Source organism: Anas acuta, chromosome 15, assembly GCF_963932015.1.
Source record: "Anas acuta chromosome 15, bAnaAcu1.1, whole genome shotgun sequence".
In the NCBI taxonomy this organism is placed as follows: domain Eukaryota; kingdom Metazoa; phylum Chordata; class Aves; order Anseriformes; family Anatidae; genus Anas; species Anas acuta.
Window position 1 is genome coordinate 18,287,909 of NC_088993.1, and position 103,874 is coordinate 18,391,782.

The 103,874-nt window shown below is 41.4% G+C and overlaps 6 protein-coding genes across 23 annotated transcripts in view; 5 read left to right on the forward strand and 1 right to left on the reverse strand.

The window, feature by feature from the left end:
* The first annotated feature begins 2,029 nt into the window (after positions 1-2,029).
* Positions 2,030-8,109, forward strand: KDM8 (lysine demethylase 8). 3 transcript variants are annotated; one of them, XM_068699800.1, is made up of 7 exons: positions 2,033-2,572; positions 2,666-2,832; positions 4,323-4,455; positions 4,890-4,931; positions 5,727-5,876; positions 7,496-7,588; positions 7,676-8,109. In XM_068699800.1, exons 1-7 carry the CDS (start codon positions 2,102-2,104, stop codon positions 7,838-7,840), a joined length of 1,221 nt encoding a protein of 406 aa, XP_068555901.1. In that variant the 5' UTR covers positions 2,033-2,101; the 3' UTR covers positions 7,841-8,109. The 3 variants fall into 3 exon arrangements, with proteins under 3 accessions (XP_068555903.1, XP_068555902.1, XP_068555901.1); XM_068699802.1 differs by lacking the exon at positions 7,496-7,588 and having other exon boundaries at positions 2,030-2,572; XM_068699801.1 differs by lacking the exon at positions 4,890-4,931 and having other exon boundaries at positions 2,030-2,572.
* Positions 8,110-9,015: 906 nt separating this feature from the next.
* Positions 9,016-17,097, reverse strand: NSMCE1 (NSE1 homolog, SMC5-SMC6 complex component). 2 transcript variants are annotated; one of them, XM_068699803.1, is made up of 8 exons: positions 16,960-17,097; positions 16,199-16,342; positions 14,563-14,684; positions 13,193-13,270; positions 11,688-11,834; positions 10,632-10,748; positions 9,690-9,810; positions 9,016-9,243 (listed from the first exon to the last, which is right to left on the reverse strand). In XM_068699803.1, the coding sequence occupies exons 1-8, from the start codon at positions 17,027-17,029 to the stop codon at positions 9,179-9,181; spliced, it is 864 nt and encodes a 287-aa protein (XP_068555904.1). In that variant the 5' UTR covers positions 17,030-17,097; the 3' UTR covers positions 9,016-9,178. The 2 variants fall into 2 exon arrangements, with proteins under 2 accessions (XP_068555904.1, XP_068555905.1); XM_068699804.1 differs by lacking the exon at positions 16,960-17,097 and adding an exon at positions 16,438-16,759.
* A 137-nt stretch (positions 17,098-17,234) lies between these two features.
* Positions 17,235-32,800, forward strand: IL4R (interleukin 4 receptor). 2 transcript variants are annotated; one of them, XM_068699785.1, is made up of 10 exons: positions 17,235-17,480; positions 21,132-21,245; positions 24,386-24,521; positions 25,410-25,561; positions 26,603-26,757; positions 27,154-27,310; positions 28,968-29,067; positions 29,673-29,742; positions 29,880-29,956; positions 30,073-32,800. In XM_068699785.1, the coding sequence occupies exons 2-10, from the start codon at positions 21,173-21,175 to the stop codon at positions 32,213-32,215; spliced, it is 3,063 nt and encodes a 1,020-aa protein (XP_068555886.1). In that variant the 5' UTR covers positions 17,235-17,480; positions 21,132-21,172; the 3' UTR covers positions 32,216-32,800. The 2 variants fall into 2 exon arrangements, with proteins under 2 accessions (XP_068555886.1, XP_068555887.1); XM_068699786.1 differs by lacking the exon at positions 17,235-17,480 and adding an exon at positions 17,714-17,997.
* Positions 32,801-39,214: 6,414 nt separating this feature from the next.
* Positions 39,215-59,442, forward strand: IL21R (interleukin 21 receptor). 9 transcript variants are annotated; one of them, XM_068699789.1, is made up of 12 exons: positions 39,216-39,328; positions 39,890-39,980; positions 41,124-41,196; positions 43,513-43,612; positions 46,389-46,463; positions 49,593-49,698; positions 50,347-50,543; positions 51,101-51,249; positions 51,675-51,852; positions 53,464-53,560; positions 54,358-54,439; positions 57,430-59,442. In XM_068699789.1, exons 5-12 carry the CDS (start codon positions 46,409-46,411, stop codon positions 58,330-58,332), a joined length of 1,767 nt encoding a protein of 588 aa, XP_068555890.1. In that variant the 5' UTR covers positions 39,216-39,328; positions 39,890-39,980; positions 41,124-41,196; positions 43,513-43,612; positions 46,389-46,408; the 3' UTR covers positions 58,333-59,442. The 9 variants fall into 9 exon arrangements, with proteins under 9 accessions (XP_068555893.1, XP_068555895.1, XP_068555890.1 ...); XM_068699792.1 differs by lacking the exon at positions 43,513-43,612 and having other exon boundaries at positions 39,215-39,328; positions 41,124-41,223; XM_068699787.1 differs by lacking the exon at positions 43,513-43,612.
* Positions 59,443-60,020: 578 nt separating this feature from the next.
* LOC137865065 (interleukin-9 receptor-like) lies at positions 60,021-79,400 on the forward strand. Of its 3 annotated transcripts, none has more exons than XM_068699798.1 (9): positions 60,021-61,106; positions 71,911-72,001; positions 72,370-72,478; positions 73,702-73,895; positions 74,592-74,728; positions 75,052-75,226; positions 75,504-75,609; positions 77,274-77,358; positions 78,312-79,400. In XM_068699798.1, exons 1-9 carry the CDS (start codon positions 61,026-61,028, stop codon positions 78,855-78,857), a joined length of 1,524 nt encoding a protein of 507 aa, XP_068555899.1. In that variant the 5' UTR covers positions 60,021-61,025; the 3' UTR covers positions 78,858-79,400. The 3 variants fall into 3 exon arrangements, with proteins under 3 accessions (XP_068555899.1, XP_068555900.1, XP_068555898.1); XM_068699799.1 differs by lacking the exon at positions 60,021-61,106 and adding an exon at positions 61,128-62,700; XM_068699797.1 differs by lacking the exon at positions 60,021-61,106 and adding an exon at positions 62,708-63,958.
* A 5,531-nt stretch (positions 79,401-84,931) lies between these two features.
* The window catches only part of PDPK1 (3-phosphoinositide dependent protein kinase 1), a 24,245-nt gene continuing 5,302 nt past the window's right edge, over positions 84,932-103,874 (forward strand). Inside the window, exons 1-8 of one of the 4 annotated variants that reach the window (XM_068699735.1) lie at positions 84,932-85,079; positions 95,330-95,599; positions 98,503-98,545; positions 98,748-98,885; positions 100,047-100,191; positions 101,358-101,455; positions 102,239-102,314; positions 103,754-103,822. In XM_068699735.1, coding sequence (XP_068555836.1) covers positions 95,387-95,599; positions 98,503-98,545; positions 98,748-98,885; positions 100,047-100,191; positions 101,358-101,455; positions 102,239-102,314; positions 103,754-103,822 — 782 coding nt within the window. In that variant the 5' untranslated portion in view covers positions 84,932-85,079; positions 95,330-95,386. Of the gene's footprint in view, positions 85,080-85,123; positions 85,298-85,503; positions 85,754-85,801; positions 85,939-95,329; positions 95,600-98,502; positions 98,546-98,747; positions 98,886-100,046; positions 100,192-101,357; positions 101,456-102,238; positions 102,315-103,753; positions 103,823-103,874 lie in introns of those variants that run through there. The other 3 variants (XM_068699733.1, XM_068699737.1, XM_068699736.1) reach the window with 3 other exon arrangements.

The window sequence follows — 103,874 nt, forward strand, 5'->3', positions numbered from 1 at the left end:
CTCTCCCATTACTCAAGAGAGCCTAGAAGAACAGCTTAGACTGGACACCTCATGGAATAAAATTATCCCCCTCCCCCATCACACACACACACACCTAGGGTCCCCTAGGGTCCAGCTGAGACAACAGGAGGAGTACCTACTGCCATAAAGAATTTTGTAAAAATTTCTTGTAAAGATTTTTTGTTTCATTTAACATTGAAGAAGCTGTCAGAATATGTTTGCAAATATGAAGGAGATTCAAACTGATATAAGCAAAAAGAGAAATAATTGAATTTTAAAAATAGTCTAACTTACAAAATTTCCATTCAGCAAAGGTAATTAAGGCTACATATGTAAGCAATACTAATAGTGAATATGTCTCATTTGCTTCTTAGCACTGCCACGTATGTCCCAGATGGATGTTACATAAGATTTTTGGAAAAAGAAGCATTTTCCAATAATTTCTGAAAGTAGAACTTGGTGTGCTTTTATAGCCTGCTCCAGAAAGAACATTGTGTGTCCTACACATACTGCAATGAAATGCACTCCAAAGTGCCAAGCAAAATGCCACCTTATCTCACTTAAAGCAATTTCATCTAGTAATATCAGAGAAATTATGACAATATGTTGTTCTACATGAAAGTACATGACAGCGCTATTTGTGAGACCTGGCAGCTGCCACTCTGAGCAGAGCAGATGGCAGTGATAAAAACACAATGCAGGGAACAGGTTGATAAAGACATATCCATCATTACACTTTTGCTTTACAGTTATGCTTGACTCCAAGATACAATCAAAATGCGTGGCTTTGTCACTCTTGAGCAGGAAGAATTTGCTTATCTGTGGAAAATAATTCTTGTGCAACAATTAATTCTCTATGTATTATTAATCAATATTATTCATCTCCTATCCAAAGGAGCAGGTAGAGGCAGCCAGGAAGACATCCAAAATCTGTAAGTCTTATTATTATTTTGTTCTTTCAGAGGAAGAGACAACCATTCATCCTCTGTAATGGAAAATCAGAGTCAGTCATGATAACAAACAGTGCCATGGCAATTATCAGTTTACACTCTCACCAGAGGACCACAGGGCACATTTATTTATTTATTTATTTATTTTGGGGGAGGGGAGGGGGGCAGGGCAGCTGGGGGGAGGCTAGGAAGAGCATTAAGCGAATGTAGTTCTCATGGAAGGTACGCCAACAGTCCTAGTCACAATCTATTTATCCTAAAACACACATGGCAGAGCAGCAGCAGCACCAGCCTTTCCTCCACTTCATCCCTGCGCCCACTGCTAACACTGACAGGCATCCTCTGCTGGGATGGGCAATGAAGGCTTACACCACTCAGGCCCTTCATGAGTGCATCTTCCCCGCTTAGACTCTTGCAGGGGATTACATATCCACCATCTCACACAAGCATCAAAATCACAGACATCAGTCACCATGGGCACAGCGCTAGTAGCCCTGACATGGCAGGTTGTGGTGCCTGCAGCAGCCCAGCAGTTTGTACCCCTGTGCCTGCCACCGGCCACAAACCCACCTGAACACCCTTCTCTCATGCTGCAGAATGAACGAGCTCCAGGAGCCAGCTCTGCCTAGATCAACTGCTGGAAACAGATTCAGAGAAAAATGGCTCTGAGCAATGTTCACTAATGTTAATGAATAAACATTGTTAGCTGCTGTTAACTCCATTAGAACATTTGTACATATAAGGATTTCTTTTTAAATGGGCAAACTAATAAAACCAACTAGAATTTTAAGACACTCCACGAAGAAAACTAGATTGGATGTGTATATTAATACAAATAGCTGCACCAATCAATCACACGGTTACTGAACTCCAGCAGGTTTGCAGGTGAAGGGGCCAAGTGACACCTACATTGCGTGTTGGCGATTATTACAGCGTGCACAGAGACCTGGGCCGCAGGGGACACCTGGGCCATAGGGGACAGCTGGGCTACAAGGACACCCGGAGCGGGGACGCACCCGCTCGCGGCTCCTGGGGCCGGCCCCGCCCGGGCCCAGCCGGCTCTGCCCGCCCCGCCCGCGGTCGCCGGGCCGCGGCTCCGCCCGCTCCGCAGCGCCGGGACGCGCCCGCGCTCCCCCGGCGGCGGCGCGGCCATGGCGGCGGCGGCGGGCGCGCTGTGGGCGGAGGCGCGGGCGCTGCTGCCCGGTGCCGAGGAGGAGCTGTCCCTGGCGCTGAGCGGCGAGGTGGACGACTGCGTCCCGCCCCTGCTGCGGCGGGCCCGCGGGCTGCTCTACGGGGCGCCGGGCCCGCCGTGCGGGGCGGCGGCGGCGGAGCTGCGGCGCCTGGGCGACGTCCTGCGCGACTACGCCTGGGAGAAGCTGAACGCGGGGCCGTGGCGGGAGGTCGGCAAGGCCTGGCGGCAGGTCTACGCCTACGGCTGCCTCTTCGGCGCGCTGGCCGAGGTCGCCGCCTGCCGCCCGCTCGCGCCCGCCGTTCGCCTGTGCGACATGGGGCTGCTGATGGGCGCCTCCGTGCTGGACAACGCCCTCGCCCGCCTCGTCCGCCTCCTGCAGGCGCGGCTGCCCCGCGGGAAGCGGCGCGCCGCGGCCGGGGGCAGCGCCAAGGTACGGCCCGGGGCTCCCCAAGGCCCCGCTCCGGGCGCGGTGGGCGGCGGAGGGAGCCGCGGGGACGGCCTGATGAGGGCGTTTCTGTTGCAGAGGGCCCGGGTTGAGCCCCCTCCGGCGCCCGTGGTGCAGCCAGGAGAAGCGCTTCCACACGTTCGCTGCCCTTCGCTAGAGCACTTCAGAGACAACTACCTAATTCCGCAAAAGCCTGTTGTCTTGGAGGGAATTATTGACCACTGGCCGGGTATGAAGAAGTGGAGGTGAGAAATGAGTGTTTGTTCCCCGTGCTTAAGGACGAGGATCATTTTGTGCATCAGATGTCTTGGCGCGCCTTGTAGCTGTAGACGCCTCTACAGAAGAAAGCACCGAGAGGACTGGTTTTTGTTGGGCGTATCTTCCTGCTGCAGTTCTCTTTGCTCAGTAAATGTTTTTCTATAGATGCTAGAAGTAAAGTGAATCAAATCAGTTTAGAACATCCTGTTGTAAGTGCTCCCGTGTGCCAGGGAAATCAGGTGCTGGCAGAGACTGCATTGGAACCCAGCTCTTCCTTTCAGGGTCTGGTGCAGGAGAGAACCCTGGCAAATTCCCTGCACGTTGTTGTACATAACTGGAAACTAGAGGTGAGTATGAACCGCTAACTATATCAGTGAATTTACTCTCATTTTAAGATCAGATGCTGGTGATACTTAACATCCCAGAGTTTGCTGATAAATAGTGCAACAGGAATTTAATTTCAGAGAGGCATGAATAAAGCATGACTGTCTCTTTCATTCACAAGTACGAGTAGTGATGTTTGCTCAGTAGCTCTTTTGAGTGTTTAGTTTCAGACAGCTGAATTTAGGAGCAAGTAATAAGATTGTGCCATTAGTTTAATGTAGGCAATGGTGCCAACATTTCCAGTCATGAGAACCAAATATTTGTGAGCTAAAGCTTGTGATTCCGTTTAAAGGAAAAAAAAATAGTCAGGCTTAGTTTGAAGGACTGCTTATATCCTTCCGTTCCGCAGCCAAGGGTAAAATCTGTGTTAATTTAATGATTTAATGTAGATTGTTGTTACATATTTTATATATAACATTATGTGTGTGTATATATATATAATACAACTGGTTATCTATATTTTATATGCGTACTATTATGTATGTAACTTTGTTATTTCTTAGGGATTTTTGTCTTTTTTTTTTCAGCCAAGGTACTCTTTTGCCTATCTTCAGATACTTAAAATGATGAACTTCTTAATATAATTAATATCATGGTCAATGAAGAGATGTGTATCACCCTTCAAAGGAATTCCTCTGACTTTAGCCAGGGTGGATATTACTGGCATCTGTATACAGAATCTGGCACTGGTAGACAGTTGATCTAGCATTAATAGTAACAAGAAACAGTGTTTTATTTAGCAAACTTGGTTGCAGGCAACAAAAAGATTAGCCATCAGTAGCCAAGAGACTAACTGCTTAAATCTCCCTAACTGTTAAGGAAACAATAATAACTGAGGTAAACAAGGTTTTAAAAACAAGCAGGCAGTATATTATATCTGTGTATTACACAGATGATGTTAGCCACTTGGTTTCTTGCTGCTTGGGTTGTTTACTGCTAACCTTTGTCTCTCTCATTTGTTGGTTTAAGAGATGAAAAACTCATGGTAGTGTCTTTATTACCCTGAAAGATTTATTTCGACTGATTGTCCTCACATTCAAAAATGGTAACAAGAGAAATATAAAAGAGTGATGGAACTTTTTTTTCATTTCAGCGTGGACTATATTTGTCAAGTTGCTGGGTGTCGCACAGTCCCTGTAGAATTGGGTTCCCGATACACAGATGAGGAATGGTCTCAGAAGCTCATGACTGTCAATGACTTCATCAACCAGTATATTGTGAATGAGGTCTGTTACTCTAATTTTCTTTCATTTCCAAAAGCATCAGTGTGTACTGGTATAGAATATTTGCCTAGTTGGAGCTTATTAGAATAAACACGCTTGGAGGTGGTGCTGAAGGTGAGGTTAGGCGATAAGCATAGCACTGAATTAAAAGGTTTGACATTTGTGAGATCTGAAGCTACAAATAGTTACTGCAACGACCGTGGTTGTGGGGATGTGTCTACACTCTTATAATTTCAGTATAGATTTAAGTTGGTATTTCAGAAGACCCCTTATATTAGTGAACTGTTGAAGCAATTCTAGTACTATTACTCTGAAATAGTACATTGTAAATACATGTTCTTACTTACAAGTAAATTTTTACCTATAAGTACATTAATGACCAAGAAGTCTTACCCTGTATGTCACTATGCATTTTTCTTTCTCTGCTGTAATTTCAGAACAGTGTAGGATACCTTGCTCAGCACCAGCTTTTTGATCAGGTAAAACTGCATAAATGTTTTTCCTCTCTGCAGTCAAGTGTTCCCTTTGTGTGTCAAATCATCCCTGAGAATGTAATTTCTACTAGATGGAAGGGCGTATGAGGAATTGACAATAAGTCTGAAGTTTATATTCCAACTGTTTTGAAGGAAGGATTTTGTTCCAAAGGGAGGGTTTTGTTCCACCTGAATAAAAGGAGTGGAAACAAAAGCCTTTCAGAGGTGAAGGTGTTTGATTTTAGGGCTGTTTCGGTACAATGTAGCACTTATTTACAGGGATATTACCTGGAAAGCAGCATTTTCCCAAAGAATAGGCAAGTTAGGGAGGAGGTTTGGACAGGAAACCGACTTCAGTGGCAATATGTTCATCAAATCTGCGATGTCATTTTAGTTAAGCAGAGATTAGGTTGGTGGGAGATAGGAAAAGGAATCACACAGAGAATCAAGCTTAGTGTATAAAAGATAAGCTGCTCTTTTTCCTTGAATAGCAAACCTGCTTATTCTTGTAGTTCTGTCGTTCCCTGAGTTTCTCTGGCTTCTGCTGAAGCAAATGGGGTCTCTGAAGTATAAGAAACCCCTTTCCTTTTTTCTTCCACCTCCTTTCAACAGAATCTGCTAGGACAGAAAGCGTGAGGACAGGTCCTGCAGATTCCCAGCAGCCCAGCTATTTCTCTGCCGCCATTGCAGAACAAGCAGGTCATTTGTTTTCTTTGTGTCAAGCCCTGTTACTCTATGAATTGTACACCTTTTGCAAGTTAGTACATACCTTTTTTAATGTTCATTTCTTTATGGGAGTAGATCCCAGAACTGAAAGAGGATATCAGTATCCCTGACTACTGCTGCCTGGGGGAAGGAGAAGAAGATGACATCACCATTAATGCTTGGTTTGGCCCGGAAGGAACTGTCTCACCTCTTCATCAGGATCCCCAGCAAAATTTTTTAGCCCAGGTCTGTACTCTGCTTACTCTATGCAAGCCATCAATGCTATAGCTAGAAAAAATGTGTATGGTGTGTAAGTATTAGAGACAAGGACAGCAGACAAGTTGATGGATAACTGAAAGATAGTGAATAGGCAGATATTATTTCGCTATTCTCTTGCATTGATGCAGCAACACTGACGCAACTTAATGTCATCATTAACTACAACCAGTCATTGAGATTAACCATCACTTACCCTCATTCTACAGGTGAATGGAAATGACAATGCACAAATGCACCTTGAATATTGTTTTCGGTTTTGGGCCACTCACTACAAGAAGGAAATGGCCTCAAGTTGCACCAGGGGAGATTTAGGTTAGATACCAGGAAGAGTTTATTCACAGAAAGGGTGGTTAGGCATCGGAACAGGCTGCCCAGGGAAGCGGCAGACTCCCCATCCCTGGGGGTATTTGAGACATGTGGACGTGGCACTAAGGGACAGGGTTTATTGGTAGACATGGTAGTGTTAGGTTGATGGCTGGACTTGTTGATCTTAAGGGTCTTTTCCAGCCTAAATGATTGTATGATTCAATAACAAGAAGTGGCTTTTCCAAGGCCACACAAGGAATTTGGAACCAAATTGGGAAAAACCTTGATACTGTTACAGTGTCCAAAGGACTTTGGTTTTCCTGAACAGCAGGATGGTGGGTAGACTTAGGTGCATCCGCTTCATGTTACCCCATGAGATTATCTATTCGTGCATGCATTGAGAGTTAGGTGAAGTAGTATTTACAGTAACTAACATTTTACATAGTTCTATGCATTAGTAAAAATACCACCTAATGCTTGGTTCCTTAGAGAGCTAACTAATATCCATATTAATATAGAAAAATACCTTAAGGAAGGGTGCAAAGGAACTGGAGTTAAGCTCATTTCAGTGGTGCCCAGTGATGGGATGAAAACCAATGGGCACACACTGAAATGCAGGAGGTTCCATCAGAACATCAGGAAACGCTTCTTTACTGTGTGGGTAACTGAGCACTGTCAGAGGTTGCCAGAAAGGTGTGGAGTCTCTGTCCTTTGAGATATTCAGCTGCCTGCTCATGCCCCTGAGCAAGCTGCTCTAGCTGGCCCACTTGAACAGTGGGGTTAGACCAGATGACCTCCAGAGGTCCCTTCCCACCTCATCCAGCCTGTGAGTCCGTGAACTAATTTAATGATGATGCAGAAATAACAACTAAGGGAGTACATGGAAGCTTAACATTCACTGCCAGGCTGTATCTCTGCCTGCTGATGTATTCTTAGTTCTTCTGACAATTGCTTCCTGGCTGTAGGGCTCAAATAACATTGCATAAATTGGGTGCCTTGACCACTGAACTTAGAAGTAATTTGGTTATAGGTGTTATATATATATATATGGTATTTTGAATTTCGTCTGTTCCAATGGAGCAGGTACTTGGATTCCCATACTCCGATGTAACTTTTTATTATAATAGCATCTCTACTAATAACAAAAATAACATATATTTTTTTTAGTGTTAAATGCCAACTGTAGCCAACAGTATGGTATGCTAGTTAATCGAACATGTCACTTTCCAAAAATAGGTGGGTTCATGGCAGACAGAAAACATTCATTTTAATATGTGCAGGTATTTGGAAGAAAGTATGTCTGTCTTTATTCACCACAAGATTCAGAAAACCTTTACCCACATGAAGGACAAATTCTTCACAATACTAGCCAGGTAAATAGTTGCCTGAATTTTTAGTGTCAGTAATGTTACTTTATCAAATCATATTTAACACATTCTATTGTTGTTTGTTTTTAATAGGTTGATGTAGAAGATCCGGACTTAAATAAGTTTCCCAATTTTAGAAAGGCTGCATGTCAGTGCTGCATTCTGATGCCTGGACAGGTTCTGTTCATTCCAGTTAAATACTGGCACTACATACGATCTCTTGATACTAGCTTCTCTGTCAGTTTCTGGTGGTCATAACTTTGAAGCATGAATGAAGTTTGTTAGTATTGTAATAGCAATTAAAAGTCAGGAAAAGTAGCATCTAGCATGCTTCCCAAGTGAATTCTATTTAAACATGAGAATATTTTTTCACTATCCAGAGGCCAGAGCTGGATTAAAAAATAAATAAAAATCCTTGTTTCAGTATGGTGAAAGAAATCTGGATGGGTAAATGTGGGTAAACAGCAGTTGCTTCAATCACTTTATTTTTGTGGATGTTTTCAATATAACTTCCTTGTAAAGAGCAACTGTTGGTTCATCATTGTGTATGTGTGTGTGTATCTGAAACACATCTATATATCAACAGTGCCATGACTGCTTTTCAACTGTTTGGAACATCGGGTTAGTGTTATCTTCTACTTGGATTTAAAAATAGTAAAAAATGGAGTAAAAGTGATAGCCCAAAAGTTCAATATATCTGGAAAAAAAAGTAACATGAAGCAAGATACCAGTCTCCTAGGTGGAAGAAGGTAAGTGTGAGGGACTAGGAAGGTAACTAAGTGTAGTTAATCCTTAGTTTAATAGCAATTAAATAAACTGAAGCTTAATCATACTTTGATAGTCAGCTGAACTGCAGACATTCTGCAGTGGAAGTCTTTGAGTCCCTTTCATTTCTACCAAGGTAAGATGTATCAACACTCTGCTCTGGCACTTGGCAGTAACATTGTCTTTTCTTTAAGTCGCTTTTTAAAGAAAAATGAATCTTTACAGAAAACTGGAGAGAGTGAAGACATAGTTCTTAAATAAATAAACATTCAAGATTCTTTTAATACTTCACAGATAAAAGCTGAAATTTCCCCAAGTGTCCTGTACTACTCCTTCCCACTAGTTTTGACTGTGGGAATATTCCATCTCTTCTTGACCATAGCTGCCTGCAACCTGGTTCTGTAACATGAACTCCCTTCTGTCAAAAGAAAGGACAAAACCGAAGCCAACAGTGCCAGCTGAGAGTTCAGACTCTAGCCTTACATCAGACACAGGCATGGTAGCTGACACAGGTTTTAATAGTTCACAGGCATAGATCAGCTTTCAAGACTGAGCAAAAACATTTACAGTTTTTGTTCCCAAACATGCACTGAGAGTCCCAACCCAAGAATATGGAGACTTGTGTACACAACAACCACCCCCAAGAAAGTTGTCTGGGCATAACTGTGTAGGAGAAGAGATCAATGATTGTTTTATTGTAAGCCTTTTAAAACCTCAGAAAAAAAAGTATACTTAACAGTGTACTGTTACTAATGAATATAGTCTGGCTATTCTGCCACAGAATGGGGAAAAAAATTAATTGAAAGTAATTTTTATTAACATAGTCTAATGCTAAGAATGAAGTCCTTTTCTGCTATCTCTTTTTGATGATGACTGGGACTCTATCCGACTCATATCTGTAAAGAAAGAAAAAAAGCAAAGTTAATGACAGAGAAAGAAAAAGGAGTGATACAGTATGACTTACAGATTTTAAAAATGCTTTATATATTTCTGTGCTCCTGTTCAGAAATGCCCAATTTCCCTGGTTAAATGGAGAAATTCTTAAAGAGTTTCCCATCTTCTTAGAAACTCAGTATTTCCTAATGTTTTTGTGCTGTTCCTATTCATCCCTCAAAACTTTAATGTTACGATAAATGTATTCACAGGATCTGCTAGTGCCCATAAGATAGAATTTTTGCAGGTTCAGTGTTGCACAAGGATGGTTAATTCTCAAATATACAACTGAAGCCAGAAACAACTGATAATCAAGTACAATTGTAAATAATACTGGCAGTACCATTGAATACCACAATTCATTCTTAAGTATTATTACACTTTTTTTTTTAAATGTATTGCTTGGTACCTGGAATCTCATGAGGCCAGAAATCGTTACAATGAGGACATCGTGGTTCAGCTTGAGCTTTGAAGTACTTTGCAACACAAGGTAAATGCATTGCAATTCCACAGGTTTCACATACTTGGCTCTGAAATCAGAAGTGTTACTAGAAAACCTTTCTAATCTATCCTTCAGTTCAACATAAAGTTGTCCCAATACACATAGGCAATGCTTTATTCCTGAGAATGGTTCACACATTACAGTTAGAAGACATCGGAAATCAAGGCTGGTAAAGGATAAAGAGTTTTTCTCCTAGAAACTAAGAAATGCTGTTTTCCTATATGGATATAACTTAGCTTGCAAGCCCAACAACAAGCTGCAATAAAGGAGAGCAATTAGGATGGAAAAAGTAGTATTATGGAAGCATGTTAGCTGGAAGATGAGAAGATTCAGCGGTAAGGAGCAAGAAAATTTGGTAGTTTTGGAATAGGAGTTCAGGTTGTAACTTCTCACACAAGACCACACTGGAAACTTGCCACATATCAACACATAGTCCTTTAGTAGTGCTGTATATAAATACATGTTCACTCTGAGCCAAAATCCCCAAACCAAAGATGAATGGTTGTCATACAGAAGATTACCATTTGTAAGGTCCAAAGATAAGACAGCTAGCACTTAACTGTTATGCCTGTTTAAGGATAAGGGTTCATCTCAAGCCTGCTGGCTTTGGAAAGTAAGACAGCACAATAGTGTTGTTGGTTGGGCGAGTTCCCATCCTCCAAGTTTATACATTTTTTTCCAAAGACAGAAGATAAAAATATCTACATTGAAACATATATACATGTGCAATGTTTCCAGATTGCAACACCAGTATTTTCAGGGTCTGTCTAATACTTGAGAAAGTATCACAAACTTTTGCTGTGACACAAGCCCATCAAGAGATGCCTGCTGCGGTAATCAAACTCTTACCTGGATGGCAAGGCTATGACAAATGTTACACTTTCTTGCTGTATCTTGGTAGATGCTGAGAATGTATTGTTCCATCTCCATTATGCAGCGAGTATGCAGAGTATATTCCCCATTTCTCTAAGGAAACAAATGATGAAGTTAGCACTACCTTTTAGTTCCTTTTTCCTTTTCAGATCTTCCTCACCACCTGCGAGGAAGCATTTGATAGCCAAGTTTTTTCTGCCATCAGGAAACAAACATTCTTACATTGATAAAATGCAAAGCTGAAACACTTTTGATGAGGCAGAATTAATTTAAGAGAGTTGTAAGAAAAAATCTCACACCTTTAACGTAGTCCCTGAAAGGTACAGAGGAGCATACATGTTCTTCTTAAAGGCATATGGTTTGGGAAACTTTCATTTGAACATTAGCAGAACTTCTACTGTTTTTCTACACATCTAGACATTTACGACTTGAGGTGTCTGAAAAATCTCTCTAACCAAAGAAAACATGTGGCAGCAATTCGGAGATCTATGATGTGATAAATCCAGGAGAAAAGGGATTGAGGTCTTACTTTTCGTGGCAAGCAATTGTCACATCCACATGGTAAAACTAATCTCAATTTCTCCAATTTTTCCAAAAATGCGTTTCTGATACAGGAGATTTCAATGTGCTTGGCCTCACTGCTTTTCAAAGAATTCTAAATGTAACTGACAGTTCTGATCAACCTAAAAAGTTTTTCCCCAGCTTCTGTTCCAAATTTTAAGTATATCATGCTGCTGTGTACAAATGATGCCTTTTATGTTCTAAGGCAGGGCTGAGCACAGATACCCACACTAGCTCAGGTACAGGAAACTGAAACCTCATTGTCCTGTGTAGACCTACCGGAGGACTTTTTGCTTGTAAATGTACAAGCTTTTCTGCAAAAATCATTGACTAGAGTACCAATAAGCACAGGCTTAACAAAGCCATTTTTGCTATCATTTAACAAACAACTACAGTTTCAGCCATCAATCCATGAGAAAATAACAGCTGGACCTATTAAAATACAAACACTTTAAAAGAAAAAGCAGTTACCTCAGAGAGCCACTTATCCTCCACAAAAATTTTCAGCACTTGTTCTGCTTCCTTCTTCTTCATTTTCTTTGTCTTAAGTTGGTCAGCTAAGTTTAAAATATCTGTAGAACAGGCAAAGCCATTTTCTGATAAAATGATTAGGTCCATCTGTCAAAAGAAACATTTTCAATCATTAAAAAAGCATGCAATTAGATAGACACACCTTATAGTAACATGCAGCTTTTTCAGCACCCATACAAACCATCCATATGTATGGGTGCTGATAAATACTGCAGTATATGGCTGGAATGAGAACTGCAGAACGAGGGCCAAAGGCTAAAGCCATCATTGTTACCTTGACGATTTTAATCTTTGCCAAGAAAGCATTTCCACAGTAGAACTGTTCAGTGCTGCCTAAATGAAGCCGCAACCCTTCAGCATTCTCAGAAGTGACAGATCTGTTTCTTCTTATCTGACCTCTGCCAATGTTCTTTTGAAGAAAAGTCTTTCACTACTAAAGTGAGATGGTGCACTCTGGATTCATTTAACACTGCTGAACCTATCTGGCACACAGAGGTTATAGCAGTATTATCAATTTTCAGAGATTCTCTCAATGGGAATATTCCTGCTACACGTTATCACAGAGCAGAATGCAGAGATTATATGCTAGTAGTAACATGCACCATGACAACACCATCTCTGCATTGCTGACATGGCTGTATAGGTTCTACCCCAATAAAGAGGGTGGGAAGACTCTGCATACTACCAATTTAGATGACACTTCAGCAGCTGTCACAGAACAATCAATACACCTCTTTCTAGTTTGTACAAAACAGTGTTAGAGTGCAAAATCAAGGAAAGTCTAATGGCTGGAGAAATTATGTCTTCCAAGTGCTAGAAAATTCACTAAAACATGCAAGATACAAAGCTATGATCACAACTCATTAATGTTTGTTGATATGAAACTAGACATTGCATGTTCTGGCATCTCAGCCCAATAGATCTATTTGGAACTTTAGAAATTTCTCAAATATATGTTTTCTTATTTGACGATCAGCATTCTGAGTAGTTTAATAAACAGAATAAATTGGCAACAGCAGTAACGACACAATCATTTCCATTCAAATCAGCAAAGGAATAACGTTTTTGTAATAACATTAAAATGTACAGCGTATTACTAAACTACTGAAGACAGTGAAAAATTCAGCAATCACAACTGAAACATCTAGGAGAAAGTTGCTGAGGAAGGATGTTTGTCTAACTAAAAGAAGATATACCAAGTCATTAACTCCAAGGAGCACTCCCCCATTCACAACTACATTTTATCAATAAGTGATTTTCATTCAACAGGCAATCATTACTCCCATCTCTCACACCACACGTCCTATTTGATTTGAGATAAAATTCATTATTAAAGTTGTGCAGGATGGAAACTAATTCTTGAAAGACATCTCAAATTTTCATTCATTTTAACAGAGTACCTTCCCAGATAATGTGATTTACTAACGAGTAACTGACATACTTACAGTTTTTCTAAACAATTCTAATTCATTTTCTGCATAGTCAGATGCCATTTTAGTAATTTCAGTTTCTGCCAGATTCACCTACAAAAAAAATACACTGAATTCAAAGCGCCCATGTGTTCCTACACCATAAATTGTAAAAGATCTCCCAGGGTAAAGAATACATCATCCTGAAATTAAATGAATGTCATTTCTTAAGTGAAATAAATGTCATTTCTTTAAGTGGCACAAAGATGGTACCCGACTCCTTTCTTTAAAACCCCTGACCTTTCCAGCCACACGTTCTCCAAAGCTGCCTCTGCCTAGTCCAAATTCTTAAACAATCCTACTTCCCACCCTCCATAGCCTGTAACAAAGGGAGGTAGACAAGTGCAAAAAATTTAAGGCCAAATTTTAAGCTTGTATTAAGCTAACAGAAAAAAATGCCAAATTCTGACACAAGATGCAAAGGAATACAGTAGAACTATATTCCACCAGGATAACTGTGCTGCTGGACAGTAGCAGTAAATATTTTGTGATACACGCTTGTTTCATTATGAAGAACAATAACTTATACTTAATATTCCTATTGTACACCCTACTGCTATTTATTACTAGCTCAACTTAATTTGCAAAATGACACACAAAGGTTAAAAGCAGAATCTAGTATTAGAAGACCTTCTCTATGGTCTTTTGAAATCACTATATAACCATCCTTCTTTGGCATTTGCATTACAGAGCATCCAGTGAAATTTTTTAGCCTATTCTTTAGCACCCCTTTATACTATTTTTTTTTTGAGAAAAAAAAACACACTCATATTGGAGAGCTCCCCGCGTTTTCTAGTTTAAAAATTCCTCTCAAGAAAAAGTCTCCTGTGAAAAAGAAATCTTACTTCAGCACTTAAGTAATGTTTATGCTAAATAAATCAGACACTGCTATGGTCCTTTCTGCCATGTTCTGTTCCCACACACCTACACTCTTGGCAGTTTATCTTCACACTTCTACATTCTACAAGTAGCTTCTACAGCAGCTGTCAGCATAACAGTGGAATAGCCCCACAAAAACAAAACAAGACACTGCTAAGATTAAGTCTCATCGTGCTGGCAGATGCAGCCTTCAGTTCTAACTAACTGATTTTTCTAAATAGCACTTGTATTATATAGTGAAAGGATCCTAAGTAATTCAGTCTTCTTAACATCCAAAGATGGCACTTAGATTCAGTTAGTTTTTTTGCCCAGTTTACAATCAGAAGGCATGCATACCTTTTATTGGCACATTATTCAGAAGTTAATTTTAAAGCAGACACAGGAGACTGTACTGTTCCATGGGGTTATGTGTATGCACTCGTTATGAGAAGCCAAAAACACAAGATGGCAGCACATCACATACTTACTAAGGCATAATGGGCTCTCCCATCACCCTCAGACATTCCTTTCCGGATCTGCATAAACAAAGGCTGTAACCGGATATTAATTGTAGCGATAAAATCATCCAGTTTATCATGTGCATAGTAGACTGAAAACAAGTAAGAAAAAAACACAGAGGAAAAAAAAACACATCAGGCAGACCTTTTTATGTGTTACCTACTGAAACATTTTTCTTACGTGTAATTAATTGCTAAGTTATTGAGGCAGAATTCAAACATCTCTAGCATTTATGATAAATTCTTTTACAGAAGTACAGTGGCTTGGTTCTCACAAACACAGGAGTATACCTTCAAAGGCCAATCATGGTATCCTACTGTTCCATTTTTTCAGTTGAAAATTTGAACAAGTGCTGAAATAAGCTCTTTTGGCTTCAGAGTTTGAATACCTATGGACTCTGACTCATTTTAACTAAGGAAAATACATAAATTGTGCCATCACCCAAAAAGGACTCCACTTCTGGCAACCAGGCAAGATGGAGCTCACAACAGGTTGTGAACATCAGTCTCCTAACAGAGAAGAATCGATAGCACTTGTGCTGCTGAAGTTATTGTCGCTTAGACATCCTGAAATGACCAAAAGCCCCAAGTAACATTTCAGAAGACTTTTAAAATAAAAGTCTCAAATACTAGAGAGCTAGCAAATAACTTCAGAGCATATCAGATCTCAAAATGTGTAATGGAAACTACATTTGCTGGAGTTTTCTGCCTTTTAATAGTAATTGGTTAAAACCACTACTTTGAACTGCATTTTGATCTTTCCTTTTAAATGGCTCTTTTTGTTCTTACATTCTTTGTCCTTTTCAATTTTGTTCATAAACAATGATGAAAATACAGGAATTTTATTATTTTAATTATTTTCTGGGAAAATGTGATTGAGATATCTAAAACCAACTAATCAATTAGTGCTAAAAACATCACTCATTTCAGCTTTATTTCAGTTTGTGCCCACCACATTCTCAAAATTAGAGATGAAACAGATCTCTGATCTGTGAGCAGATATCTGAAAAAAATCATGAGCCGATTACACATTTCTGTACCACTGAAGTCTCAACATGAATTTCAAACAAATTAGACAGTACACAACAAAACTTTTGTTCCACATGCCATAAAATTGAGCTTGTTATTGCATGTATTAGAATTAACCAGCTTACAAAATAATTAGTCATGTGACAGATTTACTTGAGATGGATTAACAGCATACACTTCGTATTATATTCCAAAGCAAATCTTTCCAAACAAGTATGAAGGAGAACATTCTGGAAACTTCACAGCTACCAATGTCAAAATATATTTAAAAATATGTATTTACACAGTCTAAAAAAAAAAAACAACTTTGATAAAATAAAAAGTGTTCTTACACTTTTCATCAAAAGTGTGTATAAATCTGACGGGATTAAAACTTAGTTTGCATAGTGCTGTGTTGTTGGGTTTTGTTTTGTTCTTTTAACTTTAGGAAAAAAAGAGAATACGTTGTTGAAGTTTTTGTTGGTTTTGTTTTCTAACTTTTTTTAGGTGATGTATGGTATTCAGAAATCTAAATATTTGTAAATCGCAAATGAAGAAAAAAGATCTCCATCTCTCCACTTTTTCTCCAGAGACACACCTTTATGGATTTCACAGCAGCACCTGTGTAACTTCCTAGCCTCTGATCCTTCCATTATCCCATGTGACATCAGGACCTGCAAGAACCGTCGATGAGCATCAGACATCTGAGCTGCCATAGCAGCATTCCACCAGGCTTCGTATGCTGCAAGACACAGACACTGAAATTAATGCATATATTTACACAAATTACAAATAACACGCCCCAAGCATAAATAAGATTTCAGTTCAACTCTCTACCATTGTATCAGGGCTCAGCTGATGGCTCAGCTTGTTCTTCACACACAGACAGTGCCTAACTACCACAGCCTGTGAGCACGCTGCCAAAGTCCAACGAATTCTGCCTAACGCTTGGAGCTACCAAACAGAACGAGGCAGGCACTGCGCTGCCATCCCCAGGCCGACTCGGCCGCGTTATGCGCTACAGCCGGCAGCACACCTTGCACAGCTTTGTATCGGACGCGTCTGCTCGCGACTCATCCAAGCCCCTTGTCTAGATAGAGCGCAACCTGCTTAGGACAGGAGCCCCTCGTCTGCACGGGCCGAAAAACGCCACAAGTGAAATAATCTCGGGAAATTCCTCGACCGCGCAGCCAAAGAAAGACAAAAGCTTCCAGAAACCGCCAATCGCGAAGAGCAAATAACCGGCCAGCCCGGGGCACGCTGCTCCGGGCCGGGACTCGGGTCCCCCGCGTCGCCCCCGGGGGCGGCTCTGGGCTCCCCAACGGCCGCCCGAAGGCGCCGCCGCCGCCTGACACCGACCCGCTCGGCGGCGGCCGCCCCGGGCTGTGCGCGAGCGAGCGGAGGCGCACGGCGATGCGTGGTGACGCATGGTGACGTACGGTGACGTATGGTGACGCGTGGTGACGCGTGGTGACGCGTGGCGGGGGCGCGCTTCCCGCAGCTCCGGCGGAGGAGGGGCCGGGCGGCAGGGGGAGGGCGGGGCGGGGCGGGGCGGGGCCTCGCCGCCCGGCGCGGTGGGGCGCGGCCGCGGCCCCGCCCTCCCGAAGTCCCCGTCCGCGCCGCTCGGTGTCGCGGTTCGGTGTCGCGGCCGCCTGGAGGCCGGCCCGGCTCTGCCTGCTCGCGGGGCAGCCGCGTGTGCTCGCCGCCCGCGCCCGGCGGGGGCAGTGGGAGGCTGCGGAGGCGGGCGCAGCCAGCGGGACGGGACGGGACGGGACGGGACGGGACGGGACGGGACGCGGCCGCAGGGGAGGGCTCCGGGCCGGCAGAGTGACAGCCGGGCGCGGGGAGCGCCGCGCCGCCCCGGCCGTGCGCCGGACCAGGCAAGTACAGCGGCGGGCCCGGCCGCGGCGGGAGCTGGCCCCGTGCGGTTCGTCTCGAGCGGCCGCTCGGTCCGCGCTGCCGGGCTGCGACGGGCGCGGCAGGAAGCAGCGGGCGCGCCGCCGCCGGACGAGCCCTGGGCCCGCGGGAGCCTCGCGGGAGCCGGCCGGGCCCGCGGGGTGCGGCCCGGGGCGGGGGGGGGTGGGGGGGGGGCATCGGCCGCTTCCTCCCTGGGCCCGGCCGGAAAGCCGCTGCGGTTCGGGTGTCGTTTACACCGGCATTGGCAGGAACACTTCTTACTGAGACTGCTTAATTCAAACACTTTTGAAGCAACTGATTTTCAGGATAAAACCGGTAAAATTCCTAGAACACTCCTTTCTGCTGGAAGACCTGCTGCAGGAGGCACGAGGGCTCTGACTGTAGCAGAAACCTCAGTAGCTGGGACACGTTTACTTCGATCTGAGAACCTGTCCCAATAAGCTTGCTCTGAGCCGATGGTGAGCTGCTCCTGAATCTCAGGTTTCATTCTTTAAAATCTATTCCCGGCACATACGGATTCTCAGAGAGAACTTAATAGCAATTCACGATGAAGACTCGGAACCAGAGAGTCAGAGATGTAGGACTGGGAGCGAGCAATTCTCATTAGGCGCTTTTGTCTCTTTGGTGTTTTTGTCAAGGTGTCCGTTCTCAGTGATCCCTGTAGTTTCTGTCTGTTATAAATGGGAAAATATCTGAAGTTGCTTGCAAACTATGATTTGTAGCTCATCAAGTCATGAGAAAGTACTGCATTCGTTACAGGCCGAAATGACGTGTTGTTGTGCCCTTTGCTGTCCTTTGTCATCTCAAGCTTTCTAAAGAGAGCCTAGTCTAACTCTTCATCTGCACCTCCTCCTCAATGCAGCATACTGGACTCCAACTTCCAAGTTCTTTTGAAAATCCACGTTGAGGCACCTACTCTTTTTCAATACACATGTTCGTTGTGTGGTTGCCTCTAACAGTCTTATTGAGTGTCAAAGAGTAGGTATTGTGAGTTATGTTGCTGCAGGTCTTACATTTGGTATCATCACTTGGAGAAAGAAATAATTAAAAGCAGCAGTAATAAGAAATGATTCCCCAACTTCTTTTCAAATTTCAATACAAAATCAGTTGATGAACTTCTGCTTTGCTTTTTCTTTGTTTTTTAATGCTTATCTCATTTTAGTTTGCAGTTATAGCCAATGCTTTAAATCAGAAAGAACAAGTCGAGCTGGACTTCAATTTAATTTTTAAAAAGTCCAGTTCTAAAACAGGGAGTTGTCCTTTACCTCTACAATAGCAGCAAAGGTGAATTAAGCAGTCTGAGGTAGAAATGACTATCATCTATGTTCTGGGCATGAGTTACACTTTGACTGTTACACTTTAACTGTTTTGCAAATTATGCCTGTAGATGAAGTAGGACCCTAATTTATTTAGAAGTCCATTACAGGTGTTACAATTTTTCTTGATACTAAATGGAATCTTTTCAATCACATTATTTCTTCCCGATAGACAGGAATGAGCAACGATCTGAGCATGTAACTTGGGCCAATAAACAGGGCTGCTTCCAGCACTGATAAAGATTTCTTTCATAGTTTTTAGGAAAGTCACTTCTGTCATTTACACTTTATTTCCTCGTACATATTGAGATTACTAGGTTTGCTGTGAACTTAGTATTCTCTGTGTGTTGTATATTCCTCATTAATGTTTATCATCAGATATAAAGAAAAACTTAAGAGCCAGCAGACATGAAAGCTGTTGTCATTTTTTTTCATCTTCTCTTGTGTTTAGATTATAGTCCACAACTCTTGTCTTTTTAAAACAAACAAATAAAAGGTTTGTTGTTTCATTAGAACTATGGATTAACTCTTTTTTTTTTTATCAGCACATGCAGAACATTTTTCCTATGAGGGAGATATTTTTTTCTCTGTCATCCGCTGATTCACATGCGCTTATGCGATACAGGATTCTTTGCCAAAGTTTTATGAGTTTCTTGGAACTCCAGTCATGGGACACTATTACCTAACAATGGACCGAAAAGCAAATACTTCCTCTCTTGTGAACACCAGGAAAAAAAAAAAGGGAAAGAGTGTTGTGTGCTGGAGCGCTTTGCCCTTTTTCTCTGAGCAGCAGAAAAAGCATTTATGTTCTACTGTGCTCAGCCATGTTTTGTCTATTTCCAAATGTGTACAGCTTAGCTCTTGAGTGTTCATGAGAAATTCATTTTTAAAGTATGTCTTGTATTTCTGGATAAGTAGTAGCTACTGCAGATAAGATCACAAAGAAGTTTCCATTCTGGTCTTCGATTTTCACTCAGTGTTCGCATCCCTTTACCTCTGAGATTGACATCTTCCATGTTTAATCTTTGGAAGCTTGTTTTAAAGTATGGCTAATCATGCATGTGAGAATGGAAATAGTGTCAGGGGACATGCCTTTTTCTGATGAGCACTGCGAGTTGGGATATGAGTTAATTATCTTGGAGCTGAATCTGACATGCTGAAGTCATGGTTTACTATATTAGAGGCGGTAGCGTTGTTAAATACGTTGAAGAAATTAAGATTCTTTTGCTACAGTTCTCATCAGTTTTATTAATAAATAAATCTATATAAATCAAAGGTCTGTTGTTCTTTCTGTAAAAAAAAAAAAAAGTGGTATTTCTGTCCCTTACTCAGCTGGAAGGTCGAGCTCTTGCCTATCTTGTGTTCATTCTAATTGGCAACAAATATGCAGTAGCTGAGCTTGAGAATCTTGCTAGTTGCGAGAATCTTGCTTCTTGCTTTGAGACGAGTTGTTTAAGGGAATATGGCTTTGGTAGCATGCCTTTGAGGCTACACAATCTTATGTATACAGTGCTCATACGCATACTTCCAAAAGGTCATTAAACTTTTCCAAAGCTAATTACTTAACAAGGTTATACCACAGCAGAGTTTCTGATCTGTTGCCAATTCCTTGTGTCTTGTGTGCTGGTGAAACTCAAATCTGTTATAAGTGTCAAGGGCTGTCCTACTACTGTAGCTGAATTAAAGCTCAACTTCACTATGCTTCAAGAATTCTAATATATAAAAGCTGCATAACTTTCCTTCTCTGAAGTTGTGCTCATTGTCTTATATGATGATATATGTTTTACAGCTTCTAATTATCCGCTGTTTTAACGAATCTGCATTCTGTTGAAGCAAAACTTAGAGGTCTTTGCTCAGAACTTTTTCTCTAACTACGGTACTGGAGATAGGACTCGAGGAAATCGTATTACAATCAATAGATCAGACACACCTTGCTCTTAAATTCTTCCAGTTATCTGAGAGGAATCACAGGGCTCCAGAGGCATGCTGATACTTTGGTCTGGGGCTTACTCTTTAAATATGTTGCATACTAGAAATGTTCCTTTTCTAGTAGCTGAAATAAGTAGGCCCACTGCTGAAGTCAATCCAGTATCCTCTGTAATTAAAATTTTACAAAGAAGTCATCTAGCTCATTTGTGTTGTTCTTACTCTGCTACACATCTTGTTGAACAGCCTTTAAAGGGATTGGGCACTCCAGGAGATCTGAATCCTAACATCTAGCAAAGTAGCAGGACAAACTGCATTCTTACACTACTTGGGACACTGATGTGAGCTTTTAATAATGTCTTTTGTTGGCAGAATTTCAGCACGGCTTGACCTTCTGAGCCTGGCTAGTGTCAATGATGGCAAGATTCCTACGTGCTGTACTGCATACCCTGTGGATCCTTTTGTTTTCGTATGCAACAAGCAAAGGTATATTTATTAATGTTTTAAGTTACTTTATTAAAGTTTTTTCCAACATCTTTTTCTCATGACTAGGAATAACTAGCAGGCATCACTATTGCGATTAATTAACTAATAAAAAATTTGTCTTAGATCTCTTCATTTATTGGCCTTTTCCATATGGGCAAGAAGAAAAAAATAATTTGCAAGAAGGAGAAACTGAGGTTTGAAAAGACACCTCTGTACTTGCACATTGTCTAATCTATACTGGGCACCATGCTGCAAATAGGATGCTCAACAATAAACCAGTAACATCTCTGTAGAAATCTCGTAAGAGTAGAAAACATTAGTCTCGAATTTGTTCATTTTTATAGCTGCCACTGTGTGCCATGTGGGCTAACCAGTAATAGACCTGCAGGAAGCTATGCTCATGAAAAAGAACAGGAGCCTATAGATCTACTGTCAAAAGGCATCTGCCAGTATGTGTTCTCCTAAGTGTGCAAAAATGCTGAATCAGAAAACTGAGTTGGCTGGATTTGAATGGATTTGGAAGGCATTTGCTTTCAGACAGCATGTATTCTGATTTCTGCCTGTACATGGGGCCAGATGACTTCCGTCTGATCTTCCGTCACTACGCCTTTCATTTGGTCTGGCAAGATGTTTAGCTGCATCATGTTTTAGTGCTGCTTCTTAGATGATGGTTATATGATACAGTTCAACTCGAAGGATCTGAACGTGCATTTTGCTGGTATCTTTTAAAGATATTTCATTATAAAAAGAAGTTAGAAATATAAAATCATGTTTTCTGACAATGCATCTTCATTCTCCGAAAAAGAAATCTTACATCTAGCTTTTAAGTTACTCCACAGTAGTCTATGGGGAGGGGTTACGGTTTGGTTTTGGTTGGCTGTTCTTAAAAACCAAAATAGTAAAATAATAATAATAATAGACTGCCCCCCCCCCAAAAAAAAAAAAAAGATTTCTTAGCCATATGGCCCTAGTATACTGCAGGGAATCTTGTAATTTTGATTAATAAGAAGAGTAAAGGTTTGCAGGAGTATAATTTCTATGTCATCTGATTTAGGTAATCCCAGTTTTTCTGTAAATTATCAAGGTTTAATTTTACATCTTTTTTTCCACTAGGTAACTACATGTTTCAAGTTTCTTTATTATGTTACTCTAGTTGAGGATTAAAAAAGAAATCCAGCATTTCAATTCCCTTTTCTAACTACATGAACTGAAAACAAATTCTTTACTGTATGGGGTTTCAAAACAAAATTCTCAAATGTATGAGGTTTAAATAAAAAACTAACGTATTGTATCAGGGTTGAAAAAAGGGAAAAGGTCACAGGAAAAGAATACAGAAAATAAGTCAGAGTCCTAGAAAGACATGAGGGTGCTGAAAGGCAAGATAAATTTGCTAGCTTAACACAGCAGGAACAGCTTTGTTTAATTCCAGTACTCTTGAAAGCGTAAGATCATTAATACATTGGAAAATAATGAAATTCATCTTTTAAAAGCCCATCATGAAGTGAACAATAAAAATATAAAGGACAGCAAAATATAAACAACAGTAACAAGGTAAACAGGTAATGGTTCTATTAAAATAAATGAGCAGTGTGTCTCTCATGATATTATAGAAGTTTAATCTTTAACTTGTTGATGTTCTGATGATTTGGGGTTGTTTGTTTTTTGTTTCGTTTTTGAAGAACCATGGACCATTCAGAACAAAAGGGAACTAAACATGGTGCTGCCATCCAGAAAAGATATGAGTGATAGTTCTTATCTACAAGATAATTATCTAGCCATAGTAACTAAAGAAAAACATTTTCTAAATATTTGAATGATGATGAAACCATGAGCTGCAGTCAGTTCTAGGTTTGCAACCAGTCGGTATACTAAGCAATTTAGGTTATGATTTTCACCAAACTTTAGAATGGTTCCTTGGTGTTGCCATAAATCTTCATTTTCATAAGTGAGCTTCACTAAGATTATTGAGCTTACTCCAGTGATCCAGGACTGCTTGTTAATGAAGTTTTATGGGAGGCCTTCTAGGAAGGCAAATGAAAGTGATACATGGGTTTGAATGAGGAAAAAAGCCACCCATTAGCAGTACTAAACAATTAAGTGTTTGAGTCAGGTTTTTACTGAAGTACTGCGTGGTCTGGTGGTAGATAAAGTGGTATGTAATGTATCACTGTACCCACTAATAGAGAGTTGGCCATCATGTATGTTGCATTTGCAGATACTGTACTAAATCAGAGTATGCAGAATTTGCATGAGAAAATTCAGGACAACAGAAAATTAGAAGTGTAAGAATAAGAATGAAATTAGGTATTTATGAGAACAAAAACTTTCAGAGGAATAATCTAGAACAGATTATTCCCACTGGAACCCACTGGGAAGAAGTCATCTTTGAAACTGTAGTGGCTGAAGAACATTACAGGATGTGAATTGTTGTCAACTAATCTTGAATTTGCAATGTAAATGACAAGAATGGAGAGTTGGTGATGTGCCAGGCTGTATAAGCAAAATTATTTACATACCATAGAGAAATGAAATCATGTCTCTATGTGTCCTTTATATAACTGCCACAAGAAAACTTCTAGCAGCATCCCTAAAGAAACTCAGAAAAATAACAGTTGATAGAATTATAAAAATCAACCAAAGCTATTCTGAATTTTTATAGGGAATTTTGATGTACAGCAGGAAAGAAGGAATTAGATCTGCAATGGGGAACTGTTCCAGGGAGACAGAGGGTATACACTTGGGAAGCTTAAAACAGTTGTGGATAAAGTACAAATTCAGGTGTGTAGGCAGTGGTTTTGGTCTAAATCTGTTAATTATCTGCATTTTTGGCTTTTGAACCTGTTGTGTATAAAAGATAGGCTGATGCTCTTTTATGATAAAAATTTGGTGGTTTAGAGTTTGCATAATTAAAACTTGGCATTCATCAGAACCTCGCTCTCAAAGACGTTGTCTCCAGAAAGGTGGAGATACTTGGTAACATGCATCTCTTTCCATTTTACACAGAACATGAAAAAATTGCTTACTTATTTTATAGGGGCTTTATGCTTCTGTTTAGAGGGAGAACTAATGTTTATGCCTAGTTCAACTTATTCCTTGGATTTTCTTGCTTCTTATTGTGTGCTACTTCTCCCTACTTACAGCTACAGGACACATACAAGAATTTGGATGCTTTAGTGACTTTGCAAAAGAGCTCGTTTGTGACTGGAAGGTGCCTGCACAGACAAACTGCTCCGAAGAATACCTGCTCTACTACAGGGAGGAATTTTTATTTCACCAGTGAGTGTTTAATAGGGTTTACCTTCTTTACTGTTGGAACGTTAAATACCCTACAGCCGTTATCAGCTTTGATTTCTTTCCTCTGCTATGAGTGCCTGCAACTAAATATAGTCAGGACTATCCTCCTTGCAAGGAGGGAAATGTTTTGTTGCAATTAACAGTGTGCTCTGTTCAGTGGGCTAGTCTTTGACAGACCTCTGCGTTCTTGGTACAGAGGGTTGGTCAAGTACTGCTTGTAGGAGTTGTAGGGCTCTCATAAGTTTACTAAACCTTCACTTCATGAGAAACTTCAAATGATTTACCAGGCTGTAGCCTGTGTAAAATGAAGTCTCCCTTAGAGCATCAGTGAATATTTCTGTATACAGTGTAACTTGGTATTCATGAACACACCATTTGCACTGCTCTACAGCCAAGGCAGTATTCTTGTCATCTTCTACAGAGGAACATACATCAGAGGTTTCCGAGTCCTCTCCATAGAGGGGAGCAGTATGATTTCTCCATTGAGACTTCCCAATACCTTGATTTGCACTGCAATAAAACTGTTCCTATACTAGCAGAGCATCAGTCCACTCCTTTGGAGGTTAAAGTGTAGTGAAGGTTGCTTTTAGTGCTAATTTTTCTGCTCGGGATCAGTTCTTAGCTTTTCATTAGTGCAATACCAATAGGTAGCCAAGAGGTATTTGGGAAGGATGGGTCATCTGGAAGCTGCGTGGAGGGTTAAATTTTTGTTTTGGATTTGTTTGGACAGAGTGCTTCTGGGAACTGAATTTGAGCTTGCTTGTTTCAGATTTGATTGGCTCTACACATCGATAAGCTTGATTCCACATTTTGAAGAAATACCGTGCCACACTGCATAAACAATCATATCATTTTCTGCCTGTTTTTCAGAAACGTGTGTGTCCCTGAAAATGGAAAAGAGAGTTTCACATGCACTTGTACAATATATCCCGATTATTTTGTATCAGGCCTCACCTATGTTCTAGCTTTACAGTTCAATGGGACTGATATGTGGAATTACAGTGTTACACCAGCCCTGGTTGGTAAGACATTGTTTATTTTGTCACAAGGATATCTGGTATCAGGCTTTGCAATCTTAGCTAACTCCTCATTAATGACACCGGAATGGTTTTTCCTTATTAGATGTTAAGTGTCATGCTGGCTTGAATTAAAACTCCATTTGGTGTAGATACCTGATCCTGGACAAGATTCTAAAGGAAACAATATAAGTAATGGGGCAAGCAGAATGATTATTCCTCTCAGCTGCCAGCCATCCACAGTTTGTGGACTTAACAGTGTATTTAGTGCATTTCACTAGTGGCTGTAGAATTCAGGGATGAAGAGGATACTAGACTATCCCTACTCAAATTCTTCCGTTCTCTGTCATCCTCTAATTTTTCATGCTAGTTGAATCATGCCCGTGAACAGAGCTTTTTCCAGTAATTGTTGGATTACAACAAACCATGGTAAAAGGTGAATGACTGCTCTTTCACGTGACAGAGCATAAATACAGTTTATCTCTGTCAGCACCTATTTTGTTTAAACCAGTGTGTGTTCATAACACTGTCATCTCAAACACTCAGAAGTCTTCCATGTACCTTGGGTGGGCATTGATCTACAGCAGCGAGCTGGTTCCTTTCCTACCCAATGTCACTGCTGCTCCGCAGCAGAATAAGCAGGAGCCTGCATCTAAGACTCAGGTAGCCAGGACAGTCTGGCTGCAAAGTGGTCCTAAGCTCCCTGCCTACCCTACAGCACAGCGTGTTGTTGTGAGGGTACAAGTTGTTATCATTTCTGCAGGTTGAAAGCTGCATCCAGTGCACCAAAAATAGGACTTGAAGTTTGTTCAGCCAGCTTGAATATTCAATGCATGATAACAAAGACCATGCAGTTGCTCTGTCTTGGCCTCTATATCCTTGCACTATAGTGTAGTGAAAAGGTCTAAAATTGAATGACTCTGAGATTCTGGTCTCTGGTGAATATCTTTATCTCTGCTTCTTTCCGTCAGTGCTGTCTCATTGCCTTGTTCTCCTTGTGTTTTTTTTTTTTTTTTGTTTGTTTGTTTGTTTTGTTTTAATATACAGTTAAGCCAAGGGCCCCCAGAAATCTTGCCGTTGAGAAAGCTGAAAATGGTAATTTCAATCTGAGCTGGGAGGAGAGCTATACCCCTTCATCCATGCTCTCTGGACAGCCAGTCATCTTTGAAATAAAATATTGGAGCAAACAGCACCCAGGAGAGGTAAGAGAAAACCAGTCTCTTCATTTTCTATCTATGGAGCTTCGAGGGTTAAAAAGTCTTTTTTTAAAAGAAGTCTCGAAGGACTTTGAAACCATGTCATGACTAATGGTGTAAGGGTCAGAAAAGGAATGTTCCTGAGCACACTTGCTACTGATCACATTCCCTAAAGGTGGTTCAAACTGAACTTTAAGGGACTGAAATTCTGCTGACTAGTACCCCAAAGTGTCTGGTGATTACATTAGACAGGGAAGAGATTTAAAATACAGTACTTCTGTTACCCAAACTTAATTTTCTTTTTAGACATCAGGAAAACTTATGATGCAATTGGTATCTAACTACTTCCACTAACCCTTCTTCCCATAAAGAAATCAGTGAACTTCCTTACTTTCTTTTCAGGTTTCTATAAAATCAATTAACTACCAGGCAAAAAGCTTTGAAATTACTGCAAGCTCCTTGCAGAGAGGCTATGATTACATTGCAAGTGTACGGTGCAAGTATACAGACTACCCAGCCTACTGGAGTGACTGGAGTGACACAGTTGAATTTCACTGTGGTAGGTATTGTAGCAAATAGCAGCTTGATAAAAGTTTGGTACAGTTTTATAAACCCTGTTGTATATATGCCACTGCCTTTTAATTACCAGAGGAGAGTTACAAAATTATTATCTTCATCCGTTTGAATATATTGTGGATCAATCTTTAAAGGCTTCCAAGGAGACTCAATGTGAAAAAGCAGCTCTTGGGGAAACTGAGGAAGAGAAGACCAAGTTGGATCATTCAGTCTTGTGGAAAAGAAGGCTGAAAGGGAATGTATTTGTTCTCTTTGCATATTTCATGAAGTAGGCAGCAGGAAAGAAGTCATGTTTAAACTAAAAAGCAATGTTTACACAAGTGGGTATAAATGAACAAGAGATACTTAGGAAATTAAGCAATACTTTAACTATTAGACGGCTGACTGTTTAAAAGAAAAAAAAAAAACAACAAACTGAAGAACAGTGAGCGTAAGAAGCATAGCTGCACTACAGCAGAGATGATAATGCCATTCCAGAAACCATGTGGCAGGTTTGTTTCAGAGAGCTGACAAATGGTTTCACAATTCATGTGGTCTCCCAGTTCCTTAATCACCAACAGTAAGTGACTGAAGTACCTGCATTGACCTTTCAGACATGACACATACTATTGCCACTGGTAGCTGCATATGTTCTGTTTATCTGCTATGGCTTTATTTTACATCCTCTAAAGTAGCATTGCTTTAATATGCAAAAGAAGAACACCATGTTAGGAATGTTTTAACAATTCGTGTCCATAAAGAACAGTCCTGTCTGCCTCTGGGCCCTGCACTGGCAATTTAATTCTTGAACCACAGATGCAGTGTGTCCCAGTCTCCCCCTCATTCTAGTCAATTTATCAAGTCTTCAGAAAATACTCCTCAGATTTATGAACCTGTTTGCTTTTGTTATTCCGGACTTCTATTTCTAACAGTTACAGCCTTTTTTTTTGTCTTCTTCGAGATTAACTTAACACTGCTATAGGTGTGACTGTCCCTGTGAATGGCTGGTGAAGAATGTTTTAATTACTGGTGAAGTGTCAATAAGAAAGCTATTTGTGTTTGTATGAAGTCTTTGATGTCTGGGGGTTTCAGAACAACTGATAACAACTAGTGACTGTTATGGGATACTATGCAAGCCTCTGATACCTGGCCAAGTGGCCAAGATATTAAGAAGAAGAAGAAAAAAAGAAGCTGAAGGACAGCTGGGAGACAAGACCTGCAGGGGATGTTCTATAAACTTGATACGGTGCCAAAGGAGTACAAAGGGGAAGGACGAGAAAAAAACTTGGAGAGGAAGACTACAAGCCTTCAGCATGAAAGACCCAGAGGGACCACTGGAGACTGATGCGCGTGCTCCAGTAGGAGGGACTGGACCCTGGAAGCTAATTATAATAACCTGTTTTTTTTACAAGTCATAATGAATATGTATTAGTCTAGGAGCATAAAAATCAGCTACTTGATGTAACTGGTGTACGTCCTGGTGGAGCGGAGACTCCCAGTGCACCCAGCGCTGTTTGCTTACCTCTATTCTTTTAATAAATCCTATTTTTTTATTTAATCCTATTTTGAAGACTGAGCCATTTCTAACAACCAGAATTCATGTTGTCAGTACTTATGTTTATATGCACATATAGACATAAATATATATTTTTATTTAACAGATTATCAAGTAACATCTGAAGACATTCTGCAGATGGCTGTTCCTATATCTTGCATCCTGATCATGGCAGTAGCTGTAACTTGTTATTTCTGTTTTACCAAGTATGTATCAATGTTCACAGGTTTTATAGACCAGCAGTTTGCACAGATATCAGTATTGCCCTTGCTTAGTTGAATGTCTAGTAGTACAGGAATCTAATGACTTACTTTTCCTCAGCATGTTTATCTCAGACTCTATGAGCAAACATAAATCAGTTGTACTGTCATTTTGTGAAAAGAAAATCGAATATTTTCTACTAATCTTACTAGAATGGGCTTGTTAGAGTATCCAAAACAGGTTGCATTTATAGGTCTGTCAGTTTTACACTCAGTCTTTGCTGCAGTTCCAGTAATGATGGTTAAATATCACTGGAAAAAAATGAAAAGAAATACTGATAATGTGAAAGTCGGATCCTATCTGTCTCACACAGCATTTTAAACATAATTAGAAAAACATATGACTGTGGTTGTGCAGAGCAGTCACGCACAGAGCATAAACATCTTTGTACTAGGTTAATGAAAAAGCAGCATTTGGAGATATACGGAACAAGCACTTCCTCTTTCTGCAGTGCAGATGGCTAAGAGGGAGAGAAGAACAGAAGAGAGAAGTGTACACTGATCAAACCAAGATTCAGTTAAAGCAAACAATTTTAATTCTTGCCTTGCAGAGTGAAGAAAGAATGGTGGGATCAAATCCCAAATCCAGCAAAGAGCCATCTGGTCGTAAAAAATGTCAAGGTAACTTACAGGCTTTGCAAAAAATACCTTTTCCTGATCACCAGAAATAGAATACGTAATAAATGCTCTTGGCTGGCTTGTACATGAAATACGAAATACAGTTCATGTGTTCTAAAACTCATTTCTGTTCTTATTAGCTTTCAGTCTTGTGCTACATCGATGAAATTAAGTTCCCTTTCCATGACATAAAGCAGAGTCATATGGAAAAACAAATGTAAGTAACATTAACCAGAAGGGGGAGGGGGAGGGACACACCTCCACTTTACGGCATAAAATGTTTTCCTATTACATAAACATTAACTGTCCTTTCCTTTTGATTTCCAAAAATAGAATTTGCAAAACCTGTCTGTCTCAAAGTTTGTCAAGCCAAAATTTCAAGGGAAAAGATAACATCAGAAACGCTGAGAAATCTTGCAGTTGCCGTAGCAAGACTGGAGAGTGGTTTCCAAAAGGCAGTAGTGCAGTTTTAACCCCTGAGACAATTCTCATTGAAGAGTCTATAGAAATCTGTGAATGTTTAACAGACATCGAAGCTGAGAGCCAGGAAGAAACTCATGACCAGATCACCATGTTTGAGTCTTGTGAGACCAGTGTCAGTGCTTTCAGGGAGCACAACGAACACAACGATGCACTAGCTAACATGTTCATTGAGCTCTTGGAAGATGAAAACAACATGAAAGATGATAAAGACCCAGATGTCATCACAAGTGAAAATAAAACCTTTGAGAAACTTGAGTCAAAAAGTGAGTCTCAACGAAGTCCTACAGAAAGCACAGCCCAGAGTCAGCAGACATACGGTATTTTTCATAGAGTTTCCCCTTTCACCAGAGCCTCTCAAGATGAGTACAATTGCAGTATAACCAGCAAGAAGTCAGTAGAATCAGAAGAATCCTTTGAATCTGGCTATCAGAGCTCCAGCACAAATTCTGCTTCTCTGGATGCAAGAGATTCTCCCCATATGCTTCATCAAAGCCTTTTTCCGTGCAGTTCTGAAAGTCAGCGTAACTCATCTGTCCTGATGGAGGAATCTCCAAATAAACTAGCCTTTGTGACCAACAAAGACAGAATAAGCAACCCTGCATACAAGAGCTTTGACACCCTTGTGTCTCCACCTGGGGAACCAAGTAATTCTGCATACAAGAGCTTTGACACCCTTGTGTCTCCACCTGGGGAGCCAAGTAGCTCTGCATACAAGAGCTTTGACACCCTTGTGTCTCCACCTGGGGAGCCAAGTAGCTCTGCATACAAGAGCTTTGATACTCTTGTGCCCACATTCAGGGAGCCAAGTAGCTCTGCATACAAGAGCTTTGATACCGTAATGTCTCAGTCTATGGCAAACAGTAGCTTGACCATGCATTTTGAAAATGTGTGTTCCTCACTGCCTTTGACCCAGCTTTCAGAGACACCAGAGCTTTGCTGCAGAGATCAAGTTTATCGACCCCCTAGCAATCAGTCATGTTATACCAACTGCAGATCTCCCTGCAATGAGCTTGATTTTCAGAACACCTGTTCAGAACATACTGATTCTCCATCTTTCTCCACACGTGCAAATGATGGAGTTTCAGCTTTCCTACCAGAGGAGGAAATACATAAGCAAGTAGCATATCAAAATGTTCAAAAGACAGCCAACATGCTTTCTTGTCCTGTTGGACCTCAACCATCTGGTTATCAACCTTTTGATACTGCAGTTAAATGTAATGGTACATACTTTGACAATGACAGTGAAATTATCTCTTATGAGCCCTTCATTCATGTGTTGTACAACAACCTGAGAGAAACACCGCCAGATACCATAATCCATGAATCTGACCAGAATATAGATGACCATGTATGTTTGATTGTACAGGGCAATTGTACAGATTGTGGCATTGTCCCAGGTGTATCCTCTAGTGAGAATATCACACACAGTAGTGTGTGCTCTAACGAGCTGCCAAGTGATAGCAAAGATGAAAATGCCAGCAGAGGCAAACAGCCGTTGCATTTGTTAGAGGTGAACTGTCAAGATTTTAACAACGGAGAAAGAACTCTAAAGGGAACAAGCTTTAATGGCTATAACTGTAATGGTAAAGGAATGCAAGAGGACAGCAGTAACAAGCTAAATACTGTCCTGTGCCCCACACATAACCATTTGAGGAAGTTTGGAAATGAAAGGGAAAATAATCAGGTAGGAAGCAGAAGGTGTGGCTCAACAGCTAATTTGTCAGAAGAATCACTAGGCAGCATTGAGCTGAACTTAAAATCTGCACAGCCACTGGGGCTCTTGGTCTCAGACAAGCTGTCAGCTCCTCTTTGTATGGATAACCACTGCCCTTCTGATTGTCTCACTGTTAACACTGAGGGTTGTAGACTGGCACCTGCAGTTAAAAAAAGACCAGCAGAACTACTGAGGGAAAACAACAGGAAGAATGAGAAAAGAATTAAACTTTTACATGCTCTTGCCCAAGAGGACAACTGTTACATGAAGGTAGCCTAGTCATATTTGCCAAGAGAACCACACCAGCTTCTGGAAATAAACTGTGTGGCAAATTGAAATGGTGCTTATTCGTCCAATTTTGCCTAAAGTGAGGGCTACTACAGTACAAACGTGGATTCACTGCGTTGTAACACATACTTGCTGCAAAGGTGGCAGCTGGTATGTGAGGCAGGCCATTGGGGGACAGCAGGGGCTGGCACCTAATGTAGCTGCAGCTCTGTCAGGAAAGCACAGAGCTGAAGTTTCTCTGGCTATGATCATTTCTTGAAAGTGAGCAGGAGCTGCATAAACTAGGAGTTCTTATTTGGCACAGCTCCTGGGGTTGGTTACTGCTCAGGGTCTGTATGTTGTTTGGGAAGCACAAAAGATGATATGGAAGTTGCTGACCTGGAAGTGGGAAGTACATGCAAGTCAAAGGGGAAGTGACTGCCTTGCATTGGTGGAATTGCATACCTTCCGTTATTTGTTTATTGGAGGGGGTGCAGGGGGTGTTTCTGTGTTCCTGGCACCAGCATGTGGTATATGTTTTTATACTTCTTTAATCAAGATCTGAAATAAAGATTACTGTCATTTGGGCTTAAGAAATTGTTATTGATGATCAGCCTCTTACTTTAGAAGTAAGCAGTTGTTTCATACTTACACAGCTGTAAATGGAATGACTGAACTTTTCTAGGGCATTAGCATGTAGTTTGGTATTGTAAATTCTTCACTAGTATGTTGGCAGTAGCACAAAACAGTTAAGTAATTTTATGTGTATAAACATACATACATATGTTCTCGTTATTTAGAAACCCCTATTAGTATTAACATTCATGAACAAAGATGGAAAGAGTAGTGCTAAGAGTGGATCTGTGGATGCTGCACAGAAACTCATTTGACGTGTTTTGTAAAACTTTCATCCTGCAACTCTTTTGATATTTCAGGTTGGCCCAGCAGTAGAGGTATTCATGCATCAATTTTACAGCATAAAAAAAAAAGGTATGTAAGCCCTGGAAGGAGGGTTACAGTGAAGTGCCTGTATTCAGATGCAATATTAACTCTTGTGTAGGCACTGATTTATAGCCCACTATGGTGCTGATGAACATGTTAATATTGTTTTTAATTGAAAATACATGGTTGACTTTTATTTCCACATGGATGAGATTTAATCCTCAGAAATACTCTTAGAATCATAGGATCATTGAATCATTAAGGTTGGAAAAGACCTCTTAAGTCCAACCATTAACCTAGCACCTAACCTAAACTCTTCTTGGAGGCAGGCAGTGCTGAAGTGGAATGGCTGTGGGGCAGAAAGATGAAGAGGCATGCCAGGACCCTTCAAACAAACCCTTGCTGAAATGGTGGAACAGGAACATGCACAGAGGTCATGAGCTGTCTCATGAGATTGCTGACTCACTTCCCTATGTCCTAATGAAGTCAAGTTTAAGCAAAAATCCACAGCTACTTACTATGGCTACTCAGCATGGGTTACTCACTATTTGCGGTAGTAGCACAGGGCTTTTAGGGGAGGCACAGGGGCACAAGTGGTATTTTCTTCCCCTTCTGCCCCTGCACTGTCCCCTGTGCTCTAGAGGGAATTGTCCTGGAAGGCCTGCATTTGGCTGTAGCAGCCAGGAGAGCTCTGCTCGGGCAAGGATTGGAAAGCTGTTTGCTGTAGTAGTTGCTCTGCGGAGCCCCAGCTTCACTCTGCTTTTCCCTGTTTTTTGTTTTTTTCCCCTACATAGTAACCTTCCCCCCCCATCTGCTTGTTTCTGTTGGATGACTTTCTGTGCTAGGGTGTTCTACCTGTGCTTTTCCCTTCAGTATTACTCTGGTGAAATCAAACCGCAGCTCTTCAAGCAGAGGGAGCCCTACTCCTGTGCCTTTGCAGAACCCAGAACTTTTGTTAAACATCAGGACTGTCTGGGCAGCTGGCCCGCTAATCCCCCTATCCTATGTCAGGCACAGTGCATGCATGACTGAAGTGTGATCTAAGTCAGTGTTCCATCTCCCACTTCCTCCACATTTGCAATCTAGAGCAATTGCTAGGCTATATAACACATATAACACAGGTATGTTTCAAATGACAGGTTTCTGACTTAACTGGGAGTGTGCAAGAGTTCTGACTTTCAGCAGGCTTCCAGGACTGCCAGTGTGATGTATTGGCCTGAGTCACACCTCTGAGGGCCTAGCCTGTGTTTGCACAAGCAGCTTATCCTCCCAGGAGAGGAGCTTCAAACCTAGAAGCTGGGGCCCTGCAGGCCTTTTTAGCTAGTAGGGGGTCCCTACCAGTTCGGAGAATTACCTCTCGCAGTAAATGTATTTTCTTTTTTTTTTTTTTTTTTGTTCCCAGTTTGTTTTGAAAGACTGCAATGCAAATGGAGGCTTGTGCTGAGTTTTAGCCTAGTTATAAAGCCATTTATTACTCACTTGTAGTCATTCCCCCTTCATACATATCATCCTTACCTGGCTGCCTACCAAGTATTAGTAACCTGACTCATCATTGTCATGAATGAGTGAAACAGGTTCCTGAGAAAAGCAGGTGTATTCCCAGTTCAGGAGAAACTAGTTCTGGTTAACTGTTTTACTTTTGCAGAGAACGTCACAGGCTTTTTTTGTTTGTTTTGTTTGTTTATTTTGTTTTCTAAATGTGAAGTTTAACAAGAGCAAGTGCTGTATTCTGCACCTGGGAAGGGACAACCCTGGCTCTATGCATGGACTGGGAGATGAGATGCTGGAGAGCAGCCCCGCAGAGAGGGATCTGGGGGTTTTGGTCGACAGCAAGCTGAACATGAGCCAGCAGTGTACCCTGGCAGCCAGGAGGGCCAACCATATCCTGGGGTGCATCAAGCACAGCATTGCCAGACCGTTGAGGGAAGTGATTGTCCTGCTCTGCTCTGAACTGGTGCAGCTTCAACTCGAGTACTCTGTGCAGTTTTGGACACCACAATATAAGAAAGATTAAAAATAAATAAATAAACTGTTAGAGAGCCTCCAAAGGAGGGCTGTGAAAATGGTAAAGGGTGTGGAGGACAAGACGTATGAGGAACGGCTGAAGTCACTCGGATTGTTCAGCCTGGAGAAGAGGATACTGAGGGGAGACCACATAACAGTCTACAGCTTCCTCACGAGGGGAGTGGAGGGTCAGGTACTGATCACTTCACTCTGGTGACCAGCGATAGGACCCAAGAGAAGGGCTAGAAGCTGCGACAGGGGTGGCTTGGGCTGGATATCAGGAAAAGGTTCTTCACTGAGAGGGTGGTCAGGCACCGGAACAGGCTCCCCAGGGAAGTGGTCACGACACTGAGCCTGCCAGAGTTCAAAAAGCATTTGGACAACTCTGACAGTCTGATTTTTTGGGTGATCTTTTGGGGACACAGGGGGTGGACTTGGTTCTTGTGGTTCCCTTCCAACTCGAGATATTCTGTGATTCTTATCAAAGCTCTTTAGAAATATGCACCTATATTGAAAAGGTGTTGACAAATTCCTATCAATCACAAATTTTGTCATTGCCCTTGGAAAACTAATCATAACCCCAAGAGAAGGGTGAGAGAATCGTGGAGGTAGGGGGGTAAGCAGACCTGTGAAACAAGTTCCTGGGGGTAGAGGTAAGTTAACCAGGACTGGGGGGTGTCCTCAGCTTTTTTTTTTTTTTTTTTTTAATAACTTTTGTTTGCATCTTGTTATGGAATGTATGTTGTTCAAACAGGTTGCAAGGATGTCTAAGTGCTCATCCATCATAAGCTACTGTGGTGGACCAGACCCAGTACAGCTACAAACATTATCTAAGAAAACAAGTTCTGTTAGGTGTTGCTTTCCAGCAGCATAGCCAAAAACCAAAGGACTAGAGAACCAGATGTGTAACTTCCCCTACCCTGCACTGTAACGTTTATCTCTGGCTATGAAATTATGTGAGAAAGCTCTTTAGTGAATAGAGACTGAGAAGACAGTTTGCTTTCTCCTAGCCATGTCTTTTTTTGTGGGAAACTCCTTAGCATGATTTTTGCAGTTTGTACATCCGATGTGTGTAAATTTGCATTCAGATGCCTTCACACAGAGTAGGTATTTTTCTCAGAGGAACTGTGCCTGTGCAGTGCACATGCATGTGTACACATGCACACAAATATTTCCCACCCTCTGCAGACTGGTAAGAACAAATTCTGGCCTGGGCTCCCATATGGTGATGTATCATGATCACGTTAACCACAATTTTAATTTTTTTTTCACCACACTACTATTTCTGAGGCAGCCATGCTATGCTGTCAGATTTTCATGGGATCTTGCAGCCACTGCACAGAGCCTTCAAGGCCCCCCTGCCTAAACTGTGGTGATAGGGTTGGAAGTGAAGCAGTAGCTCAGCAGGAATTTGCTGACAACCTGAGGAATGAGACAAATGCACTGGTCTGGTTTTCAGCTACAGCACTATAATCCTTACTTGGCTCTCAAAGAAGATTGCTCCAAGCAAAAGAAAACAGCATAGCAAAGAAGAGGGCACCTCTAAGGTACCTCACTAACATACTAATCAAAATTATAATTTACCAAATTGCTGTACCTCAGTGTGTTTTCACAGAACTCCTAATAAGAGCTAGCATCAGCACCACTAATTTGCTAAGTCCTGACTACTGTCTGTCCTTTGACAAGCTGAGGAAGCGGTGTTGAGAGGAACTTGACATCTCTGTGCTGTACTCTCGCCACAGGTGCTTTGCTCTCTTTGTCTCTTGTGCTGTCCCATTTACATCCTGTCCATTTTCAGGCTTTCTACAGCATGGAATTTCCATGCACCCTTATTTCCACCCTTTACAGAAACATTGCAAGATGAAAGAAAAGAAAAACTGACCACAGTCCTGGAATGAACAGAGCAGGAGAACTGACTGATGTGGCACTTGTAGCTGCATAGTGAGGAGGAGCAGATGGTTTTTGGTTTGTCTTGTGCTTAGCCAGAACATTTTCTGTATAACTGAACACGTATACATTATGTGTTCTGAGAGCAGAGGAGCAATTGTAACAGCAAGAGTTGGAATAGTACCAATATAACCTGTGACATGTCTTTGGTAGAGGGGTGGCCGTGTTAGGCCTCTCTTGGTCCATTAATTGCGGTAGGTGCCCTAAGGAGCTCCTATCTTGGTTGCTGGTTCTGTGATGGATCAGCCGCTCCCATGGTCCTATATGTGCTTGTACTGCACTGTATTAAGAGCAAGGCACTCAAAGCAGTGTGGTGTTTGTCCTCTGCTTGAAGGTGACTGAGTCAGTGACTAACATATCACGGGGACTTTCCTACTTGCTGCTGTTTCCCCAGCTCTTAGACATGGGGGAATTTGCCATAAGCTGAAGAGTTTGAGGTTGGCTGCTTCTCTCCAGCTCAACCACTGCTGGTTTCACTTGCAGTAAACCACCCACACAGCAACAAAAATTATAACAGAGTGCGGAAGTACTGGACTGCCTTTTGGGGAAAGAATTTCCACACCTGGCTCAGGGTTTTAATCAGTCCCATTTTTTTGTCCTAGTGCTGTACATGATTGCTGTGAAAACCAGCTCTGCACTGGCTGTGGTTTGCCCTGAAGATAGTATTCTTGGTCCATGGTGAGCAGCCAGCAGAGGTCTCAAGGAGACGGCTCAAGCAGGTTTATGTTGTGTTGCATTCACTAACCAATAAACGCAACTGACAGGCTCTCGGCTTGAAAGTTATACAGGGCAGTTCATTTCTGGGGATTCTGCTCTCCCACTGCTTAGCAGAAGTGCTCCAAGAATACCTAGGCTTCCCTAATGCTGCTATACCATGGCCTTATTCTGAGCTGCAGTGGGTCTTCACAACAGACTTTGCCATCCTGAAGCAGTAGGAAGCTTCCCACTTCTGGTCAGATGACCTCTGCTGTTATTATTTGTCTCAAAAAACCTCCATCTGTGTTCTCCAGTGTGAAGGGCCAACGCATTCACCTGCTGTCCGTGTTGTCTGTATTTAGCACGCTGTCCGCCATTGCTTCAACTTCTTGCTGCTCCTAGCACATCACTTTCCAGCTTCTGCACACGCACAGTGACCGGGTAAGCAATGTGGAAACTGGGTTGTTCAGGGTTACTCTTTGCTGATCACAGAACAGCAACTAGAGGAGCCAAGCAGCTTCCTTATTTGAGCAAGAGCTTCACACCACAGCCAAAGCCACAGTAGAGCATGGAATCCCCCAGTCCCTACATTTTGTAGGAACAGCCTTCAGATTCCTCTTCTTGCTGAGCATTGTAAAAGTTTACCAGTGCTGATTTGGATGCAGGTGTACTGATGTGACGTGATTTCATTGCATTAGTCCCTGGACTCTAGTGGAGCCAATAACCCTGTGTTTTGGCCTTTTTAGCCTCAAATAAAATAGCTGCTGCCTTCTGCCACTTTACAGTGAACTCTTACCAGCTTCAGAGCAAAACCACAGCTTCCAGCAATAGGGACAGTCCCAGGATGGTTTCAAGAAGTCTTTTAGCTTCCCTGTGCAGAAATGTATTTTGAATTTTTGGAAACATTGGTTACTTTGGAAGAGTCTGTTTCCATGAAAACCTTGCTTATCTCCAGTGTTGTTAATATGCCTCAATGTATTGCAAGGTGCTTCTCATAAACTCTGCTTGTTTGTCCATCCCGCATACCTATTCCACTTTTTCTCCTAAGGACATAGTATGTCCCTGCCAGTGATGTGAGGAGCAGCCAGTTGTGGTAGGACTTCATGGTCTGTGGGTTTGGGAGTGAGCCAGCAACACTACTGGACTCTGTACCTGCCATGCGATCATCTGTAGCTTGTGACTTGCCACATGGAGGCAGCATGCAGCACAAGCCATTAGCTTTTGCTTTGAAAGTGTTTCCACACTTGCAAGTTGAAAGTAGCTGGTGTGTTTATCACCCTATTAGAGATACCAAAAGCTGTGCAAGGTACATGGGATTGCTCTACCCAGCCCAGGGCGTGGAAGGCCTGCTGCAAAAACTTGTGGCCAGGCAGTGTGGGTGAGGCACCCTGATTCTTGACAGCTGTGATAAAACAAAGATTCAAGAGGCTCAGGTGGGGCTCTTGCCATGAAAAGCCATATGCCAGCAGCAAGCTGTGATGTTGGTGCATCACAGGAAGCAAACAGGATATGCTGATGGATGTTGTCCCTAAATGGGTCAGTTTCTGCTAACCTGCATGAAAGGAACAGGGAGCTCTGCCAGCACTAGTGACTCAGGGGAACACTGTGAGAGCATGTGGACTTCCTGACCTCATGCAGGGTCAATGTCATTTGTAAGCACAAACACAGGGTATGGCCTGAAGTGACTCAGGACCAGCCTGAGACTGGCTGTGACAGGAGACGGAGGAGAGGCTGGGATACATCAGCTGAACAGACATGAAAAGGCTGATGCTCAGTTTGTGAAGCTGCAGGAGCCCAGCTGTGGGATGTAGCTCTGATAAACGTTTTTGGGGAGGGGCTGTCTTGTGGGGTGTCCAGAGGGATCCACGATCTCTGAGGAAGCTGGTGTGGAAGATATCTCAGAGGGAACATACTTTACTGTAGGTTGAATGTACACCAGTCAGGATCCAGTGTAGTAAAGCGAGAAGAGGGTTCTGGGCACGTCCTTCATGGTGCAGATGAGGGTGATGGGTCTGAGGCTGAGCAGAGCTGTAGGTTTCTGTTCCAGATGGTCCGAGTGAGTTCACAGGCGCAGTCATTCCTGTTTCTGCTTACCAGCATATATCTGGTGATTTCCTAAGAGAAGATACATGCCTCTGTGTGCTCCCCTACGTGTGAGCAAGATGTACGTAGTTACAGCTCTGTGAAGGTAAGCCCTTTTCCTCTGGCAGGAGTCAAAGCAATGTTCTCCTACTACAGCCTTCATGGAGAAGGTGTTTAAGCTTAATGCATGTTGGGGGAAAATAGAGGCTGAGCCCAATGTTGGTGGCTGTAAAGAAACAATCAGCAAAGGCAGAAGGGAGCCAGGAGGGCAGGGTGCTGGGGTCTGTGTGGGTGGCACTCAGCATTCCCCAGACTAAGAGCAATGTACTCCTCTGTGCAGCATCCTGTGTCAGCTCACAGGCCAACATCTGGGGCTTTGTTGTTTTTAAACCTGCTGCTTTGCTGACTAACACCTCCGCATTCTGCCTGGCTCATTCATATTTTACCCCATTTCCTGAGCTTTGAGGTGGTTTCTTCTATTGCTTTCCCTTCCAGTAGAACACTGTTACTCAGGCTTCAGCTGTTCTCCTGTCATTTTTGACTCATTGCTTATGGTAATTCATGATTATCTCTCTCCTAAATGTCACCAGCCAGTAAAGATGTCTTTGACTCTAGAATTATAATACCTGGTCTTTATCTTTGAGGATACTTTGGATGTTGTTTTAATTCCACTGTGACAAGAATAAAATACAAAGGTAGTACTGATTGTGCAGATACTTTCCCCACGTCATGAACTTGACAACTGGAAGTGTCACTAACTCTCTCTTCTAGAGAAAGGAATTGTTAGTTCTAATTGTTATTTCCTTTGTATTTTTTCTTTCTGATAAATACATATAGATGTTGTCCTTCTTCCAGTCATGATAAAATGATTGTCTCATCAATAACTCTACCAGAATCTAGCAAAACCTTCCATGGTATGCCCTTTATACTTGCTGTTTGTTGGATATAGCTACTGCAGGCTGTGCTGAGGTTACAGCTGAGTGCAAGTAGTTGCCTTGTATCTTGAATCAACATAAACCCATGACAACTGACAATCTTCAGGTCTAAATGCTTTACTTTAGCTGCTCTGAAGTACCATGGAACCTCAGGCATCTCCTGAGGTGCAGGGCAGACAGTGCAGAGTACCTCTAGAGCAGTATGTTCTTGGAGATGATCACTGCACGGTGAGACCACTGACTTGCTTCATTCAGGTGATAACAGGTTATCAGGGCTTCTGGAGATGCTGCATTTATATCCTACATCATTCCAGGTTGGATAGAGAGAATACAGCCACTGAGAGACCTGGTGGTTCACACTGTGCTGGGCTTCCCAGGACTGAAGAGGTAAGCATCTCACAAGGATCACAGAAGGTAAGCTGTACAGATCTAAATTTTGGCAGTCACTGAGAGATAAACTTCCTTAAATTAAAATGAACTGTTTTAAACAATTACTAGCTGCCACTGTTTCCCTCTCTCAGATCTAACAACTTACCTTCAAACCTACTTCTGTGCCCCTAGACAATAAACATCTCAGTGCCCCTGGATCCCCCTTGGTTGTGAGAGGGGGAACAGGTGTCTTGGACCATTCAGGCCAGGGATGGTGTCTCTTGACTATGCTTGCCAGGTAGCTGCTGTTAACTGTGCTCGTCAATGTGCCAGTTGTATATTGATACAATATGCATGCAGAGGATCCTGTTCATGCATCACCTACAAGCATGGCATCAGGCCTGAACTTCTAGAAAAGGTTTGTCCCAGCAGATGCTGCCTATGGGTTGTAGATGTTGTTACTGCTGCGAATAGTGTGGCATAGTGCAGGGTCAAGTAGGCTGTGAAACTAAGTTAAACACTTTGCAGGCAGTCAGTAATACCTTTCAGTTATGAGGTGAGAAGGCCAGGACAGTGGTAAAGTTTTTGCTCCGTGGTTAGACAGGACTCTCCAAATTATGCTAGCACTGTAATTTGTGCAGCAGAAGGAGGAAGGGACAGCATTATGTGACAGAGATTGTCCTGCAGGCACAAACCATGCTACTTCTAAAACATGCAATAATAAGCATTTGATATTACAGAGCTAATTTTCAGAACAATAATACTGGTGGTACTCTTACAACCACACCTGCCTTATGAATTTATTTTTGCATCTAAACACTTGTATTTTTCCTCAAACTTAACTCATTAAAATGAAAAAATCATGCATTGCTTTAATATTTTCTTTATAACTGATTAGGCTGCAATTATTCTGTATTCTTCTCCTGGGAATATCCCCCTGTAGAAAGATATCTCTCCTTGTTCCTCCCTATATATCAACGTAGAAATCTGAGAGCTGCTCATTTGTATTGTTATTAACAGTTACCTCATGGTTTTATATTCATTGCTCTAGACTGGGATTGGCAGCCATTTGAGGATGGGGTTCTCCTTTTCAAGAAGATGTCATATATGCTGGTAGCAGTAAGCTCCTGATTATTTTTTTCAAATACCTTATCAGTACATAAGAGACAGCTGCTACTACTGAATGTGGACCCGGGACCTTCTGTCATTAGCATCTGACAATCTCATACTCTTTATGGTTTGTGATTGCTGCCTCCTGGTCTACATGAGAGATGGGGTTTATTCTGTTTCTAACCTATCATAAGATTGTTTTGTATGTAGACCAACCAGCCATGACTCTTCTGTATCTTTGGTTTCCCGTTATGGTTAGCAGAGCCTTGGGTTCTGGGTGTGAGCTGGCCCCTGCTGGCAGAGCATCTGCTGCTGTGCTATACCAAGTCTTTGCATCTCCTGCTGCTGCATGGTGGGTACATGTTTTTTAGCTCAGCAGGTCTTGAAGGCTGAACACACAGCATAGGCCCCCTGCACCCAGCTATTTTATGCCCATTTCACTGCTGCTGTCTCCTTGGATTGTTCCAGCTACTTGATCCTCAACCTCCTGCCACCTGACTATGCTATATGTGCTGAGTCCTGTTCATAGTGCTGTTCCAATTCCTTTCTCCCTTGCCCAGGGGCACAAGGAGTATGCATTGTCTCCTTTAGCCCCGCTTGATGTGCTAAGAATAGACCATCTTCCCTCAGTGGTTGCCTTGCAATCTGCAGACCTCCAGCCCAGCTATGAGCTGCAGGCATGGAGTTAGGGCAGGGAGAGGCATGGACCCACCACCTGTGCAGGAGCCAGACCACCTCCCTGCCTGTGGTGTGAGGGTTGTGCTGCCATCCTGGTCTCAGGGGCCATTTTAGAGACAGGTGGTAGCAGACCAAAGCAGTACTTGGGTGCCTCAGATGTGGTACATACTGTACTATTTGGTCAGGTTTAACCATTTAATGCCTTGACACTGATACCTCACCACTGCAAGCCACTAACTCAATCAGCCCCACTAGTGACCTTTTAGCTCTAAGGTTTGTGAGTTTGTTTTATCTACTCTCCCACCTTTTTCTCACATAAGAGTAAGAGAGCAGAGCAATACAGTCATAAATGGTGTGTGGGTGTTTGGACCTGAATTCATTGCCTCCTCTGTGCTCACCACATCCTTCTATCGGCACAGTAATACTGATACAGTGCTGACGTCAACTGCCATCTATCACTGTATATTCCAATACACTGCAGCTCCCGGCTGCACACAAGTAGGCTTTACTCTGACTCAGTGCTGATGAAAGACACCTGCTTTCCAGCTCCCGCACATGCAGTGTCTGCACTCACAGTAGTGATTTAGCCAGGCCTGCCGTGAAGATGTTGAAGGGCTGAAATGGACAGCTGAAAGGACGGGGCAAGGTAATGTCCATGTTCCCATCAAGTTTCCCTGCTGCCAGTTTGTTACTGCTTGATATCTGTGACTTCATTGTAAATCTTTCCTGTCGCTGACGTGGCCCTGTGTCCCTGTTGCTTTAGCTTTGTGATTAGGTGGCAGTGTACGTTGATAATGAAGTTTTCAAGAAGAAAGCTTGCTTTTGTGTTTAGCTGGTGGACAGAGAGACTTCCCCAGGCCTTCCACTCCTTTTACGTGGTTATAACTGTGACATTTATTTTCTCATGCTTGGAAATATCAAAATTATTTTTTTCTTACTTCACATAAACTAGACTCTTAGATTCTTTATCCTGTGGAAATTTGACAAGTGCATATAGTTCCTGGACACATTTCAAATTGTGAGCTTAGACTGTATCCATGTTTGGCAGCTTGTAGTACCCTACTTCCAGAACCTTAGCAAAATAATCTTAAATGAAAAAAAATAATCCAATCCTTCCTCTGCTGAAGAAGAGGCAGCGAAATGTCTGTCTTTGCTTACAGGGAGGCCAAGACGGTCGTGCGTGGCAATCTCAAACCAACAATATTGAGACTGGGCTTCTGCAGCTGGTCACAGCACTAAGGGGACACTATTTCACTCCACAGTCCTAGAGCTGATGCTGGGTTACTGTCTGTGAAAGAGCATGAAGGCCTGAAGAGGAACAGCGGTAGCACTGGGGATTCTGCATTTTATTGGCTCATCTGAGCAGGGTGCTGGCATCCTAGGCAGTGGGATCCCTGAATATTGCCAGTACAACAATTATTTTCTTGGCATTCTGCTGGTAGAAAGATGATTTTAAAAGGTAGTTGACAATTGCATAGCCCTGACTCTAGGACTGGTGACTTCTAGGCCTGTTCTAGACTCAGTGACCTGTTCATTTGGCACAGCTCTTCTATGAACATGCTGCAAGAAACAGAGCTCTTGATGCTAAGAGGTCATGAGCAGGTGCTGCATCAGCTGAGGAGGAGGTTGCCCATCTCCAAGGTGGTTGTTTTCATGATGCAGCCAGTCTTAGCATGGAGTTGGGTGAGCATGTTTCAGGTGGCATGATAATAGGGTGTCTTTCTCAAGGGAATAAGCCAAATTAACTTAGAGAAGAGTTGTGGATAAATGCATGGGAGCATGGGTGTGGTTCAGCAGTGGGCTGTGCAGCAGGCAAGAGAGACTAGCAGGGTGGATGGGGCTCCGTGCTGAACCAGAGCAACCATTTCATTTGGCAAAGGTGTTGGAAGGGAAGAAGTGGCAGCAGCAGCAGGACTGAGGTGCTGTCACCATGGCATGTTTGTGGAGCCTCCTGAGTGAGCCCTGCTGATCTCATCTGTATGCTGTGGTGCCTTGAGAGCAAGTCTCAGTGCTCACATGGGTCTAAAGGGGCTTTTTGGTGGCTGCTAAATTTATTTTGCTTTCGTTATTTGAGTAAATCTGGAAAATTTTTAAACACCACAAATATTCCCCAAGTAGGAGAGGCCTCACTGGCATTCTCTCTGCTGAGTGACTGAGTGTTTGCTGCTAGTAGTAGGGGAGGTGCAGGCACCCCAGGACTTGCACCAGGCCCTGATAGAAGCCCTATGTGTCACTCTGGTAACTGCAGCTTGCTGCTCATTCTTCACCCCTTACCTTTTTCACAGTTGCTTCTCTGCAACCCAGTGAGTTTTTCAGGGCTCTAGGACTTGTTGCTTGCAAGCGTGGCTTGCAGCCAGCAGAGGGGCTCCTGTGGGTTCAGTCACCAACTCTTGCTGCTCTGTGGCAGGGCACGTGGACCCTCCTTTGTGTCTGTGCATCCTTGCAACTTGCTCCAATAGAATTATGTCCCAAAGCAGATTGTTTCTCCAAAGCCTTGTCCCTGTGTAGCCTAGCCCATTTCAGAACACTGTGCTGAAACCTGTAGTGGGTACCAACAGACAATACTCTGTAGGGAGTTCATTTTAATTCGTTCTGTACATATCTGTGTATTTCTATAAAAGTTAAATACTGTGAAAACAGCCTTAATACCATGTGGCTTGAGGGCCTGGTCTGGGAGCAGGGGCTGTGGGCTGAGCAGTCATTTGTATGTGGTGCTGTTTCCTCATGCTATTATAAACACCTGGTTGTCTCATTCTCTGAAGACTTTCCTATAGGTTCTTTTCACCAAAATGTATCAAGACAGTCTTCCCCTGAAAAGAGTGCTGTACTTCATTCTCTTCTGTTTCACATGGGAGGCTGTTATTTTTGTTTTATTTAGTCTGCCTTCACGGAGTCCCTTAACTAGATAATCCATGCTTATTTAATCATGGGAAGGACAAATCGGTGAGTTCTCACAAACATTGCTCAGACACACAATAACATTCAGACTCTTATTGGACTAGTTCAGTGTAAAGATGTTTAAGCCACAGCAATGTCACTTCTAGTTGCAAGCCATTTCTAGTTGCAGGAAGCTGATGAAGAAAAAATGGGTTAGCACTTAACCCAAGTGTCTTCCTGTTGCATGGATAGACTGAAGCTGCAGTCACTTTGCAGCTTTCTTTGAGCACATGCTGCTGGCAAGGAGCAGAGACTTCACTGATCTGTTTTATGGCAAGTTGGCAAGACCCCACCCCCTAACTCTTAGTCCATGGGAGAAATGCATATTGGAAGCTGAGATGCCGTGCCTAAATTAGGCACGTCACTTTTAGACATGTAAATGAAGGCTAGATTAATTTCACCTCAACCTCCAACACGCATGAGCAGATGGCTGAGCTGAACTCTTCTTTTTTTGTGTGTGTGTGGCTTTTTTTGCTCTTTTCCAGGACATCCAGTCAGAACCAACATGAGGAACAAACTATGGCTCAAGAGTATTTCCTTCTTCCTTTTATTCCAGTACAGTAAGTTCCCAGATGTATTTTCCTAGGTGTACACTCACAAGCCTTATCTTTTTGGCTGTTAATGTAGGCTCCGCAGAGACACACAGGGCACGATAGTGCCATGGGACAACAAGCAGAAAACAGAGTACTAGTGGAGAGGGTTCTGTGGGACAAGGAATTACGGGAAAGTCTTCATGGGGGCAGTGGAGGACGGATGGGAGAGGTTGCACAGCTGGGCAGAGCTCAGCCAAACTGCATCCCACTCCAGGGAGCAGCATCCATGAGGACATTGTGGAGGTAGTGCCTGCCTTGCACTGAAATGTCTTCTGGTGAGATGGGCTTTGGGTCGCTACCTGGAACATTTGCCACAGGGAAGGTTTTGGTGGCCGAGAGCTGGGTATCCGTGGGACGTATGCCCACTGTTGGCAGGCCAGCCACAACAGTGGAGTGAACCTCTCTTGCTCTGAACTCCTTTGCTCAGAACTGTGCTGTACAGATGGCCACTGCCTCTTTCTTTATGATTTTTACCCACCCTCCAAACTTCAGCTTGACTCAGAGCTGACTTTCTAAACATGTCAAGTGGACAGAAAAAGGCAGTGACAAGAGTGCCTGCAGGGAACAGGTGCAAGTTTAACATTTCACATGCTGCTTCTAGACAGAGCCTTGGACCTGCTCCAAACTTGAATTAGCAGAAAAGATGAATTCAGATGTATCTTTTGCCATACAGGGCCACTGTGATGTCTAGTCTGTATTTTGTGTAATACAAGCCAGGGAATTACCCTGTATAATCTCATTTTGGACCAGACTAGATTTTACTGTTAAAAGTAAAATCCTTTTTCTTTGTTTCTGAAGCTGCCAAGAATGGAATTCATCCTAGATTTGACTGGGTTATTCTAACATGTAATTATTCCCTTACCAGTAAAAAGTTCACCTCTTCTAAATTTTGTTAGCAAATTCTTGCATAAAGAGATACGCTTGCAGCTTCCAGCTGCCTGGGAATAGTAGACTCTTAATTAATATCATAATAGCATAGAAGAAGGATAATTAGCAATGCTTATTAGCTTATTAATACTTGCTACCATCTCTGAAGGAAAGCAGAGGTATTAGCCCCCTTTTTTACAGAAGAGTAAAGTTAGGCTAAGGAAGAAAAAGTGTCGTGTTCTCAACTGAAATAAGAAGTGTCTGTACCAGGGGCCTCAGGAAGCCTGTTGAGGGCTCAAAATGAAAAGTTAAAATTGAAATGAAACAAAATGAAATTAATGAAAATTTCAGGACAAAATTCTGAAGTCAGAGTGAAATGAAAAAGTCAAAATGAAACAAAATAACAACCACATAGTTTGAATCACATGCAGTTTAATAAAACACGTGTACACACTTGGAGCCAGAGTGTTGCAAACATCCCCAAACTTCTGTCACCATTCTACCTCTTCAGGGATCTCGTACACAAATCTGAGTGTTTTCAGAACTCACTTAGGGAAAGCACTGTGCACCCTGGTGCCATATGACTTGCAAGAAATTTTATGGTGAGCAAAGTCGGTGGAAAAGTTGGGCATTGTTTTCCTTTTAATTTACCCTGGCCTGGAATTGGGCTGCACCCTATACTGGACATACCTGCTGTGCGTTGTTACTGTGAATTCAAATACAACTTGTTTGTGAGGATGTTATTTGATCTGGGGGGTGGAGCAGATGTTTCTGGTCCACAGAACACAGCCACATCTTTTCTCTTTTAATTTAAAACTACTACCCCTACACTCCATGTTAGAGAGTCCCTCCCCATCTTTCTTATAAGCTCCCTTTTGCAAGGCTGCAGCAAGGTCTCCCCAGAGTGCAGCTTCTCTAACTAGGCAAGCAGCAGAAGGACAAAAGGAGGAAAACTAACGAAAGTATTGGCATCAGAGGATTTGGATGTCTGATGGCTGTGAACTAGTATATTCCCATCAGGCCAGGGACAGTCTTGAGAATAAGCAAGGACACATGTAAACAAGGATACATGATTTGATGTAACTACCTTGATATCTTCCCCTAGACAATGACAATTTTACTCCCATCAAGAAGGGGCAGTATTGTACGTGCAAGAGATCAGTTGTAGTAGACATGGTTTGCACTACCATGATATACTACATCTCCTACAGGTCTCTCCTCATAGTTATTCCTAGGGTAACATGAGAGGTTTTTGTCAGCCCATGATGCTGTCAAGAAAGGGCTCACCAATGCAGACATTTCTCACTGTACTGTGGTCTTCCCTGCCTTGAAATTCAGGGAGATAGACTATGTCATGCATAGAAGAATAGTTTTTTTGTACAGCACATCTCAGATGCTGATGTGTGAAAATTGCTTCTGCAGAATAATTAAAAGCATAAATGCTGTTTTGTGACCACTTACAAACAAGTTAATTTTCTTAATGACCATAGTGTTACTTCTACAATTGCCCCTCACATTCTCTTCAGGAGTCTGTTTCAGTTTAAGTGATTGATAAATTGTGCCAATGTAGTATCATAATGATTTATGGAAAATATAATAACTAGAAAGCTGCAAAATATTTTTGCCAAAATTCCATGAAAATCTTATTCCAAGTTTATGGAACTGGATGTGAAAAGCATTGATGCTGCAGATATCAAGCTGTAGAAAACTGTAATCAGAGAGGATGGTAATGAAAGAATTACTAAAATAGCACTTTCAAAATGTGCAAAGTGCAATGAATGGTAGATTGGCAAAGGGCAGTTCTAAAAATTTAGGAAGTTATGTCATTAAAATGCTTGAATATGCTATTATTTCTGGTTGGGACACCTTGTCTTTTTAATGTGCTACATAAGCTAGGCCTCTTGCAGAAATAATATGCAACTCTGGTGCCTGTGTAAGAGGAGACAGAGATATGTTTGAAAATCCATTCACTGCTTGGGCATTTTCTGGTATTTCTGCGTGTAATTTGCTGCAACGGCATTTAAAAAGATTTTTCTTTAACAATTACTTGGCTGTCAATGACTCACCTTCCTGCAGAGATAGAACACACCTGTGCTCCACAACTGGAGATTTTCTGGGGTCTGGTTCTCTTCTGATGTAGTAGGAGTCCTGAGGGCTGTGTATGTTGATAAAAAGTTCTGCTTGCTTCAGCATGGAAGCTGACATTGTTTTTTCTTTTCAAACCTACAGCTATGTGTTGTGAAAACCTCACTTGTTTTGTGGACTATGTACAGACCCTGTCCTGTATCCTGAGAAATGACCTGAGTGCCAGTTCATATAACCTTACTGCGACATGGTATGTCTTAGTAGGATGAGGCAGCAGGAACTTCTAACACCGCTATACTGCAGTGATGTCCTTCTGCTGTCTTCCTTAGGTAGAGTTTTTCCTCCTGCCATGCTGATGTTCAATTTGTACTTCATACTTCAGTTGTCATCTGGCTCCTCCACTAGCAAAGAATCCCTGGTTCCTGCAGCCAGTGGCTGAGCTGCTTGTTACTGATTGCTACACTGTCTCTGGCGTTGTTTCCTCTCCTTTGTTGGGAGTACCCTGTCCATTACTGCTTACAATGGGCTGCCACTTTTATGTGCTGGCAAGGGATCATGCAACTTGTCCAAGCTTTGCATAGCTGCTGTTCTGCCCCAGCCAGGAAGTGGGGTGCAGTTCTGGGCTGTGCAGCTCTAATGGTCAGCTTTTCTTGAAAGCTGTTATTTCCACAAACACTTCAACATCATTTTTCTGTTTCTCTCAGAAAGCTGCTGAGCTGAGCAAATAGAAAGGGGGAAAAAAAAAGTCAGTGTTCAAAGATAATTTTTTATTTGAACATGTTGCCTTTTTTTTTTTTTTTTCCTTATGAATTTCTCATTATTTTTCAGTAACAGATTAGTCCAACTACATCGTATAATAGATATGGACTACTTCCTTTGTTTTGTTTTGGTGTTTCAGGGTTCCTGAGGACAATCCAGAAAACATTGTGGCTGCCTGCAGTCTCCTGCAATTGTCCAGGAACACCAGCCACACACAGTATATGTGCATTGTGGACATGACTGAACTCCTGGCAGATATCAAAGTGCAGGTTAACGTTACAGAGATGGCTGATAGACGAAATGTTATTTCCAAAGGCTTTTATATGGTACAGAACAGTAAGTACAAAAATGGTGGGCTTGTTATATATTTCCTGAGTCTATGTCCATCTGCCAGGACAGTCTGGGCACAGAGTGAGCATGTCTGTCAAGGGTGGGGAACTGTGTTCAGTGTGCACTCCTATACACAGGACTCTGTGATTTTACTGCTGTCCCTGTAAACTAAAGAACGTTTTATGCTGGAGGCTAAGCTTACAACTGGCCTAACTGTGCAAGTGACCATGGCTACATGGAGACCTCCTATGTGATGAGTAGAACAAGGTGCTTTACTTCCCTCATCTCCCAGGAATTATCAGCCCTTGTGATATTTCCTCCTGCTCCATAGCTGATGAGGAAGTTCAGAAACAAGCAGCAGAGTCAGGAACAAGGAATATTCAGAGCTGCTGAGGTGTGAGTCTCTGTGCACTGCTCAGGACTGCTCACTCTGAGAGGATGGCCCACCACCACTGAGGCAGTTATGGTACCTAGTGACTCTGCCTTTCTGATACCATGCTGGGCTATCTCTTGTGTCTTCTGTAATGTATCAAAGATTAATACCATCCTGTCTTCACCCACAGTCAAACCACAGCCTCCTTTCAATCTGACTGCTGTGTTCGCAGAGGGTTATAATATTTCTTGGGAAACTATCTACCAGAACTCTTTCTACTTTTTGAATGAAGAGCTGGAATATCAGCTGCGTTATAAGAGAAGAATTGACACCTGGGAGGTAAGTGAAATGTCAGTTTACCATCAAGTAAGATGTGTCAGCAAAGAGGAGGCCAGCACAAGGAGGACAGGAGCACTAGTGTGGAAGAAGGGTTCTAAGGGTTTTGAAAAGTTTCTCTTTGCTTGCCTGGATCAAAAACATACAAAACTTACCAAAAAAAATAAAAAAAATAAAAATTGCGAGGCAGAAGCTGTTTGAAAGGTACAAGATGCTGTGAGGAAGACTAGTAGGTCATTTGCTTCTTATGCTGTCCTTCATGGAAGGATCCCCAAGGCCACATGCTACTGACCAGCCAGAACATGGTGCCACAGAAATGGTATGAAAGCAGAGGGGATTCCTTTGCAGGGCTCCACACTGTGCATCAGTGAGAGTAATATGGGAGTAGTCACTCCAGCCTCAACTATTTGGTGTTTAATTGTTCACAGACTCAGAAGACTAAATCTGTTCATGAAGATAAACGGACACTGGTGATCCTGCCACAGGAGCTTCAGGGAAACACTGAGTATGAGTTCCAAGTGAGAGCCAGACCCCGAGAAGACAGTGGCTACAGTGGATTTTGGAGTGAATGGAGTTCCCCGCTGACACTGAAAACCAGCCCTGCTGGTAGATACTAGCTTTCCCTGCCCTTCCAGTTGGTCCCCAATGTCAGAGAATGCTTATAGAAATCTAATTAATTAGAGCAAAAGCTAGATAGTAAAGGCAGTCATGTTTGGCTTGATTTATGGGTACATGAACCATAAGTTTGGGCAGGTATATGCTGTCTGTATTGATCTTACTGGGCTACAAAGCACACTTCACAGCTGTTGTGGTTTAACCCAGCGGGTAGTTAGCTAAGCACCACCCAGCCATTCACTCACCCCTCACCCACCCCACCCACAGTGGGATGGGGGAGAGAATTGGGGGTGGGGGGGGGTGGGGGTAAAAGCTTGTGGATTGAGATAAAGAGAGTTTATTAGGACAGAAAAGAAAGAGAAATAATAATGATAATAGTAATAATATGCACAAAGCAAGTGATGCACTGTGCAATTGTTCACCACCCGCTAACTGATGCCCAGGCTATCCCTGAGCAGCAGTCCTTCCCTCCACACCGCAGTCAGCCATCCCATATAAATGTTCAGCATGACGCCACGTGGTACGGAATATCCCTTTGGACAGTTTGGGTCAGATGACCTGGCCCTGTCCTCTCCCAGTTCCTCATGCACCCCTAGCCTCCTCACTGGCAGGGTGGTATGAGAAGCTGAAAAGTTCTTGACTTATTGTAAGCATTGCTCTACAACAATTAAAACATCAGCATGTTATCAACATTGTTCTCATTCTAAATCCAAAACACAGTACCATACCAGCTACTAGAAGGAAAAATAACTCTACACTAGTTGAAACCAGGACAACAGCATGGGAGGAGGGTTTGGCAGGGCTGGCTGTAGGTTTGTTGCCAATGCAGGAGTGTTGCTTCTACCTTCCTTCACAGTGTCAGACTTCCAGGGTCCTGCCTGCAGCTTTCAGAAATAGGAAAGATCTAGCGGAGGTACCTGCACTACTGGAGTTTTGTGTTGCCTTCAGCTGAGGGGAAAAAGAAGCCTGCTCTCAGGGCTAAGTTCCATATCTGGACTCCTACCTTTGATGGTCGTGCTAGGCATGGGTGTTTCATTCAGTAGCCATTATTCCCACTCTGCAGGGATCTGCCTTATGCACAAAGGTACACTGGTGTTTGCCATGGTGGAACAGGCTCTGAAACCAAAGACTTTGTTCAAACAGAGGGGAGGGCAGGATGACCGTGGTCAATGTCAGCAGTGTATGCTGTGCTTCCCCACTCAAGCTGATCCACAGCTCAAACAGAAATACTAAATGGTGCTGTGGCAGCAGGGTGATCACTTCATGGATTACCTGTGGAGGTGTCCCTAAATCAAAAGAAGTCAGAAACACCAGGAGTCTTAGGAACAGTGAGCTGTTCTGCCCCAGTCATGTTCATTGTCAGCTGCCCTCTGGCCTGGCTACACCAGACTGATAGGCAGCTCCTTTTGTTGGTGTAGTCTTCTCTGAGCACCTTCGTTCATACCTGACTGCATGTACAGGGGGCAGGGCCACAGGCCTCAGCATCCCTAAGAGAAATTCTGGGGTAGAAATTCAGGGTCTTCTCTCAGCATCTGCTTCTTTATTGACCAGGGTCTATTTAAATGCAAGGTGAGTCTGAATGAACCCTGTCTCTTTCTCCAGCAGTGACACAGACAGCAGGCATGGGATGGATGCTCTTGTTTGTTGTTGTCCTGGTAATCACTGCTTCAATCACGGCCTTTCTGGCCAAACATCAGAGGTAAGAGTCCTTAGGGAAGCTGGAGTAAATTCCCCTATTCTATTCTGCCAAAGATGGGGCATTCACATGCAGCCTTTTTTGCACCTTGTACAGGTGTGCACAGACACAGCTGTGGGCCTGTGAGGGCAACATAAGGTCTCCATCTGGTACGCTACTAAGAGAGCCTTGCTTTTCTCTGGGGGCCTTGCTGCAGGCTGGGTGGGACAGGACACTGGTGCATGGGGATTAATTAGAGGCCACCCATCCATCCTGGGCTGTTTTTCTGGTCCTGCCCATGCTCTCAAAATGCCCAGACAGGAGCAGCAGCCTGCCCCATTCCAAAGCTAATGCAATTCCATCAGCACAGGCACAGGGTCTCCCCCCTTTTTGGATGGCCATGTGCCCTTGCAGAGGGACAGTGTGCACTCTGCCACAGAGATGGTGCTGTGCTGGTGCAGCACCAGGGCTGGCACAGCCCATGGCTGAAGAACAAGCACATAAGGCAGAGTTCTGCCCTGAGGGTGCAGACCACTAGCCAACCCAGCCTGAGGAAAATGGCACCTCCAGCACTTGGTAATTTTCCAGAGAGGAGAAAAAAAAAGGAGCGTGAGTATTTTTGTGCACACGTCATGCGGGCTGAGGCATCAGAGGCCTGGCTCACAAGAAAGGCCATTAGATGGCTCCAACAGCACAAGACATCCTTGAATCCCTATCCACTGATTTCAGTGATTTCAGCTGCTTGAATTGGCTCTGGAGACGCCTTGTTTTGGATCTGTAATGTGTGCTTAACCCCAAAGCCTTTCTCTTTTCTCTTCCAGCTTGTGGAAGAAGATGGCTTGCATCCCAGACCCAGCTCCCTTTTTCAAACCACTTTACCTGGTGCATAATGGAGATTTCAAGGTATAAATGGGCTACATGAGTCGAGCACATGACAAAGATAAACTAGAAGACCCAGTACTCTCTCCTGGGCAAGAGATTCTCGTTAGGGCAGTAAGAGGAGAAAGCTGTCTCAAAGGAATGCCACATGAGTACAGATGAGGACCAGATCCCAACAGTGTAGGTTCTGTGCTGGGAAGACCTTTATGCCAGGGCTGTGCTGTTCATCCCCTGTAGGTACAGTCTTAGTAGGTGAGCTGAGCTCATATTTGAACTGTGAAGTCTGAGGTTGTGAAGGGAATGGACAAAGGGATACCAGGAGAGTAACTGGGATTCTTCCAAAACTCCGATCCCATGCTGCCATGAAGGGCATGGAGTAGATTTCACCGTAGGGTCAGATCTCCCAGTCCAGTCTCTGCAGTAACACAGGCTCAACATTAAGCGTTGTAGCTCTCTCTGGAGAGTCACTCATGCAGACAACAGATATGTATATCATCCTAGAAAGGTGAGTAGAGCTCTGGGAGGCAAATAACTCCTGTGTGACAATACTGTATACCCAGCTGCCTCCCTATTAAGGAATAATCTTTGTGAACTCAGCAACTTTGCCTAGCCCTCACAAATTCTCTTCTCATTTAACACCAGCCAAACTTGTTCATCTGACAAAGTGGCTTGCAAAGACCTCAGGGTTTGCTGGAGTTTTTGAGACACAAAAGTAAAAGAACATTGAGTATACATAAACATTGTTTGTATTAAACTGAAGAGCAACCCGCAATGCCATTATCAAACAGTAAAGATGCTGGCACGTAAGTGCAGACACCATTGCCTCTTTCTGAACAAGTTCCTGCTGATCAGCAGCACTGATCAGAGACATTTCAGTGTCTGCTTTTTGTTCCTGCTTTTTCTTGGACACTGTTAGAGGGACACTGGCTGGGCCCTAATGATCTTCATGTACTTCCCCACAGTTGAATGGCTGATGTTTGCAATTGGCTTAAATGGAAAGTTTTGCATGGGCATCATTCAAGCTGAAGCCTGTAGTGATTGTGTTTCTCTTTCCTTCCTTCCTTTTTCAGCCCAGCTTCTCATATCTGCTTCCAACCGGTACTTGCAGCTATCTCTGAGGCCACTGGCACTGGTTGTTATCAGAGAAGGGAGCAAGTACCAGGTGGATCCAGTGCAGGAATTCCTAATAGTCAAGGGATAGTGCTCAGTGGAATGGAGGCCACCCTTTGACACCAATACCAATGCTCCTGTCAGAGAATCCTGTTGCTTCACCATGCTCAGCAGGAATGCTGCTGCTGCTACTTTCTAATTAGGTCATTCAGTGCTGCTAGGAGGGAATGAGCATCAGTTACAATATTGCTAAAGCTAAGTTGTTTCTGAGAAATTTAATAAATTTGCAGAATAAAGCAGCAGTCGCCCACACAGCCACAGCACAAGATGCAGAGGGTGTCAAGAGGATGTGGCAACCTCAATAATATGTGAACAGTCATCATTATCAGTTGGCAAAAAAAAAAAAAAACACAACAACAACAATTGATCTAAGGCTTATTCAATTGCATCCTGCCTGCATTAAAGCAAGTGTTTAGAAAACTTCTGTGAATAATAATCAGCAAATGACAATAGGAAAGCTTTGCACAGAACAGTCCTGGATTGCACAGGTAACAGTGAAAACGGTAGAGAAAAGTTAAGACAGAAAAAGAGAAGGAAAAGCAGAGGAACACTGTTCACTCTTGTGTGTACATGAGTTCTCACATTCACATTGGGTGGGAATGTGAAAATAATTGTCAAGAGAGTACAGTAAATACTCTTCTTGCTCAGTTCTGAGAGGGGGTTTCCTGCTGTTTCTTTAAATGGCCGTTCGCATGTACATGTTTGCACGTACAGCTTCAATAAGAAGCTCTTTGCAGCGTATGTTAAAAATAAATTAAAATAGACTTGGTGCTTCCTGCACATTGATTACTGTGGCATAATCTATCTCTCATGCAGCACTCCATGTCAGAAGCCTTCACAGCATTTGTGAGGCTCAGTGTTGTTACCTGTTTTATACACAGCAGAAAGTGGCACTTACAAGAGCCGTCGCTCAGTGCAGCCATTAGAAAAGCGTCAGATAGGTCTTGACTTTCAGTGCTGTGCCCAGCCTCTGAACTACACAGCCTTGCTAATAGGACTTACTAGCATTCACTAGTGGCACACACAAGTTTACTGTGGTCTGAATGATTCAGCGACTTCTTTGAAAAGAACAGAATCTGTTTTTAGCTCAAAGAAACCTAGAAGTGCCTTTACTCTCAGATGACACTGAATGCAAGAGGCTCATGATCTAAACATAACACATGGAACAAGGCAGAATGTAATGCTAATGGTGATACAGAAGGGCAAGATTCAATGTGTGTCATTCCCCTGTCATTCAAATAAGTGTGATCTGCATCAGGCAGTGGCTACAGCTCTTTGAGGTTCATAGCCCCTGCCTACCCCTGCTTCCTTTGTGTCACTGTGAGAGAAAAGACTAGCCTGGGGCATAGTCACACAAAAAAGATCTGGTGAAGATTTGCCCTGACCCTCTTCCCAGGGTACTGCGAAGTGACAGAGTAGGGTTGTGTGTGTGTTGACTGCAGATACAGCATGTAGAGGAAGAAGCTGACTTTGCTTTCAGAGAGAGGCAGTTTCCTTGAGAAGAGATCTGGGGAGAACTGATGGCTTGGGGGGGTACATCTGGCTGATGAGCCAGGAATGCAACTGTAGGCAGTGGCATTCTTTGCAGCATGGAGAAAACTGTAAAGCCATGCCAATTTCTCAGAACTAATTGTTTTCAAATATTTTCAATTATTTGAATCAGTTCTCCTGCAGCTGCCTGTGCCTGGTAATAGCAGCATCTCATGCCCTGCTGTTTTGGAGGGGTCAGTGATTTTAGAGTTTGACTTTGCCTCTAAAAGCATAAGGTCTTTGGTAATTTCTGTGGAAACTCACACCTGATGCTACTAACCTCTCTCCCTCTCTCTGTATCTGTTTTTATGCAGAAGTGGGTTGGTACATCCCATACGAAAATGACCCTTGATTTCTTTGAATGGGGAATAGTCCTTCCGGAAGTCCTAGAAGTTTACAGCATGTGTCCTTCCAACAGTACCTCACAAGAGGAGATGAGTGAGCTAAAAAAAGATCTGCCTTCTAAGCCTTATATGTCCTGCCTGACTACCCCGGGTCAGGATAGCCAGTCCCTGCTGTCTAGTGTGAACAGTAGCAGTGGGATTCAGGACCGGTCATATGGACATTTGTCTATTGACACTGTGACTGTAGCTGATGAATTTACACCTTGTAAATGTCAATGCAACTGTAACCGTATGTATAGGGGACATGAGCATACCAGTGATGAAGACAGTGCTGGAGAAAATGGTTACCCCAAGGTTAACATTGATGATGAAGACAGAAAACTATCCAGTGACTTCCATCTGTCTGACTTGAGTACACAGGACAAAATACTTGCCTCAGGCTCTGTGTCCACAGAGCACCTGAGAACAAGTGTCCCAACCCACCAGAAAGCTGAAAGGGCTTTGGAAGCAGGGATGGGAAGCATCCTAGAAGCCCTTTGCTTGCATCCTAATCAGTGGGATTTGGAAAATCCAGCTTCTCTACCTTCTCCTGATGGTGAAAGTGTTTCCTACAGTGAAGTCTGCTATGACTTTTTCCTTCACAGTGCAAGGCCTGGTGACAGTTATCCTACAATCTGCCTAGATTTGGACACTATTGACAGTGGCTTTGCAGACTCGGACTGTGGGAGTCCAGTTGACTGTGAATTTGAGCAAAACAGTCAGACCAACAGTGGGTCCATTCCTCTTGAGCAGGAAGGAGAGGACTTTCCACGGAGCTATGTCAAGCAATGGGTCTCTCATCGCTCTGACAACCCTGTCAATGGGACACAGTAACTAAGGACCTGATGTTCTTTTGCAGATTGTAGGGCCTTTTCTATACAGTACCAGAAGCAAAATGTCAGCAAAATTCAGAAGAAAAAAAAAACAACAAAGTTTACTTTGTGTAAGCTCTACTGCATACAACTGAAAACTATTAGGTCCATAGAAATGTAATGCCTATTTCTGTTGCCACTTACCTTGTTAATGCTGTATCAAAAGTAACATAATTAATTTCTTATAAGCTTATAAATAGTACAAAACTTTAAAGTAATTTTCCCTGGCACGACTTGAATTTAGATGTACATGAATCTTAGAAGCATAATCTATGGCAAGCATGTTTGTTATATTGACACTCCTTTACCCTTTCTTAACAACACAGCTGTTGTTACTTTTCCTAACACAATCCCCTTTAAACCCAGCTGTAATAGTTCATATTAATTATGGATTATACCCATCCCTGTTCATGAGGTATAATCAAAACCAATTCTCATAATCAGAGAATGATGAGTCCAAGAGACCAATCATAACTCTGGTTTTAGAGGCTTTGCAGGTAGAGTCTATAAATGAAGAGTCTTCAAAACATAATTCCAGATTAATTCTTTCTACAAAGGCTTCCTACTGAATCAGCATCTCTCCCAGCATTTTCCAAGCACACTAACTATAACACTTAACTATTAACTGTAATTAACTAACTATAACAGCTGTTAGAGCTATGCAATAATTTCAGGAATGTTGTCCCACCTGGATATGCCTGCAACTCCATCTTCTGCATTGGACCTGGTCTGCTGAAGTTAACGGGTAGGTAGCACAAAGCTTAGTCAATTTCTGCTGGATCATAAAGCCAACCATAAAACTGCTAGTTGCATTGGAACTGATTATTTCCCTTTTATGTCTCTGTATGTCTGTTTAGATTATCATCGTCTTAAAAAGTTAATTCAATACTGATATTGAATGTGAACACCTACATGTTATGCAGGTATAGTGCTACTAACCCAAGTACTGCTTGGCTGCAGAAGATCTTACTCTGAGAGAACCTGTGTGATTAACAATGTATGTTTCCAGTGCAGTAATAATCTGTTCTTGTTGTGATACCAATAAACTCTATTCTCTCTCCACAAGCTTTTACTGAAGACTTCTGGCAACCCCAGAGCTCTCTGTGGTGGTTTCGTGTGGTGGGCAGCTGAACTTCACCTCGCTCCCCCTCCTCAAAGGAGGAGGGAAAGAAAATACTATGAAAAATGACTCAGGGGTTGAGATAAAGAATGGGAGACTGCACACCAACTACCATCACAGGGAAAACAGACTCAGTGTAGGAAGATTTAATATAATTTGGGGATTGGACTAGATGATCTATCAAGGTCCCTTCCAATCCCTGACATTATGTGTGATTCTGTGTAATTTAGTTCCTATTACTAACAGATTAGAGCAGCGAAAAATGAAAAGCAAACAAAAACTACCCCTACTACCACCCCCAGTCCATCCTCTTCTGCCTCCTCCCCCTGAGTGGCACAAGAGAATGGCAGTTGCGATCAGTCCATAATGCTGTGTCATCTGCCGCTCCTTCATGGTCATTATATTCCCCTGCTCCAACAGGGGCTCCCTCCCATGGGATGCTGTCTTTCCTGAACTGATTTTATGTGAGTTTCCCACAGGCAGCAGCTCTGCAAGAGCTACTCCAGTATGGGTCCATACCATGGGGTCCATCCGTCAGGGCAAACTGCTCCAAGATGGGTCCTCCACAGGAGTCAGCTCCTGCCAGACCTCCTGATCCTGCATGGGCTTCTCTCCATGGGTTGCAGTGTGGAAAATCTGCAGGGGGACAGCCTGCTCCAACATGGGCCTTGACACAGGGAAACTTCTGCTCTGGAACTTGGAGCACCTCCTCCCCTCCTTCTTTGCTGTTGTCAGTGTCTGTGGGATTGTTTCTCGCTCCTCTCTTCCAGCTGCTGTGACACAGCCACTTCACTGTTTTTTTTTTTTTTTTTTTGGTTGTTGTTTTGTTTTGTTTTGTTTATTTGTTTTTTCCTTTCTTAACTACACTCTCCTAGAGGTGCAACCACAATTGGTCGTTGGTTTACCTTTATCCAGCAGTGGGTCCCTTTTGGAGCCAGCTGGAACTGCTTCTTCTCTAACTTAGGGCACCTTTTGGACTCCTCACAGAAGCCACCCTTACTGGCCTCCGGTGATCAAAACCTTGCCACATAAGCCCAACAGACTGTTTTAACAAGAGGGAGCACTGTAATGAAAGGAAGCTGTTTCTTTCACAATTGAGTGCTAAGAGATTTTTTCTATGCATCCTCCATTTGATTGTTTACAACAACCATGGTGCCACCCACGCTGCCTTTTGAACCTACAGGGTTAAAATTACATTAGCTTTACTGTTGTACATTAGTTTTGTACATTAGTTTTGTACATTAGTTATACATTAGCTTTGCCCATGTTGTTTTTACTTCCTCAATGTACCTTTTAGCTCTGGGCTTCCTGGGCACAGACCCAAGATATCAGTGGGTTTGGTTTCTTCCCTCCTTTTTTTTTCCGTTTTTATATTTTTGCTGTCTTCTGCCACAGAAGGCATTATCTTTGCATGCTTACGCATTCTTCCTGCTGCGGTGCAAGTACCCTGCATGCCCGCCACGAGGCAGCAGAGGAGCGAGCTAACTCCACTTCCTTGTTGAGCTGTCTGCCCCGCAGTGTCCTGTAAAGTCTGCATGCACCGTCTATGCAAATACACGGAGCAGAAGCATCGCTGCTGGTCTGTTACAAGTATTCTGCAGCTGCATCAACAACAGGTAGTGGCACTTCAGAAACAACGTGGTGGTAACTGGCCCAGGATGTTTAGTGGAGGGGAAACCTGCCTATCTTTCTGGGCCCTTTTACACCTCAGTACTGCACACCCCATGCCTTAGATAGGATCATCGGCCCCAGAATTGCCAAAGTATCTGTTTCTGTCCTTGCTACATAGTCTGTAGCTTCACATATGATAGAAGTCACTGTTTTGCAGCTATGTTAGACTGGAAGTTGCCTCTGGTCATCCTAGGAGACAGACTTCATGAGCAGAGAGGAACTTCCACGATATGTGGCACAAGGATGTGAAAATAAGGGAGACTATTCCCTTGGAGGCAGGCTGTAACGATTAAGCTTTCGGCAAAACATTTGTTGACACTGTGGATGTGGACATTTTTGAAGTGGCAATGGTGGTGGTTTTTTTTTGTTGTTGTTGTTTTGTTTTGTTTTGTTTTGTTTGTGTGTGTGTGTGTGTGTGTGTTTGTTTTCTTTTTGCCGTGGCTCCTAGTAGCAAACTTTGCAAGTGTCCCTGACATAACAATACCTAACTTGGAAAAAACATGTACCCTGTGGAATGTTAGGGCCATTGGTCATGTTGAAAAACCCACGTTTTGTTGTTCTTTGGGAGGCTTTCCCTGCTCTCAAACAAGCTGTCTGTAAAATGTTTCACTCCACCCTTCCGTGACCTCAGTAACCCACAGTGGCAGATTCCTGAACAGCAGTGTAAAGCACAGGAAAGAGTTATGATAATAGTGTGGTAAAGGCATTTGATGTTTCAATGTTTAGCCAAGCAGGCCTCCCTAAAAGAACAGAGATTACAATAGGCTGCTTAAGCTGTCCATTCCAGGGGAATCTGCTTAGCGACTACTGCCATGCTAAGGTAATCAGGTGATCTAAGTTTAGCATACCTTGCAGAGGTGAGTGCAACCATGCATTAAGCAGTGTAATGAGATTGTAAAAGGTGACAGCAGCACCACCCATGTAGACAAAGTATTTGTATTACTCTGGTCTGCTGTGCTCAGTGTGGTATTCACAATGGTCAGGGACATGAAAGTGTCCTTGTTTATGAGTCTAACTGAGACTATCTCAGGCTCAAAAATGTGCATTATTGTACAGGCCAAGAAATGCAGCACAGACAGACCAACTACTGCATGCCCCATTAGCTTCCACTGGACTATGATGCTTATCCTGTTTACTACTTCTGCCTTTATGGTGATCCAGTATCAGAGGAGATAGCAAAATATGCATGCACTTGACACTAGGCCAGCAGCAGACAAACAGTGACAATCCTATCCAAATGGAGCATTTGGGGTGGGAGGGAAAAAACTGCAGGTTAAACACAACATAAAACATTAATTGGGGAGAAACAGTGCTCACTGGTGAGAAACACTGAAGTTAGTCATGGGAGAGCCAGTAAATGAGTGCTTGAAAACATGAAAGAAGGGTCTGAGCAGCCTTTAGAAAACAGGAATTCAGTTAATGGTCTTTGGGCCAAGTATCACTTGAGGTAGGGGTAAAAAGCAACCTACAAGTAGCTGTGGTATTGTCAGAAATACTACTCTGTCTTTCAGAACAGTGATGTGAAGGGAAACTAGGAAGGTAAGTTTATGCCTTGCTGTTTGAACCAAACTTCTGCTGAATGTTTGTACTGATTTTTCTGTCTGCTGTAGAGGCAATGGGTCAAAGCTGTGGGTATCAGATGTCTGTAGCATCCTTATGGTGATATACAGCAGTAGGGGGAAGATGCAAGGATACAATTTGTCTCTAAGAGATTAAATGTTTTCTGTTGTAGTAGGCAATCTACAGGTGTGTGGACAGTTCTGGTGCAGCAGGTGTTACTTGTTCTGGACAATTCTGGTGCAGCAGGTGTTACTTGCTCTGAAAACTGCTTGCATTTTAAGGCTTTTCTGTTTCTGCTCCCATTTGTGATTGATGTAACAATAAATAGTCTAAAATATGTTCATATGGGTACTTTTAGGGCCTCATGTGAGTTGGCAGGAGTCTTACTATGTGAAGAAGGCCTGAAAGCAGGTACTTGGAGAATTGACATTGCTCTACCTGCAATAGAAACATCTATCTCTGTTTCTACATTGCCCCTGTCCCTCTCTCTTGGCCCATGAAGCTAATGCTGAGAGACTGTTATTCAGTCAGTCCTTTGCTTGCATCTCTCTTTCCTTTCTCTGGAACCAGACCTGCTTACATGACTGACTTGATGAATCCTAGCTCTAACACTGTCACTGCAGCATTTCACCTGAATATGGAAAGATCTGTTCCCTATGCGTTGTAGGATATGGACAGGGAAGCACTGCAGTGCTTGTTTGCCTCTGATGTTTCCCAAGTTGCCCCTTTAAGAACAGTGCAGAAAAAGGCTGTGGAGGAAGAAGAAGTTAGCTCAGGGGTGCCTCAGGTGTTCAACTGTTTTCAAAGTTGGGCATCACTGTTTGCACAGTTGGGCAGAGGCCTTGGATGGAAGCAGTCTCACTTCACATTCAGACAGGACTAGGAAATGGCTTTAGGTCACTTACAGCTCTTTTGATGATTTTTTTTTTTTTTTTTAAATGAAGTGTTCTAAGAAGGTACTTTCATATTCAGCAAATTATTTGGCCTTCTAAATGTTAACCCCTTAGCAGAAATTCCTCAGTTTCTCCATCCCTAATGAGTAATTGCAGATGCAGCTACTTTAACTCAATCTGATAATCTGAGCAGTTTTTCATTGGTTCTTGAGATTATCTTTAAAATCGGGCACAGTAAGCTCTGCTTTATTATGCCACTGCTGCTACTGCCTGATCATCAAACCACACAGCCTAAACTATCAAGGGACAGAAACAGTGTGAAAAGTGAAGTTTCCTTTGAGCTGGTAAGATGGTTTAACATATTTCTGTGCTATGCATGCCAATAAATAATGGTAGGGTACGTCTACTGAGCAAAAAGCAAGATATGAAAAATAATTTGTTAACCTAAATGAGGGATTGTATATTATTTCTGCTACTAGGATCCTAGAACAATCAAACCACCAGAAGGGTCTTTGCGCTTTTTTTCTGCTAGATTGCTGAGCACAATACCACACCCTATCACATTGATTCTGGCTTGGAGTGTGTTAGAAAGAGGTATTTTGAGGAAATTATCTTTCACACTCTTCTCTGTGTGAAAAACATGAATGTAAATAAAACCAGACAAAATATCCCTCAGTGTTTGGGAATATGTATGAACTATGGATGAGGAAATCCTATTACTTTCTTATTCTCTAGCAGTTCACATGCTTACAGGCTGATCATGTGAGTGCACCACATGCACTTGACATGTTTCTGTCAGATGTGCTCAGAGACCTAGGTATTCAGCAGGTAGATAATGTATCATTTTTTCTTAAAGAAAGGACAGGACAGGAAAGGGAAGGGAAGGAAAAGTACTTGTATCCCAAAGTATTTGCTTGTAGAAAAGGGTGACTAAAGGAGGGCTAAAGATGATCAATTATATTTCTTAATAGTAGAATGGATTGTTCTGGAGAATGTGCACTTGGGACTAGCCTTCATGAGTGGAGAAATGTGCATGTTGGTACAGGCACACTATTGCCTGTCAGTGTTTAGTTTCCTAGGTATAATTTAGTGTCCTGCCTTTCTTTAGTGCCTGTTGCTGCTGCCTCTCACAAAGACTGAAGCAAAGGAAGGGGTTCTGGCCAAGGGAGAGTAGGTCATTTGTGGCTAATTGCTAACATGTAAGGGACAGAAGTAGAGTATTAAATGGGCCAGATCTGCTGTGCCTGCTCCCACTGCATACCACTCGTATCTTAGTGTGGGAGGGAGAGCAGAGCACATTTCTGGAATAGCACAGAGCAGCTGCAAAATCAGAGCCTCAAGCCTCTAACTTCCTCTAAGCTTTAGGTGAGCACAGCAGATCATACGAGTTGCAACAGAAAAAAAAATGCACCGACAAAACAGTATACTCCATATAATGACGGCAGAGGTGGGCTAAGACCTAGGAGTCCTGCATGTCTGTTGTGCCTCTTTCAACTAGAGGAGCATAATTCTTTTGTTTGCAGAGCTAACATATGATATCACTACATGTATCAAATAAAATTCAAGCATGTTTAAGATTCTTATGCACACAGTTCCACATGAAACCCTTGCTTTCATGACACTTCAGTTTCATATTTTATTTGGCCTTTGTAGAACTGATCTTGTCTTACCTGTATCCATTCAAAGGTGAGTGACACAAGGATCCTTTTTTGTACCTGTCCCTTTGACCCTATTACGTTTCTCTACACAATTCTTCCGTCTTCCTCTCTGTCATGCCAAATATAAGCTTCTTGTCCCCACCTTCAAGTCACTGACCACCTCCCCTTTTGCTCGTCATCTGTCACTTCCATACCAATAAGTCAACTCTATGATACTAGCTTCCAGCTCCAACTAGATCATCAAAAAAATCCCACTTTAATTTCTACCACGCTATAGCTTATACTCTGAAGGTGCTGCTTACAGTTCTCTCTTGAGCTACTTCAGCCTCATTCTTCAAGTCTCTCCTTAAAGCTCTGCTTTGCTGTGTTCCTATAAACCAGATAATGTTTAGGCTGACCATATGCTGAGACTGTAGGAACCACAGTCTTGTGTTACTTTCCCTCTCTATAGTATCTATCAATTCATTTATTTTACCCTATACATTCCTAAAAGCAAAGGCCATCTTTTTATTGTGTGTTGTACTGGACCTCAGATATGGGGGGTGAGACAAAACTTTCAATACAGATTTCTGGTAATACAACAGAAAAACATAGTAATAACTGTCGACCATCTGTTCATCTGTTGATTTGGGAAATCTATGTTCATTGTAAAAATTCTGGTTTAAATGACTTTTGGGAAATGGAAGAAGCTGATAGAACTACAGGAAGGGGTGAAAAAGGCGTGGCTACAAAGCCTCATTTTCTTGACCGGATAGTAGGCAGAACTCTGTCCTGGAAACATGGAAAGGTTGGAAATACTGCTGAAACCAGCTGAGATCATCTAGGAACTCGAGGTCACCAGTCATATGCTGATGCTGAACCAACACCTGGAATTGTGGCAGCACACCTGGTGTGTCCTTTCAGGACTTTCCCTCAGACATTTATTTGGTCTTTTTCTTCTATGCAGATTGAAGGTGGTTCTGCTTTCCTCTGGCACTCCCACACCTCCACCACTCCAAGTTTTCACTCGGCTTTTCTGCCTTCACCCACAAGTAGGGCTGTATTGCAGGAACTGGGGGTTGGAAAACACACACACACACACACAAAAAAAAAAAAGGCATCAAGCAACCTGTCTAGGAAATTGATGTGTATTCCAGTCCCCCAGCTGCTGTAATGCTGGCCTTGGTACTAGGATATATGGCAGACCGCCCATGCCAACAAGATATTGCCTAACAATTTGATATCTTTCAGTGATGAGATGACTAGCTGGGTAGATGAGGGGAGAGTGGTGGATGTGGTCTACCTTGACTTCAGCAAGGCTTGACACTGTCTCCCATAACATCTTCATGGACAAGCTCTGGAAGTGTGGCCTAGATGAGTGAACAGTGAGGTGGATTGATCACTGGCTGGATGGCAGAGCTTAGAGGGTTGTGCTCAGTGGTGCAGTCTAGGTGGAGGCGCGTAGCTAGCAGTGTCCCCCAGGAGTCAGTACTGGGTCCAGTTTTCAACTTATTCACCAGTGTCCCGGACAATGGAATAGAGTGCACCCTCAGCCAGTTTGCTGATGACACAAAGCTGGGAGGAGTGGCTGATACCCCAGAGAGCTGTGCTGCCATTTAGAGTGACCTTGACAGGCTGGAGGGTTGGGCCGAGAAGAACCTCATGAAGTTCAATCAGGGCAAGCAAGGGGTCCTGCACCTAGGGAGGAATAACCCCAAGCACCAGTACAGGCTGGGGGCTGACCTGCTGGAGTGCAGCTCTGCAGAGAGGGACCTGGGAGTCCTGGTGGCCAGCAGGCTGACCATGAGTCAGCAATGTACCCTTGTGGCCAAGAACACCAATGGTATCCTGGGCTGCATTCGGAAGAGTGTTGCCAGCAGGTCAAGGGAGGTGATCATCCCCCTCTGCTCAGCCCTGGTGGGGCCACACCTGGAGTATTGTGCCCATCTGTGGGCTCCCCAGTACAAGAGGGACATAGAACTACTGGAACGAGTTCAGAGGAGGGCTATGAAAATGATTAGAGGACTGGAGCACCTGTCGTATGAGGACAGGCTGAGAGAACTGGGCCTGCTTAGCCTGGAAAAGAGAAGACTGAGGGGAGGCCTAATTAATGCGGGAGAGGGTGTCAAGAGGATGGAGCCAGTCTTTTCAGTTGTGCCCAGTGACAGGACGAGAGGCAGTGGGCACAAACTAAAGCACAGGTGGTTCTGGATGAATATGAGAGTGCATTTCTTTACTGTGAGGGTGACAGAGCACTGGAACAGGTTGCCCAGAGAGGTTTTGGAGTCTCCTTCTCTGGAGTTATTCAAAATCCGCCTGGATGTCATCCTGTGCAATGTGCTCTAGGTGATCCTGCTCGGCCGGGGGGGTTGGACTAAATGATCTTCAAAAGTCCCTTCCAGCCTTGGCCATTCTGTGATTCTGTAATGGTGCTGGCATATAATCTGTTTCTGCTTGGTTCCTGGCTTGATTATCAGCTTCTTGTTCCCCTGCTGCTGAGGAAAGCACGGACAGTGTTCAGAGATGATGTCTACTGGGAGGAATGATGAATGACTGCTAGGCCACTGAGAATCCCTTCCCTCCATTCTCACCAAAACTGAAAAGTGCTTTTGCACTTGTCTTGTTTTTGCCCCGTTCTATGTCTGTCTTCTGTCCAGCACCAAGAGAAGCTAAGGATTGAATTGTTTCTGTTCACCTTGCCACACGGCTTATCAAAACTTTCATATTGACTTACAGAAGAGAAAGAGAATGTCACTGAAGCAGTCATTTTCTTCTGGGACTTGCCAAGACAATTTATCTGTGATCAGTCTGGGCTATCGTTAGCTCAACCTGCCTTAGGGTAATGTGGCAATTCCTTTTCCACAGCTGAGCAATTTGAAATGTGGGAAGCATAGTGAGTACAAAAGATAAGAAAAGGCACCTAAGTATCTGTAGGATTCTAGTAAAACTTACAGTAATTTTCTTGCAAGACCAAACTCATCGCAAGTATGAGCAGACACAACACAGATAGCTTCACTAATGTCTCTGCTTGAAACCAGCAGTTCCCCTGAGCACTACAAAATGTATAGGTATTTTCTTTCTTCATAAGTGAGAAGTGTCTGGCTGTTACTGAGAAGTAATTCTGCCAGTTTATGAACAAGTTTTTTAGAATGTACACTAGGTTTTCCCTTGCAAGGCTGAAGATTGCAGATGTTAAGAGAATGCTATCATGATCACTTTAGCACAGAAAATTGTATCTAACAAGTCCTGCATCAGTCTCAGGGCTTCCATCTGAACAAAGGATTATTATTATATATATATATATATATATATATATATTTATTTATTTATTTATTTTTATTTTTTTAGATACCTAACCAAGATTTACAGACTACAAGCACTGGATCTTATGTTTAGGCAAGAGGTTTCAGCAATAAATGAAGTGTCTCTTTGCACGAATTCTACTGTCTGACTTCATTTCTGTCTGACTATCCATCTTCAGTGTCTAACTTTTGGATTCTTTCATCTTTCTCTAGTAGATTTTGAAAAGATGCTTTTCTCCTACCTGAAATACTCTTCCCATGTAGCTACTTCTGGATGGTATAAAATCGCTTAACTTTTCCTTTGGGTAAGAGATTTAGTTAATATTTAGTTGTTCATTCTGAGGAAAGTTATTAAATCATTCTCATAAGCCTTTTCAGAATTAGTTTTTAATCTTTTTTCAGCATTATTTTGTTCAAACTGTGGAGCCCAATAGAAGAACTAATAATAGCATTATGAATGCTACATGTAGCTGCAGTAACATTTCTTTTAATTGATAAGCATCCATGGTCTGTGTGAAAGCTCTTGTAATTGCATTAATGTACTGCAGGCTCTTGTTCACTGGTTATCTGCTACTTCCCCAAAATCATTTTCTGAAAAACTTTTCAGAATTCAGTTTTCCATTACCCAGTTATAACAAATATTCATAACTTCTAACATACAAATAGTTTTTTGTTTGTTTGTTTTGTTTTGTTCCAGGTGAGATAGACAGCCAGTAAATGTCTGGCACATTTCATATATTGCAGAACTGAATAAAGAGTTGGGGTTTGGGTGGGTGGGTGGGTGGGGGAGGAGAGAAGGGGAGTGGAAGGAGTGTTAACAGATTAGCTATGTTTACTTGGAAATAGGTAATTAGCTGTTTTAGTTATTTTGACATATGTTTGTTCATTTGTGTGCTTGGGCAAGTTCTTGTAAGCATATGTATAATTCTACTTGTGCATGTACTTATGCAGCTCTCTCTATTTCATATTTAGTCAGTCTTACTGTACTTATCACAGGGATCATATGCAACCCTGATTAGAATGATAAACAGGAGAGACTTCATGCCTCCCAGCCTCCCCCAGCTAAACTCAGCTAACAGTGACACTTCCTCTCTACAACCCCCACTCTGAAGAAGGTCTGCAGCAAAACAGGATATATACCAAAAAAAATATAAAAAAATAAAAAAATAAAAAATGAGGAGGTGGTGAAATGGAAGCCAGAAAGATTCCTTTTCTTTTGATCAGTTTCTGATACGTTGTAGTTATTTTACTATTTAATTCAGGATAGCAACACTGTAAGGAAGCATAATTATAGGAAAGAGGTTGATACAGGGATGCTGCAGTTTAGTTGTCTGAAATCTGGGACTGGAAGGATACTTCTGGTCATGGAGTCTAGCTTCTGCTGCTGTAGACATCATATCATTTAATAACTTCAATAAAACAATACCGCTAATTGAAATATCACACTCCTTGCTAAGCATAGACTCTTAGTCATTCACTCCCATTTAAGTCTACTTCAGATCTCTTGCTGTTTAGAAACCATATTCATTCGGTAGCCTGGCTATACCCATTTGGCCTTGTGCAAATGTTGTTCCTAGTGCTTTTCCCATCCTGATGTTTATCTTTCTCTTTTCCCCAACTGCTTCTGAAAGAGAGAACATAGGCCCTGTCATTGCCCAAAGCAAGCCAAGCTCTTTCAAGTCAGAACATTTTCACAGACTTCTGTTACCCCAAACCAAGAGCTCAGTTTAGTATCCATGCTGGGCAAGCCGTGCAAACAACATTCCTCCAATATTTTCGAAAATTTCAAATAACCCTTTTTGTCTAAATTCAAAAGTGGACTCTTTTTACACACTCCACATTTTCTGGGCTCCACGTTGAGTCATGGGCTTCCTAGAGCAACACACTACCTGCAGAGGTTCTGGGCTTTTTCGGAGCATTAAGGAAACAGCAAATATTGCAAGCTGTTAAAACATCTTATTTTTTTTTTTAATATAAAAATTTATACGATTTTTGCATCTTATAAAACACCATGTATTACTGACTAGGTCAGGTTTCTTCATATTAAACTTCTGTTTGCTGGTTTATCATGAAATCAGAAACTTTATACGGAATTTCTGTTTAAGAAGAAAGACAGGGACTCCCATGTAACCTCCGAGAGAGCCAGCATTCAATATTGCACACTGCAATATTTCAAATATCTATACAGTCTCCTTCAGTACACTGGGGCACTGACCAGGTCCTAAGTATTCCACATCCCAGATGAGTGCTTTGACCAGGAATATACCAGTTGTTCTCTCCATTTCTGCCTTCTGAAATTTTCTTTGGCAGCAAGGAAATACTCATGGGAAGAAAATATGATCCCAAGATTCTCATGCTGTAGGTGAACAACTTGGTTATCTGCCTGGAATTGTGGCTTCTTGTGTGTGTGTGTAAGAGAGAGAGAGAATTATGATAGATCTTGGTTTTATTCAGCTATGAAATGGGAAAAAGTCTAAAAGTCTTTAGGATAGAACACCCTTTTCTATCCCAGCTTTTGTACCTGACTTCAAATTCTTTCACAGTAGCTCAAGGCAACTCCAAGTGGCTTAAAGAAAGCATCCCTCAAAAGTTTCATGACATAAACAGCTCAAGAAAATATTCCTCTTGTAAAGAGAAAACAGATTTCTGCCAGGAAACTGCCAGAAAAAAAAAAAAAAAAAAAAAAAAAAAAAAAAAAAAAAAAATCAGTTACTTGACTCCGTCAAGTTTAAATAAATAAATAAATAATCCATCATTAAATGTAGAGAGCAGTGTTTATTGTGTAGATGGCTTTCAGAAGGCAACTACTGGTGATGGATGAGCTCATGAGAGGAAAACCCACTAAAGTCTTGAAGATGCAGAAATTATGTCTGTTCCAGAAGGTCTGAGCTGCAAATGTCTGGAGGCTGAAAAGGTTCTCAGAGAAGAATATCTATGCTTTCCCTATCATTACATTTTTCTTTAAGCACCTGTTTTCAGTTACTGTCGGAAACAGGACACATGAGCCTTTATTCTGATCCACTGTGGCTCTGTACTGCTCTTAAATTCTCATGTGCCAGGTGCATGCAAAAAAACAAACAACAAAACCCAATAACAACAACAAACAACAGAAAAGGGAAGTAGAGAAAAAGACTAAAAAACATCAATTGGCAGGAATTAAAAATCTGCTTTCAGGTGGCTAGTGCTTTATATTCCTATGCAAAGTAATATTTGCTGCTGTGAGAAGAATAGTCCCTATAGATGACACGGCATACCTGAGTTGGTGCCATGTCTGACAGACAAGGTCAGCTTGTATCAGGCTTCAGCCTGCTGGTACAACTACTGACAAAACTGCTTCTAACGACTGGTCTAATTTAGGTACTGTCTGGAATGGGACAAGATGTGCAGCAGCTGGGCCTTCACCTGTGCATTACTGCTGTGCTACTCCTTGGTAGAGGACAAGGCAGAGGTAAGGGAAACCTGGAATAGGTCCACGGTGGGAGGGGTGTATACACGTTCTTGTTTTCATACACAGACACAGAAGAATAGAATACAAGATCTTGTGATTGCACTTTCTGAGGTCCCAGGAACTAGTACATCTGTCTGACAATGCCAGACTTAAGCAACTGAAAACATACTGGACAAACTGAGCAGCAGAAAGAACAGCCACTGCTTGAGGTCCCTGCCCTAAATTCTTACACTCATCTCATGCAGAGAAGTGTGGTACAGAGGAAAAATATCATGAGGAAGGCATCAGTAAAGGAAGCACTAGCAAGTAATATGTTTTAGGCCTTATCAGGTGGTAACAAATGCAGCTCTGGTCTCCTTCTTCTGCAGAGTTCCCTGGCAGTCTGAGCTGCCTGAATAACTATGTGACTACTGTGAATTGCATGTGGGCAATGGAGGAGCCTGTGGGCGATGGACCTTTCTACCTGCACTTCACAAAGTAAGAGTTGCAAGCCAAGAGTTATCTGTTGTAGTCCCAGCACTGGTGTGGGAAGTACAGCATGGAGGAGCCAAGATGGGGCCTGGCTGGGTGCTTTGCTTGCTTTGGGCACAGCCATCTCAGCCATCTCACTGCTACAGTCCTGGGCTGCCTTGGTAGCTGCTCCCTTCGCAGCAGTCTTTCATGGGCTCACAGTCACCATCGGTACAGTAGAGGTTTCGTACACGCAGCTGCACAGTCTCCTGCAGGCTCAGGGTGGTCCATCAGTCTGGTGTCATCTGCTGGCAAGGGCCTTTCAGTGCAGAGAGCCATCCCTTTGCAGCCTTGATTCTCAACCATTTGAGGACTTCCAGGCTGATCCTACATGAAGCTGCCTCATCAGTTTCTAATCATCTTGCTGCCTAAGGAGTAAACTCCTACTGGTTTAATCTGGTTCATATATATGCTTAAAGGATTTTGAAAGTCTAGTGAATTATAAGTTTTAGTAATGGGTTTATTATGTGAATAATTTTATCTCTAACAGAAGAAAAACAATGAATAGTTTGCTAGGTGACAGGATAATAAGCATTGTGATACGGTAATTCAAGATTAATGTGTTTACATGATGTAATAAAGTTGTCTTGATTACTAATAACTAGTAAACTGTTACACAAGGGAAAGCCACTCCAGCATTAGATGCCTTATTGTATTCTGATATAGTTAAGTAAAAAATAGCGTAACTCTTAATGATACATTATTTTAAATCTATGGAAAAAATGCCAACTTGATAAACTATGGTATCCAGTTTATTGTGGGGCCACAAGAACATGAAAAATTTACTAATAAATGGCTATATTAGGTGGTTTACCCCCTCCCCTTCCCCCCATGCCCCACCACTTTCCTGGCAGCAATACACAGCAGCTGCAGGGAAAGTTAACATTCCAGCCAGACCCAGTACAACCTCTCACTTTGAGAGGGAGCAGGTGGCAGGTGCAGAGTACTACGTGCAGCTGCTGGGAGGCTTAGTGCTCTCAGTAGTGAGGTTATGAGGCTGTTTCCTTCCTCCTTCTTCAACCCTGCTGTCCAGCCATTTTTAACATTGCTTTCTCTGCTGTTTGTACTACGGAGGGACATACTCTTCCTGAACGTGTTGCTGTGCAAAGCTGCCACACATCTTTCATAAACCATAAAGCAGTTAATTATATGACTTAAAAGAAACTTTCAGCCTTTTTCATTTTTTTTAGCCTCTGGTCAAAGGGACAAAACGCCAGCTGCCAACTGACTGCCAGAGACAGTATGCAGAAACAGTATCATTGCACAATCCACTTAGCCAGCCAGATCTTGGAAACAGATGGTTATAGAGTCTCTCTCCAAGGCAACTTCTTTGGGAGTAATCATACATACATTACCTTTCCAGAATACAATCCCCGTAAGCACAGTAAGTATGAACCAGAGCAGATGTGGAATGAGGCTCCGCCTAGCATCTTTGGGATGGATCTAACATACCTTCTGAAAAACAGTGTCTCAAAGACAGGAAGTGAAAATAATGGAAACAAGCCAAATTGTCCATTCCTGCAGAGTACACTACATTATCTTTATTATTAAGGATGCAGTTCCAGTGTCTCTCTATTTTGACTTTTTCTGGACTTCAGAGAGGGATGGTTCTGTAGCACATTTTGGATATACTTCTGATCTTCATCCTGTTTTCTTGTACAATTGGATTGCTTCTATGTTTTGTTTAGTTTTGTTTTCGAAAGAAATGAAGTCATGAGGAATCTAAGTTGTAGATAAAATCCTAGGTCCCATGGCCAGGTACTTTAGACAAATGCCCTAGTATCTGAAATCTCAGAGCTTGTCTGTACTAGTGTTACATTGGAAGAGCAGAATGAGATATATGGAGTGGTTCTTTGATTGCAGGACTATCCCCAGGGGCTATCTGAGTTATCATTAATTTTTGTCAGTTCTATAGCTGTTCTGACCTACCCTGTAAGCTAATGCAGACTACTGCTGGTCTTAGTATCTCTCTTTAGAACCAGCTTTATCTTCCAAGACTTTAATCAGTCTAGAAACATGCATCTTCTTCTGTGGTATTCCAGTCCCAAATATTGTGGAAAACCTACCTCTCTGTTTGCAGTAAAGCTTGATCCACCTTTGAACATCCAGAGCAACATTACTGCAAGCAAGTGTCAGATATGGTGGAGTGTGCCTTGGTACCTCGTTGAAATACTTCAATACGAGTTGCAGTACAAGGAGTACAGCGTGTCATGGGAGGTAACTAGATGAGCCACACACTCATGCTGACTTACACTTGGTGCAATGAATGGCCTTGCCACTCAGCTTAGGGTCTTCTGGAAGCTGACTGTTTTAAGCTAACCCTTCTGTCTTTCCATATCAAGACAGAAAGATTTTATGTAAAACATCAATAGAACAATGCATCATCATCTTCTGAATCCTGCATTCAGAAGTCATTCATCATCATGTAGGCCCTATTCTTGCACCAAGAACAGAGGGTTTGGAGAAGGAAAAAAAAAGTTATTAAAAGACCATCCCTTTGCCCAGCCTTTTTAATAGATTTTTTTTGTAATGATTTGCAGTTTGCATTGAACAAGACACCACCCAGTTCACTACCACAAATAGAAATTGAAGGCACAGAGTTTCACAGTGGTGTCTCTTACATTGCACGAGTTCGCTGCAAAGTTTCTGAAAATGAGGATTCGTACCATAGTCAATGGAGCGAGTGGAGCCAGACAACAGTGTTTCAAAGAGCAGGTACAAAGAATATTGTTTTTATCTTAATTCATGTCTTTTCATGTCCATACTAATTTTTAAAAATGAAAGGAGGAAAAAAATAAAAAAATAAAAAAAGGAAGATGCTTGGTAAAATGAAGCTTTTAAAAATCAGAATCAGTTTCCTTCAAGTTTTCTTAACCAAATTACTTTCCTTGAGGTCTTTAACTGCTTATTTCATTTGTATTGCTTAGTTATTTGGGGATCTATCCTAACATTCAGGCTTTTTATCTTTTTTTTTTTCTTTCTGGTGTACCAGAAGTGTCTGAAAAGCTCTTTAATTCCAGAACTTTGCAGTTCTTGTTCATTCCTCTGAGTTTTGGCACCCTGCTCTATTTATTTTGGAACTGCAAGCTTCCTTCAAGGTATGTTATAGTTCTTCTTTAAGTTTCTCTTGATCTTTATAACCTAAAGAGAGTAAACGAAGTGTCCTTATATCCATTTTGCTTCTTGTTTCTGCTGAGCAATCAGATTCTAACATGCTCAAAAGCTCTTTTGATGTTCTCAGGATATGACGTGATTCTTAGCTAATGATAATTAATGACCCACTATTCAGTCATTAAGGAGACCAAAGTGCCTTCTTGGCACCCAAGCTCAGCTAAAGGTCGAGGCTGAGGGTCTCTTGGAGTTAAAGAAATTTAAACCTGTTGTGGGTTAACCCGGCCAGCAGCCAAGCACCACACAGCCATTTGCTCACCCTCCCCATCCCTGCCCTGGGGATGGAAGAGAGAATCAGAAAAAAAGTGAAACCTTGTGTGTTGAGATAAAGACAGTTTATTAGGACAGAAAATAAAGGAAAATAATAATAATGATAATAGTGTTATTAATAATAATTTGTACTAAACAAGTGATGCACAATGCAATTGCTCACCACCGACTGATGCCCAGGTTGTCCCTGAGCAGCAATCCCTCTTCCCACACCGCAGTCACCCATCCCATATAAATGTTCAGCATGATGCCACATGGTATGGAATATCCCTTTGGTCAGTTTGGGTCAGCTGTCCTGGTTCTGTCCCCTCCCAGTTCCTCATGTACCCCAAGCCTGCCCGCTGGCAGGACAGAGCGAGAAGCTGAAACATCCTTGGCTTGGTGTAAGCACTGGTCTGCAACAATTAAAACATCAGCATGTTATCATTATTATTCTTATTCAAAATCCAAAACACAGTACCATACCAGCTACTAGAAGGAAAATTAACTCTATCCTAGCCAAAACCAGGACAAAAAAAAACATGGAAATTTTGAGTTGTCTCATGTACATGTACATGTAGGTAACCTAAAGGTGGAAGCATACAGCAATCCATAAAGATGGTTAAACTAATATCAATGTTAAGCTATTTGTGACATACCTGCCAGTAGTCAGTATGTGAAATACCAATATAGGCAAACTACTCAGGTTCTGTGTTTTCTTGGTTCTGGGACCAAGTCATACAGAAAAAAAAAAAAAAAAAAAAAAAAAAAAGTGTCTCTAAAACATTGGTTCAACCATCCATCTCCATTTTGTGCTGGTATCACAAAAACCTTGACATACGTTATGATGCTCCATATACATGCTGCTCTGAGGGAAACAAAATATATGATATTCATATGATAAAATGTTTGTAAAGGATAAACTCTAATGGATGGACTATGATATATGGCAGAATTTCTCTGTCTAAATTTAATGAAACTTGCATGCTCTAAAATACTGCTAGAAAAGGTGGTTTAGATCAAACAAGATGCTAAACAAATGCATAAACAGCTCAGTACATATAATGAGTAATAGACTAGTAATGAGTTGAATGCATTGAATATAGCATTCCTCAGAAAACTTTGAGAAGGCTGCGCTTTGGGTTAGGAATATTAAAAGAATGTCTGAGAGGCAGATAATTGCATACCCACAAGATGTCAGGAACCACATGAAATGAGATTCTACTGCAATCTTTCTATCAGAAGAGTCGGGCTTTCATTTAACCAGTGTGCTATATCATTGAGACAGAATACAGAACAATTGTCTGGTTTTTGATTTTAAAGTGTTGTTTTCTCACTTTAGGGCAAAAAGCCTCTCCTGCTTTAACATTCCCACACCAGCTGCTTTCTTTCAGCCACTCTATAATTTGCATAATGGGAATTTTAAGGTAAGAAATGTTTAGTTTCTTTCTTATGATCCTCAATTTATGAGGGGAGGATTTTTTTTTCCCTAGGATTGATCATTCTAGGTCCTGAGCATTGTTATCATGTAACATGTTACCATGTTAACATGTAGGTCTGGTCTTCCTGGGACTTCACGGTTTCTCACTTAATTTCCTGCCTCCACATACTAACTGCACCACCAGAGCCACTGTCCATCTTCTCTCTCCTTAAAAATAAAACCCCTCCAGTAGCTTGCTCCTAATCCATCCATTACCTGTACTGTTTTTCTATATCCAGAGGATCTTTCAACGTATTACCAGTAAGTGATGCTTTTCATATTTTTCAGACGGATAACACTGGTAACCAAGCACAGTATTCAGGGGTTACTTTGGTTTAACAAATCAGGGTTTCCTTTCACAGAGAACTGAGTATTTTGTCTGTTAAGTAGAAAAAGCCAAGGAATCACCAGTCTTTTTCTCAAGTGGCAGCTTAGTAGTTAATCAACATTGCTGCCATCCTCTAGCATGTTCCTCTAGCATTCCCAATATCTTAAGTATGTTTGAATAGCGTAATTGAAAAAAAAAAAAAAAAAAAAGTGAAAACAAAACAGATCCGTTTCACAGAAGAAGCAAAAACCAAGAAACATCATTAGTGCACTTGCATTCTCTCATCTTCCATCTTCTTGTACACTTGCTGAACACGAAAGGTGCATGCTGCCTTCACAAAACCAAAGGAATACAAGCAGCTTGCAGTATATATTCTGGAGGAGAAATCTTGAAAATTTCATGTTTCTTCAGAGCAGTTAAATGTTAGATTCTCTACCCTATTACTTAAATTTTGCCCATTAAATTTGCACTAAACCTCTGGATTGCTGTGCCAAAGCCATACAAAAAGAACAGTTATTCTGAATATTCCACCTCTGAGCAAAATGTCCTGAACTTACTGATCCTTTCACTAGGACTGGGTTGGACCTAATGAAGCTTGGAATCAACTCAGAAGAGAAGAGGCAAGCAACTCAAACAAAGTAACTACAGATGGAGTTTCTGAGCTAAACACCCAGGAATTCATTTCCCAGATTTCCTTGAAACCTGTGGAAAGCACAAATCTTGTTGCTGCAGAAGAAATGCTTGCATCTGGTCCAAGCCAGCAGTATGTCCCCAGCAGATATGTAAGAGCAGAAGAGATGGAAGTCCAGCTGGCACTATTCTTAGCACAAAACCATGCTGATGATACAGTTGGCCTGAAAATTTCTGAAATAATTAAAGCCAACCTTGACAGATCTAGCATGGGAAGGAGTTGTCCTTCTCACTTACAGCATGGAAAGGGTGACTTCCTTATGCTTCTGGAATCTTTGGAGATGGCAAATGTGTCCTTCAGCAACAGTGACTATTGCACCTTGTGTGACAATGATACCACAGGAGGTTTGATTGCTGCTGAACTACTGAAGCTCTCTGATGGTGATGGTCTGGTCAAACATCAGAATGATCAGAATGGCCTTCCTTGAGGAATGCTGCCCACAAAGATCTTTTGCTGCCCTCTCATCTCACAATACTGTCTTTCCAAATGGCTTAAATGTTGTCTGTGCAGACAATTACAATCATGTATCATTCTTAACTAAATCTTTAATTTTTCTACTTCAAGAAAAGATTGTGACCCACTCCTCTACCCAGCAAATACTACCCCTGGCATGGCCAGGACTGACCACAGCAAAATCTGCCATCTCAGGAGACACATGACCATGCCTTTCCCCAAATTAACCTCCTGGCAGCCACAGAAGTCCAGCAATCCTCTAGTCTAAGGATGCAGCAGCAGACCTGCTATTTTTCCCTAGGAAGAACTGTTGTAATTGCATGCAAGATAATGCTTTCCAAACTTCATTGTGAGACAGTTGTTCTACTCTCAGCACGTAGTTCTTTCCTCACTGTAATTCAGATTAACTCAACATTTACTGTAGCCTGAAAACTAATGCCTGCTGGACTGAGAAGCAGCAATATTTGCAATGTACTGTATCATGATTTAAATCCATTTGTTATCTGAGAACTATGTATGACTCTTCATAAAACCATGATTTTTTTTTTTTTTTGCTAAAGATGCTAATTTTGCTTCTTAATGTGGATTCTAAATAGATTCAAATGATTCATGATTTCATCAGAGTTTAGAATTGCACTATTTAAAAATAATTGGGCAGTGGGTCTTGATCTTCATTATCCTGAATAGCTGTAACTTTTTATTTTGCAGAAACTAAGCCCCATGTACTGCTTTGATTTTAACCTAAGTGTATTCCAAGGTTAGTTGGCTGGGATGATCTAAGGGAAAAAGGTGAAAAGCAAGAATAATACAACCAAGGTTTCATCATAAAACAGGCCAGGCCCACTGCCTCTTCAGGGATTTTATTTTTTCTCCAGAATTGACTAGTCTTTTGCCTGTCTGCTTAGCAGGTACAGCCTTTCTGAGCTCAGTTTCTGGAGTTTTACTTTCTGCCTTAGAGACATAAAACCTCATATATGGTTGATTACCCACCAAGCAGATTCCTGGAGTCTTAGTCGCATCTCCTAAGTTTAAAGGTCTCAGCAGTTGTAGCAAGCATACAGAGAAGTGTACATGTACATCTATGCTAACTGGCACATGTATACCTACAGTTGTTCACATTCATTCACTCCTTCTCTTTGGGAATGAGTCACATGTTTCAGTTGACTATTAGCAGTGACTAGTTTTATCATTGCAAAGTAAGATTTCATTTATAAGTAAAAAAGTAGACTGACTAACTCTTCCCCAGAAAATATGTGCTAAGCCAGAGAACTATTGTGGGAAGTCTTCATCTGCAAGAAAAGCAGCAAAAGAATGAAGTGTCCACAGCCAGCTTGGGAGACAGCCACAGAAGGTGCCAGCAATGGTTTCTTTTCAGTGTGGTAAGCACAGGGATTTTCTGATATCTGAAAAATATATCCCTTTTCTGGTCCTTTGTGCTTTTTATCTTGTAAAGACAATATTCAAGGGTGCTTTTTATATTATACCACAATCTAATGGCAAGAAAAGAACCTGATCAGTTGCCATAATCTCCTATGCAGAAGAAAATAGGTAAACCAAGACCACATGCCTGCAGGATTTTGGTGATTCCCAAGCTTTTAGACCCCTTTTTAGACCAAGCTTTTAGTTTGGCTTGATGCAGCATTCCCAAGTTTCAAATCTTCAGAGTCAGAGGGATGTTTCCTAAAATTGTCAAATCAATTGTATCATAAATCTCTCATATCTAGACAGCCCTTGCATACAAATGTGTCTGCACAGAAAATGAAGCAGTTTCATGAAGTCTTGTTTACTTAAAAAGATATTCTAAATTAGTAATACATGCAAAAGGATAAAGGGAATAGTTATAATCAGATATGAGCATAAGGAGCAGCAGGTCTGGCTATGGAAGGGAGAACATAAAATTTAACGAGATAGAGAAGCAAAAGCAAATAGAGACTGAATGTAGTGTCTTTTTCTATCACCACAGGCCTCTTCAGACCAGCATAAACCCTCATTTGAGGGGAGAATGTATGCTCTTTCACAGAGCCATCCACATTTTCACTTATGCATACATTCTTCTAGCCAATAAAATCACGAAAAATTAAAAATAGTCATTTTAATCTTCAGTAATTTAATCTAATCTACAGATCTGTTCCTGCTAGAGGCACTGCTGAAATTCTGAAGAGAGAAGCACTAATCAAGAACAGAGATCTAAACTATCAGTTTTAAAGCAAGAACTGTAGTATTTGATGACATACATATTTTTGTGCTGGTGATAGTATTTGGTAAAGAGGAGGGGTTGTTCTTTTTATGCTAGAAAAGGGAGTTAATACACAAGGGGGGAGGGGTGCTTTTTTGTTTTTAACAGCATGCAAACCAGGGATTAAGTTGCAACACAAAGCTACAACGCTTGGATTGCTTCTTCCTTGACATTCGTGAATAGAGCAAGTTAATTGGCAAAATCTGAAAGCCCTGTGTTAAGCCTTATCGTTTTAGGGCTGTTGGACAGATTGCTTTGATCTACACACTTCTGATCTTCACTGCATATTGCAGTGAAGCACAGAAACTGCTGCAGCAATGTCAACGCTACACATTGTGTGTCCACAGTCCAGTATTATGCAGTACTTGCCTGTGTCGAGAAGCAGTATAGTTATATTAATTTGATACTGCAGACTCAAAACTATATGGCTTTCTGAGCCAAGCTGACTGATACGATGCCTAATACAGGCAGTGCCAGAGTTGTACTCTCCAGACAGCTCTAAATAAAGCATCTGTTTAAAACAGAAATAGGGGCATTGGTGTGGACAACTCAAGACTTTTTCATAACATGCTTTCACATTCAAAAACAGACAATAGGTATCCTCAGAATGAGATTCAGAGTACTAGAGAAAAAAATTACAAATGCTTTCACATAAATCAATAGCATGCCTCACCTGGTTTCTGTGTGTAGAACTGGTTACCTCATCTTTGCAATGAGATCACAGGTTTTAGTAGCTTGCACAGTAGTTTCCCACAGCTATTGCAGTAGGAGGTGCAACAGTGCCAAACACATAGGTACTACAACATTTTGACTCCTACTACCAGTTTCTTCTTTTAAAAGATTGTATATGCTATGTAGAGACTGTTGAACCCTCACATCACTTTCTCTTACATTCATGCCCTAAAATCATGAGGAAATGGCCTCGAGTTGTACTAGGGGAGGTTTAGGTTAGATACCGGGAAGAGTTTCCTCACCAAGCATTGGAACAGGCTGCCCAGGGAAGTGGTGAGGTCCCCATCCCTGGTGGTATTTTAAGAGATGTGTGAACTGTCTGAACACTGAGGGACATAGTTTAGTGATGGGACTTGGCAGGTCAGGTTGATGATGGAAGATCTTTTCCCACCTAGATGATTCTGTGGTTTTATGCCTCTCATAACTTCTGATGTTTGTTATATTCAAAGTTTTCCTCCTACTGCAACAAGGTTGTTAGCATTTGCAAATTGTGTATTAAAAAATAATATATCTCTTTGGGTTTAATACCATACATGTGATTTTCACCTGTGCAGTCAGTTATGAAAATGCTTTCTGTAGCCACAAGATTCAGAACACTGATGGAATACATTTCTCTGTAAAGAAAATTGCTGTGTGCCATCTGTCTTAGCATCACGGCCTTAAGTGTACCAATAGACCTTGTCACCTGGGACCCCTACCCCACATCCTTGGCCCATCACCTGGAAGATCCATTTAGCTTTCATTTAGGTCTATGTCTGTCTCCAATTCTGTCTCCATGTCATTTCCTGGATGGCCTCTGGGCCTGGGATATAAGTACATTATATAATGGATGAAAGCTGTGGACTGATAATGTAGTTTATCTCCAGTCCTGTCTCGGAATCACAGCTGGATCCTGAAACCATGTTGTAGCCTCATTTCTAGCCCTACCTCCTAGAAGGACCTTGGACTTTTGTTAGAGCTTTGTCTGTAGGTCCACCTTCATCTCTACTGCTCCTGTGTTAGATCCTGGACCAGGTCCACCACCTCAACTTGTTTGGGAGTATCAGCAAACCCTGTTACCAGGCTCTGCCCACTTTGTTCAGACCAGGCAGGATTATGCTGCACTTTGTTCGGTGAGGGACTGCTGGTGCTGGGATCGCCCTATTTGCCCCACCCTGTGTTAGGGCAGCCTTGTCTTGTGCTGCTTCCTGACACTTTGTACTAATGCCTCCTCATACAGCATATTCTCCAACGTGACATTGCCCTCTGCTGGAAGATCACCGGTTTCACAGACTTCAAAGGTGTAAAGTAGAATCACAGAATAGTTTGGTTTGAAGGGGCCTTTAAAGATCACCGTGATCCAACACAACTGCCATGGGTAGGGACATAGTTCACTAGATTAGGCTGCTAAAACTAGAGTAGGCTTTTTCTAAGTTTTGAATCAGTTTAGATGTCATGTGACAGGTGAAGGTGAGCACCCTGTGCTGCAGAAGAATGTACTTGCCCTTGGTTCAGTTCTTGGAAAATTACAGATATTTCCTGAGGAATGCTGTTGAGGTCATACAGTCTTGAAGAGTAGGAAAATATTTGTAACTTAATTAGGGAAAAGCATAAGATCCTCTTATCAAATAAGGCTAGGCAGAAGAATGGTACTGTTATTATCAGTAGTAATAAATACCACGGTATCATGAAAATAAATTACTTCTGGGAAATACTGGACTATGGTAGGGAGACTAGGAAAAACTCTGCCAACTAGCAAAAAGCTTATTAATAGCTCTGATAGGGTATTGATACTGTAACAGTATCTGTGGTTATTGAGCATGACGCCACTCTGCTGGTTTTCAAATACGTGAATTCAAATAGATCCTTTGCATCTTTTTGTTTCACTAGCACAATATGGTTTGACTATGAAGATAATTAATATGATTCATTTTAACAAGATGATAGTAGCATATAAAGCATTTGACTTAAATCACTTAACAGGTTTGTCAAATTCTGCAGGGCTAGATGGAATGCACTGTAAAGTATTTTTGCAAAACAAACATCTTCAGGAAGATGTAAACTGGTTGTAAAGAATCCTGAAAAGAAAATACAGCCTGTAAGAAAGGCCAAGAATTTGGATAGTCTGAAAAAGAGAGGAGTGAAGGTATGAATATATATACAATATATGCACATATATGTATATTTAAAAAGGAATATTGTGATCTGTTGTCCTACATGTCCATGAAGCAAAAAATCACTATGCAAGAAAGTTGATTTACACTGCCTATTGTAAAAACCTTTCTAAAGTAGTTCACCACTAGGACACTGCAAGACTGCTGTCCTGCCCAACTGCCCCAGCCCTATTTGAGGCTAATTATCTGTACTTTGTAGATTCTGATGCGGTTCTGCAAAAAATACAGTCTTGCCTTGCATTACCCTTTTGAGTAATTTCTTAAAATTCAATAATCCTTTGTCAAATTAAAATAGTTTGCTAGAAGGTGTCATTCACAAAGGCCCACCATTCTCCGTGTTTGCGATCCTAGTTCTTCACACTGGATCTGGCTGGCTTCTGTGAGTAAAGGACATTTTATGTACTCGTGAACACAGGTTGGCAAGGCAACCTGTTGAAATGTTTTATGCATACACGCCTACCTAAAAGAACAAGATCTTATTTGTTACACCAGATAGCAGTTAAAGATGTTGATGTGTATTTGTTGGGTGTACTTATTACAGGGAATGAAAATTATTTACTTCCGAGACGGTGAATGCCTTGTAATGAAAAGTGCACGTCAGATTCAGTGAATTCATACCCAAGGAGCTCAGCGCTTTTTTTTCTTTTTTTTTTTTTTTTTTTTTTTCCTCCAGAGAAGTCAGACTTTTAAGAACGCCTGCAGTGAAACTGTATCTGTTACACGTCTGGGCTCGTAACAGCAACGAGAATTCGACATCCTCACTGGAAGCTGGCGCCCCGAGGCACGGGCCGCTGCCCGGAGAGCGGCCGGCACGAGGCGCGCTGCCGGACGCGCACAGCGAGGCAGCGGCCGCCCCGCGGCGCAGGACGCGGCCCGGCGGCACCGCCCCCTCCTGGCACCGCCCCCTCCTGGCGCCGCCTTCCCGCCGCGGGGAGAGCCCGCATGCGCCCTTCGGCCGGAAGCTGGGGAGGCTTCCTGGCAGGAAGCGGGCCGGAGGGAAAGCCCAGCGTCTGCGCATGCCCGCATCGGCAGCGGCCGCTGAGGCTGATGGGGGACGCTCCGTCCGGGCTCGCGAGTGAGTAGCAGGCGGCTCGACCAACGGCTCGGCGGGCCACGCGGAAGTCCTGCCCGCGGCGGGGGGAGTATTGTTGTGGGTGACGTCACGGGCGGAGGATGCGAGAGCCCCATTGGCTCGGGCCGGGCGGCCGTGCGCTCGGCTCTTAAAGGGCGACGGGAGCGCGGGCCGCGCCGGCCGGCCGGGCGGGGCCCATGGCGAGCACCAGCAGCCACCTGGTGAGTGCGCGGCGCCGGCGCCCAGGCCGCTCGGGGCTGCCGGCGGCCGCGGCGCGCAGGGGGAGCTGGAGGAAGGCGCGGGCCCGAGGCCCGGGCGCCGGGCCCGGTCCGGCCGTGAGGGGGCGGGCCGCCCGGGGCCCGCACGCTGCCGGGGCTTCCGCGGGCGGCCCCCTCGCCCGCCGCCCGCTCGGGCGCAGAGGGCGGCTGGGCGAGCGCTGCCGTCCGTGGGGCCGGCCCCGGCGCTGCCGCCGCCGCTTCTCCTTCCGCCTCTCGCCTCCCGGGGGTGCTGCGGGCCGCGCGGAGGGGGGTCCGCTCTCCTCCTCCTGCCCCCGGCGCTGGCAGGGGCTTGCGAGCGCGGCGACAGGTGCCCGGGCTCGTCCCGGCTGCGGCAGGAAGCGGGGCCGAGGCCGAGGAGCCGCCCCGCGGCCTCTGGCGGAGCGCCGCTCCCCGTTCCGGGTACGGGGCACCGCCGTGTCTCTGCCGGGTCGCCCTCCCCCAGCAGGGCCCGTGCTGCTACGTTAGGGAGCCGCCTCTGTACCCCGTAACCGACTGATTCTGTAGTGGGAAGAAACGTGCGGGAGAGGCTCCGAGGGTAACGGTGGAATGCCCTTTCAAACAGTTGTTTACACTCGTCCGAGAGGGTAAAACTCTTCCATTTTGTGAACGCTGATTAATATAGTATGGGATTGCGGCTGATACACAGAAGGGGAAATGGTAGAGCTTAACTTGCGTTGTAAATTACATAGTGTAGTTAATGTAGAAATTACCTTATGACAACTTTGGGATTTTCTTTTACTTTTTTATACAGGAATAGCTACCAGTATTCAGTAGTGGTAGCATAAGTAACTGACAATGATACTTTACATATCCATGTTTGGAAGTAACTAAGAAGGGTCTTCTGCATACAGACTGATACATCTGTATAGATTCCTGAAGCCTTGTTTTATGATGTGCTCTACTCTTAATGTTTCGTGATTTTTTAAAAAAATTTTTTTAGGGTATTAAGGTAATTGTATTTATTGAATGAAAATGGGAGTTAGTATGTAGAATAGCCCTACAGGGTAGGACATGGAATATAGCATCAAGGATTAAGAAATAAACCCACATTTGATTATGAAATGAATTAGTTTTGCTTTTCTGCCACTTGATAGAGCTCCATATGGCTGCTTACTGGCATCAGAGAACACTTCTGTTTACCTTCTGAACCCACTTGAAGAGGAAGTGTGCTTCCTTTTGTGCTTCTGTCCTTGCTTATCACTTCTTTCTGTTTTTTTTTTTTTTTCCCTCTCCAAATAGTTCTGTTTCTGTTCTTCTATATGCAATTCAGATCTCTGAGAGAGATGGATGGAGAGGGATAGAGAGCAAATGAAGAACGAAGTTGATAATTACTTTTTGTTAAAAAGAAAATATTTATTCAGACTAACTTAGTTTCAATTCTTTCTCTTCCATCCCATTTAACATTTCCCTGTTCAGGTGAGTGTACTGGCTGGTGTTAGCAGACAGGTGGTTTGATTCAGCTAGCCTTTTTGTAAATCAGATTATATCAAATTTGGGAAATACATTATTTCTGAAACTCAGCAAGATGCAGTTAATATTACTGTGATGGAATTACTGACATCAATGGATTCTGTGATTATTTTACTAGGAATGCAAAAGACTTGGGAGTAAAATGGAACACAGCTTTAAAAGAAATAACTTTAACAGTCCTCTGCCTGAACAGTTAACTTTTGTATTCATATATGTGGGGTCAGTTGCCTAAAATGTTCTTCTGAAGCAGTACTAAGGAGAGAATTGCATTTTTAACAGGAAACATTTTTAGTGCTGCTATAGTTGAAGTTGCCAGTGTGGTCTTAGTTATTTGCTGCTAATGCCTTCATTGTAAGGATATTGAGTCTTATATCACCATGTTCCCTTCCTCTTGAAATGAAGAGTCTGGAAGAACAGTTCTTTACATCTTTAACTTCAACAATGTCTTAAGTGGAAGGTTTAACTGCTCTAGTAGTTATTACAAGGCAGGTTCCATTCTGTAATGTTTCTGTCCTGATAAAAACCTGTAGTATAGTCATGGATGATATGTCTGAGCAAAACTGTTAATGTTTTGTCCCCTCCCACCCCCTCCAAATTTCTCATGGAACAAATATAAACTGTTTTTCAAAGAACTGGGTACTTTATAGAGTAAGTTCTGCATCTACATGAGGAATTGCAGTAGGCTGATAAGAATTATGCTTGTAGTTATTAATAGGTGTAAAACTTTCAGACAAGATAATTTCTTTTTCCTATACACCTATCTACTTAGTATTCTATTCTCTTGGGTTTCAGTGTAAGGCTATGACTTACTTTTATCACTCATGCATAGGCTTTTAATTGGCCTAAGTTTTCTGCAAATCTCTTAGCAAAGCCATCTTCAGGAATAGCAAATAAGAGATACAGATGTTGAGAACTAAAGATGATGCTCAAAGGCAAAAAAAAAAAATGCTTAAGATGAGCAATTTTATATGCATTCCTGTTTCTAAAACAAGTCCTGGTAGTTAGTGGAAAGGAGATAATTTGGAGGGTTATCTAGATGTAATCATAGAATGTTTTGGGTTGGAAGGGATGGACCTTAAAGATCATCCAGTTCTGAGCCCCCTACCATGGGCAGGGATGCCTCCCACTAGACAAGGTTGCTCAAAGCCCCATCCACCTGGCCTTGAACACCTCCAGGGATGGAGCATCCACACCTTCTCTGGGCAACTCGTTTCAGTGCTTCACTACCATCATAGTAAAGAATTTTCTCTCTCGCTTTTAGTTTAAAGCCATTACCCCTTGTTCTATCACTACACTCCCTGACAGGGAGTCCCTCCCCAGCTTTCCTGTAGGAACCCTTTAGGTAATGGAAGACCACTATGAAGTCTCCATGGAGCCTTCTCCATGCTGAACAACCCCAACTCTCTCAGTCTGTCTTCATAGGAAAGATGCTCTAGCCCCTTGATCATTTTTATGACCCTCTTCAGGACTCATTCTAATGCTTCCATGACAATTTTCAACTAAATAGCGAATCCAGTATGTGGGTAGGTGTGGGATTTTTATTTTTAAAGCAAATCTTTGTTTGGGTAACTTGGTCTATTACTTACAATGCTAGGAGTTATGTCTGTTCCATATAGCTCTTGTAACTATACAAGTAGACATTCTGAGACACCCTTGCAGAATTGGGCTCATTATGCTTCTCTAAAGCTGATTAGTTGAAAGGATGCATTGCAGGTAGAACTTGGAAAGAGATGCTGGTAACTGAAGTATTTGCAGGATTTTTGTACAAAAGGCATGAAACCAGGAGTGCAGTCACTTGTTTTAGACTGAAAAAAGTAATAAAATGGCAAAGTAATAAAATAGATTTGATCTATGAAGACGTAAAAATGTTTTTGAAACACATGTTTTTCAACAATGAACTTGTATCTTTTTCTACATTTTTTTCTAAAAAAGCTGTAGAATTAGCACGTTTATGGCATCAGATAAAGTATGCGAGTGAGAAATTACTTTTCAGTATGGAAAGAGAAAAATGTGATTCAGAAAAGTGCTTGGAAGATTAAAATCCTTCTCTAAGTTCCTCGTATTGGAGCTTTCTGAAGAACTTGTCCAAAACCAAGGAACTACTGTTTCTGGTATTTCAAATGGGATTGATATATATATATATATATATATATATATATATATTTTTTTTTAGGTGGTTAAGTTAGATTATGTAATGAAAAAGGGAGGGGAGATTAATTTTCTCCTTCCACACTTCCCTTTTTGACACCTTGCATTTAAGCTTATGGAAAGTTAATAAGGTCTGCAAAAGAACTGGATGTAAACATTGAAGTTGAGACTTCCTCTTCTGCTTTAAAAAAGTTGTTTCACTTAGCAAATATTCTGTAATGCTTTATAGCAAAAAACAAAACAAACAAAACCCACACATGCAAGGATAAACTTGCTTGGCACTTCTGATAAGAAAGTATTAAGTTTGATGTTCAGTTCTCTGGTAATTCTGAAGGAATTCATTACAGTTCTTGATTGTGCCGGCCAACCCTTCTACACAGTGTCTACATACTGCCACCTCTTTTGCTGCTCCTCTGCTCTTCACTCTAGACTATTGTCTCTGCCTCCTAAATCCTCACACTGCTAGCAAGGAATCTAGTATAGGAAGTTCTTTTGTGTTCATTAGCTGCACAACACCTAGCACTGTTGTGCTTTATCAGGCTGTGCTTTAACTGATCATGTAGAATGTGATTGAGACCATTGCTGTTACAGATGGCTTTTGTTGTCTTGTGAGCTGGGATGGATCTGTTTGCATGAAATGAATTCTTTAAGTCTTGTTTACGTTTGTAGCTATTGGGGCCATAGGCTGACTTCAGGTTCTTAGAAATCTTTGTGGTTTCCTGTTTCTGATCTCTTTTGAGGCTCCGGGTTTGGGGGGGGGGGGGGGGTTGGAGCGGATGGCCTTAAATAGTGTGCCTGTTAAGGTGCTTGGTACTTGAGTGCTTTGCTTAGAAGTAGAGGAGGTTAGAGGGTAACTGGATGGTATGCAGATTCTTTCAAATCCTCTCATTAGCTTTTATCCTTACCTGAATATGGAATTCGAATCCGGTAAATTAGTGGCAGGAAATACCACGGTATGTGTTGTCAAACTTAGAAAAAGGTATTTGCATTAACTGCAGTGTTTGGGGCAACAGTGCTCTTTACATAATAAGTTAATTCCTGTAGAAACAAAGTCAGTCTCGTAGATAACATAGGTTTATTCTCTAACAAAAAATCAAACAATCTAACAAAGTAGAGGTGTTCTTTTTGCTTACAAATATTTGTGTCTATCAGCTAAATTATATTTTTTGCTCTTACTACATGAATGTGATTTCCTCGTTACTGACTTACAGATAAAGTGCATTCTAGATCTCTAGAAAGTAGAGATGCGATGGTAGGTGGCCAGATCAATCATGAAGAAGATAGTATCAGAGCTGAGCTTAGGTTCTGATGTTTTGAGATTTTTTTTATATGAACAGTTATTTGCCATTAACTTTTTCAGAATGTATATCCAAAAAATGAATTTGATTCTTCATGATTAATCTTCTTGACTGCTATGAATATAGGACTTGCATTTTCCAAGATTCATTGAAAACACAAAGCAAAAACCTGCTCATTAGAGCTTTTTTAAAACAAACAAAAAACCTCCTTGTGCTTCACAGTAATACAAGTAAATGTCTGTGAAGAAAATTTTACAAATCAAATTCTCATAGGTTGTTGCAGCATTATGTTATGTCAAGTTTAGCCAGGACTTGTATATATTGCCTTTGGCATTTGTTTATTTGTTTTTTAGAATCTGAAAGTATTGAAGGTAATAAGTGTTGACAAATACATCTATTCTAAAATTATTTAAATTTACAAGCATTTAAGCATATATAAACTATATGTTATGGAGTTTCATTAGTTATTCAGTATATCATTTCTCACATGCACTCATATGTAAAATGGATTAACAGAGAGTACTGTAGGCTGTGTAGCAGAAAATCCAACTCGATTTTTAGACAAGTCCCGAAAATAAATAGACGTTGGGATACAATGGACAAGAACTATGTTCACTGCAGTTTGACAGCACACCAATGGGAAAGTTGTGTATAATATCTCTTGATTGCCCCTTCTTACTCTATTTTTCATATACAAGATCTATGTTTCATGCAGTTGTTTTATCTTTTCTCAATCTTCTGAAACACCAGTGTGCCGTGAAAATATAATAAATATAACTGCCTGTTAATGTAAAGCCTATCTAATGTAAACTGTCTTTAGCAGAATCACAGTATAAATAGCAACAAGTCACATTATCTCTAGAACTACAAAACAGTTGTCCACTTAAAACAATTACTTTCTCTTAATGTGAAGTAAAGGCCTTTATCCCTCCTTAATCGCACGGCTAAATAGATGGGCTCCATATTTTTACTGGAAGACAAGTGTATTAACTTGGACGTTGAATCTTAGATTCATAGAACTTGGAAGATCTTTCTGTATCAGAGGACTGTTTGGCAGAGATGTAAAAGCAAGGGTTGGAAGAGGTACTGTGACAAATGGGGAGAATATCTTGTGCTGTATCATGCAGTATCTGTTTTAAAAAACTCTCAAGCTCTATTGCAAGTGAAAAGATTCAATGTGTAGGCATCCTAGGGTGCTGCTATGTTACTTTCTGAATTAGATCATTGATGAAACAGATTTCCCTGATGTAGGGCATACATGTTGTTATTGATTTGTATTCCTAATTGTCTCTGAACTTCTTATCTTGATTTAGCCTAATGCTCATTACATACAGTACTCAGTAATTTTTATATGCAGTATGACTTCTGTTGAATTGCAGGTCATCCTAGTTTTTAGAGTCCTGGGTGCTCTGATACCAAAGGGCAAAGACTAATAGGCAGGACTAATTACAGGAGCTCAGTCTAGTCAGAGGATTAGATGCTTCTTCAGGGGTTCAGTTTCTTGACTTTTCTCCTGAAAGTAGTTGTTTTTGATTTATTCTCTAATGCTTGTCCAGTATTAGTGGCAGGATCCTATTTCCTGTTAGATTCCACGGACTTCTGTTCTTTCTTGTTAGGTTTTCAATATATGTTGTACAAAGAAGCAAAGAATTTCTATATGGAGGTAAACTCGAAACAGCACCCTTAAGAGCTTGGGAAGAAGGTAGTGTTAGAGACCAATTCTTAAAAACAGATACAGAATGATTTGAACAGTGGTTATCAGTGTGATAGCGTGGTCCGTGGAAATCCATGTTGTGCAATAGGTAAGGGACACGAGTGTGTTGTCACTGTGTGAGGGTCTGTGCTTTCATTGACTTGCTAGTTGAGAAATGTTGATAGTTGCTGGAAAGAGAGCATCTTCAAGCTTCTGTAGATGCAGCATAGAAGTTTTTTCAATTATTCAGTAACTGACTCGCTAAAATGGTTGGACTTAGCAGAAGTAGTCTTAAACCTGATTTTTGTAAAATAAATAAATAAAATAAAAAATGAGGCTATATGAGGTTAGACTTGATGAGATGGCCTCTGTTCTATTTCTGATATACATGGAGATGTAGAAACAGTCTCTCTAGACATGCTTTTTTGGAATCTCTTAAAAACAAAAACAAGAAGATAAACAATTCAGGACATGAAATACTATATAAAAACATGCAGACTGTAGCAAGATGAGTGTAGGAGTGATGTTTTCTGTAAATGTTCAGGTGCAGCATACATATTCGTATAGTTCTGTCACTTTCTAGGTAACTGGTATTTTAAATCTTCTGCATCTTTGTCTGTTCATTTTTCTTAATCTTGACTTTTCTTTGAGAAGGTGACTAGCTGATGTTTTGACTAACTAGTTTTGTCTAATTGGTGCTATACTCTGGCTGGAAATAACCTTATCTTCCTACAACATCCCTTATTCCTGTCTTTCTTTTTCCTTTAAGGATAGTACTTTTCTATATGTGATACTCATTGTGATTTTATTTACTTGCACAGTATATGAAATTAACTGCATCCAATACCTTTTTTTCCTCTGCTTTCTTTCCATGCTCTCTGGTGCTTTTGTGTTGTTTTTTTGTTTTCCATCAAGGCAATCCTGGTAGCTGCAAAATCCAATCAGATACTCCACAGTGCTATTTCTTTGTTTACCTGTATACCATTTGTTGCTCATGGGTAGCCTGACTGGAGTAAGTTCATCATTTAAATCTTAACATTACAGTCTATTTACTACATTTCAATTAATGGGACACTTATTATATTTGCATCACTTCAGCAGTTGAGCAGTCAGTTATTCTTGTGCTCGGCTGTTGCTGCAGTCTTTGTGGAGAACAGTGCAATCTGGTTTTAATTGTAGCTACTGTGTATCTTTATACAAGCTGTCCTTTGAGTAGATGTCTGAAGGTAATGTGGTTCAGCTGGGCTGTAAGAATATGAGGGGAAAATAACTTGTGACCATTGATTCTGCGACAATCTGGGGAAAGTGTCAACTCAAATATCTTCAAAGAAGGTGTAAAAGGAATAGCGCCCTACTGCATGTATCCTTCGTCTGTGCGCGCTGTTTTTTCATAATAATAGCTTCAACGTACTTCTCTTCAAAGATGAGAATGCTGTATAACGAATTCTGAGCAGGGACATACGCTGTTCTTGGAGGGAGTTAGTGAACTTTCAAAAAACAAATTTCTTCTCCTGTCAGCCTCAATCTTCACCCAAACTTTACATCCTTTTGTCCTCACAAAAGCTGTACAAAAAAAAAGCTGTACAAAATATTGCAAGTAGTTATCATTATAGGCATATTTCTTGTCAGACTCTGTTATATCACAAGGTTCAGACGAGGCCTAATAAAGGAAGCTACTACCTGTTTCTGACCTCCTGCTCTATCAGTTGGCTGCACTCCTTAGAAAAAGCCCTAAGGAGCAGTAGAGTGCTTGGTGCAAGTAGGCTATATTCAGATTGGAAAGAGAATGCTTCTTCCAGGGATTATGTATACAACAGTTGTTTAATACTTTAATTATACTTTTCAAACTTACAGTAATTGATATCTATTTAATTGAAAGTGGAAAAAAATGAGAATTTTACCTGTATTATTTTTGACTTTGTTACCTTAATCTGAATTTACAAAGTATACCTTTACAAGTGTAGAAATATGTTTGTATATCTCTGTAATGCCACTGAATGGATAAATTGTGTTTCTGCTGCCTTACTATACTATGTAGAGCACAAACAAGTATAATAAGTGTTAATTTTTGGATCTAGGTGCCTTAAGCCTAAATATGTAATTGAACATATGTCCAGTTCCCTTCTAAAGTGAGTTTTGATAGGAATGCAGGACATTGTTCTGAATCAAACTGTAACTCATTAAATGCTATTTTTGTTGGAAGTAATGTGTATTTGAATATCAAGATGAGGTATGTCACAGACTAGGTCAGGATTGTGTAAGCTGTTTTGAGGTTAGGAGACTTCAGCTGTCTTTGTTTCATTCTGCTGACTGTATGTTAGAATGCTAAGATTAAAAACCCATGCTCATCTACAGTGTTAATATTCTCAAGTATTCTGTCTGCATTGCATTTCAGTTTTTATTGTCAGAGGAGCTTCAGCAGAGCTCTCCCCTTGTCTGTGTTTTCTGGTCAGTTTCAAGTGAAACATCTGAAGCAGAGTTTGACAGACTAATGGAGGTGTATTAGGAACAGGGAGGGGAACCAGCTTGACTAGTTTGCTTGGTTTTACATGAGAAAAATTGATGAAAAGGTACTAAATGAAGACTTCCTTTGTATATTATAAGAATTGGTATTTGGGGTGTCTGTTCCTATATTTGCTGTGTCTGGTTCTTTGTTTTGGAATCGGGATGTCTTTATGAGATTAAATACTGTAAAATCCTTTGTCATAAAAGATCAGACCAGTGCATTCTTTAAAAAATAAATAAATATTGCTGATACTAGAATCATCCAGCTGACCTGCCCTTTGTATGTATCTTGTTGGTGTCCTCTCCCTCCAATGTCTGTTAGAGAGAATACTGTTAGAAAAAGTGAGGTTCCAACTAAAAACATGTAATTATAATCTGTGTATGTAGAAATGTATCCTTTTGTCTAAAAGTTTTTGTGATTTATTTTTCACCTCTAATGTTAATAGTGAATATAAGTGTTAATGCAGAGCTATGTAACTTTTTTTAAGTTTCGGGAAAACTATCGCTTGTTAAGATGGTTAGAGGCATAGCTGTGAAATAAACCTTAATGATAATGTTATCTGTAGGAGAATGTACCTTGATATTTGACTCCTTAGTGTTGGAGAGGACTTCTTGAGTCTGAAAAACTGCCATTTGTGAATTAAAACTTTCAGACTTTTGATTTATAGCTATATGTACGTATGCAGCATGATGTAAACAGCGTCTGTTTAAGAGCCGCCATCTCCAATATAAACACTTAGATTCCTTCCTAAAGACATCTTCACGATAGTCCTTTCAAATAGGAAGGAATGGAAAGAGAGCCCAGATGTGTGGGATAATTATTTGAAGGGATGGGGATAACAGTTTCTTTTCGCTTTTCAGTATGATGCTGTTCCAATCCAGTCTAGTGTGGTGTTATGCTCCTGTCCATCCCCATCAATGGTGAGGAGCCAAGCAGATTCCAGCACTCCATCTGTCATTTCCACCTGTGGCAGCAGACAGGGATCAAACATGGAGAGCACTGCAGCTGAATCAAGATCTAGTTCAAACTCCTTGCAGCAGCATACAGGACAGCAGCCTCCACAGCCTCGAAAGAAACGACCTGATGACTTCAAATTTGGGAAAATTCTGGGTGAAGGATCTTTTTCAACGGTAACCTTATTTTTTATTTAAAAAAAAAAAAAGCTGCTTACAGTCTGCAAAAATAGGAAAAACTTCAAAATTTGTTGCGCAGAAAATATTAGGAAGATTTAAATCTGGAGAAAACAACTTAAAGAGTAAATGAGCAGGGTATAGTTGTTTAAATGTTAAGAACTAATATTAAGTCTTGCACTGAATACAGTGCTGAGCTTTAAGTAAGTACCTTTTTAACTCATCAGAAGTTCCACTGTATCCTGATGACTCTTGTTTTTAAGAGACAGTGCTTTCTAATGTAAGTTTTTGATGCTTAATGAGTTATGTTAAAATTTTATTCCATGAAGGATTGGAACTGGGCTTGGAGTTGGTCATGGTAAGAACTTCTACCCAATATCTTGTTTGTGATGGGACCCAGTGCCAGATGCTTAGGGAAGAATGTAAAAACAGTGATATTTTTCTGGTATTCTTTTTCAGTCTTTAGTATCATGGCCTTCAAGGACTTCATGAGCCATAGTTATTGTATAGTAGTTGTCAAGAGTAATTTGCACTTAATTGCATAGTTTGGAATTTGCAGGTTTCCTTAAAGAATCCAATAGAGTTGTTGCATCTTGTTGGAATACTTAGTGACAGTCTGCTTCAGTAAGACACTTTAATTTCTGCTTCTCTTCTCTGGAGTTTAGCACTGTGTTCCTGGTAAACAGAGAAATACATAAGGCCCAAACTCCAAATAAACTTGTGTTCCAGCATTCTGCTACCTGTTCAGTGGTAGTTTTTTTTGTTTTTTTTGGTCCTGAGTCAGGCCTAAGTCACTCAAATGAACTTAGGTGGGCATCACGAGAGACTGCATACCGTGGAAATGTTAATCTGTATGTAGCATTATTGTTTTGAGTTTTACAAGCAGAATTTTGTTCACCATAATCATCAGGACCTCAGGTAGGACTGGTGAAAGTGTCCAGTCAAAACCCGTTGTTAAACATAGACTTAATCTCTGGCAGACTCAAGCATTTGTTCAAGCTTAAGAGTTTAATGGCTTCACCATTATGTCTGCCAATTATGTTGGCAAATGGTTCTACTTCGTAGCCTCTGAGGGCTCTCTGCTCTTCTTCCCTTGCTGAAAGAAACTCCCATTTGAAGGGTTTAATTACAATTTTTCCCTTGCTGCTTGAATTTGTCACTTACACGGTTGCATGTTCTGTGAATATTTTTTGTTTTAGCTACCTATCTGGTATAATTCCACTTTATAGAGTTTATATTCCCTGGTGTTACATCTTCTCATACTGTGGATGATGCCCATGATAGTACAGACGTAATACTAATATACATCACTGTGGCATTTTTTTCTTGTGATTCTGCTGTTTTTGTGGAATTGTTGTTTAGGAGAAAAAGAGGATATATGATTTACTCAGATGTGTTCAATAAGGAGGGGACCTAAAGGAACGTGATGATTCAAGCTAGGAGGAAAATAAGCAATCTGCTGTACACAGCTGCTCAGTATGAATGTACATACGTGGGTAATTTATCTGAAACATGGTAAAAAAAAAGATACAGTACAGGACTAAAATAGTTAGTCTTTGGCATTACACAGGTTAATACAGGTTTGGATTATTAGCCAAGATGTGTTTTCACCTGTGTCGATAAGTCTGCAGATGAGACTGTTAGGTGGGACTGTTGATCTTCTTGAGGGTAGAAAGGCTCTGCAGTGGGAAATGGATAGGCTAGATAGATAGGCTGAGTCCAATAGTATGACATTCAACAAGGCTAAGTGCCAGGTCCTGTTCTTGGGTCACAACAACCCTGTGCAATGCTACAGGCTGAGAAAAGAGTCGCTGGGAGGTTTTCTGGCAGAAAGGGACCTGTGGGTGCTGGTCGACAGCTGGCTGAACATGAGCCAGCAGTGTGCTCAGGTATCCAAGAAGGCCAATGGCATCCTGCCTGCATCAGAACTAGCGTGGCCAGCAGGACTAGGGAAGTGATTGTCCCTCTGTATGCTCCAGTGAGACTGCACCTTGAACACTGTGTTCAGTTTTGGGCCCCTCTCTACAAGAAGGAAATTGACTTGCGTGATCGAGTGCAGAGAAGAGCAATGAAGCTGGTGAAGGGACTAGAGAACAAGAGTCATGAGGAGCAGCTGAGGGAGCTGGGATTGTTTAGGCTGGAGAAAAGGAGGCTGAGGGGAGACCTCATCACTCTCTATAACTACCTGAGAGGAAGTTGCAGTGAGGAAGGTATCGGTCCATGTGAGCACATCAATTTCTATAATGCAGAAAGTCAGCACTATGTATCTGGGTATTTATTAAATAATGAACTTTAAGTGACTGCTTTCAGTAACTTTAATAGTAGACTTGATGAAACCTGGCAACAAAAATTAGAAAAGTTATGAACATTCTCATCTTATTGCACAGCTTTAAATAATATTGTCTGTGTACACGGAAGGGTTTAAAAAAATCCTTTGGTAAGGACACAGCTTGTAATAGACTGGCTGTTTCTAGTAGAAATGTCCATTGATCAAATAATGTGAACTTCAGTGTATTTGTAGATGTTGCACTTTTTTCAGTTGTTTCTTACCACCACACTGAGATTTCTATTTTCTAATGATGAAAGAGTGCAACTTACTTGCACTTCTCCTGTCACCATGAAAAAAATTAATTGACCTGAAGAAGGACCTTATTTGGAACTTTACTTTTTAAATGTATGACATTTGATATTAGGTGTGTATGCAGTACTCAGTATAACTGGTTTTGTTTAGGGGCTAGGGAGCCAGTGTACTATGAACACATGCTTAAATCTTTTGCTGATTGTGTTTGTGATACTTAGAATACTACTTGTCCAAAATAAACTACCTACTGAAAGATCAAAAACAATGTTACCATATGTCTTTAATAAATAGTTATATTATATTCTCTCTTCTGTGCCAACAGGTTGTCTTGGCTCGAGAATTGGCAAGTTCTAGAGAATACGCCAGTAAGTACTGATTCCTTAAACACAGCTTTTTAAAAATACTTCATGAATGTGGGCCTTTTACAAAACATCTGTTAAAAAGATGGGATAAAACTAGTGTTTTTGTGATAATTTTATCTTAACAAGAAAAAATGGCAACCAAACCACTGACTATTTAAATGGACTTCATTTTTTGTATCTTCCTGTGTTTTCACTCTTCATTAAGTTAAAATTCTAGAAAAACGTCATATCATAAAAGAAAACAAGGTGCCATATGTGACACGAGAGAGAGATGTAATGTCCCGCCTGGATCACCCTTTTTTTGTGAAACTCTACTTCACCTTTCAAGATGATGAAAAGCTATGTATCCTTTAGGTTCTAAAACTTTGTTATATTTTCTTAAAAATAACAATCTGCAGTTTTGGTTCCTTTGAAACATTGTTTGACGGGAATGATGAAATAAACCTAAGTTATTTAAAATGTCTTAGTTGTTTGTGATGCAATTTTTTTTCAGTAATGCTTTTATTTAAAATTAAGTAAATGGAATGAATGTGCCCCCTCAAAGAAGAGGGAATGACGTGGGAGACAGGAGAATGGAGTAAAACAATAACTTCTATTCTCCATGTGGTAAATGCTGAAAGGTGACTTGCACTTCTAAAAAAATAAAAAAAAAAAAAGTGTTTGAGAAATGTTTTACTTCTGATATATAGAGTAAAATACCACAGTTCCTGTGTTTAAAATAGGAGTAGCCAGCTACATTTATTTTTCACTCATACAATTAGATTTGGTAAGCACTTCTATATAACAATTTATACAGAATAATCTAAATGAGGAAAAGAAAGGAAAATCTTCTGTTTGGGCCGCTGCTTCATCAGTTTCCTCTAGCAAAGTGCAGCTTCATCTTCAAAGCTCATTGCTTTGCAATCAGCTTTTTTCTTTTGCTGTGAAGAAATTTTCAGTAATGTGAATTTCCTCCTAAACATCCTGTTTGGAAGTGGCTGTGCCAAGGGTAAAAGGATAGATCAGTTCATTTCTGGGGTCAGTAAGTAGTTTTTTTTAACAGGCTGCTAACGATGCTAACAGGCTGTGTGTGTGTGCACGCATGCACTAACAGAACTTAAAGGGCTGTCTTTATATTATAAGTATTTGCTCATTGTACATTGGACTGATATTTTTGTACCTTTCCAGATGATGGCACAATTTTAAACTTATGTTCATTATTAATGTAAATGGATGTTTATGTAAGCACTTACATATACAGTTGGAAACAATTTTTCAGGTGAAAGATCACAAATTGAATCCCCTTTGTAGTCTTTGCAATGCTAAGAAACTAGAACCTGTATGCTAGGTTTTTAATACATTTAATTAGACATAGTTTTGGGTTGCTGCCATGTAAAGTTTCACATTAACCAACTTCTACCGTTTTGTTCATGTCTTTTTGATATTATTCTTGTTTTTGGAATGAGGTCTGGGGAATTTTGTTTTAAAAAAGTTTTAATGGTAGACCTTAACTTCTTACATTCAGATTTTGGGCTTAGCTATGCCAAAAATGGCGAGCTGCTAAAGTATATACGCAAAATTGGCTCATTTGATGAGACCTGTACCAGGTTTTATACTGCTGAAATTGTATCAGCCCTGGAGTATTTGCATGGGAAAGGAATTATTCACAGGTAATATGGAAAGTCAAGATCAAAATGCTTTTGATTATGCACAAGGAATGTTCTTCATGAAGTGTAAATTGAATACGGATTTTGTGGGAAGCTAATAACACAATAGCATTTCATTAGTAATAGTACTATTAACGTAACACAGGGAACTAAATAGTGCAAACTTCATGAGGAGAGACAATCTGTTATTAGACAATTCGGAAAAAGCAAGAGAGCTTCATGATCTAGAACTTACATTCCCAAAAGCTTGTCTGTCTTGAGATCAATCATTAGGCTAAAAACAGACCGGCATTTTCGCTAACTTTTTTTTCCCTTGTCGTGTTATGTACCAAAACAGCTAGAATTCTGCTGGTGCGTGAATCTGCATGCAGCACACCAACAAGAAAAATAAAATTCAGTTTTGGCGGAGTGAACAAATTCCACAAAGTTGAATGAGAATTACATAAACGTTGAAATTTACCAGAGTTTTTAATAGAACCTTTGCAGTGTTTCTGATGTACTGATATTGTCTGGGTAAACATGTTTTGTCATGAATGTTTTTAAACAAATAAAAGCTGTTTTTGGTGCAATATTCAAATAAGAATGAGAAGTCTGAGCTACAGAATTTGTTTTGGGGAAGAAATCTATTCTGTCTGTAGATACCGAAGCAGTTGTTCATGGTAAATGATAGTTGGCAAAAAGCTGACTGATCTAACTTTTTTCAGTTATTAGAAAAATACTAAGTATTCTTTTCTGTGAAATAGTTGAGAATAGAATCTATAGGGGCCGGATGCACCATTGTTTGACTAACTGAAGTTTTCTGCTGTGAATAAGCAGGCCTAAAAGATATTATTGCCATATCAACTTGTCAGATACTACCTAAAACTACCTAAATTATGGCTTGGGAATTGATATTCGCTTCATTTTGCTCAAAAAGTGAGGTATACAATAACCTAGTTTTGTGGTCAACTATTAATTACTTCATCTTTTTAGGAAAAATGTTAATGAATGCACTTTCCAAAATCTGTTAGCAGCAGTCTGCATGTTGACAGCTGCAAGTCAAGGAAAACTTAACACAACATTGTTTACAGAATGTCTGCATCATTTATGATAACGTGCATGCAAAACACCAGACCATTTTGCAATACTAATTTTTGTGCTGTTTATGTACAAAAATCTGCCTTTTCTAGGGATCTTAAACCAGAGAACATCTTGCTAAATGAAGATATGCACATTCAAATAACAGACTTTGGAACAGCAAAAGTATTATCTGCTGACAGCAGACAAGGTATACCATATTTAATTTGTCACATTATGTAGTAGAGAATAGTACAGTTAGAAGGGAACTACAAAGATCAAGTCCGACTGCCGTAGTTATATAGATAAGTGGGCCTTTGAAAATACAAGTATATTGTATTTATCAAATTGTAACTTTTAGATATCATTAGCTCTTATGTAAGAAAAAAATACTGAAATATATTGAAACAGTTTTGATTCTCTACTTTGATTATGGCAGAAGACGTAGTATTTGGTATAGTGGTAAAGCCAGCTAGATTGCCAAATACCAGGTGGACTGTTCTCAATGAGAAGTTTAAGTACTTGAAATTACTTTTCTTCTGTAAGACAAGAATACAAACAGATAGTTTGTCTCAGCTGAAACAGTAAGCTGTTATTCTGTGCATGTTGTATTTAATCCCCCACCGACTATCAGAGTTGCTTAAATGTAGATCATTGAACTTTTATGCCACTAGTTGCTTAGTGTTAACCTGTGAATGTGATGCTGCAAACTATATCTGAAAAATGCACTGGGCTGAACTGATTTTCATTCACTAAATTTGATAAATGAACTTTTTTACTCAAATTTACTAAGCTTGCGTTGGTAGAATTTGTGTTAAATGCCTAGCTTCTTGAACCAAATAGATATCACTGAGATTAAAGCAATTTGTCTCCTCTGATCAGGTTTTGTGAATGGGTAGAGAAATGAAATTCCTGTGTGGTTTTGGATGGTGTGGGAGGGGGTTGGTTTCTTCAGAAGTATGTATTTACTTACCTCTTTCAATTTTCTTCACAGCACGGGCAAATTCATTTGTAGGGACAGCACAGTATGTTTCTCCAGAGCTGCTGACAGAGAAATCTGCCTGTAAAAGGTGAAGACTACTGTATTTTAGAAATCTATGGATTCTGTCAGATGCTATCAAATGGAATGCAGGGAGTGAGAGGATGTATCTTAGTATTATGTATCTTAGTATTTCTAAGAAGCAGGATACTCGAGCATAAAGCTTAAGAGTTTGACTTTTTCTTAGCAAGTATTGCTTCTTGTCTGAGTGCTAGTTTCATCAGTTTATCTTACCTTCTACAAACAGAATTTACCATTGTTAGGAGAAGGTAGTTTGTGGTGAGCAGTTGGATTCCTCTTCCCCATAAATATCTTTCTCTATTATAGAAATAAAATCATTCTGAATTCTTATTTTGTGTAAGATGGCTCTATTATGGTTACTCCTGAAATAAAAGCAACAGAATGTTATTCTGTCAGTTAGGGGAAAGGTTGCAGCTTGCTTTGAGTTGTATTTGGATCAGCTTGCAGTATTATTACTAAGCTCTGCTTGGGGTTTGCAACGGTTTAAAGATCATTTCTGTGCCTGGTATGAGTAACATACTTAAATGAGATTCCCGTATGAAATTTCTTATAGGTTATTGATAGTAACCTACAGATTGTTGTGTATCTATTTTATTACAGTGATGGAAGAATAATCACTCAAAGTAATCACTGACAAAATATAGGGGAAAAAAATCTCTATTTTGTGAATAACTCTCCTGTGGTAATTTCAGCTGTCATTTTTTGAATTTATATAAATGCCACCAGCCCTTTCAGTTCTGCTTCTAGTAAAAATGTTTGGGCAGGTTTGGATAATGTAAAGACTTCATCAGGCTATCATCCCCCTTTAGAATTTCCATAATACCTCTACATAAAATTCCTAATTTGATCAGGTCTGAGCTGCCTTTAGAATTTTAGTCTTATATGAGGATTTCTAAGCCTTGCCAAATCTATGTATAAAGTACTCTGAGGTAAAGTAAGTTTAAACATACTCTTTCAGGACAACATGTTAAAACTTTTTCTCTCCTTTGTACCATATAGCCTGCATTTTTTCTTTGTGTCTGAAAGAAAGCTTTTGGTGAAAAAGTGCTATGGTGATGATTTTTTCCATTAAATATTTAGAGGAAATAATTCTAATTCTGGAGGAGCATATTTTGCATTAAGTTGGATTTGTCTTGGAATTGTGGTAGTGGTTAATAAGACGTCTTTTTAGTCTTATTTACCTATTATGTCAACTGAAAATTCAGCTGTCTTGCACATGTGCTTGTAGTCAGTTGTAGGGGGATGGTTACTGTATGCTTTCAGAAGTAGTGTTGCAGGCCTATTCTCCAGACAAGGAATAAAGTGAATAGTGTGGAAATCACACTAACAGGCTTGTCTGACATATTTGTGATGTGTTCTAACTAGCAGGAATTTAAGAAATTTTATTTATGTTTTACAAATTTATAGAAAAGCATGCTAAGGTTTTTTTCCTTTTTTTATTTTTTTAAGCTCTGACCTCTGGGCTCTGGGATGTATAATATATCAGCTTGTAGCTGGATTGCCTCCATTCAGAGCTGGGTAAGACTTATGCTACTAGTTCTTTACATGTGGGTTATAAATACATTTACTT

Coding starts and splice junctions, on each gene's coding strand:
- IL4R (XM_068699785.1), top strand. CDS start 21,173: ATGATGGCAAGATTCCTACGTGCTGTACTGCATACCCTGTGGATCCTT. Junction 24,522..25,409: donor GAGGAATTTTTATTTCACCA/GTGAGTGTTTAA, acceptor CCTGTTTTTCAG/AAACGTGTGTGTCCCTGAAA. Junction 29,068..29,672: donor TGTTATTTCTGTTTTACCAA/GTATGTATCAAT, acceptor CTTGCCTTGCAG/AGTGAAGAAAGAATGGTGGG.
- LOC137865065 (XM_068699797.1), top strand. CDS start 63,866: ATGCCACTGCTGCTACTGCCTGATCATCAAACCACACAGCCTAAACTA. Junction 73,896..74,591: donor ATACAATCCCCGTAAGCACA/GTAAGTATGAAC, acceptor CTCTGTTTGCAG/TAAAGCTTGATCCACCTTTG. Junction 77,359..78,311: donor TGCATAATGGGAATTTTAAG/GTAAGAAATGTT, acceptor TCCTTTCACTAG/GACTGGGTTGGACCTAATGA.
- IL21R (XM_068699792.1), top strand. CDS start 46,409: ATGAGGAACAAACTATGGCTCAAGAGTATTTCCTTCTTCCTTTTATTC. Junction 46,464..49,592: donor CTTCCTTTTATTCCAGTACA/GTAAGTTCCCAG, acceptor TCAAACCTACAG/CTATGTGTTGTGAAAACCTC. Junction 49,699..50,346: donor TATAACCTTACTGCGACATG/GTATGTCTTAGT, acceptor TTGGTGTTTCAG/GGTTCCTGAGGACAATCCAG.
- NSMCE1 (XM_068699803.1), bottom strand. CDS start 17,029: ATGCGTCACCACGCATCGCCGTGCGCCTCCGCTCGCTCGCGCACAGCC. Junction 16,343..16,959: donor GGGCGGCCGCCGCCGAGCGG/GTCGGTGTCAGG, acceptor TGTGTCTTGCAG/CATACGAAGCCTGGTGGAAT. Junction 13,271..14,562: donor GGAGAGCCCATTATGCCTTA/GTAAGTATGTGA, acceptor TTTTTTTTGTAG/GTGAATCTGGCAGAAACTGA.
- KDM8 (XM_068699800.1), top strand. CDS start 2,102: ATGGCGGCGGCGGCGGGCGCGCTGTGGGCGGAGGCGCGGGCGCTGCTG. Junction 2,573..2,665: donor CGGCCGGGGGCAGCGCCAAG/GTACGGCCCGGG, acceptor TTTCTGTTGCAG/AGGGCCCGGGTTGAGCCCCC. Junction 4,456..4,889: donor ACCAGTATATTGTGAATGAG/GTCTGTTACTCT, acceptor CTGTAATTTCAG/AACAGTGTAGGATACCTTGC.